Source organism: Podarcis vaucheri, assembly GCF_965113315.1.
Source record: "Podarcis vaucheri genome assembly, chromosome: 6".
NCBI lineage: Eukaryota > Metazoa > Chordata > Lepidosauria > Squamata > Lacertidae > Podarcis > Podarcis vaucheri.
Genome location: NC_138764.1, coordinates 54,651,809 through 54,761,887, shown reverse-complemented (window position 1 = coordinate 54,761,887; position 110,079 = coordinate 54,651,809). Strand labels below are relative to the sequence as shown.

Here is a 110,079-nt window from a genome sequence, read left to right as displayed (position 1 = left end):
TAAAGACAATAACATTTATACAAGACACATTCTCCTCATCCAGTTTCTGGCACCTCCCAGTTTCTATGAGGCCCAAACAACAGCAGGGCCAACCCACCCAGCCCTGGGCCTTAAGATAAAGGTGCAGCATCTGGAACAAATTTCTGTCAAGTCTCCATAGGTTTTGTGGAGAAAATCTGCCTGACAGGGAATAGCTGTGAGTCAGGGCGTGGCCAGTTTTGATGTTGCCCAATATGAGGAGGGTGGAGACCATTCCAAGGACTGTGCACCCTTATTTAAAATGATTTGACAGTCCTTATTTTTAACAGGCATATTCTTCTTTTTTTAAAAAAACAACAACATTTATTGTATACTAAAAAGAACAGATTAAATAACAGATTTGTAGGCATGAATGCAAAACAGTTTGCACACGTCTGCTGCCTTTGGACTGAACTACATGAGATGAAGGAGATTGGGGTCAATTCTTCTCAGCAGGGCAAATAGCATCAGGAGGGGATGACCGGTTTAGCTCAAGGAAAGGGATAAAAGAGGGAAATGGTTTAAAAAGGCCCCCCTTCATTCTAATTTGGGACTCCAAAGGTGGTTTTCATGAGAAACAGAAACATCAGGAAAACCAAACACAAACCTCTTGTGTCTTGCGTAGTTTCGCACCAAGGCTCTGGGGTAAGTTCTAATGAATTCAGTGACGTTTACATTCATATGTTCAGGCTGCACAACACCTATTAGACAATTAAAGATAGAGAATATTTTGCTGGAGCAGATGCTGTCTAATGCTATAAGGATGTTTTGAAAATGGCTGCATGGTATGTATGTAATTTGCTATGTTTTGCAGTAGATTATGTTTGTGTTGTTATACCTAAGGTGAAAAAGTGAACAAACTTTTCGTAACCTGATTTAAAATAATAATTATACCAGTCCTCACTCACTCGTGGGCTTTGAAAAAACTGGTACGTGGTTGAAAACACAGGTTTATTTAAAAACCTTATCGTCCCACACGACCAGAGAACACATCTCAGCTTCTTAAGCAGCAACTAGACAAGAAGAAGGCAGAGCTGTTACTGACTTCCCAACAGATTTAGAAAAACGGCAAATGCAGCCATGGGAGAGAAGAAAATTGGGCCTGTGACACAGGAGGAAGGAGACAGAAGCAAAGCAGAGGAGGGAGTCCCCAGCTGAAAGTAACCAAGTCACAAGAACTCAATGTAAAGTGATATGAATGTAAATATTATTTTGGAGATTTGTTTCACTGTCTACACATACCAATTTGTTCAGAGAATTATATTGTTGTTCACATATTGGCTTTGGCTTGTATCTTATGTTTATGTTTATATTAATATTGTTTTAAACTAGGTTCCTGTGACTTCATCTTTTTGTTACAGGACGAAGGAGGACACCATATGTTTTAATTCATGAAGTGGCAACAGCAGCTGTGTAGGGGCAGAAGGAGGAGAATTTTAACCAGGAAACCAGATGGAGATGGGAGAGTAATTCCCTTCTTCAGTGCCCCTCCTGATCTGAATCTCACCCCCCACCAGCTGCATGTATCATTTTTGAAAATCATGGGAGATCCAGTTGTGAATCTCCCACCATCTCATTAAATCTAGCTCTTAGTTTTTACTTGTGTTCAAAATGGTTGAACTCACAATTTTATTTACAGTGCACTTGTCTTGTACAATTCCCCCAAAGGGCTCACATCTTTGTCTGGGGTAGCTGTTCTTTTCCCACAACTGAGAAGCAAATAAAAGCAACTCCTGGACTTAGGTGACTCAGCACATTCCAATACAGTGAAAAGCAGGTTTTCTCTGGACTTCCTGGGCCATTTGCCTGCCTAGCAACCAGGTACTCAAACAAACAGTGCCAGACAGGACCTACCTGTGTCTGACCTGAAGCAGCTGGCTAGCAGGCCTCTTTTTAAAAGGAGTGGCCGGCCAACTGTGCCAGAGGCTACAGTACGGGTCAAATCCCATTCATGGTGAGCTCTGGTTACACAATGACAGTATCCACCACACCTTGAAGTTAATCTGAACCCCTAGCATCCACATGAAGACTGAGCTGTTCACCAGAGCCTGTGTTGTTAGGGGGGGAAACTGGCCTTTACAGTTAGATCCTTTGCTTCTTGGTCTTTAAAAATGAAGCTGTTACTACTTCTGCATAAGTCAGTCACTGGGGATACAGACTGATGGGTTCATTTCCATGTGTTCCACTCCTAGAATGTTGGGACTATTGGGGGAGAAAAGTCCCTGGAATTTAGAATGAAGTTCTGGGAGCATCTATTGGCTGAATATGCTGCATGAAAGAGGCTATTGGAGGTGAGGGAATTCCCCAAGGCTCAGGGAGCTAACCTTTGATTTGTGTTGCATAGAGAGTAAGTTGTATATTGGATATAGCAAACTTCAACTGCTTCTGTCCAACTGATATTTTATTTACTCTGAATGTGTTGTTTTCTAAAAAGATTTTGAGGAGATATATAAAATAATGACAATGAAATTGAGCCTATTCCTCCCTGCCATCCAGCTTGTTCCACCAGTGGAGGTACAAGGCATTTATAAAAGCTTTCTATAATTTATTACAGCAAAATATGATATATCAAGTACAACATCTGAGCGACAGTCCCGTCATCATCCAAAAAAATAAAAGTTGTTTCATACTAAGGGAGACAGAGACAGTTATGGCATCTGTAGTTGCAATGTTGTTCTTTAAGTCCTGTTTCATTGGTGTACGAAATAAATTGCTACCATGTATGGAAGTGAGAGCTGGACCATAAAGAAGGCTGATCGCCAAAGAATTGATGCTTTTGAATTATGGTGCTGGAGGAGACTCTTGAGAGTCCCATGGACTGCAAGAAGATCAAACGTATCCATTCTTAAGGAAATCAGCCCTGAGTGCTCACTGGAAGGACAGATCGTGAAGCTGAGGCTCCAATACTTTGGCTACCTCATGAGAAGAGAAGACTCCCTGGAAAAGACCCTGATGTTGGGAAAGATGGAGGGCACAAGGAGAAGGGAACGACAGAGGATGAGATGGTTGGATGGTGTTCTTGAAGCTACCAGCATGAGTTTGATCAAACTGCGGGAGGCAGTGGAGGACAGAAGTGCCTGGCGTGCTCTGGTCCATGGGGTCACGAAGAGTCGGACACAACTAAACGACTAAACAACAACAACAGTATAAAAAACACACCTGGTGTTTCCTTGCTGTTCAACATTTTAAACATACTGTCTCACCAGAGTGGTACATGCTCTGGTTATCTCCCGCTTGGATTACTGCAGTGCGCTCTTTGTGGGGCTACCTTTGAAGGTGACTCGGAAACTGCAACTAATCCAGAATGCAGCAGCTGGACTGATGACTGGGCGTGGCCGCTGGGACCATATAACACTGGTCCTAAAGGATCTTCACTGGCTCCCAGTACGCTTCCGAGCACAATTCAGTGTGTTGGTGCTGACCTTTAAAGCCCTAAATGGCCTCAGCTCAGACACTGAGGTTATCCCCCGAGGGTCTTCTGGCAGTTCCCTCACTGCGAGAAGTGATGTTACAGGGAACCAGGCAAGGGCCTTCTTGGCAGTGGCACCCTCCCTGTGGAATGCCCTCCCATCAGGTGTCAAGGAGATAAAGAACTACACAACTTCTGAAGGCAGTTCTTTTGTATTATTATTAGTAGTAGTAGTAGTAATTTTTTTCAGCTATAACCCGTCTCTATACACACCTATTCACCCTGGTTTTTGACATTTAGGTGTATATTTTTAGGACCCACCTTATTTCTGTTGTTTTATTGTTGTAACCTGCTCTGGGATCTTAGGCTGAAGACTGGGAAATTAGTAATTTATCATTATCATTATCATCGTAATGCACCCCATAGTCGCCTTTGACTGGACTTAACAGTCCAGGGTCCCGTTATCTTTAACTTAGTCCATTGTTAAACCATGCAAATACATCCAAGTTTGGATGATGAACAACCTTGCTGCTATCAGTATCCAAATGTGTTCTTTGGTTTGTTTGTTTGTTTCCTTCATATTACTTAAACTAGGGACTTTTTGGAAAATGCTAAAGAGCATAAGAAGTTGTTCGGATTACGTTAAAGGGGAATGAGTTTTATTTGTAATACTTGCTGTTCTTATTAATTTAAGATGAGGTTCTATTTCCATTTAAAAGAAAAGACAACATTATTTGTGTAAGTGCAAAGGGATGATCCTGCCCACAGAACAGCCAGTTTCTATGAGGGCTTGGGTCATTACAGAACCATCTCCCACAACTTGACCAGCTTTTGAACCTGGCCCTTGTTACTTTTGCAATCTCCTAGCGGAAAAGTGACTCATATAGATGAGTATATTATACTAAGCAATGTTTCTGAGATAAGTGAGATAAGTGTCAAGGAGACCTTAGCTCCCGTGCTTTGACACAGACTCACAAGCATGTATAAGCACTACTCTGAGTAGATGCAATTATAACTTTTAGTAACGGGTGCAATTTAGAAGGTTGGTTGGAGTGGCAGTTTTCAAGTGATAAGCTGATTGCTTAACAGAAAGTGCATCAAAGTACTAAGAAAGCACTGTTTATGGTAGCTGATTATATGATAGTGCTCAGGATTTCCTATGACACACCCTATTGTCTACAATGAAAACATTCACTTCAATGTAGGAGCACCTTTCCATGACCAGTCCAAGTAAACACGTCCCTCCTACCCTTTGCCCTTGTGGTAGGTGAGCCATGGTGAAGAATAAGGTGGCCAGATTGCTAGCTGGGGCAAGATAGTCTGAGCATATAACAACAATCTTGGCACAACTGCCCTGGCTACCAGCTAGTTTGGGGGCTCAATTCAAAGTGCTGATTTTGATCTATGAAGCCTTATGCTGCTCAGGACCCCCAGCACTTCAAGGACTGCCTCTGCCCACATAAACCTATCTGGACACTGTGTTCATTATCTGAGGCCCTTCTCTATGTGCCACCTTTGAGGGAAGTGCAGGGGAAGGCAACATGAGAACGGGGCCTTTTCAGTGGTGGCTCTTCCTTTCCCCAAGGAAGCATGCCTGGTGCCGTGTGAGAAAGATCAGGCTAAGAGAGTGTGACTTCAAGGGTAAGTGGAGATTTGAACCTGGGTCTCTCTCTCTCTCTTCCTGCTCAGTCTCAGTCTGACACACTCATCACTACCCTAAGAGCAGGTTGGGATTGGAAGAAACAAAAGAATCAAAAACCAGATATTAGATACAGTGGTACCTCTGGTTAAGAACAATTCAGTCTGGAGGTCCGTTCTTAACCTGAAACTGTTCTTAACCTGAGGTACCACTTTAGCTAATGGGGCCCCCCGCTGCCACTGCGCTGCTGCCATGTGATTTCTGTTCTCATCCTGAAGCAAAGTTCTTAACCCGAGGTACTATTTCTGGGTTAGCGGAGTCTGTAACCTGAAGTGTCTGTACCCCGAGGTACAACCCTAGGATGGAACCTGTCTACCTCTGATGGAAACCAGGCCTTTCCCCCTCACACACTGGAACTCTCCCCTACCTCTCTCTGCCAATTGACTGTAAGGCTCAGGCTCCAGGCAGGATGCCCCCAAGGCATTCAAAGCAGCAGCTGCAAGTTCCCAGTGCCAACATGACCAAAGTTGGATGGGCTGGGCATGGAGGTATTACCCCCTTCTTATTCAGGTGTCACCATGTCACTTGTGCTGTGGGTCAAGGGGGCGTTGATGTTCCCGCGATAGTGTTCCACGCCGGCGCTGGCACAACGAGGATCGCATTCCACACCCTTTCCGTAGTGCATGCATCTTCCAGGCCTGAGCCAGGCTTTCCACCTAGGCAAGGGTAGAAACAAATCCATTATATTCAGGCCAGTGCTGGACAGGAGTGAAGATCAGCAGGAACCATACCCAGGTGGGTAATGCAGCAGAATGGTGTCTAAGCAGGAGAATTGAGGAGGATACAGTGGGAAGCAGATGGAAGAAGTAGAGATGGCCACTTGTCTTCCCTCAGGGGCCCTGAGGCCATCACCTAGTAAACCAACAAACTCTCTTGGTCTCAGAACTCTACATGTGCTCTTGTCCAGGGTTCCACTGACCCAGTGATGCTTTCTTTCAGGATATTCCATTCTGTTCCTGTATCATCATCCCTTCCACAACTTCCCCAGTGAGTTAGTCAGTATTCTGTGGTCCGGCCACTGAGCATTCTCACTCGTCACAGAGCTATTTTAGGTCCCACCTCCCTCAAGGTTCCCTACTCCCCTAAACGTCTTATGTACTTCTGCAAACCACAGGAAAGGCGCTTCTTCTCTGCCACTAATTTTAGCTAATAAAATATGAAAAGAAGGAGCAAGCGCTCTAAAGACATGTGATCCATGCAAGCTGGTGCAAAAAGCTATTACTGAGGTGGGTAGCCTCTCTCACTGGAATCATTTGGTCCTTCTTGTTCTCCTCCTCCAGCGTGGTCAGCTCACTTGGTGACAGCAGATCCAGACGCAGCCCTGGCACCACTGTTGCCGCCACATCGTGCACAGTCCTGTCTAGAACAGCCTGTAAGAAGGGAGTTCAGGATCAGCACAGGCCAGGGGAGAAGGGCTGCTGACAGACCTGGATAACCAATCATGCCACAAGCTGTCCTAGTTCTGAACTGTTATGATGCAGCAGAAACTCTGGGGAAAGGGAAGGAAATAATTTTCAGTTCCAGGGAGTGGGTTGCCAAACAATGGGAGATGTGAGTATCAGAGAAAGGCACCTCAGAATTCCTGGGATCTAGTGGGCCCTGCTCCGTGCTCTTGCAGCTGGGTAGAAATAGGGAAAACTCATGTGATGGGGGCACCAGTGGGAACGTTTCCATGCTCTCCTGGATGTGTCTCATCTCTCTTTCTTAGTTAAGCTGGAGCTACTTGCTTTGTAGGCAGCTTTTGATAAGAACATTGGGAAATTTGATGGCTGTCATTTCACTGGGGCAAGTGCATCATAGGAATATTGGAAGCTACCTTATGCTGAGTCAGTAGTGTCTAGCTCAGTGGTGTCTACCACACGGACTTGCAAGGGCTTTCTAGTATTTCAGACAGGAGTATCTCCCAACCTTGCCTCAAGCTCTCAGGGACTGAATCTGGAACCTTCTGCATGCAAAGCAGTTGCTCTATCCTACAACCCTTTCTTATCTGCTTGGGACACACTGTGGCCTAGATTCTGTTGGTTGGTAGGTGGTTGGCTCTAAGCAAATTTACTGAAGGAGAGCACTGGACTAGCTCATTAGGTTTAGAACATTGCAGTTGCAGTGCCTCATTGACTGGTCTTCTATCTTGGAGCCAGGCCTGGTGGTAGTTAAATGAGGGAGGTGGACTCAGTGTGGGTAGGTGTGAGAGAGTTAGAGCCCTAACACCAATGCTATGGAAAACCTGCAAATAACTGTAGATTAACATCTGCTATTAATGTGAAGTGGTTTGTTGGTTGTACATTTATTTTCCAACCACATAATTCTGTGGAAAACGTTTTATATACTCAAGAAAGGTGTAAGTTGCTGCCTTTGGCCAATGGGTTGCAGTTATTTTTATTATTTAGGTAATTTATATACTGTTTCATTGCTCCAAAAACTGTCTGAGTACTTCCCAACATTATAAAAATATCACCAAAAAATACGACACAGGACAATTAGATCCTCTTAAACATCAGTATAAACTAAAACAACTAACATATGGAGACAATAATAACTACTAGCTGACTGAAATAAAGAAATACAGCAGAGACAACCAGCCCCACCCACCAACTGTGCAAGCCTGTATTTATATGGAACATCAGCACTCTCACTTCTGTTGCTGCCTCTCCAACTTAAGAGGGGCAAAATTATGCACTCCCTACTTCCACAGCAACCTGCTCTCACCAGGGAGCATCCACAATCATTCCTTCCCTACATGACGTTTTCAGCTCTATACATCTTCCAAGAGAACCCCGTGAGTGGGATCCTCAATCCCTGCTCCCTTTGTTCCCTTTTCTCACCACGTAAGGAGCACTTACGGATCCAACATGAGCCCATTCCCGAACAGCACGAATCAGCTTCACCTCATCGATGGCCAAACAGTCACTGCGCAAGATAGTTTGCATTGCCAGTTCCGACAGTTCCAAGAAGCCACGTGTTAGCACCACGTCCTGGGGGAAAATATGCAGCTCATCTGTGGAGTGGAGAGAACTCCTCTGTCATTAAAAAATGGTGGCCACAGCTAAGGAGTAAGGTACCCATGGTATGTCCATTGAGAGTTTAGAAGCACAAAGACAACCACCCTTCCCAATTGCACCGAGGTACTGAGAGATTATGTAATCTGGAGGACAGGTCATGTCTGCCAGTGGCACCCTGTTTCCTCCATAACCAAATCATGATACTGAGCCAGTATGGTCTGAAAGCACATGACACAGCAACTCTGGGCACCCTATATATGCCACTGTAATGGAAGCAAGGTGGGATATAAATATATCAAATGCACAAACAACACACATGGTCCTATAGGGAAGAGGTATGATTAGAATAGGACCTCCATATCTCATGGGGAAACCTCTGCACTTGTCCTGTGCTTACCTGAGTACAACTCTCGATGAAAGCCAGGCAATGCATCTGCAAATCCACCTGCCCATATGCTACAGCTGCCTGCCATTAAGAGAGTGAGAAGAAAAATTGATAAAAGGCTGTGTTTAAAGAGACAAAGCTGAGAGAACATAAGAAGAGTTCTGCTGGATAAGGCCAAAGGTCCATCTAATCTACCACTGTTCTCACACAGACCAACCAGATGCCCATCCATGAAAGAACGTTGGGGCTTTAGGTAGAGGGGAAGCAGGAAAGGACCGTGCGTTGGGAGTGACAGAGTTGGCTGCAGTTTGCTTTTCATTTCATTCTAAGTATTTGAACCTGAAAGAAACACCATCAAAAGTCCTCCCCTCTCCCACAATGGAGATACTTATGGCAGGCCCTCCAAGTGTCCCTATTTTCCAGGGATGTCCCTGACTTAGTGAAGACATCCCAGTTTCTGATTTGATCATGGAATGTCCCGCTTTTCCTTAGGACGTCCCTATTTTTGTTGGAGAAATGTTGGAGAGCATGGTAGGATGTCCTTATTTTCATTGGGAGAAATGTTGGAGGGTATGGAGTTATTCGAGCCCCAAGCTGCCCGAAGGCAATCCTGTATAGGGAAGTTTTTTTAATGTTTAATGTTTATTATTATTATTATTATTATTATTATTATTATTATTATTATTATATATGTTGGAAGCTGCCCAGAGTGGCTGGGGCAACCTAGTAAGATGTGTGGGGTTATAAATAGTAAAATTATCATTATGGAATGGGACGTCCCTATTTTCATCAGAGAATTGTTGGAGGGTACGTTATAGGTAAACTTGGGAAAGTCTCTGCAATCAATAGATCCTTTCCCAGAACCAAATGCAAGCCTGTGTGTTCTAGAATAGCAAGGTTCCTCTGGAAATCAAAGAGATGTGGCCAAGAGCTGTTTCATATGCCCATTCTATATAATGATGGGGATGTCATAGGATTCCTACCTTCATAGGATTCCTACCTTCATTGTACTAGTCTGAATTACTCGTTACAAACACAAAACCTGATTTTGCGCCCAACCACAAGCTGTCTTATAACGTAGTTTAAGTAACAGAGTTCAAAATGACCAAATGTGTTTGTGATTTGGTGTTCAGTGGGTTAATACTGCAGATGTAGAGTAGAAATTTTTCCACTGCTACATTTTTCCATGGAATCTTTCTCATTTCTAAAAATGCATTGTATCATAAAATTAATTTGGAACGTAACAAAATGACTGGGCAGTTTCAAAGCTATAACATTTTTTTTAACCCAGAAGTCTATACTTCGAAATATATATAGATCTAATCAGCACCTCTTGGGGGCAGGCTAAAATTAGTATATTAATGGTTTACAATGCCTTCATTCTCTTTTGAAAATGTAAACAATGAAAGAGAAGCTTATGCTAACTGAATTGTCATCTCTTAAAATATTTACACGTCTTCCATAAAAAAATGCAAAGCTTTGCTTGAAAAATATTTTTAAACGTAACATTTTAGGCTGCAATCCTATGCCCACTACTTGGGAGTAAGCCCCGCTGAACTTGGGGGCTTGCCTTGTTCTGTGCTCTTAAGCTCTTGCCTTGTACTGTGCTCTCAATCAAGACCTGCCCTTCTCCTAAAGGCTAAAGTCCCCTGCCCTCCAAGCCAGGGTCTCAATGCAGATTGGGGTCCCTGGGCCTGTAGTTTCCCTTTAAAAAGCCAGTCATGCTAAGTGTGTGAATGGCATTTCACCTAGTTTATTCCACAATGGGACTTACTTATAATGAAGCATGTGAAGGACTACACTGCAAATGACATTAAAGATATGTGATAGTACTGAGGAAATTGAAAATAAGCTGATTGAGGGGTAATAGGATGTGGTGGATAGCTCACTTCACCAGTGCAACACCAAACATACCACCATAATGACAGAAAGGCTGCCACAACTCCCTGGATACACCTCAGGAAAAATCTACCAGCATATCTGGTATGGTGGAGAAAATGTGCTTGATAGCCTTCAGAAAAGCATTCTACGTGGTCTGTGTAAGGCTCAGGTATTAACAGGACATCAATGATAAACATAACGATAGTAGCCATATTATTTACTTTCTATAGTCCACGTACATCTACCTTCATTGTACACTGCTTGAAGATAAGCATCCCATATGGCATTTGTCTGGCTACTAATGGAAATAGATGCTGCACCAGATGGACCTTTGATTGAATCCAGCAGGGCAATTCTTACATCCCTTCAAAGAGAGCATATCCCAAGTAAACAAAGCAAGGAGTATCTACTTGCACTGAATGAGGCAAGCAAGCATGGTGGGTCAAGCTTATTCTTATTGCTTCTGCTAACATAAAGTAGTCAACCTGAAACTGTGAGATGAGATTAGTTATCATCTAATAACCTTTAAGCATTCAACTGAAGTCACAATCAGGATGGGTAAAGAAAGACAAAATAGTGTATTTGTTCCACCTTTTCAATTCATGAATGTAAAGTGGGGGGTGTAATGCTCACTAGTCATTCTAAGTTGGGAGAGACATGGGCCTGCAATCACTCAGGGTTTCTCTCCCTAATTCCACCTACCTTCTACATAATGTCTAGTTAAACACATTGTGTGATGTTATCAATATAGAAGTGTGACACTGTATACATGGTTTAAAACATTGGCCAAGTTCTGAATTAACGTCTGCAACAGGGTCACTTTTGTGTGTGTGTTGTGGGGTTTTTTTACTTTCTACATGAACATTCATATGATTGAAAGGTCAAGCATGGCCATCTCTAAAGACAGAACTTGCAGGTATCGCCTCAGTAAAACCAGAAATGGATCTGTGGAATGTGCCCTTTGTATCACTATCTGAAAATCCAAATGATATCAATCTCCTGCAGAGCAATAGAAGCATCTGTGGATTCAATGCTACAAGGAAAATGATCAGTCCCCATAAAAAGTGATGATGTCTGCTTACTCTGCTGATTCCTATGGGGATAGAACTAGTGAATATTGTGTCAGACACATCCCAGGCTCAGTGAGCACAAATTACAGGTGGGAACTAGGAGGAGTAAGTTGTGCAGTTAAGCAAGAAATAAACAATTTTTGCTGTGTGAAAACAATGTGTTTGTGGCAAACCACATTATCTTGCTGGTTGCTTTCAGGATACACCAGCCCCACCACATGGCCAAGCATGCAGCTGGAAACTAACGATTCCAATTAACGGCACCAGCTGACCACTATAAACAGCCGTCAAACCACATGTGACCAGAGTAGCAACATTGTTTTTCCACTATTATCAGACAGAGTAAAAGGGAGAATGCAGTAGAAACTATGAGTTCCAGTCAACCCAGCCTCCTAAAAATGGGGAATTCTGACATGTGGGTATGGCTAGCCCACTACATATGACACCACCAAATCTCATGTCTCCTACAGGAACTGATCCCTGTATCACATGGGAACTGCCAGAAGCAACACTCCACAGATATGGAATGCTTTCCCCACAAAGGGGCATAGGCAGGCACGGCCAAACTTGGCCCTCCAACTGTTTTGGGACTACAATTCCCATCTTCCCTGACCATTGGTCCTGTTAGCTAGGGATGGTGGAAGTTGTAGTTCCAAAACAGCTGGAGGGCCAAGTTTGGCCATGCCTGGCATAGGCCATGCCCTTCTTAGAGATCAACTAGCCCAAGTTTGTAGCCTCTACCCAATTTGGCAACATGATCCATTCCAGCCTTAGGGATTCCTATACTGGTAGAGATGCCCGGTTCTTCTAAACAGAAAATTGAAATGCAACTCAACTGAAAGAAGCCACTTACATGCATAGAACAGGACGGAGAACAACTGGATGAGCTGTATCTTGAAAGCTGACACAATGGGGTGCAAATGTATTGTCCAGCTGTCTCTGGTGAAATTAACTGTGTCTTTCCTCATTCTGTAGCCATTACATGTCTAAGGGTTTTGCCTAGGGCTCATTAAGCTTTGGGTGTCAGGTCAATGAAATGCATTCTGTGAACACCACAGATGTAATTTAGCCGAGAGAGAGACACGAGATGGGGAGATTATCTGTCTGCCTCCACTCCAGTTGGATATGGTTCATTTCTCACCATAGCCTTCTATAGCTGCCTGTATTTGACGGCTTGTATGGGAAGAGTGGTGTGAACAAGAGTTATGGGTCCTCCTGTGATATCACTGATGAGGAGTCTGTGGCCCTCCATATATTATTGGACTCCAGTTCTCATCAGCCACAGCCAGCATGGCTAATGGTCAGGGGGTGATGGAAGTTGTGGTCCAACAACATCTGGAGGGTCAAAGGTGGTAGGCACCCCTGAGCTAAAGGCATGAGGCAGAACAGAGCAAATCCTGTGACAAATCAGGAGTCAACCAGCCTGCTTTCAGAAAGCATGCAGTTTTCTGTGTTTAGCAGAATCAGTCTCTCTGTGTATGTCCACTTGAAGAACTCTTGTGGAGGAAAGAAGTGAGAGATGCCAGCATGCTTCCTTAAAAACTATCAATGAAGAAGCTGGAGGTAGGTATCCCAGTCACACCAACACCTCAATTGTTAAGAAGCAAAACAGTCATTCCTCTACCCACTGCCCAGGATGCATTTTCCCCTCCTGGTTTTTTCCTTTTCCTGATTTTTGTCTGAATGAATGGAAATTTTATATTTCCAAATCTTATCAGATACTTAATGACTCAATGAACTTCAACTTTAAAACACATTTCTGTCCAAAGACTGAAAGTGCATGCCTTGTCCAAGGCATCAACATTTGTGGAGCAGGAGACTTCAACATCCTCTACTAGAGCAAATCAAGCTGCTTCCAAACTGTCACTATTTCTGAGTGAGATTCAGTCACTTACTGACAAATTTAGGTTATGCAGTTAGCAAACCACTTTTTAAAATAAAAAAAATACCCAGACTTCTTGTGGTATGAAAAGTGACAGGGCAATGCAGCAGAAAGTGCAAGATAACAATCACTTGACTCAGTTATGTATAACCTCCCTGCAAACAAATCAGAAGCAGCTAACATTGAATTATCTCCACTCTTTGTGCAAGCAAACTGAGACGAATGCTCAATAAGCAAGTCTGGGGAGATAACTGCAAGGAGTGCTTTGTCATGCGAGTTAACATTATTTTATATTTTTGCCCACTAAACCTTGGGTGTCTGCACTCTGTCAGATGGCACATCTGTGAAAACAAGAAATGTTTTTCCTGTTTAACAGCCGGAACCATGTGAGTTTGGACAACAGCTTCGCTGCAGATCTGAATAATTGCTTCATGGTTTTCATCTCTGGAGATTGTCTTTGGAGAGGGAAAAAAGAAGCAGTAGAGGTGCTGATGCAACTAGTCCCAACATGGTTAAGATACATTTAGGTCTATGAAGCCCTAAATGGTTTGGTGGAACCATGATACTCGAAGGACTGCCTTGTCCCCTCACGTAAACTGTTCATCATGTTCATCATCTGAGGCCTTGTTCCATCTCCAAGTGCCCTCAAAGGTACATTCAGTTGCAGAAGAACCTTTTTGGTTGTACCACCCATATCACAAGAACACCTTCCTCCACAAGTTTCACCTGGCTCCCATTCTTATGGTTGTTTAGTGAGATGTAATATCGGTGTTGTATCGGCTCTGGATTATTTAAATACTTGACTGTGTTTAAACTAGCTTCACCTCAACTTAGTCTTCTTGTCTATTTGTGTTGCACATTATTATAAATGCAAGCTGCCTTAGGGGTCCTTTCCGGGGACCAAAAGGCAACAGATACTTCATTTTATAAACAAATAAAATGTTCCCACACTACCAAAAGTTAAGTACGTGTATTATTATTTTTAACTGGTAATGGGGGTGGGAGGAGAGAACCTAAGGGGAATCCGTCCTGTCGTAGGTGGGAGAAACCTAGCCTAACAGACAGATATGAGGGAGTTTTGCACACGTCATCATGCTGATGACATTCTGGTAAACTGGGTTGGACCTGGCCACAAAAAGTTCATCAACAGCGCACGGTGAGGCTTTACCCTTTATCTGTTCTCTTTTTGCAACAAAACAGGAAAAGGGAGGGAGTATCTGTGAACCCACAGCTCTGTTTGTAACTAGTACTGCTTTCACTCCCCAGGCCAGGAGTCCTCGTTTTAGTCTCACATCCACCGACTCTGCCTGAAAGTGGGGATGAAGCTAACCTAAACATGAGCATGAAAGAGGCTCCACACACGTTTATAGTGATCAATTAGTATTTGGACCTAAGTTCTTATGGATGTGCACTGCAATGGGGAGTGGGGACTAATATGGCGCTGGTGCTGTGTCCTTCTGCTAGTTCGGATAAGAATACTGTTATCCCTTAGCTCTATTCACAAAAACAATCTTCGCATGTGCATAGAGGCAGAATGGGACTGTGACTGCTGATTCCACCTATGGTGTTGTGTGTCCTGCCGACTCTGACTCTTGACTTTCATGCCTAGGGCTTCTGGATCCCAAGGGCAGGTTCAATCACAATACTAGTTAGGGGGAGAAAAGGGAATTCCTGATTCAATTCAGTAGGGGTCTACTCTCACCAAGAGCATGGTGTCTTGGGTTGCCTGGGCAGGAGTAATTTCCTTCTTCAGGCCTCCATGTTCAATGCAGTAAGACTGGGAGGGAGGGGCCACCACATGATGATGGAGGTTACAGCCAGGAAGTGCAGCCCTCCTGCATTTGCTGACACATGAAGAACCACTGAAGATAGGGGTAAAAAATATACACAGGCAGGGGAAAGAAGATGAAGAAATTGTGCTCTTATTAATCAAACAATTTAGGGGTAGCTTCTGATATAACCAGAAGAAAGAGTGCATGTACTGCATCACATTGCTCAATGCAGAGTTTGCTGCTTAGGGATAGATTTGATTACCTTCTCACAGGCAAGGGGAAAATCAGAATGTCTAACCATGCTTTATCTAGGCTGGAGGGTATGAATACACTGTGGGGGCCGCATAAGTGCCGATTTCTGACCATCACCCGCATAAGAGGTGATTGGTGCACAGATAGTGTTACCAGAACACTGGTTATCTATTCAGTGGGGTGAGAGTATGTACATACACTGTACTGGAATAAGTCCAGGATTCCCTTTCCATCCCCTGGGCTACAGAAATATGGGTCAGTGGCTCATTCAAAAATAACAGCAGCATCAGTTGGTTAGCCTACTTTAACTCCACAAATTTCACAAATGCCCTTGGGAAAACAGCAACGACAAAGCATGCATTAGGAAACGGGGGGGGGGGGGGCATATTTTTTTAAGGGTTTTTAAAAATTTCTTTCATTGTGTCTGAAATTTTGCAAGATTCCCATATAATTTTATTGAAGGGCAAGGTATAAATATCTTAAATAAATAAAAATAAATAAATGTTAAATAAATAAAGGAATGCACGTTGCCACAGGATATTGAGGGGGCCCATCCCCCTCCTTGAAAATTGGGGGGAGGGCAAGGGTCCTCGCCTCCCACCAGATGGTCGCCTGTTAGGGAGTTACTGTTGCTGTTAGTTGCTGTTATTATTTTTGTATCTTTATTATAATTTATGTGGAAATTGTTCAATTTGGTTGTGTACTTTTTGATGTTTTATTTATTGTTTCTGACTACTTTTGCTGTGTTTTGAACTTTTTCATGTTGTAAGCCGGCTTGAGCATGGTTTCAACTGTAGAAAGGTGGCATACAATTAAATGATTATGTATGCATATTTGGCAGTTTATACCACACAGCTCCTGGCACCCTTAACAAACTACAGGCCCCAATATTCTTTGGGGTAAGCCATGTGCTTTTAATGTGCTTTAATTGAATGGTACTGTATATATTCAGCCACTGCACAGCTTGTGATGGTCTTATAACCAACACCAACACCTGCAGTGTGGAGTGGTGCAAGCGGACAAGGGAGAAGCATGGAATGAGGATGTGGGTGCATTTAGAACATATGGATTTGTTGCATTCAAGGTTGCTACCTTGACACACCTTTGGTCAAAGTTTGCCTGTAGCCTGCTATCATATCACAGGTATGATCATAACATGTTATGATGCTATGTGATCATGATACAAGCGAGAAGCAAGGTGGGAGACTCAGTTTGTGACAACATGCACCTATGGAAGCCAACAAGACTCAACAGTGGAGCATCTCCAGTTATCCTAGGCTCAGAGCCTAGAAAGGCATCACTGCAAAAAATTACCTTTTATTATAGAAATGGAAAAAGAGCAGTGGCAAACTATATCAAGCGAGGCCTATTTGAGACCCTCATGAAATCAGTTACTGTAGTAGAGAATACAGTCGTACCTTGGATGTCAAAAAGAATCCGTTCCAGAAGTCTGTTCAACTTCCAAAATGTTTGAAAACCAAATTGCGGCTTCTGAATCGGAAGCTCCTGCAGCCAATCATAAGCCATGAAAGCCCCATTGGACGTTCAGGTTCCAAAAAAACGTTCGCAAGCTAGAACAATCACTTCCAGGTTTGCGGCGTTCAGGAGCCAAAACATCTGAGTTTCAGGGCGTTCGGGATCCAAGATACGACAGTGTTGTTGTTGTTGTTGTTGTTGTTGTTGTTGTTGTTAATTGCATTTATAGCTCACCTTTCCTCCAAGGAATGCAAGATATCATTCTCCCCTTCCCCATTTTATCCTCCCAACAACGCAGTGATGTAAATTAGCATGGGAGATAACAATTAGCCCAAGGTCACCCAGTGAGTTTCATGGTCAAATGGGGATTTGAACCCTGGTCTCCCAGGTCCTAGCCCAGGAATCTAACAACGACAGCACACTGGCTCTCAATGTTTTTTCAATGTTTGATCACACAAATGGGGTGGGAGTATTTGGCCTACTATGTCAAGGATCTAGCAATCGAATGCTGCCCCAGCCTTTGCCAAAGATTTTACAGCATGGTAGTTTCCATCCCCTTTGGGCGCAATTGATACAGCACAGAAGGCTGGCTGCTCCCTGAGGCAAAGTGAGCACAGACCCTTTTGTTGCAGCTCCTCATCCTTCTGGCCCATACATGGTATATGTGGGGGCAGGGGAGAGGATGAACACAAAGAATCTACCAAAAATAAAGGAAGCGTCTAGGCATTGTTGCAAAGGAAACCGGGCACAACAGGACTCCCCTCCCCTCCCCATTTTATAATGCCTGGTCACCAGCTTAGAGTGGTTTCTGGTAGATGCCAGAGTCCCATTTACCGGCTGCTCCTGAACTTCAGCTGCTAGATTTGGCTTGTGTGTGTCAGCTGGCGTGAAATCAGCCCGCAGGGCTCAGTGTGGGCCTCGAAGGGGCAGGTGCCGCCAGAACAAAGGCTGCAGCACCACAGGAGGCCTTGCTAAGGTCCTGTAAAGAGAAATCAGATGGTGGAGTGGGAGCTGGGAGAATAAAATTCAAAGAGAGTATGGTTCCTCCATTGCCCTGAAAGGGGCAGCACAATCTCTAGGGAGATGGTAAAGGAGGGAGGGCACCACAGAGGCAATACAAAGCTAGAAAAGGGATTTTTATACCAGGATATATTTCTAGTGCTTCCTCACCAGCATATGCATTGCTCCTCCTTGGTCAGTTCCTCTTTCCAAAACTTTAGTCTCTTACCCACAAAATCTAAAATCATAATATCTGCAATAAAGCTGAGAGAATATTGGCAGCTTTTTTGCTCTAACTTCTTATCCTGATGAAGTCTGCTCCAGAGAGGGCGATTAGGCTCATTTCCAATAACAGAGGGGCAAAAAGAGCTCACAAACTGAAATTGATGCTTGGATATTTTTTCTGCAGATAAATGAAGATGAAGGTTGAAGCTGTAATAGCAGTTTTATTGATACCAAGCCCTGGGTGATGTGTTGCTTTTTTGTTTTGTTTTTATTGCTAGGAAATAAATATGTAAAAATAATATACAAGCTGTGTTCATGAGGTCTGTGGTGGAGTGGGATAGGCTATGACAATTTCTTCTGTTTATATACCAAAAGAGATGAGAGTGCACGTATTGCCAAAACAAGAGTAGTATTAAGCCTTTGCTTCCTCGTAGCAGCAAAAGCCTTCTATTGCTTAGCTAATGAGATCCAAGAATAACTATTGCCCATTAGGAATCGTCTGACTGGTTTTAAATTAGTCCCAATTAATATATCATCAAGGCACTGTTGCCACTTTCCTGAGTGTTTGAAGGCCAGAATCCCATTGGGCTGATGGATCACATGGGTAGTATCCATGCCAACATCCCCGCCTCACAGAGATAGGCTGCCAAAAGAGAAATAACTACTTACGTTCCATTTCAACAAATGGAAATACATGGCTTTAAAGAAAGTGGATAGTGCGCTCTTAAAGAGAAAACATTACCACCTCAAATCTGAAGCTCCATCTACACTATGCATTCAAAGTAATATGATATCACTTTGAACAGTCACAACGAGCCCTCAGAGAATCCCAGGAAGTGTAGTTTGTTAAGGGTGCTGAGAGTTGATTGGGGGCCCCTATTCCCCTCGCTGAGCTATAGTTCTCGGAGTTCCCTGAGAAGATGGATTGGTTGTTTAACCACTCTGCAGCCTGCCCCCAATCACACAAACAATCCCATTCATCACTGGAGTTGCGTATCTTTAGAACCAGCCTAATCTGAAGGGAATCTGAACTGTTCAGCTGACTGACAACAGGATGTCCTAGTAAAGGTCTTCCGCCCCTTCATGTAAATTAATCTAGGTCTCTAGGATTGACAGGCACTGTGAGGAGGAGGAAGAAATGCCACTCACCTGAAAGGCCTCACAGGCTTGCTCCACACTCAGTGTGTCCTTGATGAATTCAACACATAGCTGAAACAAAAGAGGTTGAGAATCAGACTGTGCAAGACAGAATCTTGAACACACTTGTAGCACTAGCAACAACCCAAGACTTTCCTGAGATTCTGAGATCTACAGCATTTTTGGAGCTACAGCCTCTCCAGTTTGGAACAGGAGACCTACAGTGCTGCTTTGAAATCTGTTCTCTGAACTTTGTCTCTGTTCCAGTTTGACCTTCAATGAGGTTTTCTAAGCAATGGCACTGCAAACTAAGGGCTGCTCCACATACTGCTGCAGAGAAAACAGACCCAAGATAGCACCTTCTTTCTCACTCCCACAAAACCCAGTGCATGGCCACACCCAAATTGCCACTACAGATAAATGCTTATAGCACCTATGCAATCTAAGGGACATCCCATGCCACAGGGAGGGAACTGAGAGCCAGCGTGGAGTTATTGTTAAAGTGTTGGAAATGTAAGAATAATAAATAAACAAACCTTTCCCCTTACCCTTCTATTTGAAAAAGAATGGACTAGTAAGAGCACCACACAGTTTCTCTTCAACCAGCCACATTGTACGTTAGGTGGAGCTTAATGGGCAGCCTTGGAGGCAGGTTTCGGTAGGTGGAGCTGGGTGGGAGGGTGATAGTTCTAGCCCCTTTGGTTTATAAGAAAAAATAGTAGGCTTTCCGAACCATGGAAATAAGGTCTGCTAGAAAGCAAAGTTTATGCCATTTTGCGCTTCTTGCTGCCTTGGGAATTGACTTCTCTGCATTTGTATAGTCAGAGAGATTTTTAAGTTAAGCTTCATCACTCCCATTGTGGAGTCTGAGCAGCAGCCTGACCCGTACTTCAACCTTGGCAGCTGCTGCAGCAACACTGAGAGACTGTCTAGAATTTTGCAAGGCAATCATAAACTGGACGTTCAGGTGACGTATACCAAGCAAGTGACAAAAGAGCAATGATTCAAAAGCCAGAAGTGAGATAAAGATAACAGTAATAATAATTAACAGCAGCAGCAACAACAATAATATCCTCATCACAACAACTATAACTATTAATAAGAAATACTGGAGCAGGGATTGCTGGACTGACAAAACCAGTGAAAGCTTTTGAATTTCATTAGTGAGCAAAGATTTGTAAGATAGGACCATGTGAAGGTCATGCAAAGCAGAGTGATGTCATCCCTGTCTGTGACACAGTCACCCGGCTCAAAATAACCTCTCTGTGCTTGCAACTGAACAGTGATTTTCAAGTGCTAATGGGTCAAATCACACATCATGTATTGCAAATGTCACTTTTGCTTTCTGACCCAGATGCATAATACTCAATCTCACCCACACACTTACACCAGGGCTACATGAAGTGGAAAAGGACTGCAGACTACATGCATTACAAGAGAGTATGTGCATGTTGTTTTTAATTAAAACAACAACAGCAACCAAAAATAGCATTCCCTAATAAGGTAGATATTCTGTAGAATTACAAATATCCTCTTGGACAATTTAAAGATTTGAAGATATTAAATTCAGTCTAAAACTAGGCTGGGAAATAAATTAGGGGGTTTTTTTTATTGGAGAAGCCAGGACATGGAACCTTCTGCATGAAAAAAACATGTGTTTTACCACTCAACTATGGAAGGTACTGACGTGTTCTGTGGCAGTAACAGGGGATTTACAGGAGAGGATGTGCCACCCCCCCCATGTCCTGTCCTCAGAGTTCGTCTGCCAACTACAAAAAGAAAAATGCTCCAAACCTCCCTAGCACTTTTACAGAGATGATTAATTACAATAACAGGTTATTTCATGAATCTTTACAAGAAGAGCAAAGAAGAGGAGGCTTTTAGTATAGTATCATTATGGCCAAGGGGACTAAGAATTAAAAATGAACCAGCTGGGAATGTTTCAGGATGACCCAGAATTTAGAGCCAAACGAGTCCCAGTGTTGAATAATGAGCCTAGATGCTGCTGGTAATTGAAGAACTAAAGCAAAATTGACAAATTGGATGGATCCGTACAAAGCTAAGTCACATGGGACGAATTAGTGAGAGACAGGTTAACAATTAAAAAATGACTGTTAATGGTGGTAAATGGCTAACATAATCACCTCAGTAGTGAATCCGTGAGATAGAAGTTAAAGTGAATACAAATTTAAGCAGTACCCCATGCACAGACAGTTAAGATCAAATTTTGATGATGGTGGTAGCTGGCTAAATTGTATCTGTACAAATGCTGTCATGCTCTGTTCTAAAAACAATCAAACTGGCATGGGGGAAATCTACAGAAAGTTGGTGCAAGAAAGACCACTTTGCAAAGATAACAGACAAGTGGACTAAAGGCCAGTAATAGGGAATTTTGCCACCATCCCTAAAATCCCAGCTTTTTTTCTGGAGCAAGGCGCTGTCTTCCACTCCCACACTTTGTGAGAAACTCAGTTGCTACTTGGCTTTCTACCCCCATTCGCAGGCTCTGATTTCAAAGCTATAATTAGTTTCCTAGCAATGAGCAGAATGCCAGCAGATCGGGAGCAATAAGTGCAGCGCATGCAGGGTTTTCCCCAAGGACGGAATTGATGAGCGTGATCCTTCCGCGCCTTCGTTATCACTGCCAACTAAACATGACACATAATAGCCAGGCGTGTGGGATCCTCTCTTTTTCAATGGCAGTCCCATTCACTGTGGTGCAGAATGAGCCAGAATTAGCTTTTGTTGAATCACATACTTTCATATTCACCATGAAGTACAAATGAAAAAAACTCTCATTGTCAACTGGTCTTCAACCAAGGAAGCAGGCTGGCTAAACAAATATATTCTCTTGCAAAATAAATCCTAGAGGGAACTAGGATTTAATGCTGAATATATTAAAATTGGAGTCAGATGGAACATAATGGAATTGAAATCAGAAATAAGTGACACACATATTTTATAGACAAGGATTTAGGACCAAACTACACCGTTGATTACATGGTAAGTTTGCAATGGAGAAGTGACAAGGGAGGGGGTGCTTAACCATTCACCTTTCTTTTGTTTTTCATATCTACTCCCTCCACCAAGAGAGGTTTAAAATGCAACAGAAACATTGAATTCTGGTGCACCCCCCCCGTAAAATGAATGCACTTTACATCATTTAGCACAACCCTCTTTAAATTGAATAGTTTGTCCTCAGTAGAGCATGAGACTCTTAATCTCAGGGTTGTGGGTTTGAGCCCCACATAGGGCAAAAGATTCCTGCATTACAGGGGTTTGACTAGATAGCCCTTGTGTCCCCTTCTAACTCTACAATTCTATGTCTCTGTTTGTCAAGGAACAGTAACATGACAAAATGGAAGAAGAGCTGTAGAAAATTGGTGGTAGATACTAAATGCTACACAGCAGCTTTTTTTGAACCTTGGATCTCCAAATGGCCAGCAGTAAGGATTTCTGAGAGTTGATCCAACAACATCTATGAAGCTGGGAGTTCAGCAACATTGGACAATGGAAAATGATTTTAAAATTATTAGACAACATTGCCAGAGGTCATGTAAAGAAAACAGGATGTCTTACAGTAAGACACATCTGGTTTCTTTTTGAGAAAGTGCTTTTGCAGTACGGTGACAGGGAAACGCCATGCACGTCTACTCAGAAGGAAGCTCTCACTAACTGCAATGAGACTTAGTCTCAGTTAAGCAGTTCCACTTGGCTCTAGTGAGCACATTGTCAGTAGTACTCAGAACTGCCATGCCATCAAGAGCAGCATTTGCTCTAGAGAACCGGAGCTGCCATTTAGTTGAACAGAGCCTAGAAAAGAAAAGAAAAAAACATGCAGGCCTTCTAGACACGGGAATAAAAACTTGGATAACCTTGGCTTTCACTGTGCTTACGTTCTCTCCCAGTGCTCCAGCTGTGGCTTCTACTTTCATGATTACTGTACCTGAAATTGTATCCTCATATCCTGATGACCTTCCTACAACCTGACTCCATACGGTCGGTATTTTGTAAGCAAATCAGAATGAATTATCAGTAAAAATCAGGTAGAGTCTAATCCAGGGGTGCCCAAACTTTTTTCAAAGAGGGCCAGATTTGATGGACTGAACATGCGTGGGTGCCGACCAAAGTTGTTGAGTTTATTTTAGGATTAGGATTTTACCCCAGGACATAAGGACATATACTGCCACGGGGGCTGGATTAAATCAACCGGCACACCGGATTAGGCTCCCAAAACAGCCTTCAGACATGCCTGGTTTAATCTGACCACTGTGTTGACTCTGCACAAGCAAATCAGGATGAGTGCTGAATAAAAAATGGTTATCTGAAGGACACCATAGAGATGAAATAAGGAAGCAGATGCAACTGACATGTTTGAAAGCAGAACAAATAGCCAAGCTTTAATTCTGATGTATGGTTATCATCAGCATAAATTGATCTAATGACATTAATAGCTTCCTCTCCAAGTTATAAAACTGGAATGGTGGGGTTTTTTTAAACTGTCAAATTAATGCATTAGAAAAGTTAGAGTAGAAATAAAATCTTCTGGAGAAGAGTTTATTAGAAACTACTGATCACATCCCTCCTTCAGCTTTTTCACACAATTACAAGAGCTGTTAGAAGCTGGATACTTGATATTTGATAGGTCTCATGCTTTCTGCCTTTTAGAAACTCTTGAAATCAAATAATTGACTGTACAGACAGTATCAGCCAGTTCACACATCAAACCTTACTCCTGCTGTTGCCGCTGCCAGGGATGAAACAACCCAAACAAACAACAAGCAGTAAGTCAAGGACAAACCTTGGTTACCCACTGGCAAGAAAGGGGTGGGCTTTCTACTGAAGATGTTTCCTCAGATACATGGGCTCAGGGTATATAGTACAGTATATTGTAGGTCTGTATATAGTGTTGGTTGGAATGTGTGAGAGCACCAACACTGGTCACCACAGAGATGTTGCAATGAGGGACACTGTGTAAGGAGAAAGCAAACCACAATACGAATAGGTCTTTAAACAGGGTCATGACCACTACTGCTCCACTCCAGGAAGCCGTAAGGCAACAGAATTTCCAGTGTATTCCACAACAGAGCTTTCCTTCCCATTTAGTTGGTAATCAGCCCTTAAGAAGTCAGTTTTTAATCATATTCTTAACACAGTGGAAATTATGAAAGCATAAATGACAAAGGTCTCCACTAAGAGGAAACTGTCATGTCACTATGGCAGCCTTGCACAAACTAGCTGTTTTTACGACAAAGAAGTGAAGGACACAGGGAACCTTTTACAACCCCATGTGCTGCATCACCTAACTAAATGAAGAGATGACATTAGCACAGTCTTCCCAAAGCACTTGGTACTTCACACTGGTTTGTTATTTTATGCAGTTGACTGGTCATCATACAAGGCCACTTTATCCCAAATGGTGTGAATGCACCTATCACCTATCATTAAGAGAGAGAGAGAGACAGAGCAGGCCAAAGAGGTACCGGTATTTATTTATTATTATCATATCCCACCTTTCCTCTAAGGAGCTCAAGATGGCAAACACGGTCCTCTTACTCTCACTCCCATTTTATTCTCTCAGCAGCCCTGTTACATAGGTCAGAGTAAGAGATGATGACTGGCTGATGGTCAGCCAGTGAACTTCATGACTGAGTAGGGATTTCAACTTGGGTCCGCTCAGTTCTAATCCATCACTCTACCCACTGGGGAAAGCTTTTTGGGCTGCAAAGGTGAAGACTGGGAGGCAACGTCTTGGAAAGTTAAAAGAAACTGACTTGGGGAAAGAGGAGGGACAACACATCAAAACATTGCTGTAACCCAAATTTGCTTGGGAGGAGAAGCAGAATACTGTGCAGAATGGCCAAGGATAAATAGGTATCCACAACAGCATGTGCAGCAACTTGATGGTACGTATTTATCCTTCATCCCTGATAACACTAAGGACAGAGCACTTTGGGCAAAGTGAGGCAGGGAACATGCCCTTCTTTCCTGCAAAACTGGATTGATGCTAAGGGATGAATTCCCTTCCACAGCAACTTGGTAACAGAAATCCCTATCCTCCTATAGACAGTAGCTGCAATGTACATAGGTAGTGGGAATTTCTGCCAGCCATAGAAGCTGTCTGTGCCAGACTGGAGGAGGAGCCAACATTTATGGATTTTATAGCTTATTTTTTAAAAAAAAACAGCCGCAGGAGCATCTATGCTATGTCATGCCAGTGCAAAGGCAATCTTGTGACATGTGAAACCAGGCCAAAGAGCAGCTTTTGGCATACAGAGATGGAGGAGGTGGAGAAAGAGGAGGAAGAGAGATGGGAATTGTAAATGCCTCATCCTTCCTGTTTCTTCATAATATCGGCAATGCACAGGCTGCCATGGTTGCATAAGAAAACTGCAGCTGAACGCAGCACCCAAAATAGAACCAGTGCGGCAGAGATTCTGGAGAAGTTGGGCATTACTCAAGGCTTGGTTACGGCCTGAAAACAGCCACTTGCATTTAGATGCTGAGCTTTCTACAGATTCCAGCAAAGGAAGCTGAGGAGGCTGGCACTGAAGTTGATTTAATTGTATTTTGGTACACATATTAGCCGTAACAGATCCCAATACAAAGTCCTAGCTTGCATGGGAGTATACAGAGCACTTTCCTATATTCATTCACAGCACTACTGTATGCCCAGAGACTGCTTTGTGCTCATCAGATAGAGTGTGCCCATCGGAGATGCAGTGCAGTGGAGTTGTTAGCATATTGCATTAGGAGCAGGGAGGCTCAGGTTCAAATGCATTAAGAGTAAGAGTAGTTCAGTGGAGTGGCCTCCCTGGAGAAGTTGTGGACTCTCCTTCCTCGGAGGTTTTTAAGCAGAGGTTGGATGGCCTTCTGTCATGGATGCTTTAGCTGAGATTCCTGCATTGCAGGGGATTGACAACATGACCCTTGGGGTCCCTTCCAACTCTACAACTCTATGATTATTTCTCAGCCTAGCCTTACTCACAGGGTTGCTGTAAGGATAAAGTGGAAACCATGTAAAGAAAAAGGAGAGGATCCCCAAATATAGGCAACAAAAGCCAAAGCCACAGGAACCCAAGTGAAAATGAGTGATATCAAAAATAATAATACTTAGAACATTAACAGTTGTGCATATGAACTTGTGTAGGTATTTGTACATAGACTACCAAATACAAATAAAATGATCTTAGCCCTTTCTTTACCCATTGGAGGGGACAGGCAGTAGACAACTTGGAAAAACATCCAACTGTACTGATGTTTACAACAACACGCACATGTGAATTGAAACACAGCAGGGAGGGAAGGAGGAACAACCTCACTGCTTTTTAAGCTGGTAATGTGTACACAATACTGAATTAATAGTAATTTAGGCTAAGAACTACTATTAAAGGCACAGGTGCCCTGTCCTCCTTTGCATCTGGTCACGGTCACCCTCCATGTTTCCTGGAGAAACCACCAACTTTATGTCTGAGCCATCTGCCATGGTTTCAGGCAACTTGGTGATCTTTGTTCAAAACAGGACTTAATCAAAACACTGCCACACACACTGCAGACCTAACTGAAAGACCAGGAGAGGTAATGATTAACCAGTAAGTATGAACATGCGAAAGGCATGTCCAAGAAGTGCATTCAGCAGCACTAATGGCTTGGAAAGGGGATAAAACACACTACAGCATAATACGTAGAGGCTGGGGAAGGGATGGTGATAGGTAACTACAAGTGTGGCACAGCCAACAACACTTAATAAAAATCAGTTAAGAAAGCTTGGGCAAATCATTCAGATCATGACTATTTGCAAGGATTGTTCAACAGTGGAACTGACTCCCTCAGAAGGTGGTAGACTCTCCTTCTTTGGAAGTTCTTCAGCAGAAGTTGGATGGCCACTTGTCATGGATGCTTTCGTTGAGATTCCTGCATTGCAGGGGGTTGGGGCCTCAGGGACCTCAGGGTCCCTTCTAACCAGTGCTTTTTTCTGGGGGTACACAGGGGTATACATACCCCTAAACATTTGGCCTCATTGAGGGGCAGTATTTCAATATGAGTAGGGAAATGAGAGTAACCCTAAACATTTTTTTAGAAAGAAATAATTCGGGGAAACAGAGTTGGCTCTGTGCAGGATGTCCATGTAGAGGGAGCAGATAAAGCACAGATTTGCAAGGCAGTATGGCTAAGGGCAGCAAGCAGCACTGCTGTGGGTTTGGGGGGGGGGTTAAACTCAAAGGCAAACCATGCCACAGAGAAGGTGTGAAAAGTTCCTGCCTTTGTGATCCTAAGCCCTATTGACAACGTGGTATTTAATGTCAAAGGTTAAGGGCCTACAAAAGTGATTAACAGGGTAGCTTATTAGGAAAGGTTGTTTTTGTTTTAAAGGAAAAAAAGCTGTTGGGTTAAATAAAATTGCCACCTTCTTTTTCTGGCAGATTTCCTGTGACAGACAGGCAAAACTTCACAGGGTGAATTTCAACTTGCCCTTGAGCTGTCATAGGCACCATGTCAGAAAAAAGTTGGCATTTGTATTGTGAGATAAAAAGGCTACAGCAGGGAACCATTTAACACAGAGTTGATTAGGAGCCTGAAATCTTCAGGCAGGGCTCGTGTTTGATAACAGGGGCTTTTATTGCAATGACTTCTTGGTGCACATCTGGTTAAGATGATCCAATTTTGTTGGCCAATATCCTACAATGATTCTGGTCTTCATCTGATTCTTGACTGGAATAGGATAGACAGATCAGTCTATTTCTATTCCACATCTATTTCACATGTGTTTACTCATTAGTTTGTTCCTTCCTGTTTCCAAATCAATCTGTAATTAAAAAAATAAATCCTTGCAAAATTTGAATTTAAATACATATCACAAAAGAGATATTTAAATACAACTTTCTTGCAATGTACACATTTCTAAAAGTATTTTTATCACAAACTATAGGAAGATATTTTTATTTTTATTTTTTGCATTTTGTGGGTGGGGTGTTCAACAAGAATTTTATAATAAAACTTGGGGAAAATCCGAAGGATAATTATCCACTGGAAGCTGGTTCATTTCAGCAAACTGGACATTGCCCCACAAACCTCAACCAGCCCCCAGTCTTCCTGCCTTCTTATTTACAACCAGTCAGGCGGGTGGCTCTGCCTGTCCTTGGCCCTGGCTCTACCTCCTATTGGTCTCTTGCCTGCTCCAGCGTGCACCAGCCAGTCCCCACTGTTGTGTTCCAATCTTGGCATTTGTCCAGGAAGTTCAAACAGTTTAGTTCAGCGCACACAGACTGAACAAAATTCTCATCCATTCCCGGGCTGGAAACCACAGCCGGAGTTGCTTATTTGGGAACTAGTCAGACCATTCATTGCAATTATAACTCAAACCTCTTCTCATTGTCGTTGATATTTCTGTTGTAAACAGAAACCAGTAGTATAGTTCCAATCACCTGAAGCAGACATGTCCATCGCTTGTTTTAGAAAGTGGTGCTGGTGGGGAATACATAAAAGTAATTTCAGACTTTCAATAGCTGGATACACCATTCTGTGTTGAAGTCATATACACATATCACATTTTTTGCTTTTTTGTCTCCTATACCCATTGATAAAAAAGTTTTAGCCTCCACTAGTTGTCCTCAACCATACTGGAAACACAGGCCTGCAACCTGATTAGAAAAATTGTAATGTTTAGGCCTACTATCAAGTTACATTACTGGTACTGCAACTACAAGAGCTGAGAAACAGACTCTGAAAAGTGAACATGGTATCTGAAGTCACACTAGGCTCAGCACTCAGGAATGCAGTGCAGAGGGATTGCCTGGCCTGGCACATGGCAACAGACTGGATGATCTCAATTTCCTTTCCCACCTCTGTGGTCTGGAGCTCGGCAAGCTTCACAAGAAGCAGTTGGACGGAAGCCAGCTGGCTCTAGCTACCAAATTCTAAGCCCTTAGTCATCCTCAGCTTCCCAGGAAAACCCCTTTTCCACCAGATAGGTGTTCCATGCTAGGTATTCCTTTCCTCTTGTGCTACCAGCTAAGCTTCTGCCCCATCATGCCCACATTCCTTTCTCACTACAAGTGCCACAGGAGCACGTTTTTGGTACTGCTCATCTCATGTGTCGCCTCTTCCTAACTATAATGGGTTCCTGGTCTGGCCCGCCTCCTTTCCTGTGTGCCTGCAATATGTGATCTACTAGCTATTAATTTGTTACCAAGGCAATGTGGTAACACAGAACAGCTGAAAAACCACTGCCCTATGGTCCAGTTGTGGTTCAGTTCTCTACACAAATTTTCCAGAGACATTTGGCTGACCCCTGTTAGAAACAGAAAGTTGGAAACTAGATCAGGGGATTTTTCATATCTGTAATAATTTTGGTACATACACTTTGAAACAACTTTGCTAATGTGCTCAGAAATTTTTATCTGAGTGTTTATTGTTTAAATTTTAATTTTATGTAATTGCTTCATGTAATATGCTCCAATGTGAACCAAGTTGTATCTGAAAACAACCATGTTAAACAGTTTAGATATGAAAATGAATAAATACAACACCCATCCCACACACATAATGCAGGCCCCTTATTTCATACCCAACCAAGTAATTCTTCTTATATAAAACCTGGTATCTCCAGCCAAATAAACATGTACATGAATGGAACATATTTAATAACCTGAACCTTAACTTTACCTTCAGAGACTATGGTCTGCACTTATCAAGTAACCACCAAGGAGATGACCTTCGCAGTAATAGCATCAGGTTATGGAACCTGGATACCACCTTTAGCATCAGTTTTGTCTGGGTACCACCTTTATGGTGTTTTCAGTGACAAATGAAGACCGCTCTGTTCATCCAAGCCTTCAGACAATTTATGTAGTCTGGGACTCTCAGTTTTTCAATCTGTGTTTTTCAGTTTGTGCCTGTTATGAGCTTTTTTGTAAATTTTGTATTTTGTGGTCTACTTTATATTTACATATGGTTGTATCTTCCTTCCACAAGTGGAAAAGACTCTTACCCATGTAATGGAACTTCCCTCTCCTCTCTACCCTCTCATGCTCCCCAAAAATCTGCTCCAGAGGGCTAGGGGAAACTCCAAAATAGATCTGGGGACAGCAGAAGGAGAATCGGAAAGGGAAGAGAAGTCCATTGCACAAAGAGAAGTCCACACACTCAACACTGGATATAACATGTTGTGTTTTCTTATTTATTGTAATCCACCCAGAGAACTTTATATTATGCGGCAGCATAAATATGCTGAAAATAAATTAAATAGAACATGTTGCCATTACCAGAATGCAAATTAAGCACTGGGAACACTTATTACTTGCAAAGACTGGAACAATACAAACAGAGCTAAAAATGTGAGCCTCTTTGGGGTCAACTGCTCTGGCTTACTTGTATATCCTCAGTGTAACAGTTGCAGGAACTCTAATGGGTTTACCCTAGTAGCTTAGGAATGTGGCTTTGTTTATTTAGCTTTTATTTCTGCAGGCTGGTTATGCCGATGATATTTCCTAAAAATAACACTCAGATAACCCCACGCACCTTCTGGGAATAGCAGGCTGTGTTCTACTACCACCATCACCACTCTATTCTGGCTCTGGAATGGGAAGTTATTATACTAAAAGCAAAGGCCTGGGAGCTGGGGGCGGGCACTGTTAAATCATCACAGAGAACATGGGCCCCAGCCAGCTCTCTGCAGCTGCTGACCTACAGACAATGAGCAGCTTGGATCCATGGGGCCATGCCAAGGGGTTGTATTTCCAAGACCTCTTCTTGGGGAAAAGCATAACAAAGATTTGCTCCAGCTCATGGCTGGATGGATTAAGGGGATCTCTGTTCTTTCCGCCCTGACTAACTTTGATTCAGAACAATCAGCTGCATCCCCTGCTGAAGTGAGGGCAATTTTTAGCTTTAGTCTGGGCTTTGCAATACAGATCAGCTGTTCCTAAGTCCTTCTGCCAGCATATCCCCCTCCCCATCCCTTGGCACAAAGAGAAGCTTTGGAAGGGTGGCATTTAAATTGGGAAAATAGCAAGGGGAGAGGAAAATTAAACCCTTTGCCCCCAGCATCATGGTCCTGATCCCCATCTGCCTACCAGCTTCTTTTACTTTAAAAAATGAAAGAAGGGATCCTGATGACAGACCGTGCCACATCTAATTTGATGAGTCAGTGCATTTTGTGGTACCTTTAAGGTACACTTAACCCAGGGGCATCTGGTCTGCTAATCTTGGGAGCCATCCCCTTTTACATAGTATGGACCAGCCTCAGCATTCTGAAGACATGGTATGTGTGTGCATGAAACGGAACCAAAGGACTGATGTTTTAATTCACTACTATCCAAACTGTGGGCAGAAATCCCAGAAAAGTCTGAAGCCACAGGTGTGATTTCTTGACTTGAGTATGTTTTTGTTAGCTACATCCCACTCCCCTGCCCCAACTCTTTCAGTATTTCTCCCAGTTCAAAAGGTAAGGCTTGCAGGGAATTTCCTTGATTATTGTTTTGCACAATTGTGCAGATTCTGCTGTGCTCATTTGGGCAGATGGGCTCCATAATTTCCATGATGGGAAATAACACATGTTTCTTTTAAACTGTTTCTTTATAAGCATACACATTCATTGCTCATTAGGGTGTGCACTGGTGTAATTCTTCCAAGAGGGTTTTTTAAAAGGCAAAACAAGGGTGAATAATGCATTCCTAGGGGCAGGCCATTTGAAGAACTTGTGGCCCTCCAGATGTTGCTGGACTCTACTTTCCATCCACCCTGGTCAGCAAGGCCAGTGAAGATGGGAGCACTAATCCTACAACATCTCCACAAGTTCCCCATCCACACACAATACACGCAGAGGCCTGGAAGAGGCAAATAGCCAAAGGCCTACCTAGAGGTTGGCTAAGTTGGCCCCCACCAAGGCTGCAGGCCCAGTAAGGCACAAAAATTGCACCTCTCCTTGCTGATACATCTCCTTGCCAAGGGCGCAAGGGAGCCTAGGTACACCTCTGCAAATGACCAAATCCAAATAAAAAAAGTCATAGATTTGGTGCCTCAATGGTCACCTAGTCCACCCCCTGCCAATGCAGAAAACCCTATGTATTTCTGTAAGCAACATAAGCAGTGTAAACCAGAACCATGTAATATAGGTACAAGTGAATAATACACAATGCCTTTCTGCTAGGGTGTCTCACCTAGAGCTTTGATCTGAAGGAACATGATTTAGGAATCTAACTGATGCTAAGCAGGTCTGGGCGTGGTTAGCGTCTAGCTGGGAGACCTCCTGACAATCTATACATGCTGCTTGAGTTCCACTGTGAAAGAAAGGTGGGATATATACTTTGGCTGTAGGGTTCAGTTTTCCCTTGCTCATTTCATTTGCTGATTAGAATTCAGAATGCCCTGGGCACCTGATACATTTAGAGTGAAACCTTAGTGTGCTATGAGCTGTGTCACAGATAAATGCTGTTTAGCTTGCTGGAATAAGATAGGAGTGAGGATTCCGTGTGTGTGCGTGTGTGTGTGTGTTTTGCATTGCTTGAACAAGGGGCTTGGGAACAAGGACTTCATGTGAGAACCATAGGCTTTGTGGCTTAGGTCAAGGGGACCAGAAGGACCCAGACTCTGGGGTTCTATTATCCCAGGTATAGGAGGGAAGTGAAATCCAATAGCATTAAAAAGCTGGCATCTACCAAAGCGCTATCTGCTAACTTTTGCTGGCTTTTGTTGTTTCACTTTCTTTCCAGAAAATAAACTGAACGTTACCCTAATCTGACTATTGTGAGACTTGTTATGAAGTGTCTCTAAAACAGATAAGGAGAGGGGCATGGCAGTGCATTTTCCTGTATCTATGATCAATTGTTCTCTTCTGTTGTGGGTTACAGTACCTAGTGGAGCATTGTGACCCCCAGCTCTTCAACCTAACAGGGCAGCATGTCCCCACCTGGGTGGCCTTTACAGAATCCTTGCCTTCCCTAGCAGTGCAGAACAAGGAATGCAGCAACAGGTCTTGACATGCCTATGGAGTGGCAAGTAGGAGAGAGCTGCTTGAATAGTTCTATAAATGTACTGAGCCAGCTAGTTTATCTGTCCAAGTGGGCCAAAACACCTGCCATTTGTGCTGAGCCTCTTCATCAGACTGGATGTTAAATAAACTGGGGGAGGAGGGGAAGGCTCTTTTGGTATTAAAGCCATAACATCTGCATTGATCAAAAATTCATTTTTGTTCCGCAGTCTCAGAAGGGGTATGGCTGTGGGGTGCAGCTGTGGGGGTTGTCCTGAAGAGCACCCGCACTTCTGACTTTACCACTATACCACTGAGTTTGCCAGCAGCTGCTGACCCAATTAATTTCACTCCTAAATAGAAAGTGCTCTCAATCTGAGGGGCAAGTCTGAAAGGGAGAGACTTGCATTTTTTCCCCTTCTTTAAAATGCTGTGTGCACACTTATACGGAGGTACATAAGCATTCATATTTTAATGATTTTGATTTTTCTAAAACAGCTGTAAAAGAACTCAGCAAGTGTGGGAGACTGTGATATAACTGCCAAATGTGCACATATTCACTGTAGCACTGCTGGCTACACTTCTGGAGGTTATTTTTGATTTTTCCAGAATGCATTGAAACTGGGCATGAGTAGAGCTCTATAGGTAGTGTGGCTGCATGTGTTAATTCCATCTGGAAAGTGGCAACAGGATAACACCAGTCTCCTGATTTATGCTGAACCAAAGGAATTGCAGACCCCCTTAAAAACACACACACACATCTCAATTTTTGGCCCTTATCATTATGCAGAAAAGATTGAAAATGTCAGGTGAGCACCAAAGGGTTTTGAAGGCCGTTGCCAAGACACGGATTTGAACATATTTAAATAACAGAAAGTATATTTCACTAATGTCAAGCTACTGTCAAAACAGCATACGCAAAGGTTCAAGTTACGAAGCACTTGTATTTCTCAAGGCCCCGTGAACGTGTAAAGCTCAAAGATTGGCAGGGATGCCAAAAGTCCTATGCAGGGCAGTGTGGAAAGGTCCTACAAATAATCTGCTTGTATAAACATTTACAAGGGCCTGATCTCCTGGCAGGGGTTTCTCTCATTCCCTGTTTGTCACATCAGAAGCTGTTAACAACCCTGCCCCACTCTCAAAGGCATGCTCACATGTCCCTAAGAACATCAGATGTGTCCGGGAATGGAAGCTGTCTGCGTTCTCATGAGTTCCCAGCAGGACAGGTTGTAAATGATAATCAGAATGAAACGTGGTGTTAAAATCACAGGCAAGAAGAACCCAAGCCTCTTCCCAGATGTCTCTCTCTGCCGCTTCCCTGAAGACAAGGAGAGTCCAAGGTTGCTTCCAGATGCCGTTTTATTGAGTTTTCATTCCAATTTGTTTGCAGGGAGATTAGACGGCATTGTGTCAAGCAAATTTTATCTCACATTTTCCAGTGCATTTCCCCATCACTTTTTCTTACCGCAAAAGGTCTGGTTTTGTGCAGCAGTTCCAAATTAACTTCAATGGTGCAACCTCAATTTGCCAGTATGTGATTAAAGCCCACCCCAAAATAGTGACAGTCCGTAAGCACCCTGTGTTTCTCCATGTAATTCAGTTCCATACTGCACAGGTACCTAACCCAGCTCTATTGCTGAATCTAACTAGCTGAGTGCAGCCAGGATGGCCTGGAACCATGTGTTACCTGCTCTGAGATCTCTGGAGGAGCAGAATACAAATGTGGCAAACAGCAGTGTGGAAAGCAAATGGCATACAATCCCCTTCCTGTCAAATTCCTATCAAAGTTGTGGGGGCAACCACGCCAGGGTGATATTAGGTTTGGTACCCAAGGGGTTTGCAGCTTCCCTTCCAGCTGGATCCTAGAAAAATGAGGACATGCCTCAAAATGGGTTGGCAAGTCATTTTGCCAGCTAAGTTATGGAAGAGTGGGTTGTAATTGGATCTGTATTTAGTTTTCAGCTTTGATTACTTTATTGTTGTTTTCTATTTTCTATTTACCGCAATAACCCAAGGACTGCCTCTCCCTATATGAACCAACTCAGACCCTGTGATCATCATCTGAGGCACTTCTTCCTGTGCCTACTCCACAAGAGGTCCAGATGATGGCAACAGAAGAACAGGCCTTTTCTGCAACTGTTTCCCGTGTGTGGAATTCTCTCCCCCGGGAGGCTCACCTTTTGCCTTCATGAATATTATTACATATCTTTGGCTAATTAAACAATCTATGGCCTTTTAAACTGGGGGGGGGGTATTGTTTGGTTTATTATGCTATTTTTGTGTCTTTATATTGAAAACTGCCCTGTGATCCTTGGATGAAGGATATAATTATTTAATTTAGACCAATAAAAGTATTTTATTTTTACTTTCCCATTCTGCAGCAAGTCCCCCACATTTGCTTCACGCTTCCTCTCCAAACAGTTCTGCAGTGCTGCTGTTGCTAACATATTTTGCTAATAGATGGTTAAGGGGAATTATTCTATTCCTGATCTGTCCGTTTACATTCTGGCAATCACATACTGCCCTGCCAGTATCTCTGACTAGAACCTTTTTGCATATGGATGAATTTACAAACGCTCTGAACTTCTGAAACGTGACAAAGGATAAAGGTAGAGAGAGAAGACCTTTCCACCTCCCCTCGTAATGGAATTTAACAGACTATGCAAATATTTCAAGCCTTGTTTAAATAACTCTGAAGGCAAACAGTAGAGAGTCAGCGTGTAACTGGCTGAACAGCAGATAACCTCAAATCAGGAAGAAAGCCTAAATCTGGTGTATGTTGGCTCCTATCTGGGATGAAAAAAGAGAAGGGTGGATTTATGCAATAATTGGTGAAGTAGGGTAAATCCAAAGTAATATATTGTGGGATGTGTAAGGTACACACACAAAGACCACAAGAGGCTGTCAACTGAAAAGGCACAAAAAACCACCATATAGATCCACCATTTGTCATATTCTTCCTAGAATTAAGGTCTGCCAGATAGATCAAGGAACCCAAAGCAAAGGCTGGGTTCACATTACCACCTCAGAATGCACTGAAGTTGTTGTTTTTCCCTAGTGCATTTCATTGCTCTTCCCACCCCCCACCAACTCTGCTAGCTGTTCACATCAGCATGACTTCATTAATGTCAGATTCATTTCTGTTTGTGTTCCACCAGGGGGTGTTGATGGGGAGGGAGCGTCTTTACTCTTTTCCTAGAGAAGAATTAGGAACAGTTTAAGGGCTCCAGTCTGTGTTAAGGTGGTTTGAGGAACAACACATCAAACTAGTATTTTATAAGTACAGGATACATATGCATTTTGGATAGTGTTGTGTGAACACAGATTAAAAATCCAGGGTCAGAAATGCAGTGAGGGCACAGTAAATGGGAGTGTGAACACAACTGACCTTTGCTAATCACTATTTTTCTTCAGGTTATCATAATTCATTCATTATGGTTTTACTTCCCCACCATTAATTGTTCCCATTAGTCTTCTTGCTCTCCTCACACTTCCTTTTTATATCTACATAACTACCTCTCTACTGTGAGAAAACCTCAAATGAAATCCATCATGACCATCCATTCACAGTCATTTTCTAACACTTTCTCTTCTGTTTAGTCTCTTAGAATTTCCCCTTAAGTGCTAAGACAATGATACCGATTCCTTTTCAGTTGCCTTCCGTGAGATACCCTGCGCTGCATGTGTGCAGTCACAAGAATGGAGTTCCCTGCTATTCCCTTACAGCCTCAGATCCTTGTAACAGATGGGAAACTCCTAATAGTCACATAAGAGCTATTCCTGGATTCCTGACCTAGCAGGGAAGAGGCAAGTCATTAAATTCCCCTGTGAACTCAGTGTCCCGTGCTTTCAAGTCATCTGAAAGCAGCTGGGAAAATTTATGTTCCTGGCTAGCTCTCACTTGTCCTGTGTTTACTTTCCCCCACCCATTCCTTAGATCCTCTTTCTAACCCAAAGAATGTCACCACCAGTAAAATCACCCACACCAAGAACCTAGCTCTCCTCAAGCTCTGCTTACTTTCTCATCGTTTTATGAGTCTTTGCTGCTAAGTCTTCTCTGGGAAGGCAGTCAGGATAGGGACGGATTCTAGACAGTCCCATGCTGCTACAAATTTGGTGAAACATGCCTTTCCCAGAACACAACTACTAAAACCCTCAGAGTCACATACACACATTTAAAAAACTGCCTAACAGAGGAATGTTAACACTGCAGGCCAAATTATTAATTGTTAGCTGCATTCATGCCTTCATTAATAAATGTTCTTGTTTCATTACGCACCATATTTTCTTCCTCCATCTATATACATATCCAATGATAACAAATATACAAATGGATTGTGATGGCAGAGAATGTCATAAAAGATGCCTCCTCCATTATGATTCAAATTGTTCTATATACTTTAGACATCCCGAACAGTGTCCCCTCTAACTCCCTGCCCTGCAAATGCACCCACAGGACAAGGCAGCAAAGAGAGCGCCTAGTGAGTAACTTGCTCCAACAAGGATTGGAAGAACTGGGGGCATGTTGAACCTCGGCTTCCTATCCACCTCTTCTAAGCTCTGCCCCCTTTAGGAGAACTAGGGTCTCTTTAAGGAGTTGCCGTCTCGCCTGAAGAAACACACTTCTCCTGCACCCCATAGTACCTCATGCACACCCTGCACCAATGAACTGGCGAGGGAGCATAGGAGGCACTCAGTTCCTTGGGCCCAGGAGCAGCACCCACCTGGTCTGGCTCCCAGCAGGTGACCCTATAGCCTCTGACTCAGCATCCTGCACAGCTGGGGAGTGTCATGACCCTGGAGTCCCAAGTTTCAGTGTAAGCAGTGCCAACAGTGGTGTGCACAATGTCAGCTTGCTTTGAGTGCTTTTGTTTAATTATTTAAAAAGTTACTATCACAAAGCAATCCTAAACTCACATTATGCCGGGACTGGGGACACATGGCTGCAATGCCAGTCGAACAGCCGTTGTATCCATTGTGTGCTCAGACAGGGAGGAAAGGGAAAAACTCAGAGCCAGAAAAGACCCAATTGATGCACATGCTATCAGCATCCCTGGAAACAACACCACAGTCCACCAGTCAGGGACCGCACTGGCATCCACATCCTGATGTGATGCAGATGTAGAAGGAACCAAGGCCAAGATGGGGTAGGTCTTTAACAAATTCCAGGCTTTACAACGGGGGGGGGGGGGACGGGACATAGAACGTGGATCAAAAAGTTGGCAGGGTCAAGCAGTGCAATGGGCCCATATCTCATTCTTCAGCAAAAACCAGTAACAGTTTGCATACAAAAAATACCAGCTGAGCTGCAGTGGTGGCTATGCCCACTGGGACTAGTAGAATGGAAGACAGGGAGGCCATCAGTAGATGGAGCCAGAGCCAATGGCAGGAAGAGCCAACTAATTCTGTTTCTGTTCCAATCTTATTCCCTGCTGAGTTCTGTAAAGCAAAAACTGAGGAAGCCCATAGCCAAGGCAACCCCCTGGAGTGGATGTAATTAAGAAGGCAGGCATTTGAGGGCTGTCTAAGGGCAAGTAGAGATTGCTGGGGGAATGGCATATTTGCCCTGATGAACTGGCCTCCACTGTCCAGATGCACCATTATGAAGACTTGTTTAAACACATGAAATCACCCTGAATCAGCAATAGGAAAATCTAGTTATCAGTTTGGCAGGAAGATGCTCCCAAGCAGGACAACTGGAGGGGACCTGGAAGTTCTCCAAAATGGACACAAAGTCCAGTCAGAATCAGGAGCCGTCCAGATTAGATTTTCCTGATTAAGGCGAATTTTACTGGAGTCATTAGAACAGAGTTTGACAGTGTTTGGCAGCTCCTGGGCTAGCAGGAATCTGCCAATGTAAGGCTGCTTTGCTGACAGTACTGGCGCGGTGTATTTTCTTTCATGGCTGGTGTGAACCTGAACACTGCCAGTGCATTCTGCTTCCATGTCTCCTGTAATTTAAAGATAAGGCAAGTTCTTTGTTCCTAAAAGCAGAGAGTTTCTGTTTTGCAAGCTTTGTCATGGGGCTTCCCTACCTCTATTCCCCTCACAATTACTCTAGCTAAGGTTCCTCTGAAACAAGTGAGAAAGAACCAAGAAGAAAGGTTTCCTGCCTCCCCCCGCCCAACCACAACAGTGAAATCAAGATGTAATGTAACACAGATGCTTGAGTTTCTGTAGGCGGCTGCTAGAAGGCACTAGCTAGTGGAAAATAAACATCTAAGGTAGGCCCAACGTAAGGTCAGTCATCGAGAGCCAGTGTGGTGTAGTGGTTGAGAGCGGTAGTCTTGCAATCTGGGGAATCGGGTTCGCGTCTCCGCTCCTCCACATGCAGCTGCTGGGTGACCTTGGGCCAGTCACGTTTCTTTGAAGTCTCTCAGCCCCACTCACCTCACAGAGTGTTTGTTGTGGGGGAGGAAGGGAAAGGAGAATGTTAGCCGCTTTGAGACTCCTTAAAGGGAGTGAAAGGCGGGATATCAAATCCAAACTCTTCTTCTGAGTCCAACATTTCTGCCCACTAAACTGTAGGAGTTGAAGGGACAGGGATTCCAATTCAGTCATATCAGCTTAGTAGTAAATGTCCATAGCAAGCATTTTTCTTTCCATCTTTCGTTTACAAAACTATCAATGATTTACCTCCCACCACCACCACCACCATAGACAGGAAGACACTAGAAAGGTTAAATACTTCCCTGAATTAATATCAGTGGCGTCATCAGAAGAGGATTTGGGGACAGAGTCCAGAGCCCTTGCTCAACAGAATGGTCAGGAAGGATCTCCAAATATGGGCTGCTCACCACATTTTGAAGTGAAGTAATGCATCCGAAAAGCAGATTGGTGTGGGGTAGTCCAAAGTTTAACATTGCCATGTTTGGATACAGACAGAGGACACTGTATGGATCTGGCCTTCTAGCACCCACAGTTGTGGGATTCTGCTTTCATTGTGAAAGAGAGCACACAATGGAAGGCACATCTGCGTGGGATCCACTGATAAAGATTAGGGGAATCTGGGTTCAATTACCAGCAGGCTATTTTAAAGCAGCCAATAACATGCCCTGCTGCATCCCAGAGGCTGTGTCATTGAGCAAAAACTCCTACATCCCTCACCCTGTAATATGCAAGGAGAAGTAATTACATTACAAATACATCTCGTGGAGAATCAACTTAAGTGACACAAAGCATAGTGCTTACCTTTCTGAGGTCATCCAGCCCATACTCTATGGATGAAGTCAGGACCTCCAGGGCCTACAGTCAAAACAAAGGAGTGATTAATGCACACTCTCGGTACTTAATGCTCTCTGTTCTATCGGCAATGATGGCACGTGCCTGAATCCATCCTGATTTTCTCAGTCTTTTGCCCTTCAGCTTTCTGTAAAGTTTCTATGGGCAAAATTTGGCTTGCACAATTAGACTGCTGCTCACACGATGGGACTTTGCCTTCCTACCCTCCACCCTCCAGCACTCGTGCCACAAAAATATGCTTTTCCAAAGTTTCTCCCAGAGGTTATGATCTATATTGTGTCCAATATCTATTGCCCAGTGTGTAATTGAAGCTTTAACAAGCTCGTCTTTTGTTTCCCATTCTAATAAAAAAAAAATACATTTTAGACAGAAGTTTCTCCTTATTTTCTAAGAGTTGTTTTTTCAGATTGTGAGCTTTGGTCCAGAAATCCATTCTTTCTAATTTAAACATGTTGTATATCTGGTGATACTGCAACCAAACCGTAACTTGGCTTCTAAAGTTTCCCATTGAATTTAGTTTGGGTCGTCCCCCCGCTGTAAAATTCACCAGTTCCCTGTAAGTCACCCATTGTCTGTCCATATCAACTCTCTTAATTGTAATTGCCTCAATGGGAGATAGTCATAAAGGTGTTTTTCTTTCCAGCAGATTTTTATATTTCTCCCAGATTCTATACAGATTCTTCCTAAGGATGTGCTTCATAAAACTGTTGTAGGTTTTAGCCTTCCCATACCAGAGACACGCATGCCAGTCGAATGTTAAGCCTAGATCTAAGACATGGGTAGGAAAACTAAGGCCCAGGGGTCGGATCCAGCCCAATCACCTTCTAAATCCAGCCCACAGACGGTCCGGGAATCAGTGTGTTTTTACATGATTAGGTGTCCTTTTATTTAATATGCATCTCTGGGTTATTTGTGGGGCCTGCCTGGTGTTTTTACATGAGTAGAATGTGTGCTTTTATTTAAAATGCATCTCTGGGTTCTTTGTGGGGCATAGGAATTCATTCTCCCCCCCCAAAAAAAAATATAGTCTGGCCCCCCACAAGGTCCGAAGGACAGTGGACCAGCCCCCTGCTGAAAAAGTTTGCTGACCCCTGATCTAAGATGTCTGCATTGTCCAATATAATCCATTCTTTTAACCAACACAAACAAGCTGCCTCATAATACATTTTCAAATCTGGCAGAGCAAAGCCTCCTCTTTCTTTTGTATCTATCATAATTTTATGTTTAATTCTTGGCTTTCCCCCCGCCAGATATATTTAGAGATATATTTTTCCATTCTTTGAAGTAGCTTAAATTGTTTACAATTGGGATTGATTGGAATAAAAACAGCATCCTAGCCAATATATTCATTTTAATGGCACACGTGTGTGTGTGTGTGTGTGTGTGTGTGTGTGCGCGCGCGCATGCGTGCGCGCACGCGCACACACACACATACACATATGAGTTTGTAGTTCCCTCTTTTCAAAATCCTATTTCCCTACATTTTCTTCTCACCATTGTGGACTCTTCAGTTCACAAAGTTGGCAGCTGCAATTCTCTGCCCCTTTTAGGTTCATAATCACCACATTTCTACAGATTAAGAACAAATTAAACGCGTAAACCCTAGAATCTAGGCTTGTCTACTAGAGCTTGCTCCCCCTCTGCCCCCATCCTGGATAGATGTTATATCTCTCCTGGAATTTCTGGGCATTAAGGAGTGCGTATAATGTTCTTCCCAGCCCATGAAACATCCAGCCCTTCTCATGTTGCTGGGTGTGGCTGCTAAAAATTCCAAAGAATGAAAGCAACGTCCTGAGCTGTGTGAGAGAGAATAAGAGAAAACATTATAAAGATCAGATGAGTTTGGTGCAGCCAGCAAGAGGACAGTCCAAACTTCCCTGATGAATGTCAACAAACTGCAGTTCATATACTCTCAAACTATTACCTATTTAATAAATCCAGACTCTACCTTATGTAGAAGTTGTTGTTGATGTAATGAAAAAAATGTACCTGATACCTGATTATGGTTTCTATGGCAAATATTCAAAAATCCATAGTTGAGCATTACATCTCTCAGGACCACCAAAATGTCACAAAAGCATGGCATTGAAGAGCTATGGATTTGGGATATTTTTATCGACCAATATAGCAACCAGGGCTTTTTCAGCCAGAACTCACCGGAACTCAGTTCCAGCACCTCTTTTTCCAGAAAAATAGCACTGATTGCAATATTTTCCTTTTTTGGAGGGGGTGGGGTGGGACAGATTGGTGTAATTGAAAAACTGGGGGAGGACAACATTTTTATGTCTCTTTATTTCTCTCCCCATCTCCAACTGAGCCTAGGGCTTGCCGATCAGAAGGTCGGCGGTTCGAATCCCCACGACAGGGTGAGCTCCCGTTGCCCGGTCCCAGCTCCTGCCCACCTAGCAGTTCGAAAGCATGTCAAAGTGCAATTAGATAAATAGGTATCGCTCCAGTGGGAAGGTAAATGGCGTTTCTGTGCACTGCTCTGGTTTTGCCAGAAGCGGCTTAGTCATGCTAGCCACATGACCCGGAAGCTGTACGCCGGCTCCCTCAGCCAGTAAAGCGAGATGAGCACCGCAACCCCAGAGTCGTCCGTGACTGGACCTAATAGTCAGGGGTCCCTTTACCTTTATTCTTACATAAAATAACCAAAGCTATTTGAATTTGATTTTGAATTTGTTTGGGTGGTACAAACTCAGTCTCTAATCATTCACAGTAGGGAATGACAGAGGGAGGCAGCGAGATGTCAAATACACCATCTACTATGTCCTTTTATGATGACAGGGCTGGAATTCAACCTTCCCTGGAGGCAGCTCCTGACAGAGAAGCTGAGTCACAGGAGTGAGATGCTGCCAATACTGCAGGCATATGTAAAACCTGAACAACAGCTATCTGCTGATTAACGCAGAAGGAAGTTTTTCCAAATCTTAAGGTTGCCCCTTTCTTCCTATGACAATATATTGATTGGTTTACAATATTTATATACCGCCCTTACTGAAGGAATATTTCCACAGTGATTGATATAAAACAAGGCTAGAATAATATATCTACGGATCAAAACTGAAACTTTTGACCAGCATGATGATAGCAATTCCTTTCCCAAAACCAAGCCCAGAACAGAATTCTGTGAATCTAGATCAGGGCAGGGGACCTGTGACCCTGCAGATGTTGTTGGACTCCCAATTCCAATCAGACCCAGTCCACATATCCTATGGTCAGGGATGGTGGAGGGCCACAGCTCCTCATCCAAATAAACAGCTTCATCCAGATGGAACTTTCCAACAAAGAAAAGGTCCCTGAATCAGTAAGAGAAAAATGTGGTCTTCCCTGCTTGCTAATGCACAATGGGGAAAACGCGCAGACCAAATTATCTGCATTCTGCAATCACTGCACAAGTGAACAAGAGAGCCCCTATCCTAAACATTTGTTAAAAATAAAACGTAAAATAGAGAAGGATTAGCTAAAAAGAGGATGTGCCACACATATGACATTGATGGAGAGAATTGGATTTTGTGGTGCTCATCAGAGACTTTCCTTCATCTCTGCCAGTAAAAAAGCCTCCATTTTATGAGCTTGCTGCTCCATTTTAGGTGCTAAACATAATCTTGAAACTACTGCACTGACTCACAAGTAATTTCATTGCCTTACTTGGCTGCAGTCTGAAATCACTAGGAGATGCACAGATCTGATTCAACAGCTTTTAAATTAAGAAAAACCTAAGTAACAACCCAATTATGTGGAAGCTGCTAATGGCGGTTGATTAAGTCAGCATTCTTGCACAGACACCCAGCCCACATCCTCTCCCGATTTCTAGATCTTTTGCAGTGAAAAGAGACAGGATTTTCAGAGCTCAAAGCACTGGCTCTGTGATACAAGACAGAGATGCTAGAGACAGGGCAATGCAGCAGAGGATGGAGCAAATCCAACACTAAGACACTGATGCTACTCAGCTTTCAAATATCACTACTGTTTTACTAGAACTGAGTCTTAGCACATTCAACCAAGTAACAGCTGCATTATACCAGGGTGGTTGCTGCCCTTTCTGTGGTTGAGATTAAGTACGTATGTGGGGTGCATAATGATTCTTTCCAGGTGAATAGATTGCTATGAGCAGGGCCTCTCTCTCTCTCTCCATTATCAGCATAATCACTAACATATCTGTTTTACCAGATTGCCATTATAGCGCATAATAAGCAGAAGTGACTTTACTTCAATCATCATCATCTTACGGACGAAAACATCATCCACCTTTGCTTTTTAACAACAATAGACTGTGTGGGTTACTTTTTATAGAGAAATATATATGTACAGTACCCATGATTTAAAATTGTGTACACTGAATCTGCAAACAGGACCAGCAGTAAAAATCAGACACACAATGGAAAAGGTTGCGGGGAGGACCTATTATTATCTGTCAAGACTCGTGTTGGTAACATTTTTTAATTGATCTGCAAGGGTGACTTAAAAGGTTTGTGTTTCCTCATAAGCACATTAATAATACGATTTACTAATTTTAAGCCATTCTCCATTTACTCACTTCACTGCAAGCCAAGCCTGTACTAATACAAGTCATACTTACAATGCTGTTGTTGAGGGTGACATTATTGGTGTACAGATACTCAATGACTGCGAGGAACACCTCTGGCTGGACGTGGCTGAGGATCAGTGGGGCTTGTATCTCCTGGGGCTGGCTTAACATTGCATGGAGTGCCTGGCAGCGGGAAGTGAGGAGGCAGCGATGGGCAAAGATTTCCTTCTGCTCTCTGCCTACCAGAAATGTCACATCACTGTGGGAAAACAGGCAATGAGTTTACCATGCACACTTCTCAACACCCTGCCCTGCTCTCCCCTTTCTCCAGCTACTCTCCCCATTGAGAACCATCTTGCAGAGTTCAGCTGGCGTGTGCTCAAAGAAAATTTGCAGTAGGTGTGCTTGAATACATGAAAAAGGTGTCCTGTTTGAAGTCCGAACTGGACAGGGAACACATTTCTCCCCCCCCCCCAAGAAAGGACAATCACATCTTTCTAGGGACAGGTGGCAACCCGAGTGCCAGATTTAGTCCTAGAATAAATGAAGCAGTAATAGTAATCCATCAAGCAGAGAGCCTTCTCTTCAGCACCGCGTGAACAAAGACAGTCACCATACAGAAAGAATGGAGTAAGAGCTTCCCAGACAGAGGATGTGACATTAACCTCAAAAGTTCTCATTTTAGAAATAAAGCATAAAGCACTTGAATGGGGCTTTTAATTGCGCACTTGGTTTCCTGCTGTTCCTCCTCAGTTTCAGCAAACTCAGTAAGTACACTATCTGGGCTGCATGTATTGTTTCCTGGGGTCGAACTACATGTTACAACATAAGAGCCCTGCTGGATCAGGCTGAAGGCCCATCAAGTCCATCATCACGCTCTCTCAGTGGCTAAACAGATGCCCCTGGGGAGTTCACAAGTAATAGCACCCTCCCCATTTGTGCTGATATTCAGAGGCAGGCCACCTCCAGAATCATGGCCGGAAGCCACAGATAGCCTTATCCTCTATGAATTTGTTTAACCCCCTTTTAAAGCCTTGTATGTTTGTGGCCATTATTATATCCTGTAATACTACAAATTACAGGTGTGGGTGACTCTAATCTGATCCAGAACCAAACCAGGGGGGGGGAATCCCCTTACAACTCCACCCCTTCAGTGCTGGGTTTGAGCTGCAGGGGGTGGGGAAGGGGGCACATACTGGAAATTTGGGTAAAAAATGCACGAGTGCAGGCACATCTATGTAGCTCATGTAACGTACATACTGGCTTGCTTTTCTCCAGCCCAGTGTGACCTGGATGGGACTCTGAAGGGTGGGTGGGCATAGAGCCTGAGGTGGATCAGGAAGCAACAGCATGGCAAAAAAGATGAATAAGTTTAACACAAGTGGCTGCACATGACCGGATCAGCATGAAGTAGAAGTGGAATAATTTGGCAATCTACATGGGCTTAAGTAAAGCAGCCACGTGATGCTTACTTCTGTGTTCCAAGCAGTGTTATGAATTGCCCAATTGTATATGTAAGGGCACCAGAGTTATAGAAAGGGACTACTACAGTTGCTTTGAGTCGAAGCACAGATGTAGGAAGATTTCCCTGCCACATTACAGTACACGGGTATGTGAACCCAGGTAGCTACAGCAGGGCCTGTTCTGTAACTCACTTCACTTCACTTAATTTTCCATTACCTTAGCGGCTTTCTCGCTGACCTCTATGTACCAGAAAACTAATCTGCATTTTTGACTCACACCTGTTCGTAAAATGTCAATTCCTCTGAAACAAAACAACAATCTCATTTGCTAACTACACCAACGCAAACAGCCGCAGTAGCATATTATAGAAAGAATCAGTTGCTAAATAAGCTGCACTTTCCCTGGGCTTTTCCCAGCCCCGAGCTAGCACCAGCTGAATAATACCATGCAGGTGGCAGCCTTGCTGCAGGAGGGCAGGGGGACACCAACACTTGAAAGTAAAAGCAGGGGACACACATGTTCCATTGTTGAAGATGGAGTGTAAACCAAATCAATATAAAGTGAAAGTACCACAAAATAGCATCCACTACTGTAGACCAAAGGAGGCAGCCTTCTGTTATATGTCTTTTTTATTAGTGAGAAGCACTCTGCCTCTAAAGAAGATATTGCACTCATATAATTTTTGTTATAATGATTGGTGATGATATTGTTATTGTAATAATAATAATAATAATAATAATAATAATAATAATACTCTATGATGCTATGTGCAACTAATTAAGTCATAGGTGCTGTCCATAGGAGGCTGGAATATTCACACAAGCACATTCATGGGCATAGCCAGGGTTGTTGGGGGGGCAGACCTTTTGTTAGGGGGCAGAACCCCCGTTTGCTATGTATTTATATTGATTTTTATTTATTATGGGGGGCAGCTGCCCCTCCCTGCCTCCCCCCTTGGCTATGCCAATGAGCACATTCCATTCAGCACTCTCGTTCACAATAGACATGCTAATGGGGAGGAGAAAATATCATTTTTTTCAATGACAACATAATATAGTTTGACAGCTAGGAAAATGCAGTATTCATTCAGCAATGGCTCTGAATCCCCAAGGAACAAATAGGAATCAACACTGTGCAAAACCAAACAAACAATCTCTCTGGAAAGACCCTCAGTGGAGGAATAAAATGGTCTCATCACATGCAGTTGGGATAGCTCCTCACCAACACTACTGCAATGTACAAATACAATCTGCTTAAAATCTCCTTGCAAATTTGGGGGACTTTAAAAAAAAAATATCAAAGTGATGCAGAAATATGATGGATTGAAATTACGTATGGAAAAATGAGAAACTGATAAAAACTGAAATTTCATCTAGAATGTAGAGGCAGGCTCCTCTATATTCAGTAACCACATAATGCAATTCTGTATGGTAAGCCCCTAGAAAAATCCTTTATATCCTGACCAAATTCTTCATGGGAAGAGAATCTTCACTTGTCTCATGCAGTCCCCGATTGCTATATCTCTAAATTAGATTTTGTAATAGGAAAAGATCCTGTTTATTACAGATGAAAATTATGCAATGTGACCACTGTACCAGTAGCACAATTCGGATAGGGAAAGCATTTAGAAAAACACATCTTGATAGTTCCAAAAAGCAAGGCAACCCACATTGAATAAGGAGGGAAATCTCCACCTCAAATTCTGCTTAAGTATCAGCCATTTCTGATAGCTTGGAGGACAAAAAATGATTATCGGTTCTAAGATGAATTAAGCGTATGAAGTAATACTAAGAAACTAATTAATGCATTGATCCTCAAACTTTTACTCAACCAGCATTAACAGATTAGGGCATTAGCACTGACTGAAGGGCATTCACAGATTAGGACATTAGCACAAACTGAAGTTCCAATTTTTAAATGAATTTCACAGGATTAATGCCCATCTCATGTTGTATGTAATATCAAGTAAGCAATCAAGGAAGTAGGGCTGAGAATCCTTTGAGAGAAACCTAGCTTCAGTCCTGGGCCCATCATCTGAGGCACAGATGAGGTAACATGACATATACACAGAAGCTCAATTTGATCAATAAAACAGATGAAAGCAGCTAATTGTTTCAAAATGTTGTTGTCCATGTAGCACAGTGATGGCCAAACTTGGCCCTCCAGTTGTTTTGGGACTACAGTTCCCATCATCCCTGACCACTGGTCCTGGTAGCTAGGGATGATGGGAGTTGTAGTCTCAAAAAGAGCTGGAGGGCCAAGTTTGGCCATCACTGATGTAGCACCTCTAAACATAGATCGGGAGCGGGTTGTGAAGGGCCAATCATCACTGTCGGGAAATGGGAATGTGCTCAGGCACTGCATAACAGGAATCAAGAGATAATAGTCTCTCCGTGCAGTTAAGAGCTATTACATGGAACCTTTTTAAGTACCAAGTTCCCGGTAAGTAGTACTTCACTCAAGAGGGTAGCATCTTTGGAGAGGATGCTTATGATGCTTCTCTTCAATAACTATTACCTAACAAGTATCAGTATAAACACAGAAAATCCAGTGGATGTTAACCAGCAAAGGCATTCTTGGTACAGGGGGCTGAAGCCCTGAGTCTTTTGTACGGGCCCCCATTTCTCCGGTCCTTTTGTGCAGGGCCCCCCATTTTAAAATGCAGGATGTGCATCTAAGTGCAGCAATGGTTAGACCTGAGCCACCTACCAGCTTCATTTGTCTAAAGGCACCCTATAATATTCATGCAAGGTTGTTGCTGATCTGTTTTGTGACCCTTTAAGTACCTAGCAACACTATTGTTAATCAGAGTGGTCAGCAGGACATGGCAGCATGTTGCCAAAATAATCCCACATTTGTTAAAAGCAAGATGTTGGTGTGGACAGCTCACTGGCCTGGCCTGTAAATTGTGCTCAAGGCTACACCAGTGTTTCTCCCCCTTGTTTATGAAAGATAGATTCTGGTGTTACACGGAAGGCAAAGCTGTGACTCAGAAAGAGGCAGGTAACAAGGTGTAAAAGACCCAATGTGGAGTGCTATGGTGCCATGATGGGGATCCTAGCATGGACAGGGCCCTTACCTTGGGCAGGGCAATGGATGAAAGGTAGGAATCTGCCACTCCATACATCCCCAGCCCCTTGTAGGATTGCTCTGCTCTGCCCATCAGTTGGACCAGTTTTGTCAACCTGGCACCTTCCAGTTGTTCTGAACTACAAGCAGGCTGGGGGTGATAGGAGTTTGATGGTCAAAACATCTAGAGGGCATCAAACTGGTGAAGTAAAGGCTGTATTGTATGATATTTTGGGTAGCCAAAGCATTCCCAGCTGACACAATAATGCACAGCCAATCACTCATGCTGTGCTTCTGGTATATATGGTTTCACCTTTACTATCATCTCCACATGAAAAAACAACAACAGAAAAGCTCATAGGAACAGCTGACCCATGCCTTAATAACATATTTTGTATTCTAATCTGCTTATTTATTTCACACACAAAATATACCACTTGATTGTAGAAAAAAACATCAGAGCAGTTTACAAAAAGATAAAGTAATAGACTTATCACTAAAAAGTTTACAACTGTGATTTAAAAACAAACTGTTCCAACCTCCCGCCCAATAATGCATACAAAAATATTTCATCAGATTATTTGCACCTGGGTGCGAGGATAATTGTCCTTTCTTTGATAATTTTAAAACCTTTTTCAGATATCCCCTCCCACTTTTCATGATCCCTAAAAGCAGAGGATCCAAGATAACACCATCATATGTGGTATCATTCACCGCAGTATTTCTGTACTGCTTCCAAACATGTAACGCTTCCCTGACAGTCATGAGCCAAATCTGCAAGAGAGATTGGCAGATAGTGGAGCAGGGTGGGGTCTGTTTCTTCTCTTCACAGTGACCCAGTATTATGATTCTTCCCAGCTCAACAGCCTGGCAGAGCTAACTTAAAACCTGCTCTCTAGTTTACCTCCCTGTTGCGACCTTCACTCCCAGCTCCACCTTGATCCCCAGGCTCTCTTAGCTGGGTCTTCCAGCTGGCTCACCTGAACTGTGGGTTGTTGACGAGAGTCCTGAGGGCGGCAGCAAAGGCAGCTGAATCCCCTAGCAGGACAGCTGAGCAAGGAGAGGCCATAGTTAGGGAATGGGCTCCGGGTCAGGATCAGGACCAGGCCTAGGAGAGCAGGGCAGCAGGCACGCTCAGGGGCTCAGCGGGGGCTTCCTTGGCCTGGCTGTCTGTGATAAAGATAGAGCTGAGAGAAGTCGCGGCTGGCTGGGCGCTCAGCTGCAAGGCAGGAATGCAGAGAAAGGCCAGAAAAGGGGGAAGCAACATAGCTCATTGCCAGGCAACAGCAGCTGCCCAGGCCCTAAAATCCAGCTGCTCTGGAAGGGACCGCAGAAATCCTGAAGGGAAAGGCTTTTGTAAAAAGAGGGAGCAACGCGCCAAAACAGGCTGGAGAATGTGGAAAAATGAGAGGGCGGGGGTTAAATAAAAAAGGAAAGGGGGATAGACTCATTCCAGGGGCTGTCTTAAGCAAGCAAACTGGACCTTTGTGTGTTGGGGAAACTGCCTGCATGGTGTGTGTGCTTTTTTGGGGGGGGGGTCAGAACCGGCTCAAGCTTGGCAGGAGCTCATCCTTGGCATGGGGAGGTCACAGGACTGCCAGCTCCTCTGTCAGCGAAATGAAAATGACACATCTCTGCATCTGGTATCCTCAGTGTTTCTGCTTTGCCACAGAGTTGCTAAGGTCTTTTGCATAATTTCCTGAAGGCATATAGAAATGATTGCTTCATTGTCGCAGAATGCATGTGTGTGTGCACATGTGACAAAAAGAGAGATTGTGATGTGTTGAGGTCATATGACATCACGTATAACAGACTCCAGCACTATCTTTCTATCAGTAGTAGCTCAGGCCAATGCAGAGGTGTAGAATGGGTGGGGGAAGGTGAGTGGAAATGTTTAGGATCATAGCAACATCCTTAGGAACATATACCTGGCCAGGCACTCAAATAGTTCAAAGGCCTTTGACACTGAACATCCTGCCTGCTCTCAAAGGGCCAATTCTTAAATCACGGTACCTAATTGGTGTGGTTACTGTTTCTGTGGTTCCCTCCAGGCCAATGTTTTATTGTGGGCATATTTTGCAACATGTGAATTTGTGTCAGACATTGTTGTTGTTGTTCCGATTTTATGTATACCCCACCCATCTGGCTGGGTTTCCCCAGCCACTCTTTATTATTCCTCTTTATTAGCTCTGCAATACTTTATTAGTTCTGCAATACTTTCCCAATGCTACTACATTATTGCTATCCAGACGGCCTATAGCACAGTAAAAATGGGACAACAAACCCAGAACATCTGCAGGAAGTTACGGAATGTGCACTGACTGGAAATGAAGCAGTATGACCACCCCAAAACTTTTGCAGCCGTGAATAGCATTGAAAGCAGAATCATGTATAACCACCCTGAAAGCATCATAATGAGTGTACAATAAAATGGATGTCCTTAATTATTATGTCCCACAGCTGAAGTAATGTCTGAAGCAGGGATACCACTTGGGAGGAGGGGCAGATGACATCATAACTCCCCATATCCATGCCACAATGCTATCTGGCCCCAAGGAGAGGTGAAACTAGCAGTGACATGGGGAAAGGGTCATATTATCTGACACACACTCCTACATACACAGGCGACTTGTTTCAGCACCACCAGACCAGTGTGAGAAGTTAAGTAAAACATAAGAAGTGGCCCTAGTTAACAGCCCCTGTCACTTTTAGGAGGTAGCTCCCATTTGGTCTTTGCTTCTGTGATGCGAATGAGACACTGCTAACACCTACTCCCTCAGGCTTTCATTCAAACCCAAATACTACCTTAAACTACCGTAACTGGCCTAGCTAATGGTCTGAAGTGCCAGTCCATTGTATCTGTTAAGGCACTTTCGAATGGGCAGGGGTTATGTAGTTCCATCAATGAAGCTAAGTTGGTCTGTTTGTGGATGGGATCCTTATCAGGAAAGTCATATTAAAGGTGCAGGAGCTTAGCTCAATTTCTGAAACAGTCACTGGGCAACCCCACTTGTAAGTAACCTAAACCTATCCTTAGCTGAGGAGCTGCCCTACATAGGTTTCATGCTGTTGAAATAATATCTTTGGGAGACTGTCGGTCTCCACAAGGCCTTCTGGGGCTGAAGGCTCTTTAATCAAATCCTTAAGGTTTACTGCCCAAGGTACTGAAGCCTAGTTAATGTCTAAAGCGAGGTGTACATTAGTGGCTTAAAGCACAGCAACTTTGTTTTCCTGCTCAGCATTTCAAGTTGCATTTGTGTGTTGCTGTGTGCACCAGAGATACTTCAGGGACCTGTTTGGTTTTCCCACGCCTGCAACTCCGCCATCCTAGAATTTATGAAGCTGTCATCTGACATGTGCAACAGCTGTCTCAAATGTACACCCCTCAGCTTTACTGCAAAGGGAACAAGACTTACATTTTCAAATCAGATGGAAGCTGGTTTGAGGGAAATAACACCAACAGCAGTATTTCTCAAGAAACTACATGACATATAGGAATTGTGGCAAATGTCATGTATCCCCAGCTTTGAACACCAGTGGTGAGAGTGCACTGGAACCAGAGTGAGCGGTAATATGTACGCAGACTAAGGTAAAAATTGTTCTCTCCTATCCCCAGAACAAAGTGTGCAATACACTTCCATTTGTATAACTCTCTGCCTGGCAATTAAGTGCTGTTCCTGTCAAAATTGTTTTATTATGCAGGTAAAGAAAGCAGTCTGGGTTATTCAGAAATCACCTGACCGCAGCTGGACCCCCGCATCGCTTTATTTCCTTTTGACTTCTACTTAAATGTCAGATTTGACCCAGCATCAGTGAGCACCTTTAGCTGGACAATAGATCAGGCCTGACTGTTTGCAGGAAGTGGATGGCAAGTGCTTGGATGAAGGGTAACCAAAGCTATCACTGGAACTGATGGAGCCACAGGGGAGCTGCAACCACGGCAACCTGATAACATAAGAATAGGTTCAACATTCGATCATAGCCAACTGTATACTTAATGGCACATTCTTCATGTATATGTGTAAATAATAAAATCATGATGGGCTTCTTCCTTCTGGGGAAATGCACTTCAGATAGAGTTTCACCAGTGAAGAAGCAGACAGGACTGAGCACCCCTTCTCCCTATTTATTTGCTCCAAATCACCCCTTCCTGGTGCTGCTTTGCAGTTAAGCAATAGGGCCTGTCACGGTTTCATTACATGCATTCATGTGCAGCTGGTAGCTAGATCATAAGGCTCTGTTGATGGCATCTCAACAAATTTAATCCGGCTTTGAGTAGATTTAGTCAGCCAATGTACTTCTCTATTTTATTTTGGAATGTGTGTATGTGTCAGAGTGGCAATCTATGCATCATAAGAAAAGGGGACACAGATTTGCACAGTATTTGCAGTGCTAATTTATATGCATGGATGCATTTTTTTAAAAAAATAATACAGTAATTTTCTTTATATTTAAAAGAAAATACATCTCATCAACTGTGTGGCCTATGTGCTTACTTTCCACTGTTATCCCTTGTTATGGTTCCTTATCTGTAAACCAAATTTGGCTCAGGTAGCCCTTGAAATAGAGGACTGTACTCTGCCATCACTTCAAATGGAGTAATGTCCCCTTTATGGTAGGACACATGGGCATCCGTGTTGGTGTGTGTGTGTGTGTGTGCAATTATGCTATAATTAATGTTATCTAATAAATAATACAGTGGTACCGCAGATTACATACGCTTCAGGTTACAGACGCTTCAGGTTACAGACTCTGCTAACCCAGAAATAGTACCTTGGTTTAAGAACTTTGCTTTGGGATGAGAACAGAAATCGCGCAGCGGCGGCGCAATGGCAGCGGGAGGCCCCATTAGCTAAAGTGGTACCTCAGGTTAAGAACAGTTTCAGGTTAAGAACGGACCTCCAGAACAAATTAAGTTATTAACCTGACGTACCACTGTATTGACTAACCAAATAGTACGAACTATTTCTGGAATACAAGGTACTCAGTAGGTTTCTTTAAGAGCCATACTGTTCTGGAACCAGTAACAAACCTTGTAAAATAAACATATTATTATTAAGTTTCTTCTTTCCTTTCCATTAGGCACACTAAGGAAAAAGAGAGCAAATAAATGAAATCCAGTTGTTGCAACTGGCAATTCCAAAATAAGCCCATTGTGAGGCAGTGTTTTGTCTACATAGCAGGACTTGGGACTGCAGTGAGAATGAGGGTCAAACTTTAATTGTGTGGATGAAGCTCATGCAATTCGCAAGTCCATGGGAAGTCTGAGGAGCCTCATAACTGTGTGGTGGGAAGGAAAGAGAGAGTTAAACTGTCTCTGCCATGGTACTGACTTCCCCACCACACCCAGCCTACAAAGATCCTCTGCTCTGAAGCTGATCTTTGCTGTTCATAGGAATCCTCCCTGATTGCCAAAGGTAGGTTCACTTAAAATGCATACAGCAGCTTCAAAGAGGGCACAGTTTTTTCAGGAGTGTGGCAGGAAGAGAAGGCGTTCCTGGGCTCCTCCATAATTTCACATTCATGATTATTCGGTGCTCATGATGCTACCTGGGCAGTCATACACAATCCCACTTTCAATGCTGTTTGAGGTTTTGAGGTTGTATGGCTTTGTTTCCATTCACTATATCTCCTGTAACTTCCTGCTGGTTTACTTTTGTCCTGCTTAAGTCGTGTGCTGCTCCTCCAGACAGCAATAATGGGGTAGCATTGGTGAAGCATCACAGAACAAACCAGCAAAGCGGAATAAACCTGCCACTAATGCATTATCATTGTGTCAAGGACATGTTGAAGAATATACCTTCAATAAAACAGAGGGATCTCCTCTCTCTCTCTCCCAAGGTTCCAAGGCTGCTGAAGTTCATGCAGTTAATATCACATCCAGTTTGGACAACAAGCTATATTCAGCTATGAACCATAGACACAAATAGGAAAGGAAAGATGGGGTCAGAATGTATGACCTCATGGAGACCCTTTGACTGAGAACAGAACCCCATTAGCTTGGCCTAGCACTTTAGTGGCTACAAGGGACATTAGGCCATAACCAAATATTTCCTCTGCCCACCCCTCCCCATGAAGCATAGAAGCATTAACTGCCACACACACACTCTAATTTGTGCAAAAATAATGTGAGTGAGACAGTCTCCACGGAGACCATGTATTTCGGGTGGCAGCCTGCCCAGTCCTCCTGCAATGCCGTTGATGGCTTTCCCCATTGAACTGTCACATTAAACAGCCAATGATTTACCAGGGGAGGGGAGGGAGCTGAATAAGGCAGGGAGGTAGGGGCGAGGGCATTGGCAGGTCCTTGCAACAAGCCTGAGCAAGCTTTAGCAAGATGAAGGGTATTAAACAGCTTCTACAGCCTATCTCTTGACCACGGATGTAGCAGGACTCAACTTCTATCAAGCCCTCTGGCCTCTGTGTGAGGCTTCGTTGCTTTCAGGTAAGATAGGCCAGACGCGAACATCACTGTGGTCCATTCTCTATAAATCACACCTTTTGCTGCCTGAGCAAAATTTTTGCTGATGTTTTCAATGATTTTCTCGCATGCTCTGGAACTCGTGTGTGCTGTGCACACAAGATCACTTAATGGGAATTAATTACCCGTAATCACATTTTAGTCATCCTTTTTGCTTAATCAGTATCAGGTGAGGTTAGGCATGTGCCTATTTTCCACCTAATGAGTATTTGAAAATGGAGGAGGGAGATTTATACTGTTCTGTTTAGTTAATCTGACCTAAAATGCAAAAGGTTACCAGATGGTTGTGAGAATACTTCCATTACTTTCAGTTGAAAGACCCAGGGCTTTTATTCAGCCAGAACTTGCCCAAATTCAGTTCCAGCACCTGTCAGGTGGGTGCCATTGCCATTATAAGAGAACAAGGGAGGTGTTCATGTGCATTCCGGCACCTCTTTTTCTAGAAAAATATCATTGGCTATGGGAAATCATTCCTTTCTTGTTTTTCTGTGGTTGTTCGAATAAAGGATATGGAAGTCAGTTGAAAAAAGTAATAGATCTGTGCTGTTTCCTTAAAAGATAGGATGCTGTTTCTAATCAAATTAGCCATGTTTTACTTAATTTCCTAACCTGCTCTATCTCCAAGAGCTTAAGGCACCTACAGTCCTACAAAAATGTTATTATAAATATTCTATGCCAAATAAATCATAGGATTAAATAATAATAAAAATTTAAACTGGGTTTTTAAAAATAGCAAAGAAAGGAAAGGAAATCAAGTCTTAATTTATCCCTACATAGATGTGATCTCTAGTATGCACCCTCACTCCCTTTCAGGCAGTTTGTAGTATGTATTGCTTCCAATCCCAACAGAAAAGAAGTGAAGAAGACTCTGAAATAATTTTGCAGCTGTTCTTTCCACTCTTCCTTCTTGGTTTTAATGTTCCTGGCAATGACCCATTTATTCCACGTCCTTTGATGTTTTTTGTCTTAAGACTCTTGCCTCATAGAATCTGGAGTTACAAACCTATTGGAAAATCTCAGTTTTCATGTGTTAATTTTAAAAGTAACAAAACTACTTCTTAGCCTTTTGAGCTAAAGGTCTATTTCCTGCAACGATTGACTAATTCCTTAGAACTCGGCTTGCACCAGTATTCTAGAAAACAGCCAGTTAGGGGATGCAAGTTTCAACCAGAGAAGCAATGGGCAGGACCTGCTTTCAACCCCCGCTTCCTAGAACCACTCTCACCCCTCCCCAACACCTTGTTCCTTGATGGACGGATCCAGCCTCTGAGCCTGGATGAGGTAGACCAGGGAAGGAGTCACGTCTTCTATCCCAAGCCCCATCCCTTTCTTTCATCCATCTGTCCTTTCTTAACATATTTATCCACTGCCCTTTTGCCCAATAATGTGCCCCCCTCCCAGGGCAGTAAACCAAACAAATCAAGCCTAAATCTCAATAAAAACATGCAAACTTAAAAACAAACCTAAAATAGCAACCAAAAGCATCCAAAAATAACAGAATAAAGTCATGCAATGACATTCTCAGATACTCTGGCCACATAGACATTTGTACGTTGCTGGTTTTGCCTGGTGTTTGAAGGAGGAAGTCAACATTTTCTTTTTGAGGAATTCTCCTGTAAATAAGGCAGGGACGCGGGTGGCGCTGTGGGTTAAACCACAGAGCCTAGGACTTGCCGATCAGAAGGTCGGCGGCTCGAATCCCCGCGACGGGGTGAGCTCCCGTTGCTCACTCCCTGCTCCTGCCAACCTAGCAGTTCGAAAGCATGCCAAAGTGCAAGTAGATAAAAAGGTACCACTCCGGCGGGAAGGTAAACGGTGTTTCCGTGCGCTGCTCTGGTTCGCCTGAAGCGGCTTAGTCATGCTGGCCACATGACCTGGAAGCTGTACGCCGGCTCCCTCGGCCAATAAAGCGAGATGAGCACCGCAACCCCAGAGTCGGTCACGACTGGACCTAATGGTCAGGGGTCCCTTTACCTTTTACCTGTAAATAAACTTTTGTCCAGATGAACAAAGAAATGGGTTGCTGGGAGTACAGTGGCCCTAGTGAGCAGTAATGTATCAATGTAATTTAGTTTTTCTTTCCCTTGTGTCCCAGGAGTTGATTACCACTTAGGCATGGCAGAGCGGCCTCAGGTACTGTCCCAGGAAACTCTAAACCAGATGATGTCCTCAGAGGGCACGGACTCTGGCCATCCGAAGGCAGGGCCACTCTCTCTCCCCCTGCACTCCCAGTCAACAGATATGGCACCCAAGCCACTACTTCGCTTGCAGAGTATCGAAGAAGGGAAAGCCCCCTTTCCACCATCCCGGAGAAGCTCCATCATGAGCATCCTCAATGCTCCCTTTCCCAGCAGGAGGAACTCGCTGGCTGCTGGGGGAAGGCGGCTCTCCATTGGACCCTGGATGCATTGCGGCCGAGTGAGTTTCTCTGGGTTACCACTCTTTGAGCCCATGCGGGAGACGCACTATGAAAATAGCTACAAGACGAAGCCAGATGAAGGCTGCAAATTTAATGCCTCCCAAGTGCAGCAAGTTCTTGAATCTGTCCTAGCCACCTCCCTAGGGGATGCCAAGTATAACCCTGCAAACGGCGGGCTGGTGGCCAAGAACCTGTCAGACCTCATCCGGAACAGAATCAAAGAGCTGATCCCACCTCGCTACAAGCTGGTGTGTAACGTCTTTCTGGGCCAACAGGCCAACCAAGGTCTGCGCATTGCTAGTCAATCCCTCTGGGATGTGGAGAATGACAGTTTTGCATCTGCCACTTTCACTAACTCATCACTCTTTGTTGTGGCCACAGTTCATGGACTCTATTTTGAATGAGTTTGCTTTGCTGATCCTAAAGTTCCCTCTCCCTTACCTGCTGTGACAAGCTAGCAATAAAATAAATGCATAATGTGACTTGGGTAGTTATTACCCATATTTAATTTAAGTTGATATGAAATAGTGGAAGAATTTAATATCCGTAGTATTATTTGTCAGATAAAAATGTATTACAGTACAGTTGTATCTTGGAAGTCGAACGGAATCTGTTCCGGAAGTCCGTTCAACTTCCAAAACGTTCAAAAACCAAATTGCGGCTTCTGATTGGCTGCAGGAAGCTCCTGCAGCCATTCAGAAGCTGCGGAAGCCCCACTGGAGGTTCGGGTTCCAAAAGAACATTCGCAAACTGGAACAATCACTTCCAGGTTTGTGGTGTTCAGGAGCCAAAATGTCTGAGTTACAGGGCATTCAACAACCAAGGTATGACTGTAATATGAAATAGAAGGGTTCTGATAGCTCAGGAGCTATTAGTTTCTTTTTAGCTTAACTTTAGGCTGCTTATTTACCTACACATAGACTGTACAACATAGAGAGAGTAATATATTCTAGCATCAAACTAATTCCCAAAGACATGAAAGAACCATGAGTGCAGTGAAAATAGCTACCAGCGCAGTTTTGCAAACACTCAAAGGAGTTTACAGAGCATTAAACTACATAGATTCTACAGCAGTTCTCAGGCTTCTGCTTGTGCAAGATGTTGTGTAACCACTTGTGCAAGCAGAAGAACATTGGGAATCTTTTCCACAAGTAGAAAGGTATCTTTCTTCATGCACAAGTTTAAAGAGCCTCTATCTGTCTCTCCCTATGACCAAATACAGTTGCTTATGGAAAACATGCATCTACTGCTGATTCAGTACATTTCAGCATCAACTTCATGAGAAAAGCAAGTACAGAAAAGGCATGAAATATTCATAAATACCAATGTATTGCCATCTACTATATAGTGTGGAGATGACTCAGAGTTAGGACACTGACTTCAACTGTAACAATCCTGGATTTGGGTGCCTGTATTTGCCATGAATTCTCTGCAAGGTGCTATAAGAAGTTACAGGCTTACCGTAATTTAAACCCATTGCTAGAAGATACCGTTTTTCATGTGGGTGTGCTTTGAACAGTTTGTATCTGTGCAATTATCTGATTGTGCCAGAAAAATAATTCCATCTATCAACCCACTTGCCAGTACAGTGTCTCTCAGATGAATAAGAAGAATCTCCATGAGACTTTTTTTCCTTTTGGTAGGTATGAGGGTGTGGAGAGGAGATGGAATAGACTAACTCCATGACCTCAGTAGGCTCTAACATCTTAAGCCATCTTAATAAGCTTTTCACATAAACTATGCTGCAGCCAACATTCAGAAAAAGTCTCAGTGCTGATTAAGAATGTCAACTTTCTTCACCCTGATAAACATTTGACAAATCAACACACAGCAAACAAAGGCTACAATCCCATGCACACTTAATGGTGAATACACGTACATATGACCAAGCATTAAATTTAACAAGCCAATCACCACATGTAGGAAGAAGTGTTGGGCTAGGACCTGGGAGACCAGGGTTCAAATTCCCACTCAGTTATGAAGCTCACTGGATGACTTTGGGCCAGTCACCACCTCTCAGCTTAACTTACCTCACAGGGGTTTTGTGAGGGTAAAATGTGGAGGGGAGGACCATAAATACTGCTTTGAGCTTCTTGGAGGAAAGGTGGGGTAGAAATCAATAAATAAATCCAACAGGGCTCATCTTATGGAGTCTGCCATTGTTCAGTTGTGCATGGTAATTCAGTTAAATACATGCACATTTTGGCTGTTGCCTGTCTGAGAATGACCTAGGAGAACCCCCTCAGTCCAGTTCAAGAACAGCCAGCTCGCAACCTTACACAGAGCACTCCTGCCCTAAAATAACTCCTTTCTATTTTTTACAACAGCTGCCCCATTTCTGCAGACACCGGATATGCTTCAGTAAGCCTCTGATGGCAACAGCACCAAGAGAAGGGATGTCAGGGCACCAAACAAAGCAGGTGGCTTTGTCTAACGCACACTGTTGCACATGACCTCAACCCAGAGGAAATTCCTTTGTGCACTCATCAAAAATAATAGTAAAATAAGAGGCTAGAGGTAACAAGGTGACAACAAAAGCAGTCAGCGAAAGGTGGGAAACATACACCAAGTACCTCCAATAATTCCTAAAGGGGGTTCATTTTGGACAGGTCACTAGAGAAATCCTGCACCTACTATACTGTGATTAGGTGCTGCAAATGGTACCCGCTGAGTATCAAAGAACAGCAAAGATCACAAGCAACAATAAGGACACTTTATGTTTGTAGACGGATTTTTTAAAAGAACAACCCACTAACACGACATCTCAGCTCAGCATTTCATTAGCTTAGTCTATGCAATGTCTAAATCAGTTCTCACAAGTAGGAACATCCCAGCCACTTTCAAACAGCTGCAAGAGATTTCCGTACTGGACATAACTTCATGCTTGAACCAGCCTCCAGCCATGTTGCCTGTGTAGCGGGAAGTCCCCAGTGTTCATGCTCTGCCTAGACCAAAATAGCCTTTGCTTCTGTTACTCATGTGCTTTGGTAACCACCCATTTGGATAACCGCCATGCATTGTACGCAGGATGCCTTTGAAAATGTTCCAGAAACTTCAATTGATCCTGAATAGGCCTGCAAAATTAGATGTTTTGATCACGTTACACCAGTGCTCTCCATCAGCACTGACTTCCAGTCCATTTCCACTCCCTATTTCCCATCCCGATCTGGCCACAGTGATCCATGCGATGGTCACCTCCAGGCTTGACTACTGTAATTCACTCTACGTGGGGCTGCCTTGAAACTGTCCTACAAACTCCAGTGGGTGCTGAAAGCTGCAGTGAGGCTCCTCACAGGGTCCCTGCCATGAGATCATATTCACCCAGTGCTTTACCAGTTGCACTGGCTCCCAGTGGAGTATAGGGTCAGGTTCAAGGTGCTGGTTTTGACCTTTAAAGCCATTTGTGGCTTAGGGCCCTCGTATTTACGGGATCGCCTCTCCTGGTATGCCCCGCAGAGGACCTTAAGGTCCATGAATAACCATAGTTTAGAGGTCCCGGGCCCTAAGTCAGACTATCCTCCACCAGGGCCAGGGCCTTTTCAGTGATGGCTCCGACCTGGTGGAATGCTCTGTCCCATGAGACTAGGGCCCTTCAGGATTTAACCTTCCGTCGGGCCTGTAAGGCAGCTATTCCACCTGGCCTTTAATTTGAATCCAGCCTGATCTTTTATTTCCCTTCTCTTCCCTCCCCCTCCCCTTTTATGAAGATTATGTGCTCTGAGACCCCACAGCTAATTCTCCCCTGGCCTCCTCGCTGGCCCAAGTAGGACTAATTCGGCCAGCTAGCCCTGGTGACTATCTAATGCTTATTAGATGGATTTTCCCCAAATTGATTTCTGAACTTTGAATTTTATTGTTATTCATGTTTTTATACTGTATTTTATGCTGCTTCTACAATTACCGTGTTTTAAATTTATTGTTACCTGCCCTGAGCCCAGTTTTCTGAACCGGGAAGGGTGGGGTATAAATAAAAATGTATTATTATTATAATTCCCAATTCTGTTTTTGATCTTTAAATCCCACTCAATGGCTTCCTCCCAGACTCTGAGATCAAGTTCAGAGATCCCTTTCCAGGTGACCCCAACAAGTGCAGTAGACAGTTACTGGGAAGAGGGGTTTTTTGGCAGTGGGATTCTGACTGTGCAATGCCCAGCAATGCACTTTTCTTTGATTTCTTTAGCACCAGGTGAATTTTGTTCCCCAAACTAAGTATATAAAAGAATCTCTTTTTTTGCTGCTGCTTGAGCAGAAGTTGTTTTTTATTATCTGCAGCTAATGTTGTATTGCTAGCTAGCACATGAAGTATGTCTACTATCTATGTAGGTGCACACCTGCCAAGTTTCCTCTGGGGACATGCTAATATATGAAGCAGCTTTCCATAGCATGAAGATGTTATAGTAGTCTAGACCAAGGAAACACTGATACAGCTTTCTATTCGCCTCCCCGGCAGCCCCAATGGAACTCCTAACCACCAATGAGACACTTACAAAGTAACCATTGTTCTTTTGCTTTTAATAAAAATGAGTTTTATTGTAATCAAGACAGCTGGGTTTTTGGAGACATGGTGTGCAATGATTGACAAGACACAGGTGCAAAATAAATAGCTCATAAATACATAAATAAATCTTAGGATGTTCACACCACTTAGGCTCCATAGCTGGACAAATAGTCTTGTCAAGTTCAAAACATTAAACTGGCAGCTTCCAACGAAGCCGTTCAAGTCTGTACCATGGCAATTTACAGAATCCCTCTGCTGCATCTTGGAATGAAAACAGCTGAGAAAATGAGGCAAACAGGGTGTTTCACAGTCTCAGCACAAAAAGAAAAAAAAAATCCCATTTGCCTAATTAGTGTAACAGTTCCATTACCCAACATGTACCTTTGCAGCCTCGAGTGCTTAGCAGCAGCAGCAGCAGCACTAGGTGTCTGAATTAACCCTGATTTCAGGCTGAAGATTCGGCTATCCTACCTCTGTTCCTCCCAAATTAAAGAGTTGTAGCAGTTCTTCCCTACCAATTCCAGAAGGCAGCCAGCTGGCTCTTCAGCTAACTACAGTCCCCCAAGGATTGTGGTAGTCCTATCACAGCTAAAGCAGGGAAGCAGTTTGTCTGATCTTGTGCCTCTGCAGCATCCGTTTCTGCTGCCCTTCTTAGCAGAGCAGCCACACCCAATTCACAGATTTGTTTGGTCCATGAGTCAGAACCAGCCAAGGATTAGGCAAGTAATGCAACTCTGAGCAAAAAAACCAACCAAAAAACTGCATTCCATGGGAAGGCAGCGGTAGTGTTGCAAGAGCCTGAAATGGCTCACAACAAAAATCACTTGATTTAGCCTGAATACATGAACTGGACTCACAGCCCTTTAACCCTTCAGACTCGGAGATGCCAAGATCCAACAGCAAATTTGGCATTAGGCACTGGACAAAACTCAAAAAAACTTTTTATTTTTTTAAAAAAGATTTGCTATTACCCTCACTACTTGTTTCCCATGGAGTGTATGGATCACAGATTCTCCCCTCCCCATGAACAAGCCAATGTGCATAACCATCTGTGCAAAGGCCACACAGGAGTAAAGGCAATTATCTCTACTCCTCCTCTCCAATGTGGACTGGAGCAGTCATGTCAAAGCAAGTGAAAAAAAATCCCATTTCTTTAACAATAACAAAAAGTCATTAGGTGGCTAGCATCCCAGAAGTTGATGGATTCTGAATAAGGGTTTGGCCCAATCTGAGTGCAGTTTGGGTTTTGAAGTTTTCCCTTGTAGAAAGGCATGTGACTAAGGAAGAATTCTGATGTCTCAAGCGTTGCCTTCTCCTGCACCGTTAACATCAAAGCTCTTGGAAGAACAGAAAGGGCCAAGGATACCAGGTGTCCACCCTGTAGCCTTATGCTTCCACTCGCTGTTGAAGCAGCTTGAGGATATATTTGAGCCTACGCTGGAGCTCCGGTGAACAGCCAAGTTCTGCAATGCTGCTGAGCTTGTAGGTGTAGGAATTCCTGTCACGGTTTATGTAGGTGAGGAGGCAGGTGTGGTCAGGTTTGCTGAAAATCACCTTGGTATGATCATTGTAGAAGTTCACCTAGAATAAAGGAGATGGAACACAACAGACATTTAATACTTGTGCCTCTTTCTGTGTAGCACTCCTTACCCTTTGGGACTCCCAACTCAATTGGGTTTAGCCATCAACCACAGCCTGCACCTAGGTATCTGCTAGCATAGCCTTAATATGGAGGGTCGTTTTATGCCCCCACCACAGACATCTCCATCTAAGTGGAAACAAAGGGCAAACTGCTGAAGGGATAGGAATCCAGATTTAGAAAAGGGCCTATGGGAATCAGATAGGTTTCAGTATTTGTACAGGTGCTTTGAAATGTGTTAGAATTCATAATTTCAAGACACCAGCTGCTACTCAAAAATAGCAGAGTAACCATAACAAACTGAATGTGCTCTACAAAGCAGAAAGCCCAGCATCTACTTTCAGCTTAGCATCCACATTCTCAGAAGCACTCCACAGAAAGCTTCTTTCCAAAGCAAAAGGCAACACTTCAGATTATACCCCACACAATAGTTATAGCAACTGAGCTGAGGTATGGATATGAAACACCAGCATGTGCCACCTCCATCAACAGGTAGGACATAGGGCCTACGTAATCTGCTAAAAAGACTTGGTGCCATCATTACCTGAAAGGTTCCATTGCTAAAAAGCATCAATAAGGCTTGATTAGTCTTCACCCATTGTAGAAGCAACAGTGGAACCTGTCCAGTCTCATCTATGCTGGGTAAGTCTCCTCCCTGGGATTTTTTGGAGGGGGGGGGATGGAGAGAAGGGAAGAAAAAAGAGAAATTAGAGAATCATTGGCACCACATGACTGGCTTAGTCCTAGCAGTTGTTTTTCTGTATAACTTTATCCCTAACACTACTGCCAAGCCAAAGGAGAAGATAAGTACCAGCCAAATTCAAGGAACATGAATTAGCACATCCATTTAATGGATCATCTCTGCTTTGGGAAAGGAAGTCCTACTCCATCCACCAATCGAGACTTTGAGTACATGAAGTAGTCAAAGATGTGAGCAGGCATGGCAAGGCAACTAGGAGTGCAGAATCCGGCAGTAAAGAGCCCATCAAATACATGCTTTGGTGTTTGGAGCCACGAACCAAAGTTTGGCCAATATGATGAAAGCTTTAGTGCTTTCAGGTGTATCCCACAAGACCTCAAGGGAGGCTCTTCCTATGAACCTTGAATATGGTCAAACATACTTGAGAGCAAGGGGGGATTGTCCTCTGCAAAAACACAACTCGTGTTTTCTGCATCGAGCTGAGTCGTCAGCAAGCCAATGCAACTAACTCTGTACACACATACCAACTATGTCAAGCCAGGCAGCTGCTCACCTTCATTAGATGCTGTTCCATATATGAGGCAAAGTACTGCAGGACACCCATCTGCCCCTGCAGCTGCTCAGGGACAGCTGAAGCCGGGAAGGAGAAATGCTTGCTGTTTGTCAGGTTGTAATGCACTTTCCTGAAGGGAAAGAGAATGCAGTTAGCTGCAGTAGCCAGATTGTAGTCATAAAACTTTAGTTTCAGTTTATGAAAGTGGTCTATCTGCTATGCTCCAAAAAAACCATACCCTTAAAGGTTGTCTGTTCCTTATTGAATCAGACCTTTTGGATCATCCCAAGACAAACCCCCAAGTGGGCAAACACAGACTGTCCCCACCACCATAAGATCATAAAGATAGGGTCTGATTCAACTAAGTGCATTCAGCTAGCTGGAACCAGTGCAAGGGTGCCTGCTATTGCAAACTGGACTTGCCCTCCTCTCCTCCTCAATCTACTCGGGGGCAGGGGTTGGTAGAAACCCCAGAACACACAGGGAGAAGGGAGGTCATTCTGCCTGGCACACTAAAAGAATACTTGCTTTAGCACAATGTTCAACTCCTCCCACAATCTAGTCCTCTAGCCTTGCTCCAAGCAAGGGAAGCCCCTTCTCCCATGCTCCATGCTTGTGGGTTACTCAAGAATTTGATCCATACAATATCTTGCAGTCCCCCTCACCACACCAGAAGGTGGCTAAGTAGGACCTAGTCAAGGTAGGCCATGACTACACTTCCACACTTCCCAACCTCAAAACCCTGCAGGAAGTCCATTTCTTCCACTCACTTCCAGTTGGCAGAGAGGGCCATATGAGTTCCATCGTTGAAGAGGACACCAATGCTGTGGTTGGAGAGCTGATAGCCGAAACCATACTTATTGGAATAGTCCACCCACTTGCTCACCCAGACAAAGTGCTCATGGCAAGCCAGGGAAGCAGGATTCCTCTCAGCTGGACAGGGAAGAAAGGTACTCATTAAATAAAGGTAATAGGTTCAAACCTATTTCAAAAGTGGTACTGAAATGAGGTTGAAAGAAGAGAGGTCATGCTTGGGATAGGAACAGAATCAGTCTCATCTTTCCTACCCCCAGATGTTGCAAATTAATCATTGGATTACCATTTATCTAGATAAATAGGTAGATGGACACACACACCACCCCTTAGTTTCTGCACTCCATCAGGATTCTACCTAAAAGGAGGTGGCCCTTATTCTGGATGACAACAAATATCAGGTTACCGAGACCCAGGGAGGCTGATTTTAAAAGCCTCTTTAGCAGGTTAGAGGAACTAGGGTTGCACCTCTCCTGCTTCTCCTCCCTAATATCAGCATCCAAGACAACAGTTCTTCCATTTGTCTCCAACCATCCCAGGGGTTGTGATACTCCCTGAAGCTTAAGTTACCTGGTGGCATGACAGATAGACAGTTCTTCAGAAGACCAATGGCTGACTCAATGACAGATGATGCTGTGACACAGTCTTCAAATACTAGTGGGTGGGGGAAAGAGGGGAAGAAGACGGTTAAGTTTTTACAAAATCAGCTTACATGGGCCAAGCTCAAGAGATTTTCTGCTCCCAAAGCTCAAAATTCAAACGGGAGTGGGAAGAGAAAGGCTGAAGAACTTGTTGACCCCTTGCCCCCCTGTTGCTGGATTACAACTCTCATCATCTCCAACCACTGGCTATGCAGTCTGGGGCTGAAAGAAGTTGGGGCCCAACAACCTCTGCAGGGCCACAGCTTTCGCACCCTCAAATTAAGCCACTTCTAACATTAAGACCTGCAGGACCCAGCCAAAAGGCCATCGAACCCAGAATAGAATTCATTATCTAACCATGAGCAGAAATGAATTTTTTCAGAAACAATGGAGGATGTGACAGCAATGGCCCTCCCCAATTGTCTCCAGTATCCAGAGTTACCCCGCCTCTAAGAATAGATTGGTTGTTCAGTTTTGATGACTGATAGGCATTGTGAGACTGAACCTGCCAGTTCAGAGTCAGTCTGCTCAAGACTTAAACTGCTTGTTGGCACTACTGTCCACGATGAAGTGCTCCTCTGCTTTGCTCTTGAAGGCCCTCTACCACACAGGGACTAGTCCTGACAGACAGCAGATTCCATCTGACCAAAATACACTGTTAAGGAGGAACTGCTAATTGAGACATTGCCACTTCTCACCTTCACAGCTGCTGCTAGCCATCGTCCCACGAATAGACCTGGAGATAGATTTCTGTGAGCCTTCCTCTGCTACCGTATCTACTGGGCTAGAGCCGGGACTCTGACCATTCAAAGGAGTGACCTAAGGAGGCAGAAAGTCTGATCAGCACATAGCAGGGTAACTTCCTTGTTTCTCTTTCCTTCCTCTGAAAGCCACAACTGAACAGCCAAGTTCCTGCAGTTAGTATACCTCATTCCCTTCGACAGTTTTGTGGCTCAGTTGCCTACAGATGGAGGTCTTCACAAGGCCTGTTACCAGCTTGGAGATATCATCTCTCTCTTCTGAAGGAGCCTTCTTAACTAAAGTAAGAAGAATATGAGTTAATAAGATCCTAACACAAAGTCAACAGGACAGGGCTGCAGATATTGCTTAAAGTAGACTCTGTCAAGTACATACATTGGGGGTTGGGGACTGACATGGGAGTTCTAGGGGTTGCTCTAGCTTGGCCACTTAGTGTTTATTTAAGGTTCCAAGTGGCAAGCCTCCTTTCCCCATATTTTTCTATTCTATGCATCAGGTGGTGAAGGGCTGCAGTGTCTACAGTTTGTTGCCAATCCTAGTATTTCCCAGTTTCCCAATCCTGCGGATGAAGCATCAAGGGAAAACTAGTGGCTACCTCCAGGCAGGACCAACATGTTGCTATTGGCCTCACGCCTTGCTTGTGTGCTTCCCAAAGGCATATTGTAGCCTTGGCAAGAACCAAACACTGAGCTAGGTGACTGAGCAGGGCTCTTATTAGGCAGAAGTGTGAGCATAAGTTTTCACAGGGGCTACAGTCAGTTCCCAGAACAAGAGGTCAACGTGCAACTTACCTTTTGACTTCCTTTTCCCAAAGAGAGTCTTTGTGACCTTTACAAACAGGCTCCTGGCAGGGTTGGGGGGGTTCAGTTCTGGCACCATCACACAGCTGCTGGGTGGGAGCTTATCAGGCGTGTATCCCTTGAAAGTTGAGGAAACTAATTAGCGAAGCTGAGCTATGCATCAGAACAGACTGTACACAATATACTGGACCAATGACAGCTTCTTCTTCAAGGCCCTATTGCCAGTCGACAGGATTTGGCCACATTCACAAGTTGTGCAAGTCCTCTAAATGACATGCACCCTTGGAAAGGGCATAATAATAACCAGGCAGCATAGAGCAAAGATATCTGAGGATTGTTAAGCGATAATTAGAAGCAAGATGTAATTATCTAAATTGCAATCCAGGCAGGATCCCAGGAGCTAACACCCATATTAACAGAACACTGCCATTCTGCCCAGTCATGGACTCCATATGAATAGGAAGAAGTTATCACCCCAAGAAAGAGACATCACCACTTCTCACCTTAAAGCATGTTGTGTAGCCTAGCTTACTACCTTGGCAGTGACATCGCTAGAACACACAGACAAACAAACAGACACACAAGATTGCTGCTCACTTTGGTGAAGAACTCATGGTCCAAGATCTCCTCCAGCGTGAAGCGGTCCTGGGGGTTGCGTTTCAAGATGCCAACAAGCAGGTTCTTGGCTGGTAGGGAAAGGAAGGCTGGGAGCGTGTAGGTGACATGCTTGATGCACTTGTAGGTCTCCTTGAGGTCAGAAGTCTCAAAAGGGGGGGTCCCACACAGCAACGTGTACCTGAGGGGTGGGGAGAAGAAAGGTGGCAAGTGGTGAATTCACTCAGTGCTGAGGAGACTCAAAAATAGTTCTGGCCTAGCAGCCTGCCCTTGGCAGCCTCCCTGAGCACATGACTCAGCAACAACTCTGGAGGAAGTCTGACAGGCGGCAACACCCAGTTAAGTGCTCCCTGTAATGAAGCTCATAAGACACTGCTGTCGCTTCAGGTGCTCGCAGACCGGAGGCACATCCGGAGAGCCAGTGACAGCCCTTCCATGTGATCAGAGCTAGCAAGCCAAGCCTCTCTAGAAGAGGTGCTGTGCATAGCTGAAAACTGGGAAAAGGAGAGAAGGAGGGATCTCCCCTTTGCAGTCACCCGGTTCAAGGCTACTCTTCCCTCACCCCCCAGCACTCAAGATAAAAATTTCCATTTACTGCGCTGTGAAAACTTAACAGGAAGCTGTGGCTAACCAGGGCAAAGACAACTGAAGGCACAAACTATTTTTTTAAGACGACACTCCGGAAAGCAGCCGAATAGCACCTGAGCCAAATAGCCAGCTGTGAACCACAGGCCAGCCACTTTTTCCATTTGTTCTAATGAAATTGTCAATAAGATTGTGGAAGATTAGCAGCAGCTTTGTGGTGTTTTGAGTTTCATAAAATAAACAGATTTGTCCTTAAAATAGGCCATCTTATATATGGCCCAGAAATACATTTAAGCAGTCATTTTGGGCAAAGCTTTATGGGTCTAGTTGCAGTCAAGCTATGCTAGCAACATATGCTCAGCATACAAGCATTTATGTAATACTCAGACTGATACTTCCATTGCTCAGGGGATCCAATAGGTAGCCTGAATTCCACACTACTATCATAGCCAAGAGCACTTAAAATAAATTGGCAAAGCCCTCAGCTTTATCAACCACTGAAAAGCTTCAACCGCTACTTTCCCTCTTAAGATGCCCTCGGTGTTTGTGAGCTTCATCTAGCGCAGAGCATGGTGCGCTACGCTGTCAAGCTGACACAAGCGCTTCAGCATTTGTAAGAAGCAATAGGGAGGCAATAAGCACTTAGCAAGGAACCCTACAAAGCTGTTTGCGATTTGATCCCAATATACTTGAGCAAACTGATTCCTCATTCCACCAATCTCCAATAACCCCGACTTCAATTACCACCTCTCTGTTTAGAGCCCCAGACAGAGGGATATGCAGTGGTGCTCTGTGGCTAACTAACAATTTCCCCCACAAAGCCATCAAGATGCTAAACATTTTTTGAGAAGAGGAATCCTTTGTTTGAAGCAAGGTGTCAACAGCTGGAATTTAGGCTGCTTGGCTGCATGCAGACTCCATGCTTCATGCATTTAATTTCATCACAGCTTCTCTTTAGGGTTCTTGCATTTGCCGCCCACTCCAAGCTTTTGCTTGTAGCCTATTATTTTTTGTACTTAATCTTCAACAAGCTTTAAGTTGTACTAGGCAGCCTTTCTCAACCTGCGGGTCCCCAGATGTTGTTGGACTACAACTCCCATCACCCCTAGCTAGCAAGGCCAGAGCTTAGGGGTGATGGGAGTTGTAGTCCAACAACATCTGGGGACCCACAGGTTGAGAACCACTGTGCTAGAACATGCTGGCCAAAGAATCCTGCTCCCTCCCATTTAGCTATACAAAAAGAACTAAAAAGCCAAGAAGTTGCAGCACTGAAAAAGGCCTGCAAGAAGCCTTCAGCAGGGGGGAAACGTGCTTTGGACTTACATGACACAGCCCAAAGACCACACATCTGACTCCGGCCCATGCCCCTGTCGCAGAAGTACTTCGGGGGCAAGGTAATTGGGGGTACCACAGATAGTCCTGGAAGCAAACACACATAGGATCATTAGTTGGGTTACAGCAAGGATTCCTTGCCATGCCAGCAGTACAAAAAGGGAAGTTTTGGCATAGGAAATGCTGCTGCCGGAAGAGTAAAGCGGAAAGGGTATGCCTCAGTGGTAGAGTGCATGCCTTGCATGCAGAACTCTGTCCCAGACTCAATCCCTTGGCTATCATGGACAAGTGGTCTGGCTCAGGGCAGCTTCGTCTGTGACATCTTAAGATCTTCTACCATAGACCATGCCAAGCCACGCCAACCTCACCGAAGTTACTACAGAAATACCACTTTCACAACATCCTCTCAGATTCACTTCCTACTGCAAAGATTTAAGCTGAGTAAACATGTACCTGGGGAAAGTTACAACATGCGTTTCAATTAACCACAGAACCCTATTTTAAAAAGGTCTCTTTTTTCCCTTTTTTAAAGAGTTCTACTGTCAGACGTTGGGCGTCCTCTTTTGCAATAGTACAGGCTGGATTATAGTTTCTTAACTCGAAGCAAACAGTGAATAAGGTTTATTTTACTACAATAGGATCACAGCTGATCAAGTAGATAATAAAAACCCTGATCTGACAAGATCATTCTGCCAGTTTTCAAGGCTGCAGCCAAGGCTCTGACTGGTGCATCTCACTGTAGCCCCTTTTCCAGCCCCCTGGTGCCCCTGCAACATGTGAATGAATCAACCAACACCATACTACTTTGCTGCGTGAGCCTCCCTGTAGCCTCAGACACATCTTTCTGACTAGAACCACAATAGTACTGACTCGGCTGTCCCTTGCACCTATACCCACTCACTGCTACCCTGTTGTGTGTAAGAACCCTTCCCCATCCATAACTCCTTTCTACGCTGTATGCTTGCCCATCGCAGTTACAGCAGCAACCAACACTTTGCATGAGGCAGAAATCCAATATAAGGTTGGGCATTGTTTCTCTCTGCTGTGCAAACATGAGGCTTCTGCCTTAGACAGAACTGCACACACAGTAACTGCTTTGTTCCTTTCACCACCAAGTTCCAGGCTGAAGCAAAGGAGTATTTCAAGTCCAGTGTCCCTGTTGTGCTCCAATTCCCCCTTCCCCAAACGCACACAGCTGCAAAGGGGTGTGTGTGGTGGGATAAACAGGCCAAGGAGACACATAAGAGAACCTCTTTGCTCTGGAGTAAGCTAGGGCAACATTCAACAACGAAAGAGCATACGAAAGTGATCCAGGCAACATACAGAACATCAAGCCACCTACTTTTTTCGCTGGTCTGCGGGCTCCAGTCTGGCAGCCAAACCAAAGTCTCCAACTTTCAGTTCCATGTTTTCATTGACGAAAAAGTTACCTGCAACAGAAAAGAACAGGGCTCTAAATGTCAAACATTGCGCAACTGTCTCAGCAGTTCCTCCTCTAGATACCTAGGAGACAAAGCTGTGCTTATTCCCCGCAGAGCAGCATTTCCTGAATAGGTATCTAGAAACCCAGTTTTTGTATTTTTAAAATGCAAGTTTCTAAGATACAAGAAGATTAGAAGGTTACTTCAACCTCAACAATACAACTTCGCTCCCAAATGAACAAGCTATGTTGCACATACCCAGTTTCAGATCCCGGTGCAGGATGCCCTTAAGGTGGAGGTATTTCAAGGCAGAGATAATCTGTTTGAGGTAATATCGGACCTCTGCCTCCAGAAGGGTGTGTCGGGATTTCCAGATATGTGCCAAAGACTGCAAGAGAAAAGGTTTGGTTATAGAGATGCTCTTGCAGCCTATTATTAGTCTAAGAATGACTAGTTGTCCTGGTGTATTGCAAGTCAGAACCAGGGTGGTGTAGTTGTTCCAGTATTAGTATTGGAAGCACCATATTCAAAGGACTCCTCGGCCATGAAGCTCACTGGACAATGCTAAGCCAACCTCCTCTCAGGTTCAAAATAGTGGTTTGGACAAGTATTCCAAAACTCTCACACACTTGTCTTCCACTATCAGATTCTCCTCCTTCTCCCATCCTAAACCTCTGAATCCAGCTAGGGATGCGTATTCATGTTTTATGGTTTCTCTCAAATTAAATCTCTTTTCAGGGTCTAATCACAAAGATTCCAAGATTTGCTACAATGTGCCCTTTATACACGAGGCTGGTCATGAGTCCAAGGGGAATTACTAGACCTCTCCCAACAGTTATTCCAAAATGGATGTGAAGACTGCAGATTTAATCATGCAAGGCTTACAAGCAAGCCAAATGAAGATAAACGAACTCTATTAAACATTAAGAAATGCAACTGAAGTGCACCGAGAAAAGCCTCTAGACAGCAATAACCAGTTCTGTTTTAGCAAAATGAAGTTCCTGTGTGAAATCCTGGATCCGATCCCAATTCCTTCTATACAAGCACTATTCCAACAAGTAATCCTCGCAGGGCAGTTTTATATCAAGTTTGATCTATCCCAGAGCAGCCAAAGCCATTAAGATGCCAGTGGCTGACTTACTGTGTTTACAGGGGTTTGAACTGCAAACAGAGAACAAGCAGCTAAAATAGCATGACTATTATGCATGGCAGCTGCAGCTTCCATGCCAAGGGCACCTGTATGACAGATTCTTATGCAAGCATTTGTGGCGCTGTATCATGCAAAGCAGGAGTATCAAATGGCAAACAGCAAATGTGCCAATTCAGTATCGGTAAGGAAACCTGCCTGTGAACATTCCTACATTCCCAAGGATGCTGAAAGAGGTCTGCCTGACCTACATGGTCCCCAGCACTCCTGGGAAATGTCTGACAGCAGAACTAATTGCCACTATTACTGGTCCTACTTCTTTGACACAATAAGAGGCATTCTAACCCAGCAACTCCCTGTGCTGCAGTAATATATCCCACCTTTTCCTACCATGTCTAATCATGACAGAAAACCATACTTTCATCCATTGTACCCATGGGAAGCATCCAGTGGGTGATATATCTAGTATAGGCAGAGGCCTGTTGTTCAGTGCAAACCATTCTACAGGTTCTATTTCTGCTGCCCTTTGTTCACAGTGCAATAAAACATTGAGTCCAATAGAAATAAAGTATGCCTGATGGGGAGGTACAGGTTCCCTGTAGAGAAAGAAAAGTTGGGACTCACTTTCCTGCTGCAGTGCTCAAGGAAGATATAGATGTTCTCCGTATCCTCAAAATGATGCGAGAACTTCACGATATGTTTGTGGTGCAGGTCTCTGTGCAGCTCGATTTCATTGATGATCTGGAAGAAGCATAATCAGAAAGTTTAAGAGCTGGTAGCTAGGGATATGGCCAACACCCCAGCTACCCTCATTCTGCTCTGGACTCGGAGCTACATACCTTCTCCCGTTGGTGTGGCTTGGCCACTCTGCTGTGAGGAATGACCTTCACTGCATAGGTCTTGTTGCTCGAGAGGTCTGTCACTTCATAGCACCTTGCAAATCCACCCTGCAAACCAATAAGGCAGCAATTAGGAGGGTGGGCTAAAGAAAACTCCTTTCTTGTCCTTGATAGATTAGCAACTCATGGAAGCATCTCGGGTCTCATTTCCCCCTGGCACCTGTACCATCAATTTGACTTCTTAAATATAGGGGAACTGTGGTCTTCAGCCCAAGTGCTAGGACTGTATTTGCCACCAAAACTAAGTCAACACAAAACACTAGTTGAGGATAAATTTTAAGACTCTTCTTTTAAGATATCACTAGTTACTGGAAGAACTGCCGGCTTTTATTCATGCGTAATGGGTATCAGAAGAGGAGTCCTTAGTTCAGAAGGTTGGTTGTACAGCATATGCTGTATATACAGAAAATCTCCAGTTAAAAGGCTCAGAAGTGGTAGTGGAAAGACCATTTTTTGCTAGAGACCCTGGAGGTCTGATGCTTGTCAATGGTTGGACTTTGGACTGAGGTTCATGTGCCTGCTGCTTTCAACATATTTAGCATTCTCTCAGATCTTCGCCTAAAACTAGAACTAGACACATCAAGACCACAAAAAGCAAGGATACAGGATTAGGACGGGATCCAATTCAGATCTAAGTAGGATGAGATCACAGAAAATGCAATTGCCGCATGACTAACAGCATTCTAACCTGAAGTGTGAGAAACATCTAACATATGCCTGAGATCACTGCCTTAGCACCTCAGGCAAAGTATACCAAAACAGGAACCCAGCCAGATGGCAAGAACTAATGTGAACTCACCCTTCAAGTCCTTTAAGGATGGACTACTTCAAAACATGGTCATAGCCACTTAAGCACAGTAATATCTCAACCATGGTGCTAAAGAACAGACTCAATAATCAACTCAAATATTTCATGGGCTTCCAAGTTTTGTTTAAATGAGAGGGATCCAGCATCATAATTTCAAGTTTGGGAAACATGCCCAAGACATTTCTTTCATTCCATTCCATTCCCTCAGTGACATTGCAATATATTGAAATTATAACCTAGGCCAAGTGCATGGCTCAATAAAATAAAAGTTCCATTCCAAGTCAGGAGGGACAAGTTTGAGGAACTTGAACAGAGAAAGTCCAGCATTTGTGTCCTGCCGCTTTGGATATTCAAAATTTATGGGCAAGTTTGTGTAACTTGAAAACCAACTTATTTTCTTAATGGTAAACAAAATATTCTCCTAATTCAAACATTTGAGCATGTTATGTAGTGAAAACATTCCATTTTAAAGAAACAGTTTTCACTTCTGACGATGGTTTAGCACATTCTCCAGGCATACATTTTATTTCATGTTACAGCTCTCACTATCCTAGGGTTTGTGTCTATTCCTTTGGGTTTCCCCACACCCACTGTCATCATGCTTTTTTTAACAGAATGTGATTTAGTTCTTCTCACAAGACAACCAGCACTGAAGGAGAACTAGAGACAGGTTTTTCCAGCTGTAAAGAAAGTATATCTTTGCTGCAGCCTACACCTTACCCTAAAATAAGCCTCACACCTATGCAACATCCTGAACAAAGAGAAACCTGTTTCTCATAAAATCCTAGCTTGGGCATCAGCACAGAAACAGCTCTGGCTGGTATTGCCAGAAAGGATCTTTCAAAGAAGCTGTAAGAACAGGGGTGGGGGGTGGAGAGAATTATACACACTGCCAAATTCGGCATTAGCTCTACCGCGTTTGGAAGTGCCAAGACACCCCCATACACAATGAGCAGATTTTCCATATGACACATCACATTGTTTGATGTAGGGCAAAAGGAACCAACTGACGCACCCCTCCTTCAAAGCACGATCTTCGAAACAATGCCAGCTTTGCTCACCAAGAGGAGAGATTTCCAGTGGAAATGCTGCTGCTTTTCCCCCACCCCCCTACTCTGAAACCCGATTACACAGATTGCTCAATGAGCAAGGTGGTTTTGAGCCAGGGGAAAAAAACTGAATCAGAAGAGTTCTAAGGCAAAAAAAATATATGCGTAGTCTGGGAAACCAGTGTTTGCAATGCATATAACCAGTGCAGTCATGCAACATCTCAACAACTATTACCACAGTGTTGCATTTGTTTTACTGTTCTAAAATGTTCTGTCATCTTTTTTCCTTTTAACTGTCAACAAAAAATTGCATCCTTTTGCAGACTTTGTTACTAAATCGGCTGTTGAGCAAAATTTGCATTTGCCAAGGAATGATGCTATAGAATGGAACAAAGGATGAATGGAACCCTGAAGGCCCTGCTCCTTTAAGGGAACAGCAGACAGAAGGCCCCTCCTCCAATCACTGAAGTCCTTGCCTAGAATCCATTTGAGCATCTTTAGCAGGGATAGGCAACCTAAGGCGGGGGGGGGGGGCGGATGCGGCCCAATCACCTTCTCAATCCGGTTCGCGGATGGTCCGGGAATCAGCGTGTTTTTACATGAGTAGAATGTGTGATTTTATTTAAAATGCATCTTTGGGTTATTTGTGGGGCATAGGAATTTGTTCATTCCCCCCCCAAAATATAGTCCAGCCCACCACATGGTCTGAGGGATGGTGAACTGGCCCACGGCTGAAAAAGGTTGCTGATCCCTGATTTTTAGCAAGCTTACATGGCTTCGCAACAGTAAGCATCAGATATGTGCTTATTATTATTATTATTATTTGGATTTCATAAACAATGTTATACAAGTATGTATACCAAGTTTCTCATGTCATTTATATATCACAAAAATAGCATAATAAATGTGGAAAATACCTACAACGTATGTTTCAAGCAGAAACAGACACTCACCACCCTTCTGAAACCTCCATATTGCAGATTAGCAAGTTTCCAACAGCAATCTACTGCATGAGGTTTTTGCTAAGCAACCTACAGTACTTGACACTCCTGGATAAACATGAGAAACTGTCCAATCCCCAAGTTGTCTGCTAAATTTCTTTTACATTTAGGCTCTACCGTTCTTCCAAGGAGGTCACAGTAGAATAATCTTAACAGGACAGTTGGCAGAGAGTATGACCAGCCTAAGGTCACTCAACAAACTTCATGCAAACAGAATTTTAAATATGGCCATCTTCATCCCATCCCAGCACTCCAATCATGATATCACACTAGCTCTCTAGGTGTAAGGAATGGTGGTCAGCTATTGTAGACAAACTTTCCCCAGCACCCACCATACTTTGTTGAAGTTGGACTATAAATAATGCAGATTAAGTAATCTAAACCACCAACCATATCCCCCCCCCCCAAATCCCTCTGGTCCATGTTGTACAAATAGTATAAGAATGCACTCAGGATATGTTACGGCATCCCAGAACACATTCACTGAATTAGACCAGTAGTTACAGATCAGCATCTGCAAGAGAACCCAAAACCTAAAGAAACCCACCAGAAAACGGCTTACTAGTCGCCAAAGGGCTAAGAACAACGATTTGAACATCCGGTCCCAGACGTGCTTGACTCAGTCAAATGGAATCATAGCTGCCCTGGAGAAGTCCTAAGGGATGGCCTATTATAATTTTTTTGGGAAAAACAGCAGCCATTTCGCGCTTCCTATTCGTTCTCTCTCCCTCTCTCGCACCCCCCCCCAACTAAGACCCACTTGGGTAGCGTAACCATTTCTATCTAGTCTTCTTTAAAAGCTCCGGTCGCTTGTTGGGACGATTCCTCATTTGGGGGTGGGTGGACGGGGAAGAGCGCACTAAAATACGAAGTGGGGGAAAGAATTACGAGTAGTTAAATATTAAAGCCCCATCTGCACCCGAAGCCCCACACAAAACGAGATGGGGGGGGAGGAAGAGAGAGAGAGAGAGAGAGAGAGAGAGAGAGAGAGAGAGAGAGAGAGAGAGAGAGAGTCGTGCCTCGACATGCCTGCCTCGGATCAACCGGGAAGTCTTGGCGGGGGAAGGAAACCCTCCACGCGAGCAAATAGAGAACGAGAAGAGGGAGAAAGGGAAGCGGATGAGGCGCTTTTGGGTCCCCTATCGCGACAAGCCGCGGGTGCTGCTGTTCGCCACCCTATGCGAAAGTCTCCTCCGCCATAACTCGCGGGTAGCTTTCGGGGGTGGTGGTGTCGGAATTGGCCCTTAAATCCACGATCCCTCACTAGGGCGCGCCAGAACCCAGCCCTGGCCGCACACACTAGAAGCCGGCCGGCTCAGACTAGAAGAGAGAAATTCCTTCGCCCACCGCTCTCCCAAGACGCCGCAGGTACCTTTCCAAGCAGGCGGCCTTTGCTGTAGGATCTGCCGGAGACCGGGTCGGTGATGATCCGCGTCGGTTCGGCTGGCTTCGGCTGCTCTACCCGGTCGGATTTGGGCGAAGCGACGGCGGGAGGCGAAGGCTTGTACAAATCCGAGCTCACCCCAGGGTCGCCGAACGGGTGGGGCTGGAGGAAGCAAGCGGGCTCCATGGCTAACGGGGCCCACTTACTGCGAGCGGGCCGGCCCTCTCCCCGGTACTCTCTCCCCAAGGTCCGCGCAAAAATCACGTGGAGCCCCGGCAGTTTCGCGCGCGCACGCTGCCTCTACCCGCGGCCAGGGAATCCCGCGGCTTTTATCAATGAGCGCGGCAGACGTCACCGGCTAGGGAACCCTCCCTCCAGCCAGGGGGCGGGGTTAGTTTTTTAAAGCAGCCGCTGCCCGCTGGGAGTTGTGTGATGACTTTCTTTTTCTGCAAGGCCAAGGGGAAATTCGGAAGAATGCATGAAAGGGAACGAGAGAGATAAAAATAGCTTTTCTTCGCTCACTCCCTTCCCCCCGACCGAGGCCTTGGAGTATTAACAGTGCGAGAGGGAAGCAGACCGATGAATCAAATCCAAAGTCGGCTTGAGCTCGGTTTTCCTAGGACAATGAACTCTGCCTTGTTTCTTTCCAACCCATGAGCTAGTTTATGCTGTGGGGAAGATCCTCAGCAATTCCTCATGTGGCTTAGTAGGGTTGTTTAGTAGGGCTCGGGAAGGGAAAGGGAGTGAGAGAGACCACTTGGGACATCATCCTATAGTTTATGTTGAGAGCACCATCTGGTTTTAAAACTAATTTTCAGCCTACTCCAACTTAACGGTGCTGAACTGGCTAGAGGAGTCTTCGTCAACCTGGTGCCCTCCACCTGCTGTTGAGCATCAGTAATGCTTGCTGGGTCTGGTGGGAGTTGTAGTACACCTGGATGACATTTTGGACTCCAACTTTCATCAGACCCACCCAGCATGCTCAAAGGTGATGGCTGGCAGTCCCACAGGTTCCTCATTATGTTAGAATTTGCAGTCCTCCTTTATTTTAGAAGTTTGACCTGGTATAAGGCAATTCCCTCTGTTCCAGGGCCGCCCTGCCCATGAAGAGGTCTGAGACAGCCGCCTCGGATGGCAGAATCCTAAGGGGTACTGTGCCTTCACAGGTACTGTGCCCACCTCTGCCACCAATGCCAGAGAAGGTAGGAGAAGCAGCTTTGGTTTCCCAGTTCTGGTGAGATCTCACAGACCTCTCACAAGCTCTCACCAGAACCCAGAAGCTGCAGTCATGTCACCCCAGTAATCAAAGGGGGGTGGGAGGGCAGCACTTTCCCATTTCACCTCAGGCAGTGATGTGGCCCAGCTATATTCACATCATGGAGAGAAGCATTATAATCTGCTAAAGTCTACACATCAAGCAAGCATTAAAGGAAAAGCTGCACAGCTGAAAGTAACTCTTATTATGAACCTAAATTTGTGGGATTGTGACCTGACAGGATGCTTGATTCCCCATACCACAAGTGGAGTACCTGTGTACTCCCAAAAATTATCCATCCTGTGAACTAGGATTGCATATGATGACTGTGGTGATTGTAGTAATTGAGAGACTTTTCCGTATAAGAAACACTGGGATGGGAGTTGGAAGATGATCCCTGGAGAATCTATGAGTGGGTGGAGCCTGACCAGCTGAAGGCAGAAAACTAGTTGTTTTAACTTCTATTTAATAAAAACTCTCTTGCTTCAAGATATTGAATGCAAGCTTATTGCAATTGCCAATGCAGCTTTAAAACAAAACTAAATTATCTGCTCTTTTCAACAGGGCTTCCAACTTTTCCAAACACCTTTGTAACAGTGCCTTTAAAAGCAGTTTGGTGTGGAAATATTAGCTGGTGATGATGTTCATCTCCACACCTTAAAGCTTCACATGCTTATTTATTCACAGATCAAGTTACTCCTGCCACACAATAATAGATCAGGTACTTGGGAGGGGTGTCAGTTGGAAACTCTGTTTTAAATAAGTTATTAGTTAAACAGGTAGACAAATTTAAAAGAAGCTCTTTAAAGTCTTCCCCACGCAACTTACCATCTCCCCTGAATTTATTTTCCAGATGTTTGCATTTGATTTCATATTAGAATGGAAAATGTAGCTAACACTTCTCTTCCTCTGTTTTAATTGTCCTATGGCTATTTTTGCGCCCCCCCCCCCCGAGGAATTCAGGTGGGTTTGGAATAGTGGGTGAGTTACTAGGTATCACACCATTTTCCTACCCAGTTTTTTTCTGTCCTTTTGTTTGTTCTGGCGACTGGAAATAGTTATTTTGTCCCTTAAAAAGTACACTGAAGCAACAACACAAACTGCCATGGCAACCGTACTGTGGGGCCATCTGGAGGAGGTTCCTCTTTGTAAGGAAACAATTTTAAACACGAAAGCACCCAAAAATACGGTAAGTTGGGTTAACACTTTGAAACTTGTGGGTAGAATCCTGCATGGCATATATATGTGAATTAGCTCCTCCATACTCCAGACATGATATATATGTAGCCAAAGTGTACGAATTACATTGTGTATGTGGCTTCTTTTTCTCTGCTATGTAGAATCTCAGAATTGCCTATTGGGCATGCCCAGTAGATACAAAAATGTATGTACAGTGGTACTTCGGGTTAAGTACTTAATTCGTTCCGGAGGTCTGTTCTTAACCTGAAACTGTTCTTAACCTGAAGCACCACTTTAGCTAATGGGGCCTCCTGCTGCTGCCGTGCCGCCGGAGCACGATTTCTGTTCTCATCCTGAAGCAAAGTTCTTAACCTGAAGCACTATTTCTGGGTTAGCGGAGTCTGTAACCTGAAACGTATGTAACCTGAAGCGTATGTAACCCGAGGTACCACTGTATACATTGAAGGCAAATGTAATGTGTGAGAGTGCAGAGGAGAATAGCTATACTTTTCTATGTAAGTGGAACTCGTTTCAAAATACACTTGATGTCTGCAGATAAGAGTCCATTTCCTTTATTTGTTTGCTGGTTAAAACAACCCCCAAAACTAAAAAAAAATATGTGCAAAATAAAATTGTGTAGCATCCTTCAGGATATGTTTCTTCCATGTGCAGCTTTGCCTCTCAAACCAGATCCTGGGCATATAAAGTCACACAAAAAATTGGGCACACCTGCTTTCCTTTGTGACTTTCCCCCATGATGCTCATGTCTGAAGATATGGGGAATCAATGCACCTTGTCATCTAATATACTATAGCAGAGATTGACAATCTTTTGGGGGGCCAATGGACACATTTGGAGCTTTGAGAAAGTGTTGTGGACACCAGTCAAAGAATGGCTGCCATGAGGCTGTGGCATAAAAAAATATAAGACTGCCACATCTAAAAATGCAGAAAAAGACGCTGCCACAAGATTGCATGTTCCCATCGGTTGTGGTGGCAGTGGGCAGGAAGGCACCTACACCAACCACTATTCTGTGAATACAGAAGGAAACTCTTTGCACCTGAGACTAGGAGGGAGGGGTATCTAGCTTTGGCATCCAATGACATATTCAATGTGTAATATTCAATGTAAGAGAGGCTGAGCCAAGGCAAACAGAAACTAAGCAGGAATAGCAACTTCTTCTGCACTGTAGATTTTTGAGGGGTTATTTACTAAGACCTTTTGTGGGTATCATGGCCTTTGCTGGTGGGCACACAGGTACCCGTGGGCACTCCACTGATAACTTATCTCCTACAGAATCTGGACTTGCATCAGAGATAGGAGTTACTGGGCACCTGACAAGGCCCACATCCCTGCTGCAAGCCCACTGCCACACTCCAGGCCTCATGGCCCTCCTCTGCAGTGTCGCTGTCGGTTCACCTACCCTCTCTGAGCAATGCAAGAAAGAGGACACAGAGCAGCCTCCTCCACTTCTCTTGCGCTCTCCCCTCTGAGCAATTTGTGCAGACTGGGTCAGAAGGGAGAGAGTACAGAAGTGGATCTGACCTGGGGAAAAGCCAGGTGGGGGTGGGGAAGCACCAGTTGGCTAGTTTTTATAACATCATCAATACACCACCCTCCCCAGTCGCCAGAGCATTTTTTAGCTGTTTAATATAACATGAAGAAAGAAAGAAAGAAAGAAAGAAAGAAAGAAAGAAAGAAAGTTTTGTAGAACAAAGCAGACAATCTACCTGAATCCTAAGAAAGGCAAGTCTAGTGGCTGAACCAGCTTGCTGGTATGGATGTTTATTGTGTCTACTGTGAAGCTATTCATACCACAGGTGAAGGACCAGTTATGGCTTCTCTTTCATCACTGTCTGCTTTCACATGGTGGCGGGGGAGGAGGAGGATGACAGCATTGTTTGTCCCTGCAGACATGTTGTAATACCAAACGAACTTCTTCATGGTGCTAATGGGAGTGGTGGTTTTATGTGTCTGTCGATGCAGTACATCCAATTTCTGCAATCCATTTGTACTGTGATCTTTAGCGTGTGTTGGGTCTCTACCCATCTGCATGACTTTCAAGTGACTGCACAAGGCAAGTGTGGGTTGTGGCGTTCGCAGAGACAGCTTTCCAGTATCAGTACTTCAGAACACCCCAGAAGCAAAAGTATGCACATTTTCTAGGGAATGTTCCTGGTTTTCCAGTTATACATGGAAACACTGGCCAAAAAATGCCAGATGCAACTGTGCAATACTTTATGCCACCTAGAGGCAAAGGAAAAGGACATTTCAGCAAGTGCCTTACCAGTTGCATCACCCAACATCCCTTCTTTTGCACCACAGAGGCCCTGTCCTCCTTTGCCCCTGACCTTGCAAATATCCTTCAAAAGAACAGTCTAAACCTGTCCTGGGTTTTGTTGTAACGACACAGTCATTGGAAATGATAAAACTATTTAAAAGTCCCTGTGTCTATCACCCTTGCCACAACACCCTCAGAGAACTGTCACTGTGTTTAGTGTAAGCAGAAGGGACCTGCCCTTAACTTTTGTTGTCTGAAGTTTGTTCAGTTCTTAGAGAAACCTCCACCTGCATGGAGTCCGGGTGCTTCTAGATGGCTATTTTCCAGTGGGATTCAACCACTTACTGCTAAATTCAGGCTAGCCAATTGCAGTTGATTTGGAACTCTTGTGCAACAATCACACTTCCTCAGGAAATCAGACTTTTTGCTATAGGGAAAGTGATGGGGGAAATGTACTGGCTAACACTTGATTGAACCATCTAACCTGTACACAAACAAACCAGAATGAATGTTTTATAATCAGGCCATCTGGAAGTGATTCCAATTTCCAAATTATTGCTCTAGCTCAATTCTCCACAGCTGGGTCAGAAAGCAGTGTGAATACAGCTATTTTCCCTTTTCTGGACACCTCACTCTTCTATTCAGCTAACTTGGTGGGAAAACTCATACAATTAAAGCAGCCTTTGCCAACAAGGCACCCTCCAAATACTTTAGACCACACCCTCCATCAACTGCAGCCAGCAGGTGCTGACTGGGGCTGATGGGAGTCATAGTCCAAAATATTTGGAGGATGCTAGGTTGGTGAGGTGTGTTTATTACAGCATGCAATCTACAGACCTGTATGGAGGGAAATGGAAGGTAGCTCAGCCATTTAAATATGTAATAATAACACAAAATAATGGCCACTCAGTGAAACACTTGAGGAGATACCTTTTCTGAAAGCAATTCTTCTCACACTCTCTGAAAAAGCAGGTTCATAATGTTATGAGATTGCAGGTATGAGGCCCCTTCCAACCCCTGGAACCAACAAGTGTTAAAATAGAAGCCAGGGTAGCTTTAGGCAATTTCCTGGGTGATGGGCCATTAAGAGAACAAAAGAAAAGTAAAGTAAATGGTGATTAAGAGAGCAAAGGAGAGGGGGCTCTGTGCCAGACTGGAAAATGAGTGGGGCCTTTTCTCCAGCTCTAATATAGTTAGAAGGAACAAAATTAAAAATTTCCTTCCAGTAGCATCTTAGAGACCAACGTCTTCAGAAGTGTACATGCACACGAAAGCTCATACCAATGACAAACTTAGTTGGTCTCTAAGGTGCTATTGGAAGGATATTTTTAATTTTGTTTTGACTACGGCAGACCAACATGGCTACCTACCTGTAAATAGTTAGAAGGATAAAGCCAAAGTTTTGAGGGCAGAGTTAGCTGTGATATGCCCTGTGATTTGAGCCCTGAAGTAGCTGTTGATCTACTGAGAACTCTGTGAAATCCCAAGACAAAGAGCCATGCAGGTGGAGGTTTCTGATTTTGGGTACTATGTATTGATTTGCTAGAGGAATCCTTCCTGCAAGTATTGGCAATGGTTTTTGAAATGCTGCTAATTTGTGCTTTTTGCATGTTTGTGGCGATGTGTAGGAATTATTTTGAAAGGTCTATGTGTCTTTGAAAGCTGCTTGAGCTGCAGTGGCACAAAGGAAAGAATGAACAAGGCCTTTGGGTAATCTAGCTCTGGTACTGTGGTTTGTAATCCTGGCTTAAATATGTCTGAAACCCATCATATTAGGCATGCAAATGTGGGGACCAGGTAAGCTATTTGGATACAGAACTGACTAGAATTATGCACCAAAGATAAAGAAGGCCTTTAGAGAGCCTGACAGATTGAGGCTTGCTTGAAAGGAATAAGCTGTTACTGTACTGAGTTGGGTTAAAGGTGTAATTATGTTTTATTATCTGTTTCTGATGATGGAGAAAAAATATTTCTAAAATATTTCCACCTGAAAACTTTTTGGAATATATTTCCACCAGGGGTTGCTGCTGACACAGTCCCAAAGCACAGGAAGCAAATACCAAGTTTCCACCCAGCAATGAATGAGCAATATTAATGACAGGAAGGCACTGCCCTCTACTGACCAATCAAAGGATTGTACAGAACTTTGCTTGCTCCTTTCTTCCCAGATGAGATTCATTTTGAGCAAGTCTAGCAAAAGTCACACTCCCATGTGGCGTAGCTAATTAATTGCAAACACCCAGATAAATTACAGCATGGGAAGGGTTTAGGATGTGGAAGGCAAATGGAGCTTAGCGGTTTCCTGTCTTTTGATATCTGTTGTGGGAATGGATGTGTTCCTGCAATCTTTGTTACCAAGGCAAACAAATCCTGGGGTGGGGTGACAACGTCTTTGACAAACATGAGATTTTTGCTAGGGTTGCCAGCTTCTCATCAGGTTCCTGTAGCTTTCCTTTTAAGACCGGCTTCATGTGCAGACAATAGAATCATAGAATCATAGAGTTGGAATAGACCACAAGGGCCATCGAGTCCAACCCCCTGCCAAGCAGGAAACAGCATCAGAGCACTCCTGACATATGGTTGTCAAGCCTCTGCTTAAAGACCTCCAAAGAAGGAGACTCCACCACAAGAAGATGGTAACACATTTGTGAAAGCAATGAGGAGTCTTGTGGTGCCTTAAAAATCTAACAAATTTATTACGGTATAAGCGTTCATGGACTAGATTCCACAATATTAAATGCATAAAGTGAAATCCTGACAGGTATATATGTATACACATGGGTATAGAGAAAAAAACATGTAGGTAATGACTTCAACCTGTAAAGTCTGAAATAGCCAGAATGGAAAAGCCTGCATTTAAAAGGGCTTTTTCAAGGGGAGTGTGCAGGAGGGCAGGCGGGCTGCAAGTCAGAGGGGGGAGGCCCAATCCCCCCCCCCAGGCCTGCATGCTTGGCAGTAGCCAACCTGGGCAAACCCGAAGTATGCCCTTGGGAGTGATATAACCCTGGGATTGTGCTCTGGTGTGGACAAGCCCTTTCTTCAACCCCCAAGGTTAATTCGGATCTCCAAATATTTTTACAGGGATTTTTAAAACTACCAGAGTGGGCATGGGCATAGCCAGGATTTTTGTTTGGGGGGCAGGCTTTTGTTAGGGGGAGAAAGAACCTCAGATTTGTATTGATTTGTATAAATTTAGGGGAGCAGGTCGCCTCCTTCCCCCCCTGGCTACACCCTTGGGAGTGGACTCAAATTTTATTTATAGCACAGGAGGAATCAATAGCATTACTATTCCTGATATAGTGCAGTTCAGTACAACCGTGCCTCTGACCATACACACCTGCAAGGCAAATTACACGTGTCAGTTATATGAACTAGCTGTATCTACACATACCTAATGTGTAGGCACAAAATCAGATTGTACTGTATCATTCTCACCAGTAGGGGGGAAACGAGGCCGTGTTATGCAGATCAGCTGATAGATATGGTGAAACCGTTATTTCCTCCTCAAAATTCAGATTTTAAATTATTATTATTATAAATTATTATTTACAACTTGGAAACAATCGCATTTTAAAAGTGTCTTTGGCTGAAGGATTTGCTATGACATGTTTCGGGGGTGGGAATCATTTCTTAGGGACCTATTGCTCAGAAGGGCAGACAAAACGGAGGCTGATGAATGAGAAACAATATTTCCCTTACAAATAGGAATGATCATAGTCTAACATAATATACCTATATATATTACAAACGAAGAAAGGCGGAATGTTCTTAAGTAAAGCATCTCACAAGACAATTCTATCTCAAGTAATGCTCACTAAATGAGGAGAGGATTACTACTGGTGTGCGTGTGTGCTAGAAAAGTCAGAAATTGTACCAGTGAATACACACAGTGACATCCTTATATCTGTGGTATCCTATTGCCAGCGGAACCCTACTGCTCGCAGGACACTGCCAATATAAGGTAGTGCCTAGGGATAAGTTTTAGTGCCTAGGGATAAGCTTTCGAGCTATGTTATGTGAGACCGGTGTGGTGTAATGTGAAAGCCCTACACGGCTTCGGCCCAGTATACCTGAAGGAGCATCTCCATCCCCATCATTCAGCCTGGACACTGAGGTCCAGCTCCGAGGGCCTTCTTGCGGTTCCCTCACTGTGAGATGTTAAGCTACAGGGAACCAGGAACTGGACTTTCTCTGTGGAACACCCTCCCATCAGAGGTCAAATAGATAAACAACTATTTGACTTTTAGAAGACATCTGAAAGTATCCCTGTTTCAGGAAGCTTTTAATGATTTAATGTTGTTGTTTTCCCCTCCCCCCCCCAGTCAGATGGGTGGGGTATAAGAAATTTAAAATTAAAATTATTGTTATTATTTTGAACTGTGACCTGGAAGACCAGCGCTCGAATCCTTACTCAGCCATGAAGCTCACTGGGTAACCTTAGGCCAGTCGCTGTCTCTCAGGCTAACCTACCTCAGAAGGTTGTTGTGAGAATAAAACAGGGAACAGAAATTCATGTACACTACTTGAGCTCCTTGGAGGAAATGGTGGTATATAAATTAAATAATAAATGTTGGCAATAGCCCTGGCATAACAGAACTGCAGGACCATAGGCCTCACCTGTTCATAAAGAACGCACTTCATTTAAGTTTTTACCATGCAACCTAGATATTATTTTAAAGGTAACTTATATCCAAATCGGCATAACATTGCCATGTTCAGCTCAGGAGACCTGAAGCTATAACTGCTTGAAACAACAAAGCAGCAGGAGGTTATGTGATCACCTAACAATTGTGAGTGACACAACAATAATGTGCAGGCAGCTTCTTCATGGGGGAGAGGTCATGGCCAGACATTGGACCTTACCCCTGCACGTCTGGAAGGACCTGTTTAGCAAAAACTGCCCATGCTCTTGCTTCACCTGTGTTTGGAAATGTCATCTCCTTATCTTAGGCTTGTTTCGAAATGTCACCTCCCTACCCTAGCCAAGCAAACACAAGAGTCCTCACCAAAGCTGCAGTCTTGGGCCGTGACTTTGGGGCAGAAGCCCAGGGGACTCCTCTGCAGAGTGAGAGGAGCATAACACCAATGCACACTGAAAGGATGACCTCCAAGCCATCCTAAATATCTTCACAGAAGCCTATGAAAAGCTTGACCTACTGCTCAACATCCCCAAAAAACCAAAGTGCTGCACCAACAAGCACAAAACAACCCCTCTGCAGTGCCACAAATCCAACTCAATGGTGAAATATTGGAAAATGTTGGTCACTTCTCCTACCTGGGCAGTAACCTTTCCACAAGGTTTCTTTCTCCTGAATGAAGTACAGAGTGTTTGAGGAGTGGGACATTCGCAGGGGAACCAAAATGCTTGTTTACAAAGCTATTGTACTACCAATCTTACTGTATGCTTGTGTAACTTGGACCACTTATAAATGCCATCTCCAGCTCCTTGAAGGATTCCATCAACAGTGTCTCCGAAAAAAATTACATATCACTTGGGAAGACAAGCGTACTGGAAGAAGCAAAGATCACCAGTGTCAAAGCAATGATTCTTCAACATCAACTTTGTTGGACTGGTCACGTTATTCGGATGCCTGATTATCGTCTTTCAAAGCAACTACTCTATTCCAAAGTTAAAAATGGAAAGCATAATGCTGGTGGTCAACAAAAGAGGTTTAAAGACTCTCAGGACAAATCTTTAAAAATGTAAACACAGACAACTGGAAAACACTGGCCTGCGAGCGCTCCAATTGGAGAACAGCCTTCACCAAAGGTGTCATGGACTTTGAAGACACTCAAACTCAGGACAAAAGGGAGAAACATGCTAAGAAGAAGGCACATATGGAAAACTCACTGTGATCAACTCCCACCCGGAAACCTATGTCCCCACTCTGGAAGGACATGTGGATCCAGAATTGGCCTCTACAGTCACTTATGGACTCACTGTTAAGACCATGTTCATGGAAGACAATCTTACTCAAAGAAGAAGACTTAGTGCTACATTGGATACAGGTCACTAGGTACAGGGTTTAAAGTTACCTAGCTGTAACCACTAGTCTCAGATACAAATGACAGTACATCAGTTGTGTTGTAACAGGCAGAGTTGAGACCCTCTCAACATCAGACCCTGCATATAAATAATTATGCCACCACCATATGCTGGGCCTAAAACACTGAGACAAGAAGCCGGTGGTGTTGAGATGAAGAATAGAGAAATGGAAGGTGCAGTGCTCCAGGAGTGGATTATCTCAACTAGGACAGAAGAAATTATAATCTACAGAGCTACCAACTTCCAAGATAAAAATTCAGACCCTCTTGCTCCTCTTGATTCATGCTAGAAGGATAAAGAACACATAATTTGATTGAGCAGATTGGCCCCTTTGGAAATGCAGTGATGCAGAGGCCAGGAAAGCATCCTAAGACTTCATTGGGCATTAGGTATGAAGATGTGGTGCTTGCTTCTTTAAAGGTACATTGTGTGTTGCTGCCTCAGTCATTTGCACTGTTGGGATGACTTGCAAACAGTTCTGTATCTCTAGGTCACTGACACACCTGTGGGACAGACTCACAACTCTCAGCCTCATCATATTCCAGGTTCCCACTTCACCCGTTCAGTAATTCCTCCAGGAAAGATTCCAATGCCACTTGCAGCAAGTGCTTCCATCTCAGAATGTTTCTTAAGTTCCCATCCAGGAATTGTCTGTCACTACCTAACAGCTATTTCCTCTGTCACATCCTGAAAGGGGAAGTTCCTCTGGGCTTGTTTCCCTTTTTCTGCACACCACTTTTTTGGTTTTCCCCCTGAAAAGTCCCTGGGGCCAGAATACTGTTGTGCCTGTTGCTATGAGACTTGTATTGTTCACAGGGTGCTGGTGTACCTATGCTAAACTAGTCTTTGCAGAGCCCTCCAATGTTCTCTTGATGTACATACACTTCTCTTTGTTTCTGAATCTGTTTAGATACAGTCAGTCTCTTCTGCTGGCTGATCTACATAGAGTGCTTAATATTCCTTTGCTGGATGGTCCCATCATAATTCATTCAGTAGATAAAAGACTTCTGATTGTGGGATAAAACTGATATTGTAGAAGAGAAGTTGTCACCAAGAACCCAAGCAAAGTTACCGTATTCCAAACAGAGCCAAAAAAACTTCCTGATTCTACTTTGGCCCTCCTCTAGGCCGATTCCTACAATGAAGCATAATCTCCCCCCACTGTTGTGTGAAAGCTCTGCCCTGGCAACCAACTCAGTCATGTTGGGATTGGGAAGCCCTGCCTCAGGGGTAGAGATGCTCTGGCCTACAGGCCAAATGCAGGATTGCACTCTCTAGGCCAGGAGGGTCCAACACAAAGCAGCCACTATGCTGCCTTCCCAAAGCCAGGTAAGTGAGGCACTGGGCTTTGGAAAGGAGGTGTGGGGGCTCTGGCAGGGTCCTAGAGTCCCCCCTTCTCCTTCCCAAAACCTAGTTAGTGCTTTCCCAGCTTTAGGAAGGAGCTGGGAGGACTCTAGGACACCCCCCCCCCGAGCCTCATGCCACCTTCCCAAAGCTTTGCTATCACTAGGAGGAAAGGTTTCTAGGGAGTTGTCTTGACCCTGTTATGTTCAATGCAAATTTTGCAACTGATCATGGCAAGATCAGGAAGATGGCTTAAAATTTTGAACTGCCAACCTTCATTTGACGTATACCGAACATAAAAATTGTGAAGCACCAGTGATCTCTCAGCAGTCTCATAAACCCAAGGCTCTAACTGAGGATTGAGAGGATCAGAGTGTTTAGTAGCTGGATCAACCCCACATAGCACTCACACACAAAATGCAATGTATATAGTTTTAAAACAATCGATTGTGAAAACATGATGGAAGCAAGCTTTTGGATTACACATAACTCTTACTCAGTCTTGGAATTAAAGCGAAAAGATGCCAAGCGATGCGGGTTCAGACCCTCCAAGTTTCCCTATTTTCCAGGGATGTCCCTGATTTAGAGAAGCTGTCCCAGTTTCTGATTTGATCCAGGAATGTCCCACTTTTCCTTAAGGTGTCCCTATTTTCATTGGAGAAATGTTGGAGTCAACATTGGAGTCAAATGTTTCAATCCATCATTCTTTACACAAATTGTGTATGTTTGCTCCAAATTTTGCGCTTTTGGATTTGTGTCACCTGGTTCTTTTGACAGATGACCCAAATCTCAAGGCACAAAACTAAAATGGAACTGGGTAAGCATATCCAAATAGACTTTTCCAGAGCAGATATGCATTGCTAGAGCTGCTGAGAGGCCCTAGTGGCCAATTAATCAGCCAATCAGTTCATGCTCCCCCAGGTGCCTGCATGTTTCGCAGTTAAACCACTAGCCTAGGTTTTTCCCTGGGTAGTAAGAGTTACTATCCAGGCCCAAGGGGCCAATTAATCAGTACATCAGTGCATACAAGGAGGATTGTTTCTACCTCTTTTGGTTGGGCAAGAAGGGGAACCCCAGTGTTAATTTGGTTATATTAATAATCCACTTTACGCTTGTAATTCTAAAGCCGAGTATTGTTTACTATGAGGTTGAGCTAATAAAACTGACCCACTCAAATCCTCCCTCCAGTTTGACGAAGGACCATTGATGAGCAGGAAGATGCATTGCAGAGACAGCAGGGAGGAGTATTGTCATGAAGAGAGTGACAAAAGCCAGATTTCCAGCAACTGCCTGGAAAGCAAAGTTTTGGAACACCCCACCCACCCCTGCTACATTGGCAAATGCTGATATACCTGCTTCCAGAAGGGATTCAAGCAGGTGCAGCAGGTGGTGCTGTGAGTTAAACCAAAGAGCCTAGGACTTGCCAATCAGAAGGTTGGCAGTTCGAATCCCTGCGATGGGGTGAGCTCCCGTTGCTCGGTCCCTGCTCCTGCCAACCTAGCAGTTCGAAAGCACGTCAAAGTGCAAGTAGATAAATAGGGACCACTCCGGCGGGAAGGTAAAGAGCGTTTCCGTGCGCTGCTCTGGTTTACCAGAAGTGGCTTAGTCATGCTGGCCACATGACCCGGAAGCTGTACGCCGGCTCCCTCGGCCAATAAAGCAAGATGAGCACTGCAACCCCAGAGTCGGTCACGACTGGACCTAATGGTCAGAGGTCCCTTTAACTTTACCTTGCCAGTCTGTTACAGGAGCCAGCCGCATGACATGGCCACCTTGCATCTCCCTTAACATGTGGGTTGCTGGAAGAGCAAAAGACCTGTGGGCTACTGCCACTGAACTCGGTAGGGCAGAAAGAGAAACCAAATACAGAAGCTTAGAGATAAGGGTGTAGAGAGGCCTGGGGGCTGGAGAAAGAGAAAAGTTGGGTGACATAGAGGTGGGATATTTGCTGTAGTACTATGAGGAGCAGAGGGTGTGATTTATTTGCAGTGGCGGGAGGAAAGAGGATGTATATTTGACGTGTCTGGGAAAGCAGCAAGTTCTGTGAATGGGGAAGTCATGAGAACTGCAGATGGGGAAAGAGAATAATAGTAGCACAAGTGAGGGAAGGATGCAGATCTTGTGCAAAGAGGGGAAAGAGTGCATTTGGCTCTGAGTGCAGAGAGAAAAGAGTATTCCAGTATAAATAAATTATTATTATTATTATTATTATTATTATTATTATTATTATTATTATTATTCCTGTGTAAAGGAAAAGGGCTAGCAGAGAAAAGGAGCTGTGTGCAAAAGGTGATTAACAGGGGGTGGGGGTGGGGGTAAAGCAAAGTACCCAGAGTTAAACTGTAACAAAATTGCTTCTCCCTGGTTAATGTTGCAGTGTGGGATTCAGAATTAATAAATCAGTAAAACCAGGCTAGGTGGTGGATCATTGGAAAGGGGCTTGAATTGTGCATGCTTTCGAGGCCATAAGCCATGGGGGTGTCTATGTTCCTGTTGCACTGGCTGGACAAACATCCTGGCATCAGGGCAGACAAATGGCCTCTGAAATCACTGACTCAGACAGGCCCCCACCTTCGCCCCCTCTGCTCACCTGGAAGTATAATTTATTTTCATGCACCTTCCTCCCATGTAAGTCAGATGTATAACAGAATGTCAAAGGGTTAAAAACGTTCTCTCTAGCCTTGTACAGACCACACTGACTATCAACAGCTCTCCAGTGTTAGGAGTCCAACACCACCTTGAGGACCATAATTTCTCCATCCTTGTTCTAAATCTCCAGTTCAATGTCCTGGCTCCCGAAAGCGCATTCCCTTCGAGGCAAAGGATCTAGTCCCCACAAGCAAGTTCTGAAGTGAATGCTTTGGCGGTACTGCTTCCATTTATTCCCGTGAGGCTAGCTCAGTAAATTCTCTGGTGGGTACTGCTCTGGTTTCATAATGAGATAAGCCTTTATAGGCAACTGTATATATCATTTTGACCAGATAAGTGGCTTGAGGTATCCTGGTGAACATACCAAGTTGTCAAGCAGACAATAGACAATGGGAATGCAAATATTATTACTGATGATGATAGTAATACAAAAACCACACGCTGAAAGCTGGAGCTGTAAACATGATACATACACACATTAATATTCGTTTGAATATCTAACATGAATCTAAAATATATATAAAAAAGATGAAGGTTCTATTGGATCAATTTCTCTTGGTGCAAACTTCCCAGTTGCACAGAACTCTTCCGCAGGTGATCACAAGGTGGATTTCGCAGCCTGAGTAAAGAACAGAGGCCAGGCGGCCAGGACGCCAAGAGAACCACGCAACATTTCTCTCAGCAGAGCCCAAATGCAAGGTGCGGGAAAGAGGTTTGTCCTGGCTTTTAGATGCGCGCAGCTGCCCTGAAATTCCAGTGTGCTGGGTGAGCGGATCGTGGCGTTGAGGCGCCTGCCGGCTTGCTTCTAGCCCAGGCGAGGCGCCGTTTGCAACAGTTCCGCGGGGGCCACGCCCCGGGGAAGAAGGCAGAGCCAAGTGCTGCCCGGCGGCAGAGATCGCGCACCGCCAGGCAGCCCGGAGCGCCCGAGGTATGGAAGAGCCTTGAGGGAGGCTCCCCGCAACGCGCCCAGAGAATGGGACGGGACGGGGCAGGTGAGTCCTGGACATCTGCAGGGCTGGGCGCGCCACCCTCACCGCCCTGGGCGAGACGGGTGGGGTTCGCCTAGGGTTCCCCTTACCCCTCCCGCCCGAGAGCGCCCTCTTGCGTTTCTTGCTCCCTTACGAGCGTCTGTCCAGCGCAGCCGAGATATTGGATCAATGAATCAGTGGGTCAATGAGACTTTGGGGCGAGGCGGGGGGGGTCAGGTTGTATCTCCACCCATCTATAGGGGGAGCCCTCGTCTAATCCCCGCTACACCCTAAGAGTTTGGGGGTGGGGATCGCGCGCAGCTGCCCTGCTCGCCTGTGTGGGAAAAGCGAGCTGCGTTGTTCCCAGGAGCGCTAAGCTGATCTGTCAAGGGGGAAGCAATCTGGGACGGCGACGAGGGTCTCCCTGCCATTTCTTGGCTCGGCCCGAGGTGGTTTGCCATGAAGCAGAGAGAAGATGCCCTCTGTTTCTGACCTTGTATCCCGGGAGACCAGGCTCCCCTCTGGTCAAGTTATTTTGAGGGAGAAGAACGCGGAGTTTCGGGCGGCGAGTCTTAAAGAAACAGGGGCCTCATTGTTCCAAGTCTGATCCAGGCGGGCGGGGGGGGCGGGGGGGAGAGGCGGCCACTGAGGAGGGAAATCCGCTTTCTTGCCTCCCTGGTTTGCCCCGCAGTCAAAGGGCCCTGAGTATCCGTTTCTCCTCTTTTCAGCCAAACATGAAGGGGAGGGGGGAGAGACTTCACCCTTTTCAAAAACAGGTGGGGTGGGGGGATAGGACTGCTCTTCAGAGTATTTTGTGTGCCGCTGGACGTAACAAAAGAAGGTAAAAAGATACCTCGTGCTGGACCGCATTCTCGTGGGTGAAAGTGCGTGAGCATCAGGGCAGCATTTAGCTCTTCTGGGGGAGAAATGAAACGTTTCTCTCATCGCCACTGACTGGCGGCGCGAAGCAGGTCCAAGGGAGGGTATCGCTTTCCATCTTTTCGGCCGGGTTTCCCACAGTTCCTCAATTGCCCTTCTCTCCGAGTCACTTGCACCCCCAGGGCTCTAGGGGGCAGCAGTCCCTGGGAAAGGAATGGGTGGCTCTGTAAAGGCTTGATAGCTTGTTTGCTATATTTTGGTAACCAAGCAAATAGTAAACTTCACTAAAGGTCACCAAGGGTGCACTGCGCAGAGCAATGCCTGTGCTGGTATAATTGTTACACACCAGGCAATTCCCCTGAGGCAGCTGCTTTCTCTCCAGGGTTACATACTTCCCCTGGCACAGAATTGGTTACTGGGGGAACGTTCAGCGTACAGTGGCGGCACCAGTGTGTCAGCACCCCCAAGTTCTACTCCTCCTTTGAAGAAGAGCTGGGGAAGGAATAGCCAGAGCTGGTCCCGGAGCCAGTCCTAACATTAGGCAAAGTGAAGCAGCTGCCTCAGGTGGCAAATGCTCAGGGGCGGCAAGCAGGTATTGGAGGGTGGAGCTGTGTGTGCTACAGGTGCCTGCCCTTGTGTGGTGGAGGATGCTCCCCTGTCACAAATGTTGAAGTAAGATTCAAGAACCTGTCCCGTCAACTTCTGTACATGGAATTGTGGTGTGCAGGGGGCAGGGGCGCCATCTGAGGGGGGCGGAGGCCGAGGGCCCCCCACATTTTCAAGTAGGGGCTGAGCCACCTCAAAATTCCATGGCAACCGTGCACATGCCGTGCATGCACGTTGTGTGACGTCCTCGCGTCACTTGTGCAAGTCGCACAGCATGGAGGCAATACATCATTTGTCTATCCTGGCCCAATGTAGCATGTGAGACTGTGGAGGGGCTGCCCATGAGAAGGGAGCAGGTGAAAAGAGCAGTGGGTTACAGTGTGGGATATAGGCATCCTATTGCAAGATATCGCAATGCAGACCTGGGTGTAAGGTGTGGAGCAGGGTAGGGCAAGCAGGGTAGCTTGCCTGACGGGTTAGGCAGAAAAGAACATTAGAGCCATTGCTAGGATGTCTGAGCAAGAAGTATGTGGTGACGATAAATTCTGAATCACTGTTCAGAGGCAAATGAGATGCTACATCCCACCCCTTGCAGGCAGACAACTGTGGTCTAGTGTACATGGAGAGTATTAAAATACAGTAGGCGGTCTTTCACCTGCACTGTGGAGCGGTGCAATGCCCAGCACCCGTGAGCATTCTGGCCATTTGTTTCTGCCCGCAAGAGAGCTATTTTACCCTGGTAACAAGGCTGTAAACAGAGGTCTAGCAATGGGAAGTGGCCACCTTAGGGCAGCATTTCACAATGCAGGAAATGGTGAGAGTGTGCCTGTGAGTCAGCTGCATACCTGGATTTTGTGCTTTCAGAATAACATGGAAACGGAGAACTCATGACCTCCCCTAGCAGGGAGAGGGTCAATGCATTCTGCCTTACTTTGAAGCTCATTAACTTCCCTACCAGGGATATATGATTCAGCTTTCCATGTGCATGTTATGCTAGAAAAGGAAGCGGGAGAGAGATGTGCACTCACCACCTGAGAGAGCTACCTGGACCAGGTATGGGAAATGGGGTAAGAAGAATAAAACTCATAGCTGACCCAATAATTTTGCTGCCTGGGGCAAAGGACAATATTCCCTCCTCCTCAGTTGCACACACAGATGCGGATTAGACTAGCAACTGAATCCTAATTCAATGCTTTTGATGGGGCAGCATCTCTCGCTAGCAGGCTAGATTAGTGGGCAGGGCGAGTGTTGTCATGCTCACATATTGCCTGTGGGCTTCCTGTGGGCATCAACATGTTGACCATGTTGAGAACAGAATGCTGGACTAGATGGGGCTTTGGTTTGATCCAGCAGGGCTTTTCTTATGTACTAATGGGGTGCAGGCCAAGTTGCATGACACACACACAGCTCTGTCCTCCAGCACCTTACTCCCACTCTGCTTGACGCCTATATGCTACCTGCAGAAAGTAATGCTGTGTTGCAGCTGCTGCACCAATACATATCATATGACTGGAGTGTGTGATGCCTGTGGGAGTTCATGGCCTGGGCTGGGTAGCGCCTCTTTGCCTGCTCACAGTTGTGCTGTCTGTGACACATTGGGAGAAGGAGCCTAGGGGACACAGCAAGCATTCCCACTACTGGGATCTTACTTCTGCCAGCTCAAGGAGGATGGTTGCTGCCGCCACCATCCAGCATCCACTGCTCGAGGCAACCGCCTCAATTGGCATAATGTTAGGGCCGGCCCAGAGGCTGTAAACAAAGGGATCACAGACTGCCTTGTGAATGCTATGGATCTAATCTAATATCCTGTGCCTAACAGCAGCCTGAGTCAGATTCTTCAAAGGAAATGGTACAACAAAAGCACATTTGTGAAGCAAGCCATCCATTGTCAAGCATATGATTTTAGCAGCTAGAAAATTTCGGGTCTGCGTCCCTCCCACAAAATTGTACCTTAACAGATATTGTTTTGGCCTGACTACCACGAATTTGTTTCAATTTTTTGGGAAACTCATTAGTACTGTACTAATTTACATCCTATGATTCCATGACAAATACAAATCTACAGTTTAATCATGACCCTTCTGGAAAAAAACAATTTTGCTCCTGGCCAAAATAGTGCAGGTTTCTGTTCACACCAACAGAGGTACAGCTGCTGCTCTTTGCCGCTTTTACATTTCTCAGGGAATCGGGCACTAATTTTAATAAGCTGCTTTACGAGTTGGGAATGGTCACTGGACCTTTAAGGACAATAGCCTGGGGAGGAAAAGCTGACATCGTTGCTCAGGAAGAGTCCAGGGAGGGACCCTATTCCGGCCCAAGGTATTTTAATTGTTCCAGCACTGCCTAGATAAAATCAATGTCTCCTGAACGGGTTCCAAAGCACCACAGCTTCCGATTACACACAATGGCAGAAGCATAACATTGTAGAAACACAAGTAGCGGCTGGCTTGGCTATAAGATGGGAGGTTGTCAAGAGAGACAAATAAGAAGCAATTTAGCTTTTAGAAATCTAGGTCTGAGGTCTTAAAAGCTCAGAATTAAGCTGTCCCAGATCAGAACAATGTAAAATACAACTTTAAAAACACCTTAAAACAAATTACAATTGCAACTAGAGTGGGTCCTAAATTTATTTATATCTCTCAAGTGTCAAAGGCAAGGGTTAAGAGGTGCGTATCTTCAGCATAGGATGAAAGCTGTACAATGAAAGTGCCAGACACACCTCTGTGGGGACTGAAGTCCACAATGTAGGGGCAGCCACAGAGAACTCTCTCTCATGGGTCAACCCCACGCCTGAGCTTCTGAGGGTGAAGGACCTTAACACCCAAGAGGTGCTGCAAGGAAGGAGACTGTCTTTCAGATATTTGGGACTGAAGTCATTTATTTATATAAGTGAAATGGCATCCAGTTACAGCAGATAAATGTTGTAAATACATGATATATATATGAGCACCAGTTTGAGGTTGTGCCTCCCCGCCCCTGGAATCTACTAGCAAGAGTTTCTACATGGTACATTCTAGTCCAGGGATTTCCAAACTGTGTGCCAAGACATGCCTTAAAAAAGTTAAGCCAGTGTTTTGGATTCATCCACCACTCTCTGCCTGTTGAAACACAGAGGCCCCAAGCAGCACTGATCCTCCCTCTTTCTGCCCATACATGGGCAGTGGCATCTTTCCAAGGGAATGAGTCTCCCTGACAGGCATGAGAGAATTCCAGAAACATCACCATTGCCCAGGAAGCCTGGCCTCATCCTGAACCCTTGAGTAAAGGGGAAGAGTGGACAGAGTTGCGGGCAATATTGATCATTAGTTGCAAGGATGCCTGCCCATCGTTCTGGGAGCAGGCCAACAAAATCTCTCTCTCTCTCTGTGTGTCTTTAATTAATTCATATTTTATTGGGGGAAAATCAAATATAAAGCAGTAAAGTGATACAAATAGAAGAAGAAAAAGGGAAAGGAACAAAACACAGAACTGTGTAAAGGGGAAAATACATTATATGAATATATACAGTACAAAAAATACCCTAACCCATACATTCTTTTATAAATTTGATATTATCCTAATAGAAATATTAATAGTCTACTACATTTTGTATAAATTTGTTCCAAATATTGTCATACTTATCCAAGCAGAGTCTATGTCTGTAAGCAGTCTGTTTGTAGGTTGCAAGTGTTATCATATCAATCCAATCTTTATTCTTCCAGTTCATCAATATCAGCCTCTTGGCTACCATTAGACCATCTCTCTTGAGTGCAAGGGTAAATTGTGCTTTCTGTTCTAATCCATAGAAAAACCCAAACACCCTATTCCAGGTTACAAAAGCTTCAGAAACACAGTTCCAATCATTCTGGTTTCCTTTTTTCCATACCATCAGAAGGTCACTACATGACTGACAGAGAGGAAGTAGTGCACTCTAGCAATTTGTTTTAGACTCTGGACTTCTGGGAATGCCCTTTTTAAATTATTATGACTTTGCTCGCTTCAAAATGTAACAAGACAGCCCTTCTGTGTTTGGGGGAACCTCTTGCTCCTTCTGCGGAGTGGAGCCCCGGGCATCAGCCCCAAAGCCCTACCCTGATGGCATCACTGCAGAAGGGTTTCTCTGCAGCCAGCTTTCCTCTCCCCTTGTGAAATGTTTATTAGAAGCAGCTTCAAATGCACTTAAAATGCGTCAAGCACTCAGTGAGATCGCATTGGGTTCACTTCCCCTGAACTATGTGCTGTCTGCCTAACCTTTGCCTATTAGAGTGGATCCTTTCAGTGGATCCTTCTGGTCCCATGAAAACCAGCCTGCCTATTATATTACTTGACCTATGCACTAACCTTTTAAGGTGCTCCATATTGCATTCCAGAGAAACTTTTCATTAATTTTATTTATTTATTACATTTTGAGCCTACCTCTTCTCCAAGGAGCACAAAGTGGTATAGATGGTTCTCCCACTCCCAATTTTATCCTCAGAACAACCCTGTGAGGTACGCTAGACTGAGAGAAATGTTATCACAGCAGTTTGGGACAGCGTTCGAAACTCCCATTGTTCTAGGCGCATTTTGCGACAGGGAATTTAATGAACATGAACAGTTTCTGAGCTCTTAGGCGCAGTACTGCATCTAAGATTTCAGATTAAAATTGCCACTGTTACTCAGATGTAAGTCCCAATCAAGTTCAATGGGGCTTCCTCCCAAGTAAAACGTGCATGGATTGGGGACCTGAAAACTTTCTTTTTTTTAATTTTAAACCCAGCATGTTTTGTTTAGGTTTTAGTTGCCTTGTTTAATGTACTTTTAATGTATGATGTGCTTTTAATTTGAAATATACTAGCCAGTTAGTTACGATGGTTTAAGTAGTGCATGTTAAAGTGTTATCTACCTCAGACTCTCACAGTGATGTTTAAAATCAAATTTTGGAGGAGGATCATTGAAGGACCCTTAAACCTAAGGTTTGCAAACTGGACACTCAAGGTGGGTGTCTCTGCCATCAGCTGTATAGGCCTTTAATATGTGTTAATTGTGGTGCCAAAAAGATATATTTATATGAAGGAAAGAGGGTAAAGGAGAATCCAGGGCTTGTCTGCAGAGTGGAAGGAAAAGAGGACCTTTTTCTGCCTCCCCACTTCCAGCCACTCTCTGAAGACTGCAGAAGGGACCCTCTTAAGAATATTAGTTGGGTGGGCAGGGAAGCATGGCTTTGTTTTCTGCAGTCTTCAGATGAGGACTAGACTATGTGAAAAATGAACATAAGATTTTAGCCGCAGTTCATTCATTTTTAGCTTCGTATTCTTGTTATAAAAAAGTGCGGCTAGACATTCCGTTGTTGCTCCTATAACCTAGGTTTAAGGTGCCATTTAGCTCCTAGCTTTCATATCTCAGTTTCTAACACTGGTTTGGGAGCTGTTTTTGTCAATGGGTTCATCCCACAGTGGGACAGTACCATTTGAAACCCAGGACCACATGGATGGGGCCAGTTTGCGGCTTTCCCCACATCACAGAATCAAAACTCCTTCTGGGAGGATAGGTAACAATTCCAAGGAAAGGTCTTCATGCTCAGCCCTGCCCAGGCTGTGGTGAGTAATATCTGTACTAAGGGCTCGCTCACTCCTTGAAAAATGCCTCCCGTGGTGCTGATATAATGTCTAAAGGCCACCATAGCAGGAGTGTGATTACTTCTATGAGCTGTGTTAACAGCAAAAATGGAGCTAATCACTGTTTGCAAGGGATTTGGAGGCAATTCTTTGTTTGCATTTGGTCTGGTTGCTTCAGAAACCCTATCAGCGTATGAGAGTGCCTAGGTAACCAACACAGGAAGGGCTGAGGGAGACACCTCAATACAAGTGGCAGGGAGTGGTTGCCTCTGCACTGAAGATCAGTGGGGCAAACTTAGAGGGAACACAATTACTTAGATCCTTCTTCCTGACTTCCTTAAAGAAGGAGAGGAGAATGTGTGGCATTCCAGATATTGCTGGACTACAGCTGCCACCATCCCTGACCATTGGCCATGCTGGCAGGGGCTGAAGGGAGTTGGAGCCCAACAACATTTAGGGTGGTAGTCAATGCTAGTCTTAGGTACAGTAGACCCAGCCTAGCACTTGTGTGTTCAACCTTTGTGTTTCATGGCTTTTTGCAGCTACTGGAAAGGGACTAGGTTCAGGAGATGATAAATGCCTTCCTAGCACAGGGAATGGTTCCAGCTGCCAGGAAGGAAGAATATGCAAGACCACTCCTGAAGGAAGCCTCCTTCGATTCAGAGGATTATAATACTAAACAGTTGCAAATGTCTCTTTCTTGGGCTAGGTGTTCGAGTCAGTGATTGATGGCCAATGAAAGCACTAAATTATGTGTCTGGATAGGTTTGCTAGAACAGATGAGTTTTTAGCAAGCATCTAAAACAGTATAGTGAAGGGGTGCCTGCCTAGTGTCTGTAGTTCCAGAGGACAGGTGTTGCAATACTAAAGGAGTGACTTCCTGCAAATCGGAATTATATACAGTGGTACCTCGGGTTACAGACACTTCAGGTTACAGACTCCACTAACCCAAAAATAGTACCTCGGTTTAAGAACTTTGCTTCAGGGTGAGAACAGAAATCGTGTAGCGGCAGTGTGGCAGCAGCAGGAGGCCCCATGAGCTAAAGTGGTACCTCAGGTTAAGAACAGTTTCAGGTTAAGAATGGACCTCCAGAATGAATTAAGTTGTTAACCTGAGGTACCACTGTATGCAGAATTCATCATGCGAAAGGCTGGGCTGGATGAATCCCAAGTCAGAATTAAGATTGCTGGAAGAAATATCAACAACCTCAGATATGCAGATGACACAACCTTGATGGCAGAAAGTGAGGAGGAATTAAAGAACCTTTTAATGAGGGTGAAAGAAGAGAGCGCAAAATATGGTCTGAAGCTCAACATAAAAAAACCTAAGATCATGGCCACTTGTCCCATCACCTCCTGGTAAATAGAAGGGGAAGAAATGAAGGCAGTGAGAGATTTTATTTTCTTAGGCTCCATGATCACTGCAGAGAGAAAAGCAATGACAAACCTGGACAGCATCTTAAAAAGCAGAGACATCACCTTGCCAACAAAGGTCCGTATTGTTAAAGCTATGGTTTTCCCAGTAGTGATGTATGGAAGTGAGAGCTGGACCATAAAGAAGGCTGATCACCGAAGAATTGATGCTTTTGAATTATGGTGCTGGAGGAGACTCTTGAGAGTCCCATGGACTGCAAGAAGATCAAACCTATCCATTCTTAAGGAAATCAGCCCTAAGTGCTCACTGGAAGGACAGATCCTGAAGCTGAGGCTCCAATACTTTGGCCACCTCAGGAGAAGAGAAGACTCCCTGGAAAAGACCCTGATGTTGGGAAAGATGGAGGACACAAGGAGAAGGGGACGGCAGAGGACGAGATGGTTGGATAATGTTCTCGAAGCTACCAGCATGAGTTTGACCAAACTGCGGGAAGCAGTGGAAGACAGGAGTGCCTGGTGTGCTCTGGTCCATGGGGTCACGAAGAGTCGGACATGACTAAACGACTAAACAACAACCAAGTTATAAAGCTGTAAATTATGAAGTTTAAATGTACTCCTATCAGCCTCAACCAACAGGCTATATATATCCAGGCCCAGATTTGGACATCCTGCTGCCTGAATCTGGTCAGTAGTAGCTGCCCTTTCTCATACCAGCAACTTAGCACTTGGAGGAGAGTCATGCTGTTCACTGTGACTCCACAGTGCCCCCAGTGACAAGCGTGGTGTGATTAAGGTCACCAGGCTATGGGGGGGTATGAAGTAGAGGTGCAGTGGTATAGCACAGTCTTCCTCAGAGCCCTTGGTTGCTGATAAGAGGAGGAGAGCACTCAACCCTTTGGCCTCTGGGTCTTGATCCTTATTGACATTCAAGGAAGAATATTGTTCTGTGATGCCACACTTGTACGGTAATAAGCTCCAGCGACCAGCAGGGGCACAAACCAGTGATGTCATCAGCCCACGCAGCCACCAGAAGCTTCCAGGTGTGTGTTCCCATTGAAATGCTAGGAAGTAATGGAGTTGTTGCTTCATAAGTTATAATTGCAAGAATGGAATAGTCAGATATGTACCACTCTAAGCTCCTTTTGCAGTGAGCTGAAGCTGATACTCATTACAGTGGTACCTCGGGTTACATACACTTCAGGTTAGCCTCTGCTAACCCAGAAATATTACCTCAGGTTAAGAACTTTGCTTTAGGATGAGAACAGAAATTGTGCAGCGGCGGTGCAGCGGCAGCAGGAGGCCCCATTCGCTAAAGTAGTGCTTCAGGTTAAGAACAGTTTCAGGATAAGAACAGACCTCCAGAATGAATTAAGTTCTTAACCCGAGGTACCACTGTACGTATAGGTTTCACTGGACAGGGGTTAAATTTCCAAAGAGGGCATATGAACCCAAATCCAGCCCAGTTAAAACTTTTAATAATTTAATTGAACGTTTACTGTATTTAAGCATACATTGCCCCTAGGGGGTGCTAATGCATTAAATAAAATGGTATTCCTGGTTCTTTAAAACCTAATTCACATTATAATATGAATTTTAGCTCAGACACATTAATATTTTCTCTCTCTCTGTGTGTGTGTGTGTGTCTGTCTGTCTGTCTGTCTGTCTGTATGTGTGTGTGTGTGTATTAAAAATACCTATGCATTATTTGTGAATTTGGTGAATAACTACTGGAATCCAATTTAGAGGCAATGGCACTTCACAGATTATTGTCTTATATCTGTGAGTGAACCAGGAACAACAATGTTCCCATCTAGTTCCTGCCTGTAACCTGTGAGAAATCACTGATGCTTGTCATCTTTTTGCTATAGGTCAGAAGAGGTGGACACTCATACTCTTTGGCGTGGTCCTCTTAGCAAGAGAACTCGTGTTAGGAGCGCTGGAAGAGACGTGCAACTGCAGTGCAGAAGTTGATTTCCAGGAACTGCAGACCAAATTGGCTCCTGAGATGTGTTGCTTGAATCTCACCAGGACTAAAATCAACTCCTTGGACTGGAGCATCTTCGCCGGAACTGCGGCTTTGAGGGAGCTCTACTTATCAAACTGTGGCATATCAGACATTATCAACGCAGAGAATGGCTCTTCTACATTGGAGATTCTACACTTAGACCATAACCAGCTAAGTTTGCTCCCAGATGGTTTCCTAAGAAATGCACCCAGCTTGCGTGTCATTCATTTGGAGAGCAACCAACTCCAGAAGCTGCCTGAGTCATTCTTGAAAGCATCTGACCAAATCCAGGAGGTCCACCTTGCCTTCAATAACTTGTCTTCCCTTCCCTCAGGGATTTTCAAACCCTCCCTCCTCACGCTAGGTCTCTCCAACAACAGCTGGCACTGTACTTGCAGCTTGCTTGAAGATCTGGAAAAATGCCTACCTGCACCATTTAACGTTGAGGTGGCTTGTAGCACCCCAGAACGTTACCATGGCATGAATCTCAGAGATATCCCTAAGCAGGAGGTGTGCCGGAACCATAGCCTAACGGCTCTCTTTGTTTGCCTGCCTGTGGTGGCTATTCTGGTTCTGGTCACCTGGTGCTTTTGCAAGCGGCAGAAGAAAACCAGCTACCATCCTCACGCCGGGAAGGAATGCCGTCTGGCTACAGTGGAGAGGAACGGTTCCAAAGAGCCTGGGGACCATCGCTGCTACATCCCATGTGACCTGCCTATGGCATCGGCTGCAGAGAGCGAGAAGAACATCTTGTTGAGGAACCAGGTCTTGCTTAAGCCTTCAGCTGCACTACTAGGGAGCAGCAGGGACCTCTATGAAGAGGTGGAGATCAAACTGGGAGCTTCTGATGATTCCTTGGTGAAGGCCAATGGGGAAAGCCTTGAGCGAGATAAGTCGGGATCCAAAAAACCAACCGTTGCAGAGGAGGGTTACACAGGTGGGGAGTCTGAAGCCGAGACAGTGAGTGTGACAGACGTTCTGAAGGATTCTGCAGACCGTGAAAAGCTCTATATGAACCAGTCGGTAGATTATTACAACCTGGTTCCTGGCATTGAACTGGAGGACTCGGACCACATGGAATATGAGAACATTGACCTTTGCTGAGGCTGCTTGTTGAGCCATAGTATGATAAGAACACAAAATAGGCTAATTCTTATCCATTTTATGAAAGGGGCAGCAGGACCACCAGCTCCCAACATTATGCAAACTTCACAAATAATGAGAGTTCTCTTGTAAATGATTTTGTGTTCCGGGATTTGTTCTTCTTTCTTCTGAGCCTTTGGAATGACACAGGTGTTGTTATTAATATGCCTAGAAGAACATTTGCATTAGGGTCTGTTCCCGTTTGGGGGGGTGATGGAGGGACAGTATGAGCTGCAGTTTCTAGCCCTTTGATAGAATTAATTTTTTAAAAAATTGCATTGCAGTTTCCAGTAGAGGAGAAGATTTCTCATGATCTAGCCTCCTTCCAGGAAATAAGATGCGGAACACAAGACTTGGGGGCAGCAGGGAGCCCATATGAGCAGGGATGAAGGTTGCAAACTGGGACAGGATAACAGCTGTGCCCATTATTTTTTAATCTGCCATTTTATTTAGAGATTTTTTTGGCATTTTTAGATTTTTTGGGGTATTACATATCCCTGCCTGGCTTTGCCTGAAGCTCCCACCTAAATCTCCAAACTGACTCTTCACTGACGTCCTTTTCTGCTGTGTGAGCTGGTCTCTGCAGTTTCTTTCCCTGTCAAACACCAGTCATAGATGGGCTCTGCATTCCAGGAATCTCCTCCAGTTATTTAAAGGCTCAGGTTTCCTCTGCAAGGAGGAGAGTGACATCTAGTGGAGAGATCTGCACATAGCCACCTTTCTTTCTGCCGTCCTCCAAACATTGAAAAACTTTTTCAGCATATTTTCACTACATCCAATTAACATTTCTCTGATCTAAGTTAAGTGCATTCGTTTCCTTCTGTTTATTCTCATGGAACTTGCTATGCATGCAGCCTGATCTGGGGTGACAGATAGGTGGGTGGGTGGTCCTGCCTCTTGTTTTAAAGATGGTCTTTTGGCCCCTTCTGCTTTTATGATTCAGCAGCTGAGCATCACAGAAATTTATGTGGCACAGAGGTTAATGAAACTAGAGTGGCTGGTTAGTAGAAATCAACACATGAAACTCACACACAGAGAGAGTTCTTGTTTCATGTTTTCCCCTTAGGACTGCCATTGGCAGGAGAAGCCACAACTGGCAGGATTCCCCTTCTTAGCACCGGCCCTTCCATTTGCCAGACAGAGGCAAGTACCTCAGGTAGCAGATGCTGGGGGTGCAGATCAGTAGCAAGAAGTTGGTAGACAGCGTGGTGTGTGCCAAACTTCCTAAGGTGGGCTTCTGCTCTCATAAGCATTACTGCAGCTGTGGCGATCACACAGGGCCCCTGAACGTTTGACGGTCTATTGACCCTGTGCCACCACTGTGATTGCTTTCTTCGCTGCCACCAACCCGTTTCTCACGGGTACACACGGAGTCCAGTCAGTTGGTAACATTAACAAATACAGTGGTGCCTCGCAAGACGAAATTAATCCGTTCCGCGAGTCTCTTTGTCTAGCGTTTTTTTCGTCTTGCGAAGCAACCCTATTAGCGGCTTAGCGGATTAGTGCTATTAGCGGTTTAGCAGCTATTAGCGGCTTAGCGGCTAAAAGACTATTAGCGGCTTAGCGGCTTAGAAAAAGGGGGGGAGCGAAAAAAATCGCAAGACTCGCAAGACTTTTTCGTTTTGCGAAGCAAGCCCATAGGGAAATTCGTCTTGTGAAGCGCATCGAAAAACGGAAAACCCTTTCGTCTAGCGGGTTTTTCGTCTTGCGAGGCATTCGTCTTGCAGGGCACCACTGTAATCAAGTTTATTTTATAGGCATGAACAAGCTTATGGTTTCAGTTAGTTTTTCTTGGCAGTTTCTTAATCTTAGTTCCTTAACTGTCCTATTCGTTCCTAACAACTTCAAATTGATTATCCCAACTAACTATCTGACTCCACCTAACAGTTCCTCTCACTCTCTCACCACACAACTCGACCAACCCACAGACTATTCCTCCCTCTTCCTTCTTCAACTCCCAACTCTCAACTGACTTTCACACACCAACTCTCACTCTAACTCCTCCAGTCAGTTTCGACTGGCCAATCACATCACCCTCATTTTAACCCTTTCCTTATGACCCACCTAGGAGGCAAACGCCACAGCAGCACATAACCATCATGGCTACTAGCCATCAATAGTCTTGTCCTCCATATATTTGTCTAATCCTTTCTTGAAGCCACCTAAGTTCGTGACCATCACTGCCTCCTCTTGGTAGCTAATTCCATAGCTTAACTGTGCACTGCATGAAGAAGCACTTTTATCTGCCCTCCAACATTCAGCCTCTTTGGATGTCCACAAGTTCTAATGTTACGACAGAGAAAGAACATTTTTCTATCCGCTTTCTTCACATGATGTATAATTTCATAAACTTCTGCCATGTCACCTAAAACGTCTCAAATGCTGTGCCTTTCCTCGTAGGGGTGTTGCCCCATCAGCTGCTGTAGAGGATACTGAGATGCCACCAATGTTAAGATAAAATTCAGTCGCCAGCAATCTACTCATGTATGTGGAATTGAAAGAGAGAATGTACTGTACCTCAAGGCATAAAATGTCCTCAGCAGGTTTTGTCAGAGTCTAGGCCAGGGTCCTGAAGCTGAGACTCCAATACTTTGGCCACCTCATGAGAAGAGAAGACTCCCTGGAAAAGACCCTGATGTTGGGAAAGATAGAGGGCACAAGGAGAAGGGGACAGAGGACGGGATGGTTGGACAGTGTTCTTGAAGCTACGAACATGAGTTTGACCAGTGGCAGTGGAAGACAGGAGTGCCTGGCCTGCTCTGGTCCATGGGGTCACGAAGAGTCGGACACAACTAAACGACTAAACAACAACAGGCCAGGGTCTCCAGCTGTTGTTGGACTACAGCTCCCATCATCCCTAGCTAATTAGGACCAGTGGTCAGGGATGATGGGAATTGTAGTCCAAAAACAGCTGGATACCCAAGTTTGGGAAACCCTGTTCTAGGCTGAGGATGAGGCACCTCAGGCCTGCAAGGTGTCTAATGCGTATCTCTCTCTGGCCCCCTGGGGCTCTCCCCATGCCTTACACTACGCCTGCTCCACAACCACCTCAAGTGCTTTTCCCTGGTTAGACTGTGTCCTTGAATTGTGATATTGTAAAGCTCTTTCTACCGTGTTGTGATGCTTCCCAGTTTTCTCAAGAGCAAGATATACAGCTGTATAAATGTATTCCATATGACAGATGAAAGCTCTGCTTCCCAAAGAGACACTGGCATCTTAACTCCCCATCGTTATAAACCACAATACACTGAATGTAAAAGACTTAACATATATTTTTGTCCTGATCTAACTTTTGCAGTAAACTATTCCATCTATGATCTTTCTGGACTGCATCCCTTTCAAAAAGAGAAGAAAAGAATACTAGTGTATGTGTGTGTGGGGAATGTAAATAACATGGAATAAATGGCTATGTTCTACCTTTTGTAAGAGTTTAAGAAAGATGCAAAAGCGTGTCTTTTTCTTGCTTTCATCTTGCTGTTATATGGACAGAGATGGCCCAAGACATTTTGCCACCTGAGGTGGCAAATGATGCCCCTGCCACCCCACCTCCTCCTCCTCCTAAATACTGCTCCCCCCATGCTGCAGTAATAGACTTGCTGATGGCTTCTCCTCTTTCTGCAGGCATTTTTCTGCACCCTTACTCAGAATGAGGCACTGTGGAACAACTGGGTGGGATTTGCCTATTGAGACAGACATTCAGCAGGTGCAACGTTAATGACTTACTATATCTGCAAAATATGCTCTTTTCATC

General features: G+C 44.3%; 4 protein-coding genes and 1 long non-coding RNA gene across 6 annotated transcripts; 2 read left to right on the top strand and 3 right to left on the bottom strand.

Moving 5' to 3' along the window:
* Positions 1–331: 331 nt before the first annotated feature.
* On the bottom strand, positions 332–2,735 carry LOC309535657. Its single transcript, XR_014221336.1, has 2 exons — positions 2,099–2,735; positions 332–719 (listed from the first exon to the last, which is right to left on the bottom strand). It is a non-coding gene; the product is annotated as an uncharacterized lncRNA (long non-coding RNA).
* A 2,687-nt stretch (positions 2,736–5,422) lies between these two features.
* On the bottom strand, positions 5,423–50,930 carry BTBD19 (BTB domain containing 19). The gene is made up of 8 exons (XM_082226793.1): positions 50,460–50,930; positions 44,998–45,205; positions 40,365–40,418; positions 19,217–19,276; positions 8,523–8,591; positions 7,967–8,098; positions 6,371–6,496; positions 5,423–5,782 (listed from the first exon to the last, which is right to left on the bottom strand). The coding sequence occupies exons 1-8, from the start codon at positions 50,546–50,548 to the stop codon at positions 5,648–5,650; spliced, it is 873 nt and encodes a 290-aa protein (XP_082082919.1). The 5' UTR covers positions 50,549–50,930; the 3' UTR covers positions 5,423–5,647.
* A 4,741-nt stretch (positions 50,931–55,671) lies between these two features.
* DYNLT4 (dynein light chain Tctex-type 4) lies at positions 55,672–58,820 on the top strand. Its single transcript, XM_082226802.1, has 2 exons — positions 55,672–55,924; positions 58,056–58,820. Exon 2 carries the CDS (start codon positions 58,076–58,078, stop codon positions 58,781–58,783), a length of 708 nt encoding a protein of 235 aa, XP_082082928.1. The 5' UTR covers positions 55,672–55,924; positions 58,056–58,075; the 3' UTR covers positions 58,784–58,820.
* Positions 58,821–62,888: 4,068 nt separating this feature from the next.
* Positions 62,889–79,316, bottom strand: PLK3 (polo like kinase 3). The gene is made up of 15 exons (XM_082227513.1): positions 79,012–79,316; positions 74,722–74,829; positions 74,507–74,623; positions 72,994–73,123; positions 72,657–72,744; positions 71,306–71,401; positions 69,380–69,578; positions 68,774–68,900; positions 68,151–68,260; positions 67,922–68,042; positions 67,153–67,236; positions 66,540–66,702; positions 65,770–65,899; positions 65,061–65,171; positions 62,889–64,458 (listed from the first exon to the last, which is right to left on the bottom strand). The coding sequence occupies exons 1-15, from the start codon at positions 79,207–79,209 to the stop codon at positions 64,264–64,266; spliced, it is 1,977 nt and encodes a 658-aa protein (XP_082083639.1). The 5' UTR covers positions 79,210–79,316; the 3' UTR covers positions 62,889–64,263.
* A 15,138-nt stretch (positions 79,317–94,454) lies between these two features.
* On the top strand, positions 94,455–106,425 carry LOC309534540 (uncharacterized protein). Of its 2 annotated transcripts, none has more exons than XM_082226773.1 (2): positions 94,455–94,476; positions 105,049–106,425. In XM_082226773.1, exons 1-2 carry the CDS (start codon positions 94,470–94,472, stop codon positions 106,287–106,289), a joined length of 1,248 nt encoding a protein of 415 aa, XP_082082899.1. In that variant the 5' UTR covers positions 94,455–94,469; the 3' UTR covers positions 106,290–106,425. The 2 variants fall into 2 exon arrangements, with proteins under 2 accessions (XP_082082899.1, XP_082082898.1); XM_082226772.1 differs by lacking the exon at positions 94,455–94,476 and adding an exon at positions 94,618–94,769.
* Positions 106,426–110,079: the final 3,654 nt, after the last annotated feature.

Excerpts from the sequence above, each read along its gene's own strand:
- BTBD19 (XM_082226793.1), bottom strand. The coding sequence starts at position 50,548 with ATGGCCTCTCCTTGCTCAGCTGTCCTGCTAGGGGATTCAGCTGCCTTT. Across the intron at positions 8,592-19,216 it reads AAGCCTGTGAGGCCTTTCAG|GCAGCTGTAGCATATGGGCA; the intron begins GTGAGTGGCATT and ends TCTTAATGGCAG. Across the intron at positions 5,783-6,370 it reads AGAAGGACCAAATGATTCCA|GTGGAAAGCCTGGCTCAGGC; the intron begins GTGAGAGAGGCT and ends ACCCTTGCCTAG.
- DYNLT4 (XM_082226802.1), top strand. The coding sequence starts at position 58,076 with ATGGCAGAGCGGCCTCAGGTACTGTCCCAGGAAACTCTAAACCAGATG.
- PLK3 (XM_082227513.1), bottom strand. The coding sequence starts at position 79,209 with ATGGAGCCCGCTTGCTTCCTCCAGCCCCACCCGTTCGGCGACCCTGGG. Across the intron at positions 74,830-79,011 it reads AAGGCCGCCTGCTTGGAAAG|GGTGGATTTGCAAGGTGCTA; the intron begins GTACCTGCGGCG and ends ATTGGTTTGCAG. Across the intron at positions 72,745-72,993 it reads GCACCGGGATCTGAAACTGG|GTAACTTTTTCGTCAATGAA; the intron begins GTATGTGCAACA and ends TTTCTGTTGCAG.